Source organism: Odontesthes bonariensis, chromosome 9, assembly GCF_027942865.1.
Source record: "Odontesthes bonariensis isolate fOdoBon6 chromosome 9, fOdoBon6.hap1, whole genome shotgun sequence".
In the NCBI taxonomy this organism is placed as follows: domain Eukaryota; kingdom Metazoa; phylum Chordata; class Actinopteri; order Atheriniformes; family Atherinopsidae; genus Odontesthes; species Odontesthes bonariensis.
Window position 1 is genome coordinate 23,440,113 of NC_134514.1, and position 144,179 is coordinate 23,584,291.

The window sequence follows — 144,179 nt, forward strand, 5'->3', positions numbered from 1 at the left end:
TGTGTTGTTGGTGGTGTATCTTATATGCGATCAGCATCCTGGCTGCTTCAAAGTCTTTATTAGCTCTTAGTTTTCCTTTGGTGCATTTAAAAGCCACAATTTATGATGACTGAAAACCAAAGCCATTTCACAAATAGTTTCTGTAAGCATTGAAAATGAGCCATGCTTATTTTATATTAAGCTCAAGATGAAGGAGAAGGCCGGCTCTTTTTGTGCCCGTGTTTGAAATATAGCTGCACTGCTCAGATCGTGGATATTTTTTCTTGGCCAAGGCCTCCTGCTGGTTGCTTGTATAGCTGACGTGTCTGTTTGTTTAGAGTGCATAATCTTCCACATGTAGCATCCTTCAGGGGCTTCATTGCTGCTGCAGAATTTGGAATGTCAGGGATTTAGTGAGAACAAGATCTTGCTCCTGATTTAAAAACAAAAGCATCAAAGCGTGTTCAAAATTCATGTCAGCGAAACAAGCCAGGATGAATGTTACACAAATGGTTCTGCTGGCACGCACTAATCTAAGCAACACTGGAAATGTGAATGAGGAGGAAAGAAATGAGGGAAGTAGAGGTGATGACTGGAGGATAGTTAAGAAGTAGAGGGAGAAAGGGGAAAAGAGTCAGAGGGAGGAAGCAGGGGTCTATCTCAATCTGCTCTTTGTCTGTACTGTTTGTAATGCTCATGTTTGCTCTTTAGACAGTTTGTGTGGGTGTGGATTGAACATCCCACGCTAATGCTCTAAAAATGCACAACAGACTAAAGCAAAATAGATTTGCATGTGCCATAAATAATTCATGTCTTTAGGAGGGTCACCATTATGCCAAGCTGAATTTATGAGGTCAAGTGAGGGGTTATGTCACATTGTATGATACCAAAGGCTACATAAATACTGCTTTGATACATTTTTATGTATAGGATTAGAATATCTGTCTATTTACTTGGAAAGAAAATGCAAAAAGACACAGTCATGTTTCATTGACTTTAGAGGCATTAGCTTAACTTGCATTCATTTCCTTGAGAGTTTATACTCAACTGCCACTTCCTTCTGAAGGAATCATTCACCTTTAGAATTTTATGATCTACATGGGGACTTGTTTTATAGGGGAGGAAAAGTCCCAATAATGTATTTTTGGAAAGGGACTTAAGTTGAATGGCTGCTCACTTGTACATATAAGTGCAACACCGGCAATAACATGAGGATTTGTTTTTTGTCTTATTGTTTTTGTTTTTGACTGCATGTGTGGGGGTTGCTGCCTTCGGATGGTCTGTCAGCTTGCTGACTTACCATAGCCGCTATCAAACAAATGGTAGTAGCATGAAGGGAGGGCAGATGCCATGGAGTTACTCTTTTTGTTTGGGATGTTTTCTGCCTATTTCGTGTAAATATTTATTTGTTGTGTGTGCTATTCATGCTCATCTTTCTTGTGGGTTTTTTATGGTTACTTTTAGCTAAACTGTTACTCCATTTCAGGATAGGTTTAGGGGCCCTTTACGGGAAAATTTCAGAATAAAGGAACATTTTAGGCCCAGCTTCCTCTCTCTTGTGACCGATATATTCAGGTTGGTGGATGTCAATCAATTTTATTTAGGCTGGGACATGTTGTTGTATTTCTAAATCTGGCAGATGCAAGCGGAACCTCTGCAAAATTAGAAAAATGCTATCAAACTAATTAAACAGCAGATTATTCCCTGCTTTTTAGAACTCAGCAGTTTTTCAACAGAAGGCTTTGGCTGACAGGCTCTGCTTTTAATAATGTGTGGATGGTGCATGTGCATGCATCACTGCTGTGTTCTCTGACCTAATGTTAATTAAACATTTCTGCTTGGTTAGTAAGCATAACATAGCTGATTATAAATGTGTATATACAGTATATATATATATATATATATATATACTCTGTGTATATAAATACATACGTATGGCTATGACTGTGACTGTGTGTATGTGTAATGATGTGGATCCGTAAACGTAATGGCGATAGTATTCTGTAAAAACTACTACAGCAGAGAGGGAGCGATTTGTGGAGCATTTTCCCTAATGAGGACAGATCAGTTGCATTGTTAGCGTTAGCTCAGCATTACAGGAGTTAGCTTAATTAAGGCCTGACAGCTTTTAGAGGATCAGCAATCCACCACACACACATCCATACGTGTGCACACACATTTCTATAGGCCGGTCAAGTGTCTTAATAGCGAGATTCATGGCTTTTGGAGGATTCTTGTTGCCAAACAGCTGTATTTAAAATGTATTTTTAATGGTTAAAGCCTTATGGAAATGTTTAATTGGCCATGTGGTTGATATGTAACAGACTGTGTAACCCAAAACAGTCCATATTGGATGGTATGGTCAAGGTAGTATTCTATGATCACAGGTCGCAAGTAGTTTATTTATCTATTGGAATAATATGATATAAGATCGATTAACATGACCCTTGTTCACCTCCCAAATCCTACTACATAAACTAAATGCTTGTACACAGATTATTTCCTCCATGCATGGCTCCCCTAAGCCCCAAACAAAAACACCATGGCTGTTGACACATAATAAGTGAAACCTCGCAAAGCGCAGGTCTTTTGAACACAGACAGAAAGGAAACCAAAATTGCAGATGCGCTAATTTAGTTAAGGGAAAAAAAAGGTGATTATCCTGTTTCAAATTTATAGAACTGCCTGGAAGTGTGATCGTAGGAGGAACATGTGTTTCTTGTTGTCACAGCTAAGCAATTGTATAATTTGTGCATTTTTTGTGAAACAGTCTCACGAACAGGAAGAAGATTAAAGTAAGCACTTGTTGTTGGTTTTTTTGGGTAATTTAAAGGTTTAATTTATGTCTGTAGGTCTATTAACAGCTACTCTTTTTGCATATGTGTGTTTGTTTCTTTGAGCAATGCCTAGAGAGGGTGTGGGTTGTGCAGAGAATCCATAATGCAGCCCTATAATTCACGCAGGCTGCTGATTCACGGTCATGGACAGGACAAAAGCAGTATGCTTGCATGTGTGTGGGAGCTGCTTTTTGCAAAGCAGTGTGTGTTACATGACTGCTTCGCTTGCAGTTGTACAGTGTGTTTTTGCTGATACTTTCAGTCTGTGTATATCCCTATGTCCCTTTGCAGGCTTATAGCTGTGTGAATACAGGCATGCATGCAAAAAATTTGTTCATGAGTGCATGTGAGTCAGTGCTGAAATGCAAAAAGTTGCATTTTTTCAAATAGTGTAGCTGAGTATAAATTCAAGATTCATGTTCTAAAGAAATACAACTTTATACTATTTTATGCTTCCAGTCCACTACATTTAAGGGCAAATATTTGGTTTCCCTTCATTGCATTGGAATTTATATCTAAAAAAACCCCTCCTGTATTAGCTGGAAAACACATCATCAGAAAGCTGAAGACAGGCTGTTTCTGTATTGTAAAACATGATACATTTCTGTAAATTAATCTAACCAATAATATATACATTGCCTAATTTAAACATCCAGTATATGGTGTGTTAAGTTTAACATGCAGATTAATGCAACTCAAATATTCATCCACAAACATCCAATATAATAAGACATTGGCCAGTTTCCTGTAAACAGTGTCATCTAAACTTTTCCTGAGTATATTTTGCTGGTAAAACTTTTTGAATGTAGGACTTTCACTCACAGAGAGATTATTGACATCGAAATATTCACTGTGTGGTATTTGTACAGTTTTTCAGAATCTAAATCAAAGCATTGCAAACCATTACGTACCTTCATTTACTTTTCTAATTCAAACATGCCTACTTTTTGTGTTGACATAAAACAGTCATAAATCTGATATTGCCCCAAATATTGGATTCTCCAAAACGCTTACAAGGAGGTAGGAGGTGGTGGACAGTAACAATATACTACAGACTGTTATGCAAAAGAACCAAGTTAAAGGTTAATCTGACCCAGTGTTGTCCAAAGAATTTTCACTTTTCTACTTTGCAGCTGGTTAGGGTATGCATTAGAAAAACACAGCAACATTTAACATGTAGCAGTCCGTGCTCACACAGGAATGGGCAAATATCCAGAAATCCACCTGAGTCGTGGTTTCAGAGCCTTGCAAATAAAATAAAATAAAATGCTTAATGACTAATTGAACTATAAGCGTTAATGGAACAATCAATGTGTTCCTACAAAACAAGAATATCCCATATACAGTCACAAACATGGACTACAGTCATAAATTCACAGCCCATTTAAAGCAGTTCATTACATTGCACCACCGATGTATATGTGCGTGTGTGTGCTTGTCTATGTAATCACAGATCTGTAGTCAAGTATTTGTGGATATGAGAACCCTTAGGAAACAAAACTAGACAGAGAAAAACAGAGTCCTGTAAAGTGCGTGCGTGTGCATGTGCGCATGCGTGTACACGGGTGTGATTAAGTGAGTAGCAGAAAAGCCTCCTCACACTCCGCTTTAAGCTGCTGTCACTCTTCTTCACACTATCTCCTCTTCCACCCTGGTCAGTTTCTTTTTTCCACCTTCTCTCCATCTTGCCTAGAAAGGAGAGGGCAGGCAGTGATAAGAGGCCAGGGGGAGAAGAGGGGAGGCTGATAAGATGGAAAAGGTGAGGAGAAGCAAGGATGGGAGATAAACAGCACAGACACTGCAGACAAGTGAAATTATGTACACCAGACTAAAGAGTGAAGGGGCAGACGGGGAGGAGGACAGAGGGGAAGGTGAGCTAGCGTAAAGGGCAGGGACTATTTTTAAATGCCTGATGTATGAGCATGCTTAACTGCTTTGAATTTAAAAGTTTCCTGCGCTTCATGAATAATTTGGCTTTGAGAACAACAGAGCAGTGAAGAGAAGAGCAGAGCAGGTGATGGACAGGAGAATGAACAGTATAATGTAAAGCTCAACCCTCTATCAATTTAGACCGTCCGACAGCAAGAGCTATGGCAATTTATCATCATTTTTTACTCGTCATTACACAAAGTAAGACTACATTTAGAAAAAAAGTGCGCGCGTGTGTGTGTGTAAGGGGGGAGGGGAGGAGACTGTAGAATGCTGCTTCATTTAATTGGACCATTTTGCATCTTTGCTGGCATCATTTCGCTGAGTGTCAAAAGAAACCGAAGCAGACAAGTAGTTTTCCTGAGAGGAAGAGAGGGAAAAATAATAATGAGAGACAGAGATGCACATGTAGCAGCCAGAGCCTGTGTCACCTCCTCAGAGGCTCCCCCCGGGAACTATATTGTCTCAAGGAATCTTAAAAGTAGCAAAGAAGATGATGGTCCATGTCAGACACACATATACTTTTTCAGTCTCTTCTTTTTCTTCTTCACCTTGCATACTTTTCCTTACTATTACAGCGGCACTCACCACGGTTGATGGATCGCTCAGGTTGGCAAAGCTGACAGGCAGGTTTGTGAAAGAAAGAAAGAAAAAAAGAAAGACAGAAACAAAGAAAGAACAAAAGAGTTGTCATTGTCCTTCTCACCAACATCCTTCTTAATATTGTTCCCTCTGTCGTCTTTCTTCCATTTTATCATACTTTTCACGTCTTCAATAACCTATTGAACACTCTGACCCCCCCCCCCCCTTCTCCACATTTTTGTATCTCATGGTGGTTTTACTGGGATATCTGGATGCTGCAGTAGCCCTAGGGCTAAAGAAGAAGGGCCGTGACATGGTGATTGCTCCTAAAAATAGGGCCTGGTGGGTAAAATGTGGTTGCGGAATTTAAATGAAAAACAAATATCATTAGCTTAAAAATGATAGAAAGCATTTTTATGAAATCTAATGAAAAATATCTGTATTGAATGATCCATATATATATGTAAACAGAACAGATCTATTTCATTGTACACAGGTAGTCATTGTATCTTCATATATTTCACCCATATGCAGTCGCTTTTTTCCAAGCATAACCATCTAACAGCTATCTACCTTCATTTGAACGCAATTTAGCTAATCACATTATATGACTCTTTCTTAAATAATTTTATTTAATCTATAATTTAATCCTGAAGCTACTTGCTTTACACAGTTAAAGGCGGGGTAGGGGATCTTTTTCTGGAACATTTTTTTACATATTGCTTGAAATACTCTTCACACCCCCATTGCAACCAATTAATTAAAAGTTTTGACACAAATATGAAAAGTTTTAGTGGCCTCTAGAACGTACAATCTAGGAAAAACAGTATCCAATCATTGTGAACGGACCGTTCACAATGATTGGATACTGATGCCGTCTATCAAACTGCAATCTGCTCCTCCCTCCCCCTCCTTCTCCCTGTGCGCGTACCCTGCTCCGTGAACGAATTACGCGTCCAGAAGCTTGGCAGGAAGCTAAACTAGAGCCAGCTTGGCTAGCACCTAGCATTATTAAACGTATAGTTAGCATAAACTAAATACTAAATACGGCAACGATCGATGCTTGCTGTCAGAACAGCGCTCGTGCACCTTCGTGCTCGTGCGCGTCCATGTACTCTAGAGGCGTGCCTTCGGGGGGAAAGTGAAGAAAAGGGTTGGGACTTTTTACCGGTGTATTTTCAAAATGCAGCTTCGTTGGACTCAAAATCCAGGATCTCCTACCCTACCTTTAACCTTATGACACATATAATCTCGTGCGTAAAATGGGAGTGTGGCAGTCTAGGTGGTGCACAATTCCACATGAAATACTGAAAGGCTTTCGAAAAAGAGTGCATGCTGTGGCAAACTTTGGGGTGTCAAAACTAGCAGAGGAAAACTATGATTACCACCAGAGTTACCATGCCCAAGAGATGACTCCTAACTCCTTCACCTCATAAAATAGCGTTCTGCATTAGATGCTTTTATCCTTAATCTTACAAACTGCTGTCCTGGATGGAGTAGGGAGGCCAGAAGTCACAGGGTTTCTTACTTTTCTACTGTGCTCTCATCTGCATATGGTTAGAATAGGGTGTTCAAAGTACATGGTTAGGTTTACGATTAATGTATATTGTTAGCTCTGCATGCTACATAATAAATGGTGAGACATTTAAAGAATGTAAACGGTTAGGCTCACGTGCGTTGATATTCATGCATTGCAATTCCTATCATGTCCTGACAGAAAACCGAGGAAGCCCAGAGATGCAGTACTATCTCACAGTCACAATTTACCAGCATGGATTGTGATGCTACTATATATTTGACAAGAAGACAGTTGTATGTATCACAAGTTTTCTGATGAGACTGAGCTGACCAAACACTGCTCTTCTTTGTGGCTGCATGCCTGATTGATCATACGTGAGCATGAGCTGAATGAAAAGTTTTGCAAATGGATTGGCTGTTTCTCAGGTTTCAGCAAGAAGTATCCTCATGCTTTTCACGTTTTCAATCATCAGCAAGACAACAAAGAATTTAGGAAGGTAAAATTCGTGCCTGTTCTCTTAGAGGTGATTTGAAATTCAATAGGTTTCTTTTCAACTGTAAAATGTAAATTATGTAAATTTTTTCCTCATCTTTTTCCCTAATCTTTCTAGTGTGTGGGTATATGTGTGTCTTTGTCTCCACACTGGGGACTGGAGATTAGATTGTTTTATGGGACCTAATTGAAACACTCCCATGGATTGAACTGGACATCAGTAAAGCCTGACATGGCAGAGAGCTAATGCTGAGCCCGCACTGCTTTATTTATCACCCGAAAGTCTGTGTGTTTGCATGTGAATGTCAATACGTTCCGACACATGCACGTGTGTTTGGGACTCTGATACTGGTCCGAGTTAAGGGTTTACTCCTCTTTTAATATGTGATATTGGGTAAGTGGGTAAGTCAAAATAGAATGTGATGAAGTGTGCATGTATTTGCCTTTTGTTTGTATGTGAGTGTGTATGTTTTTTTTATAGCACAAGGACAGTGATGCAGAGAGGAGCTGCATGCTGATTAAGTGAAGTCGAAGAGAGGGCCTCTGTGTTGGCAAAGCCTCTCAGTAACAAGAAGTCATTCACCTAATTTAGGACACACACACATACACACTCACACACGTTTCACCCCAGAATCTCTCAGTTAATGCTGACCGCAGAGGCAAAAGATAGTTTAAAAAGGAACATTGTAGATTCCAGCTGCTGTTCTGTACTTTATGTTCTTTAACTTTCACTTTTGTTTATTTATCATTACTGCGATACAGGAATATAAATATGCCATAACTCCTCATAACCTCTGAATCAGCAGATAGGTCATTAGAACCAGAAGGTAGAGGGATGTGGAGAAGCAGAATTTAAGGAGAATAATGGATAGAGGGAGCACAAACAGAGACTGAGGACAGGAAAGATCAATACAGTCTGTTCTTTGAGAGCGAAGGATTTGCATATTATGGAACAGGGTGCAGGGCGAGGGTTGAGCGTAGGAGTGGAAAAAAAGAGGAGCACACAGTAAGTTTTCATGTTTTGTTTACTCATATTCAGGAGGGAAACGAGAAGGCAGAGGAGGGCAGATGAGAGCTTAAGAGGTGATGACAAAGATAAGGCCCTTTAAGTCATCCTCAGGGTGAGGGAAAGCATCCAGTCAGGGCGTTTCTGACTTCAGGAGAATGGAAGAGACAAAAAGAGAAACTGAGACAGAAAGAGAATCATGCTGCTAGAGGAGTGAACGTGACAGATTTAAGCGGGATTTGCGGTTGCTCTCATAGATAGGCTCACTGTTTTCTTTCTTCCACACGTTAACACTGCCACCGTGTGCAAGTGTGCATGCATGTAACACACACACACACGCACACACACACACACACACCCTCACCTACAAACGCATATATATGCTATTCTGTGGCATTAAGCTCTCGGCACCTGACGAAAGTTCTTCTGCTCTTGTTGCCATGGCAACGTGGACATTCTTTGTTGCTACCCGCACACCCTGACTGCCAGCCTAATGAAAGAGAGAGTGTGATGGGGTAAAAAATAATCATTTAAAAACAGGAGATGAGCTTCATGTTAAAAAATGGTTGTTGTACTTTCAAGATGTTATAATGATGGAACTCTCTACTGCAAGAATCCATGGGGCAAGAGTTTCAACAATACAAATGTGGGAAAGAACTGCAGAGGGGGTTACAGACTTGCTGGCGAATCATGCACAATGAGATGTCTCACATGCTTTCTTTTGTGTGTTTTTTTAATTTATTTTGATTTATTTATTTATTTTTTTAATTTTTATTTTTTTATTTTTATTTTTTTCTCTTTCTACATTTTGATACTTGATGTCATTATAGCATTAGGTAAAAAATACATGCCTTGACTACTGTTAATTGTAACTTAACTTTTTCTTTTCTTTTATTTCGCTTATGACCTAATGGGTCATGTGATGTGTATCTAAGGTTGGGGTGGGGTGGGTGGGTGTTGATCACTGATTTGTAATGCTCCTGTTTCCCATCTTGGGATTTTGTTCATAAATAAAAAACAGTGAATCGTAAAAAAAAAAAAAACAGGAGATGAAATAGGTAATTGAAATTTGAATGAGGATGTTCATTTAATTAGAGATCTGCACAAACAAGAATTTGATGAAACACAAATCCTTTATTTGGTAAGGAGGACATCAACTAAGTGTTATTTATTTATTCATTTTTGTTGCTGATTTATTTATTTAGTCGTTCATTTATTGACAGATGAATGTATTATGCTGTTTCTGCAGAAGCTCAGTGGATTTCAGTGATTTAAGAGGTCATACCACCAAAAGTCATTCTCTGACCAACTTATGATTGATAAGTTAAGCAAGCATAAAAAACATCATGCAAATCCCTGGTAATAGGAATTACTTATACAGTACCAAGAATCGTAGCAAGTTTTGGAGAATAAGCTTTCCGTTACTTGTAAGTGCATGTTAACTTTCTGTGCTACTGCCAGCTCAAAAGCATATCATTGGCAGATCAGCTTCAACCCTCAATGCCTTGTCGGTACTTTGACACCAGTACGGCTAAGGTGCATGTTTCACTGACTCGTTTGCTTGGTTTTCAGGTTCAGTCATAGGATTCAGTATGTGCAATTCAGTTTTTTCACAGTAGTACACAAAGTTGAACAATTTCTAAAGCAATTTAGGGAGGGGAAAGGCAAATACAACTGACTGATAAAAAAAAGGCTGAAGAAATAGTAAAAGGCAAATCCAATCCAAAATGGCCACTGAGAAAGGAAAAACCAATTAATAAACAGGGAAAAGTGGAAACGAATCGAGTTATATTAATCAGTTAAATTATTTTTAACTGACCATAAAATCCTTTCCATATTTTACTAGTACTATCAGCTGAACTGTAGATATAACGTGGACTTTAAGCAGAGACTGTAAAGGGAAAGCTATAAGATCCACAAACACTAAAGCTTTCCCACTGTACGAATTGCCTTAAGAAACATTACGACTTCTACTACACCTTAAAATTACAGCAAAAAAAAAAATTTTTATGTACCAGATCATCAGCAGAACAAAGATTTGTATCGTCGCACATGCGCAAATTGGAGCATTTGTGTCTCGAATATAATAGCTATCTGTCTAACCATCTTCCTCTTTAAGGCCTAAATACTACATCAGAAGATCTTATTCCTAAGGACAAAATGTTATTTCAGGAGCTGAGCGACTCAGTGCAGACTGAGTTAAGGTACATATATCACCTAAACCTTATCCTCTGTCTATTGTACTTTCCCTTATCATCTTCTTTTTAAGATCTCGGCTCTCTTCCTCTGGAACCGCAGGCTCTAATGTGCTGGTATTGCCATCCAACTCCCCATAAAAATAGTCAAAAGTCAGCTTGGGATATCATAAATTTACTGTAGCAGTTATGGCTCAGGCTATGAGCTCCACCATTCATAAGTAGATCTGATTAGAATTGGCGTGATTTTCCTTTTGAAAAAATCTGATAACACACACATAAAGAATACACGTGGAAGAGGATGACAAAGACTGTTAAAACATCAACTAACATGTGCCTTACAGCCAAAAAACTGAACATGTCCATTACAAATACAAGCCCCTTTACATGAATCAGCCATAACACGCCCCACATGGCAGAAGCACTCCCCTACATTCACAGCCTTCCCAAGCATGGCAGCAGAGAGCTCTGAAAAAAAAGGTTTAGGGTTAGGCGAGTGTAACTGTATTCGAATTGTAAAGCTGCATCTATGACAGTGATGTCACGTTGTAATAAGAATGTTATTTTAGCCCAAACCATAATCTTATTCTAATCTTAACAAAGTAATCCCATTGCCTTAACCCAAGCATGGGATGTCAAACGGTTCTTAGTAAAGTGCTGTTGTGTTATTTGGAGCTGTTTTTCTCCATCTCAAATCCCACAAAGAGCCATGGTTGACACCCCATCTGCTGTTTTCTTAAGCCTCACCAAGATATTGTTATACCTAAACCTAACCGAATGGCAGTGGCTCCTAGTTTTCACCAAACAGTAAAGCAATGAAGGGAAACTGTAACAGTGAGTGAAAGAAAACAAGGAAGGAAAAACTAGCTGTCTGAAGATGGTATTGAACTTCAAAGCAACATAACCTTTCAGGTCTTCCTCTTTAGCTGGCTTATGGGGACCTTATGCTGGTTCATAAGTAAACATTCCTGCATGATGTTTCCTGGGTTTGTTATTGACATGTAATATTGCCTCAGATGGTCCGTCATGGCTCCATCATCATGAGACAGCTTGTGTGTATCTCAGAGATGCCAAGGGCTTTAACAAAACTGCAGTATTTGATTACTCCAGGAATGAGAACAGGCTGTAACATAGTCTGAGGTTAATGTTGTATGAGTTTCTGTGTAATGCACATTTCTTTTTCTTTCTTTTTTTTTTAAACATTGGGAAATAAGATCTTTTCTTAAATCCTTTCTTTTTAGTTTTGCTTGTTAGCAAAGATGATGAGTTGACATTTCATAGGGCTGCGACTGAAAAAAATATGATTGTTCTACAAGATTCCCTACATTGGAGTAGGTCACGTAGAAACATCATTATTAACATACTAAAAAAGAAATTCATGTGAGAAGACGTGACATTGTCTGATATGGAAAGGCTTAAGGTGCACAACCAGCTTTATTGATCAGGTTCTCTTGCATCCCTTTCCAGGCACCACCTCCGTCACATCTCAGTGAAACATTGTGTCATCACTGAATCCTAGATCTTCCGGGGAATGGATGTATCTCTGCTGTGAAAAAGTTTTAGGCACTTTGGATGTTTATATTCTTGGTAATCAAATACAAATTAAAATCATTCATGCTTCTATGCATAAAAAGAGGCCTTAATTTACATTAAAGCTGTGTCATAGATAAGTTAAACTTCATAGAGTGTCTTCACTCGAGTCATTAAGTTAGTGGAATGACGCCTGCAGTAAACATCTTTCTGGAATTTTTGTAATGCATCAGATGTTTCAGATTAAAGAAAAACAACCAAAGAAATGATGCAATAATCACTTATGAAAGACGGTGAGTTTGATTTGTGTAGTGTTATTCTTTAATGGCACGACTCGTGCTTCTATCGGGACATTCCATTTAAGGTAATTAGCTGTCAGAATATATTAGCTTTTCAAATCTGGTATGCAGTCTCAAAGAACAGTGGGGGAAAGGAGAGAGTAGAAAAAGAAAAAAAAAATACATTTTATGTGCACATTCACAGAAGACACACATCCACACACAGCCCATCTCCGTCTTCTGCTCAGCACACAGATATGAAATAATGAAATTCTGACACTCCAAAAAGAAGTGCAGCTACAGTCAGTGGAGAACTTTCTGGCTGGAATATTCCAGCTCCTCTGAATTTCCCAACGTCATCGCCGGGTTTCACAACATTACTGATATAAGTAAGATGAAGATAGATTAAAATAGTCATAATTGAACCATCCTCAACTTTTGATCTTTGCTCTGAGCATGAACTACACATGCACAAATAAACTGTGGTCAATCATTATACCGCGCTATGAGATTTAAATCAGCTATCAATGCTTAACAGTGATGGATTTTAGAATACTTGTTTTATGAACGAGTGCACAGGATCATGTGAGTACTAGTGAATCTGATCTTTTTAGAGAAGTCTATTCTTGTCAAAACATACAGAGAGTAACAGCGAGGTTGGAAGGCATCACCCTCAGGAATGAGACAGCATAAGCTCAGTGTGCGTGCGTGCATGTTTCTGTATCTATGCGTATGCATTTTCATCTTCATTCACTGTTTCTTCCCCATCAGGGTGTAACATGTGTGCCATGCGTATGTGGAGAGAACTGCGTAATGGGAACACTTAGACAGGCCACCTGCATATTATGGCTTGTGCAGCCACTGGAGATATTACAGCTAGAGACACACAGAGAGCAACTTCAACACCACGGTATAATTACTTGATGATTTAATCTCCAAGGAGGTCGATTAACTATATGAACATGGGCAGTTGATTGTTAAGCCAACATTTCCCGGGCCTAATTTCTGTGAGGCAGGAAACAAAGATATTAATATTTTCAACCGCTAAACCTTGGCAGCAGTGCGACTGTGCCAGGGAGATGTTATCACTCTGCCATTACAGGCCATAATGCAACAAAGAAAATGCTGATGAAGTGGGGCACCAAAAGATAATTTTTATTATGAGTCAAATGACAAGAACAGCTCTGTGGATGTCATTAACTATTTTTAAAATAATGCCATATATATTGGATCCAGTTTACATCTGTTCATTCAGTTAGCATTTAGGAATCTGGCAGTGCATTCGATCTACTAGAACTATGCCAAGTAAAGTGAGTTTGCATTAACCAGAAGTGCATTTCCTTTTATTTCATTTGACCTCTGTCCTTGGTAGAAATCACAGTTTCGCAACATTGGTATTTCCCAAAGGTACTACAATAAATCTTCTACATCATCATCAGCTGAATATCTGTAAGCGTGTATCTTGTTTGTTGCTTTGACCGTAAATGATTACCAAATCAATCACGATAAAACTGGATATTTTAACGTTGGATGATAAAACTGCCACAGTCAAAGGCTCAGCCCTCGAGACAGGATGAGAAGCTTGACCATCCGAAGGGCCTGGAGTAGAGCTCCACATCAAAAAGAATCAGCTGATTCGGGCATATGGTTAGGAGGCCTCCCGGTAACCTCGCTTTGGAGGTTTGTCGGGAATGTCCAGCTGGGAGGAGGCCCCGGGGCGGACCCAGAACATGCTAGAGGGATTAAATATCCCATCTGTCCTGGGAACGCCTTGGGGTCCCCTAGGAGAGGCTGAAGAGTGTCATTTGAGGGACGAGTGTCTGGGTTTCCCTCCTGGACCCGTTGCGACCTGACCTTGGATAAGCGGAACATAATGGATGGATGGCAATACAGATGAATGTATGACTCCATCCATTTTCTATACCCACTTAATCCAAATCAGGGATGTGGAGTGGCTGAAGCCTATCCCAGCTGTCATTGGACATGAGGCGGGGTACACCCTGGACAGGTCGCCAGCCCATCACTGGGTCACCCAGAGACAAACAAGATGAACACCGATGCATGCTTAGTCACTCTTAGGGTCAATTTTAAAATCCCCAATTAACCTAACATGCACACCTTTGGACGGTGGGAGGAAGCTGGAGTATCCAGAAAGAACCCATGCATACATGGGGAGAACATGCAAACTCCACACAGAAAGGCTGTGCATTTTACTGTGAGGCGATGATGCCAACCATCACGCCACTGGGCAACGCCACCCTAAAACATGTAAAAGTTAAATGGAAAAACGTGGCAGATTCACAATAAAAACTCAAAACCTGCAGAATCACGAGCTTTTCATGATTATATATCTATGTTAGCCTCTAAATATTGTAAAATGCATGTGTTTTGCAGTAGGTGAAACTGTCAAAAATATGTTTTTCACTTTTAAGATGTCCATAAACACATGTGTGGCAGTAGGAGAGTATGGTTGGCAGGATTATTCTGGATACTTTTTATATAAGAGACCTAAGCAGGGCTTCAGAATAACCTCTTTGCTTTGGTTGCATTGGTGCACCTAACTGTTGCTTATAGGTGGACAAAATTTAGGCACACACATTTTTAACTTTTGCCTTTAGGGCCACATTATCACCCCTCTGTCAGCTCTCATAGTCATTGATATCTTTGCCAATAAATGGGAGCATGATTATTTCTTTTTCAAGCACAGCACAAGCAAGTCCTGAAATAATTTCATTATTCTAAAACAAAACTTGGAAAATGCAGATGTTTAAAGTGCTTTTTAAACCTTGACAAACTTGATAGTGAGCTTTTATTATTTTTTAGGCTAATTTAATTCCTGTTTTTTCCACATCGACCATATTGTGCAAATGCTTGCTCCGAAGAAGCTAAAGTTATAATTATTCTAAAATAGCTGTATCTGCAGCAACACAAAAGCAGCCTAACACAGGATGTCTTGTTTGTGTTGCCCTTTAATGGACAAAAAAAAGTACTCTTCACATTGCTGTCAGAGCACCTTTCCTTCGCTTGATGATTTATCATCACACAGACCTACAATGTCAGCAGAGCCAATGTCTATACTTGTAAGCTTCCAGCATCTACGACCATGATATAAGCAAGAGTAAATCTTATTATCCTCTCTGACTCCCGCCTGCTTCTTTTTGTCTTGTACTGATATACTGCGAGGAAGGAGGGCACTTTCTTGGTCAGCCTGTCAAGAATTATCAAGACAGCATCAAGATAATGTACTTTTTTTTTTCAACATTTCAATTACAAATATTGACATTCAAACAACAAAAGCCATGCTTTGACCAAATTCGTTGCAATGGATACAGTGGATGGCGTTGAACATTTTATGTTACTCAAGCAAGAGAAACTGGGCTAACCACTGTTTCCAGAATGCATATAGTATATATTGCACTGACTGCAAGTCTGATGTGACCTCCAGTGCTCAGCCAGGATAACTATTTCCCATTTTACCATGGACTTTAGAAGCTGATGGTTCAATGGTTATCTCACCTGATGCTGTGCGTTTCTTGGCTGAAACTCCGGGCCGGTATTGGGGATATATCTTAGAGAGCTCATGGCATTATTCATAACACAAATATACTATTCATAGCCTTGAGTTACTTGAGTTACTTTAGGTTAGCACATATTTCCCTTTCACCAGTAGCAGAGAGAGGTCAAAAATTTCAGAAGCACACCAGTCTAAAGCATGAAATGTGCTATATAAATTAATTTGATTAAATTTGACTTGATTAAAAGAATTTCCAAGGCAGAGTGAGTTAGCGGTGAAGACCTTCCGTTGATTGGCTCCTACCACAGTGTTCTTCTTTTGTGACTGTGAGTTTGGGAATTGAAAGCACAAACACTGACATTTGCATGAAAAATAGGAGTGCATCAGTGTGACCATAGAAAATACGTTAATTGCACACTACAGATCTTTTGGATGCACGTACAGCCAAATTGGTTGCACTACGGAGCCCTTCCGAGTTTAAGTCTCACAAAACCTAACATTTTATTAAATTCTTGAACTTTTGTTGTCACTTGCGTTTGGTTGGAAAAAACAATGCATGGGGTTTGTCAGCTGATTGCTGGCCTTTTTATAGACAACAGGAAAACTGGAACATTTCCATCCTACAATTTTTGAGCTATATTGCCACAGTATTGCACATTGAGTTGCCTGTGGTATGAAATGTGCTATATAAATAAATAAATAAATACAAAAAAGTATTAATTGTTCAAGCTGTTGACAAATGTTGTCATGTGACCTGATGTCAAGGCGGAGTGTTAGCAAGCTAAATTTATCTAAATAGCAAAGCATTTCAGTTTCTCATTAAAGCCTTACAAACTGCAACTACTACATAAAATGTAGTTGGATAGAATACATGTTTCATATTTCATGAGGCTTCATTTGACCAAATAGCTGATAAGAGAAGAAGGAGGAGATGGCCAAAAGTGCTAATTTATTCAACTTATTGCAAGTTTGAAATTTACACCGCATAATCGTTTCCACAGTTATTGCACTGTTTTAATTCCTTCACATTTCAAATCAATTACTGTTCTTTTGCATTACCAACTTGTTGGGGTTAGGATTTAAATGTATATGGTTAGGTATACATGTTACAAAATACATAATTTGACAGTTACTGTAGAAAGATCTGTGGCTTTGGATCACATTTTTACTGGTCATGCTCGTCATTCCCACATAAAAGGTGCCTTACAGAAAACAAGAAGAAAAAAGATACTTTGCCGTCTTAGACTTGGATTTTGACACCACAACATATGTGGACACAAATGTACCTATTACACCTTTTTGGTGAGAGTGGGCTGTTTTACATATTCTGGTTTGAGACTTGGCTCAATTAACATGTTTGCTTGGAAATAAGTAAAAATAGGAAATTGTGTTTCTAATCTTGTCCAAAGGATTTCACCAACACCATTCTTTTACTGGCTTTGAGGACTAAAAGTTTTTAGTTTTAGTTAAAGCAATACTATGTAACTTCTCAAAAAGCCCATTATGGAGCTCCCCCTACAGGCTTGGAGGTAATATACGGTTATGACACTGCCTTTCTCTTTCTCTTCCTTGCTTCATCAGTCAACGTCTTCTTCTGTTAATTCGGTGCCTCTGCCATGATGATCGTACTGACAATGTTGCGCTACCTTAGCCTTATACCTGGGAGCGTGAGAGGGGTCTATTTGTTTTTGTGGTAGGTGTGCCAAAAAGCAAGTCGAAGTACTTCCGCTCAGCTCCCGGGCCGGTCCAGCAAAGTTACATAGCGCAGTTTTTCCAACTCAGACCCCCGAAGGGCATAGGAGACAGGCCAATCATAAAATTAAAACTCATTCTAGCCGCACAATTTTTTTCAAACTGTTATTTTAAGGTAGAAATATTACATAGTATTGCTTTAAGAGATGCTGCTGTCTGAGTGCTGTCAAAACCACATGCTGCTACAAATCTCAGTCCGTTTGCTTAACAACTGCATTACTCTCATTGCTCGCTTTGCACTAAATTACAAAACACCGAGAAGCAACTATTAACATGCACAGAAAATTCTGCAAGAACATCCAATTAAAAATGGATGAATAACAGAGTGCACAGGGGAAAAGGGACACATGAATAGATTGAAATAAATTGAAAATATTAGTTTTGGGAACCGAAATTACTATTTGGAGTGGACCTTCTTATAAAACCCGCCAAAACGGATTAACAATGAGTGGAAGAAATTAATTTGTGGACAGTTAATTACACATTTGTGCTAGAAAGTAACAACAAAGAATATGGAAGAGTTTTAAATTCAGGCATGACAATGATTTCTTCACGAGATGTGGAGAAGTTTGTTTGGAAAAATGTATCAGTAGAAACCCTGAAAAAATACAAAAACATTAAAACTGGGATGGGACTTATGGCAGGGGTTAAGAAAGAAAGAGCTTATGTATTACAGCAATACTTTGAGGGAACTACACAGTAATCCTAACATGATACATAATTAATAGAACTGGTGTATCATCTAAAAAACTATGTCCTACATATCAGATTATAATACCTTTATATTAACTTCAATTAGAAGTTATATTAGCCTCATTTTTGTGATCTATTGTGTGAAATCTACACATAGATACACATACGCATACATTTACAGCCACATGTTTAGAGATATGCTCACAAACTGAACCACACAAGCAAGAACACATCATTTATATAAACTTGGTGGGTTGGCAGCTTTCAATGTTGAGGGCCTACTTTTGAAGTGACTGGATCGATACAGCGGAGTGAATTGCCAATTTTAGTTTGCTCTATTGAAATTGGCTGGTGCTACATTCTAGAGGGAGAGCATCTGAAATTGGCAGTGGCAGAGTGGAATTGGATTTGTACGGAGAGAGAGAAATTGAAGAGTGAGCTGAATGACCACAGAAGAACTTCAACGGCTACGTCGCTACTCACAAAAACGCAGCGCTTTAAGGTGTTTTTATTTTATTGTCGCACATATGGTTTTCTATCCAAATTATGCAGATGCTGATGCAAGCCCTTCTATCCTGGCCTGACTGTCTCACTTAAATGAGCACACACAAACGCTCAGATCTCATCTTATCTTCTTTGATTGTTCAGTTCATGGCAATCAAGCTCTCTGTTGGAAGGGAAGATTGTGAATAGTTAATTCAGTTGATTCAGTTGTTCATTCATTATAGGGTAACACGGACTGAAGACTCCACCAGTCTCTACACAGATTATTAACACTTTGTGAGACCTAGATAAGGTTAAAAGGTGCAACATTCAATTTAAATCCAATACAGTTTATTTATAGTGTCAAATCACAACATAATTCAATCAAATCCAATTAATTAAATTCAAAATTAGTCTACTTCATACATACAGAGCCAATTGAAAAACAATTTCCTCACTAAGGAAACCAACATATTGCACCGAAACTTCTCTCCGGTCCAATCTCCCGTCCTGAGCATGCATGAGGCGACTGTGGAAAGGAATGACTCCCTTTTAACAGGAAGAAACCTCTGGCAGAACCGGACTCGGGAAGGGTGGCCATCTGCCTCAGCTGGGGTTTGAGGGGACAGAAAAGAGGGGACAACAAACACCGTAACACCATTCAAAGGATACCTGTTGAGACAGAGAAACACAAGTTAATGACAACAATAAGGCCACATGTAAATACTGCCATATGAGGAAGTAAAAGGGGGAAAAAAGAGAACAAAGTGAGGAAAGGTGTGACAGATGAGGCCTCCGACAGTCTAGGCCTATAGCAGCTTAACGATGGGATGTTTCAGGATCACCTGAGCCATCCCTAACTATAAGGTTTATCAAAAGTTTTAATCCTAATTTTAAAGTTAGACTGCTTCCCAAAACTTTTGTGTGTATGGTTAATACGCTAAGCATACGCTTGGCATACGCTGAATACGCTAGAGGTACGATATAGGTACATTACTGATAGGTCGAGAACGCTGGACATAAGTGGCCATACATTGGCATGAAGGTGTACCGTACAGCTAGCGTATTTATAGCCTCCGCCCGTCTGCCGCCTCCATCTCCGCCAGACGGGCGGAGATGGAGGCGGCAACTGACATATCTGAGGCAACCGACGATTCATGGGAGCGGTCAGGAGGAGGAGTTGGGGATCTTGATCGCTCAGAAGCATGTAACTCATCAGCCTCGCCGCAGGTGCATCAGGCATTTCAGCAGGTTTGGGTGAGAATGATTCTTGATTTTTTTTGCCTTTTCCTCGACCTCGGCCCAGGGCCCGAGCAAACTACGATTGCTTCTTGGGAGGCATGATCGAGATGAATGTCTCGAGAGATGTTGATAGCGTGTCGTCTACTGCAATAATGGAGCAATGTGGAAAGGCTGCTGATATAGGCGCGTTGAAACGTACGCTGGGCATGCGCAGTTCATATGCTACTCATACGCTAGTCATACGCAGAGTACGCTGGTTATACGTTGTTCACACGCTGACATACGCTGGCCATACGCTGTCAATACGCTGACCATAAGCTACTCATACGCTACTCATAGGTTCAATACGGTAAGTATACGCACAATTCTTTATTTTCAAGGACTTTTCGTGTGTATGAAAATTATATTATTAATTTTCATACGCAACTCATACGCTTCTCTCATACGCAACAGTGTGACAGGGCCATAACTTTAAAGAGTTAGACGCTTCCCGGACATATACTGGCAGCTGGTTCCACAAGAGCCTATCCATCCATCCATCATCTTCCGCTTCTCTGGGGATCGGGTCGCGGCCATTTTATTTTTAGACACTCTGGGAAACACAACTGGTTTACACAAGCAGTTAGTTGTTCTGTTGGGAAAATATCTAACAATGAGATCTTTAGGATATGATGGAGCTTGGTCATTAAGAGCTGAATTTAACAGGGAACCAACGAAGAGAAGCTAAAACTGGAGAAATATGATCACTCCTGTTAGTTCTCATCAGAACTGGCTGCAGCATTTTGGATCAGCTGGAGGCTTTTCAGAGAATATATGGGACAGCCCAATAATAAAGAATTACAGTAGTCCAATCTTGAAGTAACAAATGCATGAACTAGTTGTTTTGCACCACTCTTAGACAGGTTGTTCCTGATTTTGGTAATGATATGAAGGTGAAAGGCAGTCCTAGAAACCTGTTTCATATGTGAGTCAAAGGATGGATTCTGCTTTATGTCTTTTAGATATGCTGGTAGTCTGATCAACCTATTGGATTCATCTGGTTTCATGGACAAGTATAGTTGAGTATTATCAGCAGGGCAATAGAAATGTAGGCCATGTTGTCTAATAAGATTACTAAATGGAAGCATATAAAAAGACTTGGTCCAAGCACAGAACCCTGAGGAACTCCATGACTTACTTTGGTGTGCGAGGAAGATTCTTTGTTGAAATGAACAAACTGAAATCTATCAGATAAATATGACTTAAACCAACCTAATGCAGTTCCTTTAATCCCAATAACAAGTCGAAGTTTCTGTAATAGAATGCTGTGAACGATCGTATCAAATGCAGCACTGAGATCACATCAGACAAGCACAGACTGTTATTAGAGGCTACGAGGAGATCATTGGTAACATTCACCAGTGTTGTTTATGTGCTATGATGCACTCTGATCCTGACTGACACTCTTAAAACAGATTATTTCTGTGTAAATGATCATAAAGTTGAGCTGCAACAATTTTTTCAAGAACTTCAGAAAATATAAGTGTAGATCATTTACCATTTTACTAATCACTTGACTGGTTTGTCTTTTACAACATAAAATCTAAATAAAATTGATACAATTTGAGTTCTCATTCCACTAAATATTTTTTTTTATTCTTTGAAGTAGGAGTGAGACACTTTAGGAATAAATTAGATCATTGATATCAATTACAGTTGTATGCTAATTTGTTGCTAACATTTTTAAATTTACCAAAACATTTCTCTAAGTTTCTGTTCCTCTGACAGAGGTGGCTTTTTGACCTTTGTCCTGTGTGTATTAACTATGAGTCTTATCTATATGACACCTTCCAGCTCCATTCACTTGTTTGGCCCTCACGTCGCTTTGTTGCACTCTTCCTCTCATCTGCTCATCCTGTTATCGTCCTATATCGTCTCTTTTACTTATAAAAAAGTTGTAATCATAACCAAAGTATAATAAAACTGACCACATTTATGTCATGATGACAAAGCTAGAATGCAAAAACAAGTTATTTATTGCTCCATTATATATCTGCTCAGAAAAACAGACATTTGAACAAGAAAACTACTCAGTATAAATCATTCTGAGCTATATTATTAAGCAATATTAAATTTTTCAAAATGGCTTGCTGTCATTTTATTGATCTTTTTATTTGTCTGTTGTAATGTGAATCTGACAGTTTGTCAATCTACCTTGCATAGCAATATTCATCTGCATTTGCATGGCTTAGAAATACTTGTTTTCATAAATGGTGTGTTGTTACAAATGTTTCAGAGCCAGTGAGCCTGACAAGCTGTATAAAAATCCCTCCTGTTAACCAACCCAAGCTTGTAGATCAAACGGCCCGACTCTGCCACAACAGCAACAGAACAAAAACTTTCTCTCAAACTCATCCAGCCTCACCTGCGACTCGTTGGCTTAGAAAGAATTTCTAAAATCTGCAACACAACCGAGCTGATGTCAACATTACCAGCCTGCTTTTGTTATATTATTATATTATGATCACTTATTTGATCTGATCATTGGGATAAATATTAGGGCTGGGCGAGTTAACTCGTTATTATCCATCCATCCATCCATTATCTTCCGCTTTTCCGGGGATCGGGTCGCGGGGGGAGCAACCTAAGCAGAGAATTATCGTTATTATCGCGTTAACTCATTAATTATTTAACGCAGACAAATATTTTATCGCGCATTATTTATTTCATTATTGTAAAAGTCCGTTGCTCACAGGCTTTTATTTTGTAAAAGTCTGTTGCTGTCTGCTGCGGAACCGGAAAAGAAAGTAATTGGTGGATCCACCAAACATGGAGAAAGGTACGGAACTTTTACTCGGCCATTTTCATTTTAAAGTTCTTCCAGACGGCGGAGTCGACAGAACCAAAGTCATCTGTAAACACTGCTAAGTTGAATTGTCTTATCATCGTAGTAGTTCCAGTCTAAAATATCACTTAAAGGCAAAACACACAATTGATACCAGCAAGTCATTCAAGGAAACAGACAGTGGAGCGAGGCTTCTACATAAAAACTACATAAAAATGCTGATGTTAAAAGTGTGTTTGCAGAACAAATGTTATGGCACTTTCATACATATGGCAATACATTTAAATAAAAATTAATGCTAAAAGCTATACACACTACTTTTGAATACATTTTTGGATTTTGCGTACAAATGCGATTAATCAGGGAAATCATGTGATTAATTAGATTAAAAATTTTGGCCAGCCCTAATATATGTTGGAATATTAATTTTGTGTTCCCTTAACATGTGGCTGAGGAAGATTTACACTTATAATATGTTTTCAGCAGCAAAGACCAGACAGCCAAACTGTTCACGTCATTGCAGAGACCTACCTGCTTTCTTTATTTTGTTCCCAATGATCAACGCAGAGTAAGTTTTGCCCTCGTTACTGCTGCATGGCATCTGTTCAGTCGTGCCAAGGGAGCACTTCAATTTAAAAAACAAACAGTTTAATCATTGATCAAAAGATACAGTTCTCACAGTGCTCTGGTAATTATTGCTCCTCCATGATGCTTATCCACTTGAAGATGTTCTGAAACATTTTGAGAGGTACATCTATTCGCTTTCTCTGTTGAAAATTGCACGAGAACATTGACAAAGTTGTAGATTCTCCTCCTCCCAAATCTGACCCCATGCACGTGCTTGTGCATGGGGTGAGATTTAGGCCAAATGGTCAGATAAGGCCAAAATTAGCCATGAGTCATGAGTATGTGACCTCAGAGCAACTGCATTTGACATGTTAGAATTGGAATCTGTGAAAGTAATGTTAGTACTGTAAAAAGAATGCAATTTAGGACTAATATGTGTCAGTTTGGGGTGGGTTAGAAGGACACAGATATTGAAAAAGGCAAACTAGATTTATTATACAAAAACAAAGTAACAACAGAAAGCGCGGCTGAGCCGGATAACAAAGAAATTTAAACTGTGGAAAGAAAAATTAACAAGACTAGGAGCAAAACAAAACTCTTGGCATAGCATGGAACAAAGACTTAACCGTGGCGTGGCGTGGCATGGATGGTGACGGGGAAGAATCTCACCAAGAATGAAAGGGAACCTGGAAACTAAATACTGTGGAGGGTGATTAGGGATTGAGTGCAGCTGATGGGGAAAACACAGGTGAGGGACGTGAGGCTGATGGCAGGGCAGGAGAGGGTGGCATGACATGAAAACTAAACAAGACCTGAACCTAAAACATGATCCAACTAAGAAATGATCTAAAAAAAAACAAACATGATCCAAAACATAGTCCCATGACAGAGCCCCCCCCCTCAAGGGCCGGATCCCAGACGCCCCTAAAAAGTCTGAGGGTGGGAGGGAGGGGCTCGAAGCCGGTCAGACGGGGAACCAGAACTCCGGTGGAATGGCTGCAGTGGCCAACCAGGCATGCAGCTAGTACCGGCTTCGGGCGGCAGGAGACGGTGGTCTGGCGGATGCCCAGACCTCTGACGGCGTGGCAGGAACAGGCGGTGGTCTGGCGGACGCCCAGACTTCCGTCGGCGTGGCGGCAGGAGACGATGGTCTGGTTGGCACCCAGACTTCCAATGACGTGGTGGCAGAAGCCGGAGACGGTCCGGCAGGCGGCCGGACATCCGGGGACGTGGCAGGAGAAGGCGGTGGTCTGGTGGGCGCCCAGACCTCCGACGGCGAGGGGGGAGCCCCCCCCCCCTTAAGGGATGGATCCCAGACATCCAATATCTGGGGGTGGGAGGGAGGGGCTCGAAAACAGGAGCCCTCTGTGGCTTGGTCTGGCCCTGTGGCCTCTTGGTCTGGCCCTGTGGCGCCTGTGGTCTGCTCTGAGCCTGTGGCTGCGGGCTGCTCTGAGCCTGTGGCCTGCTCTGTGGCAGGGGCCTGCTCTGAGGCAGGTGGGTCCTGGGGCTGTGGTGTAGGAAAGGAGGAGGAGCTGTACAGCGCAGCTACCTCTTCAGGCTCCAAGCCAAACATTTCCAGTGAGGCAGTGCGCTGTACAGTCCTGACCTCCTCCCAGATAGCTGACACCCCTGGAATGTGCTGGAGGACCTGCTTCTGAAAAAAGAAGTCTATGAAGTCATTAGCAGTTTCCAGCTTTCTCCAGGAGGTGCTGCCCGGTCCTGAGCGGCTCCAAAAGTCCTCCACTAGCTCCCAGAAGGCTGCATAATCCGCCGCGTCCATGGGGGTGAGATCCTTCTGTCAGTTTGGGGAGGGTTAGAAGGACACGGATATTGAAAAAGGCAAACTAGGTATATTATACAAAAACAAAGTAACAACAGAAAGCACGGCAATATGACAATATGATCATTTTCCTACTCTAATGAATCAATTTTTGATTTCCAACCCTAGCAAGTTATGTTATTGGCTAAACCAACAGGAAACATTTTGTCAAACCATTTTCCAATGTAACCAAGGTAACGAGCAAAATTACATGTGTTTTCATTACATCTTGGATAGGTAAATGATTGAAAACGCCTTACAACCTTTTGTTCACATCTTATCTTTTCTTGTGTCCTAGTTTCAGTGAGTTTCACAGTTAAGCTAAATACAGAGTCTCTTATCTTTGTAAAAAAAAAAAAATGTTTCCACTGTGAGACTTACACAAGCTATAGAACTCTGGATGAAGTACTCTACATGACTAAATCAAAGGGGTGGTCCAAATGTGTGGTTGTTTGTCGCTGAACATAATAAAGCTGTCACCGAGGTAAGCTGCTTTGATAGAAATTTCCTGATTCTAGGAATCGCGTGGTCATACGTTTGATTAAATGAAAATAAAATACACATGGAAAATCTTTCAGTTCTGCCATTAAGCTTTCTTTTACTCAACTGATTGAGCACCTCTAGCTCTGTGTTGAACTAGTGGCCCTTTCAGGGTCTAACTAGCCTCTTGCTGGATGTCGGCTCACAAATGCTACAGTCTTCTGACCTTTTATGAGGCTAAGCAGGTTTAGTAAAGTAATGAATGGAAAGCATTTCTCACCATTCCATTTCCAGTGGAACAAGGTTACCCAGAGAAGTTGCAAAATGATAATGGGAAAGGTTAATTAGTGTATCCATGACATCACCAAGTTGCATTTGCCCAGGAAAGCCCTTTAAATCAGTTTGCTTCTCTCCTTCTGTTCACATAAGCTGTTAATTAATACAGGTGAATTTATGAAAAACATCACTTTGACTTTTGGAAGTGTGTGTGATGTTCCATTTGACCCCTTTTGGAAAGCTAAGCTAGCAATTTCTTGCTTTGTCAACATATTTGCTCAACAAAAGGGAGTCAAATTACCTCCAAACAGTGCAAGAAAGCAAATAAATAGATCTTTCAGAAGGCCACAATATCCCTTCGGCTGTATAGTTTGTTTTCTTTGTGTCCCAGAAGACAATCTGCCTATGATAAAAAACTTAACATAGACATGCCCACATACTTACAGCCGTCACATTACTATGTATACTGTACTGACTGTGGTGTTATAATAATGTTTAATAAAGAAAATAAAAAAAAAAAAACTCCCAGTCTTTGATCACTGGATTAATTTTCAGTGTATATTCTTTTATTATAAATAAATATTATATATCTATTCTATCTTTATATCATAACTTCTGCTGAACTTCATATTTGGGCTACAATTCAAGAGACATTTTCAAGCTAAATCCAACAAACGACTGCCAAGTGTGTGGAGAGCGTTTATCCAAGAGTGTTCATTACCAAGAGGTAGCGCTGTGGTCACAGTGGGTTAAAGATTACCCGAGGAGAAACACAGCTCACGTAGAACAACCAAATGACACAGTCATCGTTAGGGAAATTATAGGCTAATCATACTTCCATGTCAACGCACACATACACACACACTTAAGCGTATACACTCATCAGCACTATGGAATTAAAAACGTGACAGCAGGATTGATTATAACAAGCTGATATGGGGATTTTAGACTGCAGTTGTTTCCTTACCCTGTAGATGGTTATCTGACTTTCTGTGGCTTTGGGGTTATGTTGAGGCTACCAAACACACACACACACACACACGTGGTAAGTGGTAAATGAGTCGCGATACTCTCTGACCACAAAACATCCTGTGGTTTATAAGGCACTATCTCACTTGTACCTTGATTCCCTTTTTCACTGAACACTGGAGAGAGCCGAGGTAAGACTGTAGCTGCAGGCTGTCAAGCTGCTAATACAAATAATCTTCCTCTTATAGTACAACTGCTATATTTTACAGAAAGTAAACATTCGCTACAGTGTTGCTTGCAGCACTTGTCGATGATGCACTATGATTTACATCGTGATGTATAATTGTGATGTATTATTTACCTGATGATGCCAAACAATTACAGTCATTCTAGAGGGTTTCAATGATTTTAAAAGCTATGCCAATCTTAAGTAAATATTGCATTAAATAAAAAGTTATTGTTATAGATACAGAACTTTCATAATTAATGTTCTTATTTCAAATAACACAGTTGAGTGTGGGCAAAACTGCGAATAAGTTAATGATAAAGGTGATCATGTGGTAGTATTTCCTCTTAGTGAAAGTCTTTTTTTGTTGTTGTTCAAGGAACACACTTTATTCCAGTTCCTCTTAGGCTGACATAAGCTTTTTAGAATACATCTCCAGGTAACCTTTAATATCGGGTAACATTGTTGAACTTCATTCACTCAGACCACCAACAGCAAAGCAAAGTTTGTTGTTGAGTGTGTAAGTGTATATTTGTATCAGAATGTGTCTGAGCTGGGAGAAGTAAAGCGATATGCTGTGTGGGAGCTATTTTTAGGCTCGTAGTGAAAACTAAAAGAAGAGTAGTGAGCCTGCATGGGTTTGAACTGTGATGTTGCTTGTGCATCTGTTTCTGTGTCTGTGTGTTACAGTGCATGTTAGCAGGCGCTTTCCAGTGTTTCTCCATAAAGCACAATTGATTACAAGCACACACATGCTTGGCTCTCTGTTGCTCTCTATGCCCTCGCCTGTTCTTCACAGCACATTAAACAAGATGGCTTTAAGGCTCGCAAACATCCAAATAGACACCCACACACACATACAGGAACTCACCTTGTTGTTTGCCTGCAAGAGGACACTGAGTGAGGCTTAATTGTTTGAGTGATATGATGGGTGTCTCTGCAAAGACCAGACTTTCAAATTTTCCTCTCTATTCTTTTGATTTTGGAACTTGTACCTATATAGGTGTTAGTCAGATATATGTTTTCGATTCCATTTGATACATGTGTGTGTGTTAGCCTTGCCAATAGCTCTCATTAAACAGGGAAGAAATTGGACCTTAGCAACCTTGCCTTTAGTAAACTGGATGCCATCAATGAGTGTTAATGATGTTGGCATTTGGAATCACCATTGATGCACATATGTGTGTTTATTTTTGGATGTTAGATGGGGAAAAGACGGTTCTCCGGTTTGGAGATGATCCTCCTGGTTCTGTTTATATTAATGAGTGTGACGGCCCTCACCATGATAATTCTGTTTGTCACGGGAAAGCCTGGTACCCTGAAAGACGGTAGGTGAAAAACCACATTAACACGTAAATAAATATCTAAACTTAAAACAATACAAAGGCACAAAAAAGTTGTAATTAATGAATGAAAGTCTAGCTTTACTCTCAGACCAAAACACATAAAAAAAATTCATCAATACATCAGCACCATATTGTCGTCATCCATATACTGTCGGTTCACTTTATGTTTTTTTCACAGTAGGTAGAGTAATGATATTTAGTCCAACAAGTACTCTTAACAAGACATACTCTGGAATAATTTTACTGTCATTTTTTGTTTGCACAAAACAGACAATGCCTTGCAAACCGGTTCATCCCCTGGCATCATTTTGCCCTATTTTTTTCATTACATGTCAATGAAATGCATACATAATACAGAGGTATAGCAGACATATGTCTTCAACCTGTAGACATTGAAAAAACAAATGATCTGGTGTGTCCATTTACCTCCAGACATCATATAATTTGTTAAAATAGGTCCACCTGCAATCTAAGTGTCAGATGAGCTCAGTAAGCACACCTGCTCTCAAAGGCTCCAGAATCTGCAACAAAACCAAACCACAGCAAGACAGTGCTTCAGGAACAAACCAAGAAAGAAGCATTTAAATTAAAGTGAAAAGTATTCCGGGTGCGTCATACAGGAAAATCGTTGTGGTCTTCCATAAAACTTAGACTGGGATGGAGGTTCATAATTCAGAATGACAACAACCCCAAGCATACTGCTAAAACACCAGTAGAGTGGTTTAAGAGATTTAAAGACCTATGCAGCTTGAAGGAGCCAAAACAGTTTTGGTTTGAGGCACAAATCCTGGTGTGCAGCTGTGCCAAACTTATTGATATACCATATGACACTTGCAGCGGTAATTGCTGCCAAAAGGGTAGCTACAAAAGCAATGGCTTTGGAGAGGGAAATAAATATGTATGCCATACCATCACAACATTTTTACTTTTAGATAACAGAACAAGAAAAATACCAAAGCAGGTGAATACTTTTGCAAGGTACTGTAAAGGTGCTTCATGACACCGCTTTTGGCAAGGGGAAAGTCACTGTCATTGCCTTCAAAAACAAACAAATCACTGCCAAATCGTAAACCTGTGTTATGAATGAAGACAGTAAATGACGTGTGTGCTCTGCAGTTAAATAGCTTATGTTATATTAGGTGACCTTGGGCATCATGGTCAGGCGGTCATATAATCACATGGTTATGTGGTGCCTGTAATTCTTGTTTGGTAAATTAAAATGACCATGCAAGAAAGTTCCGTCATCTTCAGTTTACCCAATCACCTGCAATGATTCTATGATCACTTTGTTCTATGAGGTATCGTGCATGTGCACATCAACCTTAAACTACTGAACAGACAGCATACTAGTTTATCATCAGAAACTTGTTACATTTTCACTTTGAAATTTTGATTTCGATGTTTTTCTTCAAGCTAACCTCTCATCTCTTTGACAGAAACTACTGACGGTTTTGTTCCTCAATGCCCCAACATTCCTCTTGCTGAGAGAGTAGACTGTTTCCCAGATGCTGGAGCCTCAAAGGTACAGTCACTGTCATCTGCTTGAATGCAAAGTCATGTTTGTGTTAAAGCTCCATAACGGATGCTTCTTCAGGTGCTGCTTCTGGAAAAGAATGATTTATGATCATGGTTACACTAGTTATAATGATTATTAGAACAATGATGGTGGTAATGATGGCATTGTTTATCGTAACAACAATGACAGTAATTTCAATATGAATAACAACAATGATGTTAACATCAACCTCTCTAAACAGCTGAACTGTGAGAAGCGTGGTTGTTGCTGGAGCCCCCTGGATGAGAGAAATGTACCCTGGTGTTTCTTTCCAACCAACCATGGATACACAGTTGAATCTGTGAAGCAACTGAACCCTTATGGTAAAATCCATATTTCTCCTTTTTCCACCTCGTTTTCATGCTCATGTGTTCACCAAATGATGGAAATAGTTTGCTTTCAATATAGCTTATCTTCTGACTCTAACTGCTCCGCATTCCATCAGTCTGTCGGTCATCGTCTCATCTTTTTTCCTTTTCGTTTACTTTGCCCAAGGCTTGGTTTTCTGTGAAATAAGACATGGATGGCATATCAGAAAACATGATTGGTTTTTACATTTTCTGCTTGATCTCGCCACCTAATGTGAACTGAGTTATTGAGTAGAAGCAAGAAGAAATGTTGGAACTTTTTGATCATACTGGTAAATGAATAACTTGGTACTTGAGTCTCATCTCAGGTCACCTGATGAATTTAATGAGAGGCTCAAGCTAAGGAGAGTCGAATGATATAGAACCAATCCAGTCAAACCGTATACAGAAGAATAGAGAATAGAATAGAAACATACATTATTCATTCTCCGGTGGGGGGGAATTCAAAATAGTCAAAAAGTTAAAAAAATAAATATATATTTACAATGTTTGTATATTAGAATAATAACAACAATAATAATAAAATGATTTGAGAAGAACATGTCAGCAGTCACTGTTAAAAAGCCTTATGGCTGTAGGGACAAAGGACCTCCTGAACCTCTCAGTCCTGCTCAGTCCCGTTGCTCCACCACAGCACTGAGAGGGTTTAGCCTCTATGCAAGGATAAATGGGACACCAGCATTTTAGGTTATACAAATATTGCTAAAATATATTTTCTAATGTTAAAAAGTATGTTATGGTTTAGATTCATGGATCCCAGTTTTTTTTTTTCAGATGTGCAGCTCCCTTAATAACAGCAAGACTATAGTTGGGTTTTATTCTGGTTGTTTTGGCAAGCTAACATGAACCACAAGAAATTGTTGTCATGACACAATTATCAAGCTAAACCCACTTTTAAGTTTACCCTTGACCACATTACCCACTCTTACTGCAACTATTGCAAACGAAAGGATCCATTGAAGGGTACAGGTAACAAGGGCAGGAAACACAACCAAGTTAAGTTTCTTGGCAAGGCCTGGGAACATGTCAAAATCCTCTCATCAAAGGTGATTAAAGGAAGCTGTGGAGGTCTCTTTGGAAGTAAATATATTAATGTATGAACACAAAAAAGGCCTATTAATTGCAATTAATATGCTTTATCCTAAATCAGTGATGAGATGAATTCTGGGATATTTTCCCATCTTTAAAATGTTACAGAAAGAAATGTTTTTAGATAAATGCATACAAAATATGGCATGAATCTCTATTGTTTTTGTCGACAGATTTGTTGGTAGAAATGATAAGTACAAAGTTCAGGACAAAAGCACATACAATACAGTTACAATCATTCAAACCAAAATTTACAAGCAGCACCAACACTATTAAGTAATAATACTTGTTTGTTTACTTCTTTTATAGATGAGTAGTTAAATGTGATTTATTTCTCTCAACTCAATATATTCACTGTTCTGCATTATAATTTTTAACAATGTGCTTTCATGTATTTTACTTTGCAGAAATGACAGCTCATCTGAGAAGAATGGCCTCTCCTTCTTTATATGGTGCAGATATACAAGAGCTGTCATTTCACGCAGAAATGCAGACAAACAATCGACTTCGATTTAAGGTGAACGATGACAGGCATCGGCTGCCTCTTTCTCTCCCCATCAAACACGATGCTTCCGTGCACACAAATTCATGCATTGTAAATTCAGCTGAGCCAAATTAATTTAAAAGGCAGGATATAATCTACAGACCTTTACAAAGAAAGGCTGTAAATTGAAAAAAAAGAGGATTATACACAAAGTGACCATGAGCTAAGAGGTGACAGACACAATGTTTGAACGGTTGTTTGCTTTTCCCTCAGATCACCGATGCCCACAAGCAGAGGTATGAGGTCCCTCATGAGCACATCCCGAAAGTCAGCAAAGACCCATCTAGCCCTATCAGCAACACACTGGAGATCACACACAAACCCTTTGGCCTCACTGTGCGCAGGAAGGAAAACAACAAAATCCTGTGAGTGTTTACTTTGTGTGTGCATTTGTGTTGATTGAAAACAGGGCTGCCTTAAGATCTGCAATGTCATCAACAGCAGAGACCTTATGAAAGACAACTAAGTATGCATTTTCAGATGTTGTTTCAAATAAGAGTGGGTGCATCCATACACTTTTATGCATGGAATGTGCCATAGCAGTACCCAGGGAGAGGGATAGAGGTATTCCACTGATAAACCATGTAGTCTGGCAGTGGACTGCGATGGTGAATATTTCTAAGATGACACCACAGTCAATGTGCATAATAGATTCTACTGGCTTGATTCTTGAAGCAAGTTAAGTGTCATAAGACCCAAAATATAATATATGACAAGCTGACTTGCCGATTATTTGATTTAGTGCCTCAGCCATTGGCTGCAACTCTCACTGTCAACTTGGAGTTGAAAGTTGTCAATAAATCAGGATTGATTCTGTGTTTCTCAGCTGATGCAGTTATGGAAGACATCGTCTGTGGTGGCCAGTGCATCACATCATCTCATTGCTTTGCATTATTGCAAATTTGTGACATGTGAGATCTTCCCATGATATACGTTAGCTGTTTGATTATGTTTATGTCAATCCAGGGCATACTCAGTAGGCCATGGGCCACATCACAGTGATCCGCTCACTCTTAGATTCGTCTGCCCACACACACAGTCATATATAGCTCTACACCATTATTATCATTAATGCTCCATTGATCAGTGCCTTTTTTGGACAAAAAATAACCATGTAGCTGCTGGAATAAACACAAGCAAATTGCTTGAGCATGACTCAAGGCAAATCATCATTTTCTGTTACTGTGAATCAGATCTGATTGCCATTTACTGTGCAACTTTTTCCTCCAAGGAAAAATATATGTTTAAGGTAGATGACTTATGTGTTTTTCATTTTTCTTTCTCGCTGGGAAGGTACAAACCTAGATCTGACTTCAGAAAAAATGTTATCAGGATTGGAGAATGGATAGGATTTTATTGATGTTCACTATTAATCAATAGTCCTTAATCCGTTACGCTTTAATGTCTGTTGTGAGACAAAAGCAAAAATGTTTCTTTGCGTTTAGCAAATTTCATTCCGGGACATTAAAGTGTTAATGCAAATCTGCAGTTAAGTCCACGGGCCATGAATACCCCATTCTGTTTATGTGTTTAATGCACCCTCTGCTTTGCATTTAAGTATTGACATTGAGAGGGAGACGGCAATTAAGGCAATAAGGTTATTGCTGATTTATTTTGTAGGAGAGTAATGGATGACTGGCTGTCTATCTTACACATGATTGGTACAGGAAAAATAATGTGCAGAGAGAGGCTGTCAAAAGCATTTACTCACTCTGTGCCCACAAGTATCACGTACTTCAAAAATAGCTACACAACAGATGTTGCATAGTGGCTTTCCTAAACCCCTCCAAAGAGAATTAAGTTTCATATCTTGTCGGCAAAACAATGAGGTGTTTTGTTTTTTTTTTGCTTTATTTCTTTTTCTTAACGGAAATGCTACAATCAGGCATCTCTATGGCTATAGAGCATTTCCACTTACCAACAACTTTCAGAAATACAAAACATGGGGTCTCTTGTCCAAAAAAAATTAGTAACACATTACTAGCTATATTGTCGAGCATATATATTGGGCACTATATTGGGCACAATTCTGGTAGATCAGAGATCTTTGGCTGAATTACTCCAGTATTTCAACTGACTTTTGAATAAACTTGGGGTTTACCTGCAGCACCAGCCTGCTGCACCGGGAGCCAGAAGACATTTCTCATAGGAAGCAACTGGTTAATGTAGATGTGACAAATCACATCAATTAGGTCTTAATTAATGTTATCAACAGCATCTTTGTCTTTTCATGAACAGTTCCTCATACCCCTTGTTGTGCTTTCAATGTTTTCTGGTCAAACATTCATGAAGAGCAGTCATTTTCCCCTTTCAGTGTAACCTAATTGAATTATTTCAGAGTTTTGTCTTTAATGGGCTTTAATTTCATTAATTTAGTGCAAAGCTGAATAATGCCACTATTCTAAAATAATTATTATCCATTATGAAAAATGTTCCCCTCAAAGCCTTTCACTCTCCACACTTACAGCCAAGAAATTTAGTTAAACATTCCAAACCACATGACAACCTTTGATTTATTGAACCATAATACTGAGAGGCATTCGTGACTCTCTCGACGACTCACATGACCTTTGAACCAGAGGCAGTGCTATTGTTGTTAAGATTAGCCTGTGACAGCTGCAAATATTTTGTTCATATCTCTGTTGTGTGGTGTATCCAAGTAAAGGGTTAGGATTTGGCTTTTCAAGAAGCTTTCTTTATGTTAATACTAAAACCATCAAACTAAATATACAAATAATATATACTCTTCAGATTTCAAACTACATGTACTCTTTGGCAGATATAACGAGTCTCCGGATCGATACTGCATTCACTGTGTAATATTTTTTACAACTGACTGATGAAACTCTGTTAATTACATGAGCTGCACGCTACGAGTGAAAAGTCCATGATACTGGGTGATGATAAGGATTGAATGTTTACTCTTAACATCGTTAAGAATCACCCCATGCAGTCGAGAGTAATTTGTTATAGGAATTGCACCAGTATCAGGCGTTAGTAATAGATACTGAATGTGTAAATTGAGTGATGTGACTCTGCTCTTTGACGTTAAAGGATTAATGTTCTCTTCCCGTTAAAAGCAACTTGTTAATAGAAACATCAATTTATCATTATGCTTTTTTTTTGGGGGGGGGGGGGGGGGGGGGGCTTTTATGCCTTTAATGGATAGGACAGTTTAGAGAGACAGGAAGCAGGGGGCAGAGAGAGGGGGAACGACATGCAGCACAGGGCCGTCAAACCGGGGCCAGCTGCAGCGAGGACTACAGCTTCTTGTACATGGGGCGCCTGCTGTACCTACGCCACGGACCACCCCGTTGTATGATGAAATGTATTGTTATATGATACTGTTCTCTTGATTATTCATCAGCAGTGTGTTTTTACTCCACCAACAACTTTAACTTGTAGGTTTTGACAGCTGTTTGCAGCTTCACTATTTCAACTACCAGTGCATGTCTTGTATTGAAGACAAGAGAAGTGTTACCCAGAGGGCTTATTAGACCCTGATGGGATGGTCTGTCTTCTCCCAGGCTTTTCTCTCTGCGATAACTCCTCCACACGTCCTTGTCTTGTTGCTGCTCTCTACTCTCACTCTCTCGCACTCTCGGTTTCTTTTGCCTTTCTCTCACATTTTCTTTCTCTCCTCTACAATCCCTTTTCCCACATCCCAATGGACTCACTCGCACCTGTTTGTATTCTGCTTTTTTTTTTTTTTTTTCTGCAAAACACATTCAGGTTTGACACTACAATGGCTCCACTAGTGTTTGCAGACCAGTACCTACAGCTGTCTGCTAAGCTCCCATCCCATAATATCTTTGGCCTGGGAGAGCATGTGCATACAAAATATCGCCACGACACAAACTGGAGAACATGGCCCATTTTCACAAGAGATGCTTTCCCTAATGGGGTAAGGAGGACACGCACACACACACACACAAACTAATTGTATCATATACTCCAAATAAAGTCAGCTTGACAAGTCTGAGAAGTGTGTACATGAGCCTCAGTGGCATGTTTACTTGTGATCCCTACATGTCCGTATTCTCCTTCTCTAAGATCATAGAACTGAATGTTATATAAGCTGATTAGGCAGTGCAGTCAGTCCCTCAGTTTGGATGAGTCTCTCACATCCCTCCTGCTACTAACACCTCTTCCCTTAATCCTTTCATTCCTCTTTGCCATCCCTACAGGGAACACATAACCTCTATGGACAATATCCCTTCTTTCTCTGTATGGAAGATGAGAGTGGAAAGTCATTTGGGGTCTTTCTCTTGAACAGCAACGCTATGGGTAAAGACGGACACTCACTCACACGCAATACACACAGTTCCAACCACACTTGGAAACCTTCCTTTGAGATCCTCACAGTTACAAAAACCCACAACTTTAAAAGGGAAGAGAACATAAAAAACATAATCTTTATATACTGTTTTTTTGCACAAACTTACAATGGCATGCTACATAATCATATAGGCATGAACGGCACATGAAAATTAAGGTGCCAGTCAAAAATTTGGGCACACCTACTCATAAACGAATGAGCTGTGCCTCATTTAACAAACCCACATGGATAATTTGTTGCCTCAATTAAAGAACTAGGCAGATAATTCAAAGCGAATATTACATGGCTGAAGAAGATGACAGAAATCAATAGAAATGCCCACTGATGTGTCTCTCTCACTTATATCTGCTTTCTACAAAGGCTTTTCATTTTTTTCCCTCCAATATTTTTAGGATTCAGTTACCATTTTCTCCATCTTTATTTTATTCTTATGTTTTTCTTCAGAGGTGACCCTCCAGCCTGCCCCAGCTGTGACCTACAGGACTATTGGAGGAATCCTTGACTTCTACATTCTCTTTGGAGACACACCAGAACAAGTGGTGCAAGAGTTTGTCGAGGTGATTTTATTACTCTAAAAGGAAACTTAAAGCAAGTTATCTGGTTTGCTCCATGTGAGTTATGTGAGTTACTTTGGCACAGAAACAGCATTAACATTATGCCCAATTATGCTGTCCAGCTCATTGGCAAGCCTGTCATTCCTCCATACTGGTCGCTGGGTTTCCAGCTATCTCGCTGGGACTACGGGAGCCTGAGTGAGGTCAAGCAAACAGTGGAAAGGAACCGTGCCGTCGGCCTCCCATATGTAAGTGTCTGCTTGCTTTTTTTGAATGCTTTTTTTTTTGTTTTAGATTGGGTAAACCCATCATATTTGACTATCTTTTCTTTTGTGCCTAAATAAGACTGAAAGAAGCATCTTTGATTTATTTTTCTGCCGTATTCTTATAAGATTTCACCAGCAGAGTACATTGTTTTGTTGTGTATGCTGGCACACTCAATACCAACATTTTTTTTAAATGAATTAATTAATATGAATTCTTATTTATTTTTTCTTTTACTTTAAAGGGACACTATGTAATTTCTTCCCCCATCTAGTGGTGCAATTTTATTTTGCAAAGTCGAATGAATTTGCTCTCTAGCGCCTCGCGTTTTCAAATGTGCGTTGCATCTTCTTGAACTACGGCAGGCGGTATATTTTAAGATTCAAGAAGCTGTATAGATTCAGACTCAAGGTCCATACAAACAAAAAGACATCAAGACACACAGTACAAAGGATTACATAACACACATACAATAACACTATAAATACAGATGACAGATAACATAAGTTGACATAGCCTTTGGTGTGCAAGCAATGCAATTAGTCATATTCCGGGAGTTACCGGAAGTGACGTCGAACTTTCTAATGCCTCGTTTTGTGAGTTAAGAGCCTATGTGTACTACGGCAGAAGTTTGGTAACAATCAATGCATTATTAGTGGGATAATTTACGAGATAAAATCTATTTACCATTAGCGCCAGTAATAAGCCATTCGGCGGACGTGAAGTCAAAATGACGTAATTTCCGCTTGCAGGCCTGGCGTTGGGGAAAACGCGATTCGAAGTGCTTTATGTCCCTGTCGGCACTTCGCCGTTTTTCATAGACCGGATGGACATGGCAGCCTCCACAGAGCTTGCCCGCTCTATGTAGATAAAGACAAGTTATTCTTCACTCAGGAGGATAATTGAGATTTTTGACAGAGATCATTTTACACCAATGAGGACTAATTTATGAATGAATATGTTGATTTGAGCTAATAAATGACTTAATTTATTACATAGTGTCCCTTTAAGGCCCCAAATAAAAGTAAATAATAAACTCTCATCAGGATAAATGGCATGGTTCTTAAAATCATGGTCAATCAATTGCTTTCTAGTAAGAGAAAAAAAAGATGACTGTGTTACTGCGTTTCATTTTGTTATTCTAATAGTTTTTTTTTCTTTTGAAACTCAAAAAGTGAACACAACAAATATGAAAAAAAAAAGAAAGAAAGGGTGAGTGAGGGGGCTTTAACACATTTTAAATGCCAGCTGTCTGAAGTAAGTTGGTGACACTGCATGGCTAACCAACTGTGTAGCTTTTAGTGGAGGTTAGTGAAGGCAATCATATGTCACCTTGTGGATTTCTTTTTGAATGTGATCTATTCATGCACCACTAGGTGATTCCAGAGGCAAGTTCCTCAACCACTACTCTATCTGTAGAGATGTGGAATGGAGGTTGAAGAACGACTTTGACACACAGTCAGAGTGATAGGGATGGCCTTTAGCTTAGAGGGGGTAATTCAGCTTTCAGTCAAATAATGAAGAGTCTGCTGGGCTGTATAGGTTCAATCCCGGAACCACTATTTTTCAAGCACCACTGAATGCTGGGAACTTATCAAAGATCAATCGACTAAGTTCCTTTCATTATTTGATTCATCCTGATCTGAATGTTAAAACTACTCCAACACCTCGTCCCTGCTGAGACATTTGACAAATACCAGTTTTGTTTGACATTTTCTTGGGAATGAACCTCACTGCTTATCTTTGCTGGTGCCGTAAAGGTGAGTGACAGTAAGAAGTCACATACAGAGAACTAATGTTTGGTTTTCTACTTCCTTAATCAAAAAGGTAAAACTAATCCTAATTTTTTTATGTCCCCATAAACATTTGACTGTGTCACATCTCAGCACTGAATGCACCAATCAACATTGCAGACTGAACTCAATCTTATCTAAAGATCAAATACAGACAAATTTCACACCCATCTCAATATTTCATTCTGATAATCTGCAATCACTCTTTCATATCCAAAGACATTATGCTGCAGCTGCTTCTTGTCTTGTTGTACTCAGGGAGATGTTTGATAACCATTAGTTAGACCACACAGGGTATTATCACATTCTCCCTAATATGTCTGGAGCTGATTACCATTAGAGGATAGATCTGGCAGAGCCTTCTAAACCATCTGCTCTGTTGATACGAAGTAGATTTTGGCAGGCATCAGAAATACAGCTAGCAAGCATAAAGTCACACCCTGACAAATAAAAGAAGAAGAATGTGTTAACTTTCCCATTGTCCTTCCAAGATTTGGCAGCACATTTACAAAAGTTTTTTGCACTTGCATCAAGCCCAGTAGTGTTAGATCTACACAGATGTATGTATATATACATGATGTATGTTATATCCTAGCATATATCCTATATATCCATATATCCTAGTTATATATATATGCATGTTATATGTATAATAAAAAAAAATCTTAATCTGAGGAGGAGGCATTTGAGACATGTTAAGATGTTCAGTCTTTAGTGACTCTGCCTAAGTTATACACAAAGGTAGAAACATAAGTGGATGCATTAAAAGGGTACTTAGAGTAATTTTGAATTTACTGCAGTACAAGATGGAAATGTAAATTTTAATTGATAGAATAGAATAGAAATGTAATGGGAAATTACTTTATTCATCCCCCGTGGGGGAAATTCTAAATACATAAATAAATAAATGTGAGTAGAACATGTCAGCAGTCACTGTTAAAAAGCCTTATGGCTGTGGGACCTCCTGAACCTCTCAGTCCCGCAGCGCAGCGAGATGAGCCTCTCACTGCAGCTGTTCCTCTGTCCTGCCAATATGCTGTGGAGGGGCTGTTTATTGTTCACCATCAAAGAATATAACTTCCTCTTCATCTGCTACTCTCCACCACAGTTCTGAGAGGGTCCAGCTCCCTGCCTATCACAGAACTGGCCATTTTCACCAGTTTGTCCAGGCGCCCATAGTTTTTGTCTTTAGTGTCACTCCCCCAGCAGACAACAGCATAGAACAGTGGACTGTCAATGACAGTGTGATAAAACATGCACAGCATATCACTGAAGGACCTGAGCCGTTCTTAGGAAGAAGAGATGGCTCCGTCCCTTCTGTACACCGTATCTATGTTGGCAGACCATTCCAGTTTATTGTCCAATACCACTCCCAAGTATTTGTAGGACTGCACAGTCTCTATCTCATCTTCTGACTGATCTTGTGACATCCACCACCAGCTCCTTAGTCTTGGTGGTGTTCAGGAGAAGACAGTTATTTTTGGTCCAGTCAGTAAAGGCCTCCAAAAGGTTCCTGTCCTCCACCTCTTGTCCACCACGCACACATGCCACAACAGCTGTATCATCAGAATACTTCTGTATGTGGCAGCTCTCTGAGTTGTAATTAAGTTCGATGTGTAGAGGGTGAAAAGAAAAGAAGCTAAAACAGTACCCTGTGGAGCCCCAGCACTGCATTCCAGCGTTGGTGGAAGCCACGTCAGCAGTTCAGCATTTCTAATTAAACTTAATCTAACTTGAAAAAGTAAAATGTGTTCATCCAATTTAGTTATTCATCCAATCAACATTCTGTCAAAGAAGACTTGGAAACTGACTTTTTTCTTTGTTTAGAATTAAACCTTTTAGTTAGTTTTTGAATTCTTGGATTCTTTTTGTTTCCTGAAGTTGTGAATACCTGCTTGTATTTGCGCTGTTCATACAGAAAGCATCTTTCTTCTCCCCCAAACAGGACATTCAGTACACTGACATAGACTACATGGAAGATAAGAAAGATTTCACCTACGACAAAGTGAAGTTCCAGGAGCTGCCTCAGTTTGCTGATTATCTCCATGAGAAGGGACAGAGATACATCCTCATCCTGGTAAGAAGTACTTCCTTACTCAAGAAAATAAAATAAAGTGAACATTAGATAATAACTATCACATTTTACACCATAATGCAACTACAAATAAATTACACAACTTGTCTTGCATTCAGCGTTTGTAAAAAATAAAATAAATTATTGTATTGCAGGCCTGACGTCAGGTTGATGTATATTAGCTATAATGATGCTAGACAAAAAATTTAAATTACACAAGCTTGACATCGTACATCAGTAAAAAGCTGGTCAAATGATTGATTCCAATGATGACCTGCTTTCTCAGACGTAACATAAACTGCTCTCTGAAGAACAGTATTAAAGTATTACTTGATGTTATCCGCAGAATGCTGCATCACTTTAAGATAAACCTAAATCATGTGTTTTTCTTTTTTAAATCAAGCTACACCAAAAAAAAACAAGAGGGGTTTCTCTCTGAATCCTGATTATGGTGGCAGCCATGCTCTGCGGCTTACAGTCAATGCAAAGAAAAAAAAATACTAATCATAGACTCAGTTCTTGGGTATTCTAATGAACATCTCCCCTTTATCCTCAGGACCCTGCCATAGCCACCAGTAAGAGAGTGGGAAATGCTCCATATGAGTCCTTCGACCAAGGTACTGCGAGGAACGCTTGGGTCACAGAAGCAGATGGGACAACTCCTCTCTTAGGAGAGGTGAGTTGTGTTTGTTTTAAAAAAATGAAGGCTGTGAGTGAAACTGAATTCTACTGGTCTGAAATTCTGTGTTGTTAAAGCACGGGTCAAGCGGTGTCGTGGGTTGGTGGTCATATTAGTTCTGTTTGCTCTCAGGGAAAATTCAGAAGTAGACATGGAATAGCCGTGTTGTTAGTGAGTTTAAAAGAAATAAAAGTCTTAAAGGGCTAAAAACATTTAATCAAGTCAAAGCTCATCAATACACTTTTCTCATATAATCTGAATACTTTCAAACCTTTTAGTTTTATTCTATTTATTGTTACTTTGTCAATTTTTAGAGCAATTCAAATTCCGATCTTATAAAATCCTGTATGTTTACAATATATTTATGTTTGAAATTTTGCCTGTTGAGACTTCTATATGTGAGAAAGTTGCCAAAGTACAGTATACAAAAAAAACAGTCTACTCTGATTTTCTTGCTGATGTCGATTTTATCACAAAAACAAAAAACAATCATGACACATTACTGTAATATCATCAAATGAAAGTGAAATGTGTATAAAGTATAAAGCCTAAACGGACTATGTTTAGTTTTACACCAAAAATTCACACACGGATAAAAATTAAAGTCCCACTCCGGCAGTTATTAATCCCCTAAAAGCTTATCAGGGCTCCTCAAGATTGTTCACTTTAAAGTTTTGTCCACAAAAAAGCTTCTGATGTCATTAAAATAGCTTCAGTTGACCCTACACCTTAATTCCCATTCAGTGAAAGTGGATTTATGCTAATGTGGCTCAGCCCACATCTCTGGCTGCCATGTAATGAGAATCTACCACAAACTAGGAGTACAAGTTGGCTGGTGTCTAGTGTGAGGTGCTAGCAGCTGCTTGCTGAGTCTGGGGAGCGATTATTAGCCCCAACTAGCTCCCAGCTAATTTCTCCATCAACTGTGGTAGCTTCTTCTGTCATCAGCCCCTCATAACACGTGCAAAGTAGGTGTGCAGCCCCAATCTCCAAGTAGTCAGTATTAGTTCTTTCACCCTTCTATATGGAACACACGGGCTAACTGAACTCGCCTTTCTCAGACAGTAGGTGGTTTTATTTAACATTTGAATTCCTTAAACTTGATATTCTATTTTTAGTAATAAAAAGGAACTTGAATTTGGATGTTGAAATAAGCAAAAATCAAAATTCATGGAAGGTCCCTTTACATTTTTTGGTAATTAACTGTTTGAATTTTTACATTTTGTAAAGATCTTATAGTGGAAAAAACGAATCTGTTAATTTTCTGTGTATCCATGTGTATTCGTAATTGGTTCAGATTCTCCATCAAACCAGGTGAAACTCTCTAATGGGAGTTCAAGCCCCCAGAATGTTATTTTTGATCCTTCTCCCCAGTGAGCACAAGTTTAAAAAGCTTTTCCCTGCAGAGTGTCGAAGTAGGGGGTGAAAGTATGTTGCTCCTGTGCTTTTATAGTGTTGCCTTTGATTACACACACGATTAGTCCTAGTCCCTCCACTAATCGCCTTTTCATGCTTTTTATGAAGAGGTCAAACATATTGATTGATTTTGCGTTAGTGTTTAATCTTAAAATGTTCTGAGTCCCTGCATGGCAGATTAGGTGTGTAGGTGGGAGTGAGTGAGCATGTGTTTGTGAGAAAGAGAGAGAGAGAGAAAAGGACACAGAAATAGAATAAAAAAAAATTCTGTGAGTTCATCTTTGTGTACCCATTTTTAAACGTGCTATTCTTTGTTGTATGTGCCTCATGGTTGTGAATGGATATATATGATTCTAATCGATTATATTTAAATTCCATATGATTGAATGGGCTCTGCAACACAACCCCTGTTGTTTCTGCACCAGTACTGACGGAGAAAGAATAAAATGCTGGTATTTATTCTGCTTTTAGAAAAAGATAATTGCTTTCAAAGATAAGGATAAAAGCTTATGCTGGTGGCCCAAATGTTTCGGTGTGTAAGGGTAACAATAGCAAGACTTCACCTGTACGTATGAAGATTTTTTTTCAGACCAATTGATGGGAGTAAACAAAACAGCTGGGAGAGAATAGAGAGTCTATGTGGGTTTAAAGGTGAGGGTGACAAACTGAAACACGGGCTGACAGACAAGCACAGAAAATAGATTAGAGGGGAATGCACAGGGAGACAGACTGGCTGTCTTACTGAGTATCTGACACAGACATACACATGAAGCCCGCCATAGTGAAACGCAGGAGACAAAAGACAGATAATCAGGTACAGAGAACAAAGGGACAGAGAAGATGGAAGGCGGGAAGACACTTTGGAGGATGGATATGCACAGGGACAGATAGAAATCGGCAGAAAAGAAGAGAGACAGATAGATAGGCAGCACAAAGGAGGAAAGATCATAAAAACAGAGAAAAAGTCACATTAAAGTAAGCAGCTATGAATGGCAGAGGAAGTGCTTGCCTTGTTGTCAGTGTTAGAAATCTGAAGATGATCAAATCTGGAGATGACACTAGAAAAAAGATGGCGTCTGCCACATTCTATCAATAAGCTCTGACCTTGAAATTCTGACCAACTCTCAAAAACCTCTGCCTATAAATCTGTGTGTGTGCACGTGGGCGCACATAAGCATGATTCATGTCTTGCTACAAACCGGGTTGTAAAGTTATTGCCAGTGGAAGTAAAGGTAAAATATAGCCAGGATGGTGAAACCTTGAGATTTAATATGTCCGTGTTCTACAGAAGGGTTTCTGCAAAGAAAAATGCACACACAGTTACAGGAACACACAGGAAATCTCCGCCACTGTGTGGATTAATCATTTTTCTCAATACATGTCATTAAGGACAACTTCTAACACACAGTCACGTCTAGATATTTCTATTGCGTTATCGATTTCTCCTCTCCTCTTCTCTGTCCTTTTCCTCAACTCGTCTGTCTCTTTATCCCCTTTCTCCTTTGCCATCTCCCTCTCATCAATCCCACCCCTTACTTCATCTATTCTCTGCTCTCTTTTCTTCATCATTCCCACATCTCTAAGCTGTTTCTCAGACACCCCCACAGTCAGAGTTTCTCTTTTTATTCCCCCATGGAGTTCACTCCTCCTACACATTTCAGCTGATCATCCCTAGTCATTTTGTTAGTATGCAGTGAGACATGTTGCCGATGATCTCAACACTTGAATAAGAGGATGAGAAGACTATAAAGTTTTACTACAAGAAAGTTCTGCCAAGCCTGAATAAAACTTGAACTTCTTACTATTGGCAGGGAAGCTCAAAAAGTGATGGCAAACTATGCTTTATGGAAGATGCTTGAAAAGTCTTTGTGAGGCTTGTAAACAAACAGTAGCTCACATTTTCTCCCTCACAGGTGTGGCCAGGAGAAACCGTGTTTCCAGATTACACCAGCCAAGACTGCATCGATTGGTGGGCTGATGAGTATGAGCGATTCTACAGGGAGATCAAACATGATGCCCTCTGGATTGTGAGTCAGTTTCCAAAACATAAAGTGCACTCAGTAATTAGCTGTTCAATAGCTGGATATTCTGAACCTGGAATTATTCTGCAGCCAATTTCACACAAACAAGGGCAGTGAGCTTGGATTTTTTTTTTTTTTTTGCAATTTTCAGTGGCAATTACTTCACTGTGGGTTGAAGACTGAGGCCAATAAAGAGCACCAAGCAAAGGCTAACACAAAAACGGGACTGAAATTTGTACGGTTAATGACTTCTCAGTTAAAAATCTGGCTTAGACCCATTCATTATTCAGGCTGTTCAGTGCTACACTCACAATGTCCAGCCTAAACCTCCTTATGAGGCATTTGCTTAGTTCAGGCCACTTAACTTGTGACTGTCTTGAAAGAGAGAAACAAACAAGTGTTGTTCCTACTCAGCATGTTATCACTTTTGTAAGGAGACACTGAATTCATTAACACTGATGTAGCAAGTTATAGATGGTTAAACTCAAAATGGTCAGATTGAACTTGAAATTGTGTTTTATCAAATGTGTGTCCTCACACTAAAACATATGCACTTTCAGGACATGAATGAAGTGGCTAATTTCAAGAAAGGATCAACAAAGGGCTGTGCTGATAACAACCTAAACTACCCCCCTTTCACTCCAAGTAAGACTCATTATTTTCTTTGCTCTGAGCCACAATCATAACAAATATATGGTGTTTTTCTGCAATTTTTCTATTCATAACATGCATTGGGTTTTCGGGACGCAATGGATAAATAAAAGCTCTGCACTGTTAATTTGTACAAGCTTGAAAAAATGACTCATAGTGCTTTGATATTATCCAAATGTGAAGAAACAGTGGATATCCTTGGTGTGCACTGCAGCTTAAAGCCAACATGTTGTTAAATTAGCACTGCAGCTCATAAAGTAAGTGAAAATCAAAGGGAAGCGAATCAAAAGTATTGGCTCCCTGGTGATGAATTGTGAGAAGGTTTCTTCTGTTATGTCATTTATTGCCACAGTGCACCAGGCAGCATGATCATACCATGAGAAGGCATGCTTGCTCCCTTGATGATTCCCTTTTTATTGCAATCCACTTTAGCCATTCTCTTGCTCTACTGCTTTTCCTTCTCTCATTTCCTCTCTGTTCCCCTTTTCTATTGCACTATTTATTGTCATTCTATATGTTCCCCTCTTCACTATATTTTGTATTAACCCCATACACTCTTCTTCTTTCTCTTTTTTTTTTCTTTTCCTCCTGCAGGGATCATTGATGAAGTGATGTACAGTAAGACACTGTGTATGGATGCCAAGCAGGCCTGGGGGAGCCACTATGATGTCCACAGTCTATATGGCTACTCTATGGTGCTGGCCACTGAAGTGTGAGTGCGTTCGTAGTTACTGACACGAGCAGTTTGCTGTTTGGCTGACTTGTGAAGTGGAAGCCAACTTTCTGCACCGCTCTCAGAGCACTGATGTATTGTAATATGTGAAAACAGTGTAACACTGTAGAATTGTAGAATCAGAGTTTATAAAACAGTGAGCCCAAAACAAAATTATAGAGCTGTCAGTTCATTGTCGTGCAATGACTAATGCAGACAATTGTAAGTTGGATCCCGTGTGCAGAAGTATGCTTTAATGAGACCCAGCTCCCAGGGTGCTGTTGAATGAATTTCCGATCTGGGTCTGGCACTGAAACTGTTTCATGGCCCATTATGTTCACAAACCTACAATGGAGCATCACTTTAAGTACAGGGTAATCACTGAAACTTATATGGATCATGGATATCGGCCAAATGATGACACACATGCAAGCTTGATGACAAATAATTTACATTTTATCCTTACAAATCTTCTAGGTTTATAGATAATTCTGTATGCGTTATGCAGGATGTTGGCAAGTTAGCTTTTGTATTGTACATTAGGCCAGGGATTTATATGGCCTTTTACACAAGCCTAAAGATGTACAATATCAGTTAACACATTTTAGATAAGCACTGAAAATTATACAAGTATCATATACACTGCCACACTAATAGGTTTAAGGGTGGGGAAAAATAACTGTCCCAAAACTAAACTAATGCCGATGTTGAACTCTTTATGCACAGATTCTCTGTATTAAGGTTCTGTTGAGGTGTACAAACAAAAGTAGTAAAAATATGCAAAGCAGTCAAAAACCATTAGCTTCTTAATATACAAAGATCACTCATAACATAAAAACCACCAACAGGTTCAGACAGTAAGACTTACTAAACCATGACACTAAAATGTTCCACGAAGAGGTATTTCAGGTAGAACTAAAATTTAAAAAAAAAACATAGTACGATCGTTGGCTCTGTTTGGTGTCCAGTCAGGCACATTTGACAACAGTGTTGCTCCATGCATGTCCGTTTCAAAGGTTTGTTAACCTTTTGTCAAAGCATATTTATTAAAATGCATGTTGAGGCATCTCTGGAGAAGTTTGTGAACATTAAAACTATGCGCCTCGTACCAATTCTGAAGTACACTGACCTATGTTATGCACATTCTTTGGCCTGAAACTACCCTAAAGCAGTTTGTGTTAGTGCACTCTCTAGTAAGTGCTTTAAAAGGCCCATTTTTAAAAAATAATCTTTATTAGAAAATACCCAATTCGCATTCTGTATTAAGAAAATACAGATACAACAATGTTATAGCTAACAAATGATCCAGTTTAGCCAAGCACTTTTAGCCAGAATGTGAACTGAATCATTCTGATGTTTTGCTCAAGCTGAGCGAGCTTGTGTCACAGTTTAACTGTACTTAGGCTGCAAGCTAGCATTTAAGGTGAACAACCCAAGTAAATTAGAATAGAGGATCATGAATATAGGATTAAGAGCTGTGCTTTTGAATACATTTGCACACAAAACACCACAATTATATTTAGGAAAGTAACAGAGTGCATAAAGCAGAGTTAAGTACATGAAAAACCAATAGCTCACCAATGACAGAGCATTAGGGAGAGCAGCCAAGATTGGACATGTTTAATAATCAGAATTCTGTATCCATGCAGAAGCTCAGATAGAAAATGTAAATGCAAGCACACATACATGACAGAGAACAGCCTTATGATTATGAACTTTAGAGGCAAGACAACAAGAAAAAATGAGTATTTGGAGAAATAATGGTCATCAGACAGAAATCAGTTTGTGGTTGACCTACTTATTGACCCACCTTCCAAACCTCTCAAATCTCAGTTTGAATGATCTTTCATGAGATGCACCACCTCCATATCCATTGGATACTGTAGAAATTCTAGTTCCAGATACCACACACACTATACCACACACTTCCAGACACTCCCAGAGATAATGCTTCAATTGGTCAAAGCTGTTTTGGTGGCAAGAGGGAATTAATTCCCACAACTAATTGTGGTCATCTCAATGTTGTGGCAGTTTCTATGTCTTTCTTCTCTATCTATTAAAACTGCACTAGAAGATTTGCTGAATCACAACTTCAGTATTGAAGCTTGCCCATCTTTCATGTCTCCTTTTCTTCACTCCCTTCCTCTTTTGCCTCCTTCCATTGTCTAATTTGCGTGTATTATTGGCTGGAGACACATTTTTAAACATCAGCAGGGTACTGTATTGTGATGAAGATCAATTCTGCTGCAATTTCCCTCTAGCAAGAATGTAATATATACAGAATAGAAAGAAAAGTACAAGAAGTTAGAGTCTGTCCTCATGAAAAAAAGTATTTTCTTTCCTCTATATTTGAGCATATGTGTATGTGTGCTTCATATCTTTTTCTTCTTTGTGTTTTCTTTTTTTTGGTCCCTATGTCCTTATTGTGTTAATGACCTCCACTTCTCTTGGTTCTCTTCTTACTGCCTCACAGAGCCCTGCAGCGTGCGTTTGGGGGAAACCGTACCCTGATGCTGACCCGCTCTGCCTTTCCTGGCGTGGGAAAATATTCAGGTCACTGGCTGGGGGACAATGCTGCCAACTGGAATGACATAAAATGGGCCATACCTGGCATGCTGGAGTTTGGCCTTTTTGGAGTTCCCTATGTGAGTACCAATCCTTCAGTTCATATTATACTTACAGTAATAATATCACAACAGAAAAATGTGTTCACATTGCCCTGAAAGTACTTTGTAGAACCATAGGGAAATATATTTTAACATTTTTGATTGCAGGTTTTTGATTTTAGCAAAATGGCCCAAAAAAAGATCTTTTAACCAAAAATCTGGGAATGCTGGGAAAGTTTTGAAAAAAATTTAAAGCAAAGCACAACTTTCTTCTTTTAGCATCCGGTTCTGACATTTAAATAGTTCTCGGTTGTCTTTTTAAAAAGGATTTAGTTGCTAATTGAAACCACTGCTCTATCGTGAGCTTTCAGACAAAGGGATTGGCAAGAAAAGTATGCCTGGGAAAAGATCCAATAAACTGTCTGGAAGTGTACCGCATCATAGGAGTACCATCACATTCAGAAACATACGAAATAAAATAAACTGACAACGATTACCCAAGTGCATGTGTGCTTCTCTTTTGCACTGTACAAATAACAGTAAGAAAACAACAGGAAGTCAATTACACACCGAAATCACGCATACATTCCTCCAGCTGTGCACATCAGGTGGCATTACAGATGCCAACTACTCCTGGTAGGACTCCGTCAAGGAGATTTTAGGTTTCTTTGAACACACACACACACACACACACACTCAGTCAAAGGAAGAAAGAAGGAGAAATGGGATTTGGATCGATTTTCTCCCACTGAGTATGTTGGAAGATGTGGCCAGTGGTAAACAACAGAAAGCAAGCAGTCTCTGTAGACTGGCCTTTAACAGAAGTCTCTTTCTTAGACTCTAGCGTACGATTAATGTAAATAAGGATTACTGCCCACACCTACTGTCTGTCAGTAAATCTCGACTGAATTTAACCAACGTCAAGAAAGACATTCAAAGGCCAAATATGTAACCATTTATCAGTGCTACTTTTTACTGCTGTGGTAGATTTGTTTTCTTGACATTCAAGCCTTTTTATTTTCATTTTTCCCCAAAGGTGCTTGGATTGGCATCTATAACCTTGAGAAATATTGTTTTCAACATCTCAAATTGGAATACGCAGCTTGCTTTTCAATTTATTACTTTCAACTTGTCGAATTGCATCCCAACTTTATCATTTAAATACAACAATATCAAAGAGATTGGTAGACATATGCTGAAGCTTCTGGTAAAATGTCAACCTGTCGTTCCTTTATGTGTTTCAGATTGGAGCTGACATCTGTGGATTCTTTGACGACTCAAGTGAAGAGTTATGCCGTCGCTGGATGCAAGTGGGGGCTTTCTATCCCTTCAGCAGAAACCACAATGCTCAGGGCTACAGGGTACTGTAAAGGCATTTTCAAAAAAAATATTTTTATCTTTAGTTCTTGTGTTAGACTGTCAGTTTAAGATTTATGTATCGCACAGCCACTGTTTGGACTAAAGTGCTGCAGGGTATACCCGTCATTTCATGATACTGTGTGGGTGGCATAAACTCCAACCTGTTAAAAATATAAACTTCTCAATTTTACCAAAGGAGTAGTCATCATACTGACGCATACCGACAATTGCCTTATAAAATGGGAGCAGTGGGACCTCTGATTTTGGGTTTCACACTATGAATGTGAGTTGTGTAAAATCATAGATGCTGTGATGGCTTGAGTGTCTAAAGCTGAAGCAAAATGTAGTGTAAAAGCTCAAAGCCACAGTTTTTTTTATTTTATTACAGTTAAGTAAAATGTAAAAGTAATGCGAAATTGCGTCATAATTACATCACTTAAGATGCCACTTGCATGAGCAGCATGTTTGTAAAAACTCAGGAGGAGTTTAGCTCAGATGCCCCCCTCCACAGGAAACAGTTGGAATGGGTAGGGCTACGTCCATACCCTACACCTCCACCTTTTAGGCAACCATGCATTGAATGAATACAGTGTTTATGACAAAAGACTGGGATTGTACCATCAATTCTAAATGGGGAGTGCAGCCTGATGGTTCTACACAGCACAGAGACAAGAGCAGCCTCGTATGTGTGTTTAGATAGGCTATTTTTTTCAAGTTTTGACAGTTAACCCAGACAAAATAAACAGACCAGACTAGAAATCTATATACATTGTTGAGTTCATATTTCATCCTTAGCCTACAATTTCTAACCAAGCTAAAGATAAAGGACGGTTCTCTGTTTTATAAGGATTTGATTCTTCATACAAGACTTGAATCTAGAAAACAGTTTTGCTCTGTGCCTGCGGCTTCATATTGCAGAGCAGACCAAGCAGCTTCGCACTGCCCGGTTACAGTTGCTATGGTCGCAGATTAGATAATGGGTTTTCCGAACGACCCAACAGGTTTGCTATTTTAAAACCTTGTCTAGGCCAAAGCAGATCGGATTCGTAATAATAACTTTTCTAGTCAGTTTCAATTGGAATAATGTGGTTTATAATGAAGGTAGAATAATGCTCATGTTTATCGTTAGCAAGTTCACTTTGAATTTAACATGTCTGACATGTGGGATTTGTGTCACTGAGCCCCATGGCAGGAAAACGCACCTGCTGAGCCTAAAACCTTGTTTATGTTGAAGCTGAGCTATTCTTGTAGATGACACAAATAGGTGAAGAAAAGTCAGTCTCACTGAGCAGCGTGAAAACGGAAGCTTTAAGTGCCATTTCCATGCTCATCACTGCTGCAGAAAATAGCAGTGTCGAGGCAGGGGGATGGGGAGGGAAAATGTGTGTGTGTTTGGGAGAGCAGGGAGTGTTGGTACTTGCTGGGCGATGGGGACAAGATGATGATGAATATGATGTACGATTTCCGCTTATTCAAGACAGCTAACGTGTGACCTTTGCTTTGCCCTAATCATGGTACTCATCAAAGGCCCACACGGCCCAGACCAAACACACACTGACACACTCACACAAGTTCTCATCAGACTCTCAAGGTGCCGAGGGCATAAATGATTAGCTAGACGAAAGAAGCACGGCCTGTTAGCAGCTAATCACCCTCTCACTCACCACTATCGTGGAAATGAAATCACATTGCTCTTTCTTTTTGCTAAGTCTACTTTTGGATTAGTCTTATGTACATTTAATTTCTATCTCATTCACCATGAATGGGCTTAAGAGCCACACATTCATTGATAATAAATTATCTTTAAAAAAAAAAAATCGTTTCTTGGTCGCGTTCCTCCCTCTTTGTAGCTTTCTTGTCACTCAGTTTCACTCATTTTCCCGTCAAGTGTCTTCTGTAGCTCATCCAAACAAGTTGTTTCTCTTGTGCTTCTAACTATTTCACATTTGTACCCCAGTGGACAAAAGACAAATCTGTGATTTCTTGTTGCCGTCTTCTCTCATTCATCAACCGCATCACTTTAATCTGTTTTTCTGTCTCCAGCCTCAGGATCCAGCTTGGTATGGTGAGGGCTCAACACTGGTGGAGAGCGCCAAACACTACCTGAATATTCGTTACACCCTCCTTCCCTACCTCTACACACTCTTCTACAAAGCCCACACCACCGGGGAGACTGTTGTACGTCCTGTCTTGCATGAGTAAGTCGTTCATCATATGTTGCTGAATCCGCATAGTAACAATCTACAAACACGTCTGACATTGGCATCATTCTTTGTTCTTTATGAAAAGAAAATGGAAAGCAGGCTTGAAGAATTACTTATCTTACTTTTTCTTTTTTCTTCAACCCGTGTGACATATGCTAATGGGAACTGAAAACGTGATGATTTTAAGCACAAAAAAGAACTTTGTGCAGTAGCACATATACTTAATTCATTGCAATTTGTTTTTTTCCACGTCCACTCACCAAGTCTCTTTATCAAAGTCGTTTTTGAGGAATTTCAAATGGAATCTCTGCAGTGTAAAAACTCCTAGGATATGAACTCGTGGAATGAATCCAGTCCAATTGTGGCATTATTGCTTCAACCACCTATACAACAAACAAAAAAAAAAAAAAATACTGCTTGGGTTCCCTTTTGGTGGTGGGGACAGTAATTTTGGGACATTGTTAGCACCTATGCCAAAAGAAACCCAGAAAAATTGCAACATTTCCCTACACAAGTGAAAGAAGAAAGAGTGAGAGAAGAAGAGTGACTAAAAGAGAACATTTCCTTAAGCTTTGATTTACATCTCATTTACAACATTTTACTAAGACGTTGCTGTCAACGTATAAAGTGTCCAATGGACATTGAGGGGGCTTCCCTGGGTAGAGCCTCAAGTTAATCTACTTCAGTATTCCTTACAGGCTGCCAAAAAACCATAAATACTACAATATGAACTGTAAGTTTTGTTAAAACATGAAGACAGGCTACATGACAAACTTTTTAGATACAATCTTTTCCAAGCATTGATTGTCTTAAGACAATTAGATACATTTTGTTTGTATATTAAGCATCTAAATTAGAAGTTGGGATTGTTGAATAAAGCTTTTCGTTATTTATTATCTTTTAATTTTTCAACTATTTGATTCAGGTTGGCTTGGCTTTAAATATGCTCTTTTACACATCAAAATATGCAGGGAAATGCTTTGCCGTTAGGAACCATATCCTGTTGATAGTGCTAACTGTTGATTAATAAGTCAGTCCTACTTGAGTGAACAATAAAAAATTGAGCAACATTAAAACTGTACAAAGCGTTCACTGATCACTGTACCTTTACGAATATGATTGAGTGTTATTGAATACACCCCTCTGAATGAGCTAATTGTTGTGAAGGATAAATGGACTGTGCTTGTAGCACTTTTCTAGTCCAGCTGACCACTCAAAGCACTTCTACATTCACTGACATACACAGTGCTTTCTTCTCCACATTAACACATATTCAGTGTGTTGCCTAAGGACACTTTGACATGTGGCCCTGACAAGAGCCAGGAGTTGAACCGCTGACCTTCTGTTTGGGAGACATCTTTTCCTCCTGAGCTACATCCACTAATGAGTACAACACCATCTCTCCGAGCCTCTTAGGGAGCTTTCAAAGAATCCAAGCAGCAACAAGGATTCTGCTGAGTGACCGAATCCTCCAAATCAAAAAGATTTCTCTTCGCTTAGGAGGTATTACCAAGGAGAATGTTTGGACCACTAAAACTAGAAAGCCACTGTGTGCCACCATCATTGTGTCCAACAAGCATGTTGGAATCTCACCTGAATGCCACCAAGTCTATGTCTGAATGGACTCAGACAATGAGGCTAGCAACCGATAAACACGTGTCAGGAATGTAACTAAACTGTGAATCCTGCAAATTTGCTGGAATGCTTACAAAACCCACTTTATCTTAAGACATACACCTCATATGGACATTTTTTTGGGATACCAAAAAAGATACTTTTTTACAAGGAAAACAGTCTAACAGCTCAAATGTGCCCGTGATGTTTAAACCACTGGAGGTCATAAGCGAAGCAAATTTTCAGTCAGTATCAAAGAGTCTTGCTCAGCTTTTTATTGTACTATGATAATTTTTTTAATGACTCCAAATAGAATATCCTTTGTTTCGAAATGCCGTGCGTGCGTGCAGTATATACATATACATATGCCTGAGGATTCTTGTTGAGTGTTATACAATGAATGATATCAAAATGAAATGTTTTTTCTATGATGATAGTGACAATGTAAATCATTTCTATACTGTGTTATGTTACTCTGAAGGTTCTATTCTGATTCTGCCACCTGGGACGTGGACCGCCAGTTCCTCTGGGGAAAATACCTGCTCATCACTCCTGTACTGGACCCGGTCAGTTAACACACAAGCCCATAAATTTATAATAGGAAGAATGATGAAAAAAAAAAATAATGATTAGAAATCTCAGAATACGCACACAAACACACACACAAACACACACACACACACACACATGCGCGTTCACTCGAAGTATGCTTACACGCCTCAGATTAAATCTAGAAACAGAATTTATCACACACAGTACATGTCGGAATATGGTTGTAGCACAAGAGAAAATGTGTCTAACAGATGAGATGATCAGCTACTTATACACACACTCCCTGACCTCCGCTGGGAAAACATGACATGGGATTTTTTTTTTGTTGCCCTCCCCTGCTCTCATCCCTCTTTCTTCTCTCTTTCAAACCCTCCCTCTTTTCTCTCAGCTCTAATGAGAGCACTGACCTCATTACTAGCAGATTAGAAGTGAAGATAGAAGTGTGAATGCCTATGGTTGTGCATGTTTATTTCAGTGTGCGCGTGTGTGTGTGTGCTGCATGCAATCGTGTGCATGTGTAAATGTGTGTACATGGGCACGTATGTAAATATGTAAGTATGTGCATTTTATATATACATGTATATATATGTATATGTATATATGCATATGCTATCATTGCGGTCATGTCTAAGTGGCTTGAATAATAAGCTATTTAGTATTGCCTCTTGTGAATTACAAAATAGTGGCAGGCAAATTATATTCATTGCAGGGCCATGGATAAAATAACTTTAATCAGCGTGACTCTGGGGAAGTCTTTAGCACAAAAAGGGGATAGTTTTAGCTTGCAGTTCTTTAGAATTTGAGCCACAATGACTATGAGGAAAAGGAAGAACCACAAGGTGACTGGGTAGGATGTTGTTTTTGTGAATGAAGACGGATGCACCTACTTGAGACCCTTTCACAGCCAGGGACATAACTCAACTGTGGTCGTCTGATTGGAAAAGAAATCCACCATCAGGCCCGTGTTCAGGTCTAGAATCAGTTATAACTAACTACTCATTTAGTTATCTGCTTTCCATCAATGCAGCCTTGTATTGAATACAGAGAAACACAGTGTAGCAGTTCATCTTTAAGGAGAAGGCTTATGACCTTGCCTGTGATGGAGAGAACATGAGGGGAAGGAATTTCTAGTAAATTACATAAAGTTATACAGAAAATGGATTAAACATTTGCTTACTAAGTTGCCCTTGTCTGAGGTGACACTGTAAGCAACAGTGGGGACAGTTTATATATAGTACGTGCCTTCAACAATTCCTGATATATACACAGGATGAATTGAGCCCCTAAAGTTCTCCCTTAATGCTTCACGGCACGTTGCAAACCATGATGTGCCAAGTTACTGGCAATGTGTGCCAAAATATTAACACCACAATCACATATTTCTAACAATATCCACTTCAAAAATCTCAAATCAACTCAATCAACATATCACACACAAAGACTGTGTTAGCTTAGCTTCTTTTTCTTTGACAAAATCCAAGCAAAATACTTGACAGTTTTAAAATGGGCCCCATTTTTATTTTAATTATTTGTACCATAAATGTCTGGCTTTGACTGTAAAATCGAAATATTTGTTGACTGAAAAAAGAAGATGCTTGCGCATTTCCATGAAAACCAATATTCAGAAGAACCCGTGGCAAGATAAATTGGCTATGCTACAAATTCAACAACCTATCCCCTCCCAAAGGCACAAAGTGGATACATCAGAATCAATCAATCAATGAAAGCAAACCACTTACGCTATGTCATCCACTTTCAGTTACAAGCTAGCAAGATCACAAATACTGCAAGATAAACAAAAGATGCTGTTTATTATGTTGATAATGTTAACCTTCCCTCCTGTCACTTTAAAGGACTTTGTCAGTATCTAATCTTCCCTCAGCTGGTGTCTGAGGTTACAGATCTCAAATGAAAATCATTCATAGAAACCAAAGGCATATGCATTCAGAGTAAAAACTGGCATGGTTAGCTACGGACAAAGGTAATGTTGTTTGAGCAATTGAAGTTATTTACATCTTCTAGTTTAGAGTCGAAATCTAAATTTAATTCATCTGTCTAAGAACTCTCACGTATAATAAAACAGCGTTTACTTACTAAAAGACAGCAAGTTGCTCAACAATGACACTTGTATTCTTTTTCTTTTCATTTTTTTTTTTTTAATTACAGTATCAGTCAAAAGTTTGGACACACCAATATGAGCAGAGATTAGAACGTTGTTGTGCTGCGAGCGTTTAAAAGCAGTTGAGAACCATTTGAAAAGGATTGTGTCTAAATGAGGTCCTTTTGTGTTGTTAGAGATGTGGTTGACTATTTCAGTGTTCGCAAAAAATAATGCCAGTTCAAAAGTATGTTAAACCTTCATTTACCTAGTAGCCAGCAAGGGGCTAATTTTGTAGTTGGAAGATTAAAGTCTGTTATTAGAATTTTATGAGAAAATAATCCTACTTTTCACCTGATTTTTAATCCCAGTAAACATTTTCCTTATGGTTTTATAGTCTCCAATGTAGAATGATGTAGAGTAATGAGGTGATAAAACAGGGTATGCTTATGGTAGGGCCACATTGTGATTTACATGTCGCTACTGTTTAAGAGTGCCTATCTTCCACAGTTCTCAATAAGATTCACCACTCACTTGCAACATCTGGTTCTAAATGAGCAACAAGGCAGAGTGCCCAACTCAAAACTTCACAATGGGAGTCCATAAAAATCGTGGTTGATGTCGCAGTGGTTTTGTCAATATTGTATGCAGGAGAAAGCTACAAAAGACCTACTGAGCTGTGGTGTCGTGATTTAAGTCAGGATGATAACACACCGTATGTAACAGATGTTTCAGGCTTTTTTGTTATTCCCATCTCTGTCTGTCTCTATTTATCCAACTGTCTGACTCCTTCACCATTTCTCTAATGATGCTCTTTCTTTATCATTCAGAACAGTTGATGCTTTAACTTTGATCTTTGTGATAAACTAAGAGGATATCATGCACTCCCTCTTTCTGCCATCCCCTCTGGCCCTCCAATGTACTTTCACTCTGTCCTCATGTTGATCACTCCCCTTTCTTTTTGGCTCATCCTTTCATCAAACGTTGGCTCCCATCTGAATTCTCTTAATCAGCTGCTCTCAACTCAAGCTTGTGATCGCATTCCATTCCATCAAATCACTCTTTAACTCTCCCTAACACTTTCTATCTGGGCCTTCCCGTGCCTCTGTCATCTACCCCAACTACCATCTGATCATTCTGCCAGATAGAATCTTTGCCCCACCTGATCAAATCTTACCTTTTGGCTAACTAAGCTTCAGAGCTCTAATTGAGGATACAGGGCTTACGCCTTGTCCCTCTCAATTACAGTTAGCAGCCATACTACATCCTGTAGTCCTTTCCCATTAGTCATTGGGGTGAATGATAGGCGCTGTTAGCAAATCAGACACCTGAAAACGAGGCATAGATGGAGCGTTCATTTCCCTGGGCTAACATCCCACGGGCTGTGCTGGGATGGTGACAGGTGAGCTGCGTCAAACTGCTAATGTGGCCCCAAAGGGCTCCTCAGGCCATTTAATTTAGTTAGTTAGTCATTATGACAGTGTGTATTCATCGTATTTTAAACCCCTAAGTTTTTAATACATGGTTCTTTTGGAGTTTTGATTTCAACTTTGAAATCACTTATGCTTTCTATGTTTGTTCAGTGCAATATACAGTAACCTTCTGGACATGGCATTTGAGGGCAGCAAGTCTGTCGCTGACAACTAGACAAACTAAATGGAGTTAGATGAACTTCCTCCTGAACTAAGGCCTCGTTTGTAGTTTTTCCTCCCTCATCAATCAGTATCATCAACATTACATTTGGATTTAGCTTGCCTCGGGGCAAGTTTAGCACCCCTTAAAGCAAGCAATTATCAAATCAAATCAAATTTATTTGTATAGCACATTTCATGTACAAAACAATTCAAAGTGTTTTACATAAAATAAAAGCATTGCAGCAGGGAGTGGAAGAAGCATTGAAAATACATAAAATAATTTAAAGCAATACAATGTAACTTCTCAAAAAGCCCACTATGGAGCTCCCCCTACAGGCTTGGAGGTAATGTACGGTTACACTGTCGTAAAGACAACACCCTTTCGCTTTCACGTTTCACTTTTTTTGACGAACCGGCGAGGAGTCAGAAGGTGCAAGCTATGTCGACCGAGAAGGTAAGAGTAATCAAATGTACCTGGGAGTATGAGAGGGGTCTATTTGTTTTTGCGGTAGGTGTGCCAGAAAGCAAGTCGAAGTACTTCCGCTCAGCTCCCGGGCCGCTACCGGGCCGGTCCAGCGAAGTTACATAGCTCAGTTTTTCCAACTCAGACCCCCGAAGGGCATAGGAGACAGGCCAATCGTAATATTAAAACTCATTCTAGCTGCACAATTTTTTTCAAGCTATTATTTTAAGGTAGAAATGTTACATAGTATTGCTTTAAAGAGAAACAAATACAATTATTTAAATGAATTTAAAAACAAGCAACAGTCTAGAAAAGTTAAAAGATACCGTGCAGATTTCATGCATAGACACATGAGAAAATAAATGTTTTTAACCTGGATTTAAAAATGTCTACGTTTGGTGAAAGTTTAATCTCCACTGGCAGTTTGTTCTACTTGTTTGCAGCATAACAGCTAAATGCTGCTTCTCCATGTTTAGTCTGGACTCTGGACTGGACTAGCTGACCCGAGTCCTTGGATCTAAGAGCTCTGCTAGGTTTATATTCTCTGAACATATCACAGATGTATTTTGGGCCTAAACCGTTCTGGGATTTGTAAACCATCAGCAGGCTTTAAAATCTATTCTGTGACTGACTGGAAGCCAGTGTAAAGATTTTAAAACTGGTGTGATGTGTTCAGATCTCTTAGTCCGGGTTAAAACACCAGCAGCAGCGTTCTGGATGAGCTGCAAATGTTTAATGCTCTTTTTGGGAAGTCCAGTTAAAAGAGCGTTACAGTAATGGATTCTACTGGAGATGAATGCATGGATGAGTTTCTCCTGGTCTTTTTGGGAGAGGAAACCTTTAATTCTGTTGATAATTAGCAGCCATCTTTGCCTCTTTCAATTTTCTGGGAATGCCACTTAAAGAGACAGGAGCAAATAGACAATAGATGACAACAAATCCTGCAACAGTGTAACATGAGTAAAACATTTATTGTTTTATATATTTATTTTCACATGAAAGCATGTGTGTATGTGACAATATGGCTCAAAATGAAATTTGTTCACAACGTTAATATGGACTCTTTGATGAGAAGCTCAATCCCTACTCTGTATATCTTTATTTAGTGCACTTGCCCCCTTCAGAGGTCTAATGACACGCCTTGAAGGGCAACAAAGTAGGCCATGCAACTTGACAGTGTGAAAGACATACGAAGGATGCTAGTGCTAGTGCCTTTGATAGGCGGCCTTGGCCTACACAGTTGACATAGAATATTTCACAATTTTTTTTTTATTTTTTTTAGAAGGATATGTAGTTTGCTCTTTCTTTGCCATGCCCGCTGTGTTTATCTCTCCCCTCTCCCTCAGTTCTGCACTGTCAGGGAGCACAGGGAAGTGACAATGCTATCAAAGGCTTGGTGCACGTCTATTGATTGCCCCTGTCTGTTCACCACCTTAAGCCATCAAAGGCTGTCACCTATCAGTCGTCTCTTGGTGCTGTCTTTTCCATCATCCAGTTCATCATAGTACTGTAGATGAAATGTCACAAGGGCTTTGTAGAGAACTTTATATTAGATGATAGGCGGTTTTAAAATAGCTTTCCTGGATGGGGACATTTTATCTTCTTCTTTACCATGAGGTTTTACTGATTTATAGCAGCAGAAACTATCTACACTCCTTTTGTTGTGTACTATAGCATCTCTCCCCATGTTTAGCCTTGTAAGATTAAAGTGTCAGGATTGGTACAGTGAGCCACAGCCTGCATTGCCGACCACCAACACAAATCAAACGCAGGCGTGCTCTCACAGTAAACGAGAAACTGACGCTTTTTCACCCTACAAGTCAGAGGAATATACTGTATTGTTAGATTTAATGGTAAACACAAATATATAGACTTATGTATATATATATATATATATATCAGTGGCGGCCGCTGACTTTTAAAACAAGGGAAGCCCGTATTACGCGTTCAGGGTTGTAGTGGCTCGTGCCATCCCAAAGCAGAAGATAGCAAAGTTAAAAATAATTTGTTATAACATAGCTGTGTCTAGTATGACAAGTATGCCCAGCAAATACACAGAAAGAAGGTATAGACTTTGAAAATTCACACAGCAAGGCCAAAATCAAGTATGATGGAATCCAAGGCCTGTAAATGGCTGGATCAGAATCTGTGGAGCATTTTTCCCTGTCATAATGAATACTTAGAGTTTGATGGTGGTGGTAAGTATTCTTAAAAAAGGTAACATTTGTGAATGGGCAGCATGAATTCTGGAAAGAAACAACTAAAAGTATTACAGCACTTTCACAGACAACCAGTCTCTTTCGTGTCCGCTTTGGGACTGAAGTTCCAGCGTGCTTCTCCCCGCTTAAAAATTCGGCTGCCACAAGATCTCTCATGATGGAAAAAAACACTAACTCCAATCATCACGACACAGCCCCTCATATTGACACGCCCACGTCTAATCTACCCCCAGAGACGCCGAGCAGCCTCGGAAGCAGGGCCGCTGACAGGTTTGGCTGGGCCCGGGACAAAATTCTTTGAATGGGCCCGCCCCCGTAGCAACCCACCCACACTATATAAATGGCAATTTCACACGTTGCCATGTCTATACTGGCTTATTTTAAACAAAATAAGGTTAAACCAGAGCCGCGTTACACTGGCTGTCATTCAGCTGACCGGGGATGATTCTCAAATCAATTCAGCCTGAAAAAACTTGACTCTCCCGCCCCCTCCTGAAGCCGGGCAGCCCTCGGCTCGGAAGCCTGGCTGTTAGTGGCGGCTTCATAACATGATTTCCTCTGTGAACGGCGGCGATTTCAGAACAAATCACTTCATTAAGCTAAAGGACAACATGTTGTAGTTATGAAAGTAAATGTAATATTGGGCATATTGTGTTTTGTGAATAACTGTTTTATCGTCAATTTAACATTGAAGATGTAGCAATTTCGCCAGAGAATGGGAGAGGCTGTCCAGCTTCCCGTGTTGTCTCTGAATAGCCGCAGCTGATATATATATATATATAAATTCGTCTTTTGTCCTTGTTTTCTGCAGGGGGTGGACAGAGTGCGGGCATATATACCAAACGCAGTGTGGTATGACTATGAAACGGTAAGAATCCTCTTCATTCTCCTCTATTTTTTCATTTACATGTTTGTTTTGTTGTATAGTCCATCAGGGAAGTTTTTTTCTGATATAACTTTTGTTTTTATAGCCGCATGTTTTGGTCCCTCACATATTCTCCTGGATTTATAAAGTGGAAGCCTTAGGGCAACCTTGACTGAACATTCCTGCTTTTTTTTTTTCTATTGATCTTCCTTGATTCACATTGTAATACATGTTAGGAAAACCATAAGACAGCAATAATGCTGAGTTCACCAAACATTAGGTGTCAGGTGTGGGTTGAGGGTGAAGGGAATGTAGGACACGGATGCGGACTTTCAAAGCAAAAAACTGGATTTATTTCTCAAAAACAAAGTGACAACAAAAGGCGCTGCTAAGCCGGATTCAAAAAAACAAACTGTGACAAAATACGAAACTAAACATGGCATGAATGTAAAAATAAATAAATACTTAGCTTGCAAAAACGTGGAACATGGGGAAACAAGGCAGGCAGGCAGGCAGGCAGGCAGGCAGGCAGGCAGGCAGGCAGGCAGGCAGGCAGGCAGGCAGGCAGGCAGGCAGGCAGGCAGGCAGGCAGGCAGGCAGGCAGGCAGGCAGGCAGGCAGGCAGGCAGGTATCATGGGTAAGGGTAAGAATCTCACAATGAACAAAAAGGACTGAGAACATAAATAGGGAGTGAACGTGATTGGGGACAAGGTGCAGCTGGAGGGGAATAAACAGGTGCAGTGAGTGAACTAATTAACAGGGTGCAGGGAAAACTAAGACATGAACCGAAAAACTAAACATGGATTCAAACTCAAAAACGTGACCTAAAACATGAAACTAAAAACAAGTCCATGGGCGTGACATTAGGATATTTATTCAAATATAAATATGTCCAAGAAAAAGAATAAACGTCATCACATCAGATAACAAATTCACTAAAGTATCCAGTGATATGGATTTAATGTCAAAGCAGAAAACCAGAATAAGATCAATTATACTTAGCTGTCTGCTCTGAGTTTTTTTTTTTTACACCAAAGACAGAGCAGACAGCTACACACTATGGAGGTGAGAATGTGAAAGCAAAGAGAGTAGGCACTTTCTCTCAGCTTTATTTTTGTAGAGAATATCAGAAGGAAGTCCTGAAATATCTGTTGCCTCCTTAAGGAGAGGAAGAATGGGGGATCACCGTGTACTTTCTAATAGTGTGCTTGGCAGCAATCAGAAAGGCTTATTTATAGATATACAGGAGTGCACACAAAAGGCCTGTTGATCGCTCCATACTGAGGTTTCACCGATTCATGATAAAATGTTCATGGAGATAAAGATATGTCATCTTTCAAGTGCATCGGTGATAGCCATTAACATTTCAGCACCAAAGGATCTGTGTGCTGAAATGTGACAGGGGAACCTGTGTCATCAATAGATTTTCTGGAAAATTTTGGAAAACATTTGCCATTCCTGACTGACGCTTAAAAAAAGGGGATGAAGAAATGAACATACAAACGTCCCCAAACATACATATTAATTCCTGAATAATGACACTGTCTAACACATAAACCTGCCAAACACTGAGCAACAACATCTTATCGTTGTAGTGAGAAATACCAAAGTATAACCAATTAAGAATGCTACGAGAAACTTTAAGGGAAAGTTTAGGAAAATGTTTATGGAATATTATGCTATGGTATAACCTTGTATAAATGTTCTCTAAATGTTAGAGGTTAAGGTTAGAACCATAGGGTCACACTAGTTGAAAACTATGCTTGCTGTCTCAAAAAATATCTAAATAGTCTCATAAATACTGCAGACAAGAACAAAACGGATAACAAATAGACTAAACACAATTCATGGCAAATTGTTTTATTATAAGTCATTAGATCATACAGGTGTTTCTAGTTAATTAAATACTAACCATTGCAAAGGGGCCTAGTCGTAATACCACATACTCTAAGAGCATGTTTCACATGAAAGTCTTTTCCTCAGGTTCTTTGTTTGAGACTGAGAGACCAAAGTGATAAGACAGAGCGAGACTAAGGACAAAGACACAGTGAGAGAAGAGACCAGGAAGAGAGGAGAGAGACTATCTCCCTGACAGAGAGATAAAAGAGGTGCTGAGCTCCTTTGGGACCTTATTTGGGCGTTACACTGGCAATGTAAAGCGCCCACTGATCAGATGAACGATTAGATTGGCTGACTCGCTGCCGGCCCCTTGTCCTGCTTGGTCCCCTGTGATTATCTGAGTATGAGGATGGAAGGGTGAAGGAGTATTGATAGAAGTGAAAATGACCATGAAAAACAAGTTACGAAGAGAGAAAACACTCTTAAAAAACAAACAAACAGAGATTATGGGGAGAAAACAGATGGGATGGGGCAGAGCAAAAAATGAATCGAGGACAGAACAAATAGTACACAACGTGTTGAGAGAGGAAAACCAGGGACAAAAGAGAAGATGAGAAAAAAAGGGTATAAAATTGCAGTTTGTAGAGAAGTGGGACAATGAGAGGATTGGACGGAGACACTTAGGAGAGGAAGAAAAGACAAGCCAAGAGAGGTCCTCCTTAAAACAGACAATGAGGGGAAGATAGGATCTGAAATTGCTTATAGACGCTCCACTAACTCCAGCCCACACACACACCCGAATTGCACAGCTTAAGATGATACACATACACACATACACCCACAGTGGATATGGATGAAAATGGGATTTAAAAAAGAAAAAAAAAAATAAAGAATTAGAGCGCGACAACAGAGAATAACAAGATGTGGAGAAGAAACTAGGTAAAAGGAAAATGAGAGGAGATGGGGAGAGGAGAGTTTTAAACGCTTTCAGACTGATCTGAGGATTCAGTCCTCAGGGGATCAGAAATTAACTGTGTGCTGTCGGGATTCTCTGAGAAATGGATGGTGTGGCACCAAGAAGGAGAGGGAAATACATGGAGGAATGTTTCCGCTCTTCTTAATGAACACAGAATGGCACAGTCATCAATCATATCATTATAATGAAAAGATAACACATTGGATATCGTGACTCGGTCACTTCAATTTGCTCCCTAAACATTTTATGAATGCCTTTAGAAATTTCTCAGTGTCTCATGTGATGAATCCCATTGGCAAAAATGAGCCCAAGTTTCAGTGGACAGCTAGTATAGCAGGATATAAAGTAACAGTTCAAACAAGCACAAACAGTACAAACATCAGATCCCTCCAAAAAACAGCTAAATCATATTTTTATTTCATCACTTGAATATCATATATATTTCAAAGTTGAACAAGCTGAGCTCACAAACTAGTGTGACTCATGTTTGCACAGCTCTCAAACACGACTGATGCAAATACAGCTTTGGCTGCTGAGTAGCTTTGCTCTATTATCAGTTTGAGAGCGACAGCAGGTTTGAAGTGGCTGTTTAGTTTTAGTACAGGGCTGCCTTTTGTGCTCACATTTGGGTTGTGCCTTTGAATATCCACAATGTTAATTCACTATAAAAACAAACTGGACTAACTGTAATTAAAAAGTGTAAACTCTTTGTTTAATCCAGTTTCTCGGTGTGGGGGCAAAAGTACGATTATTAATTGTTATTGCCGGTGAATAAAGCTTCACTTAGATTTGTACATGCAATGGATGCGTCAAGAGTGACTCATACAGACTGATATCTAATGAATTAGAACACAAAATTTAATTATACTTAATTAAAAACACACTGAGCATATTTCAAAGGTTGTGGTTTCTGTTGAATGTCATAAAATATCTACATTGAGGTGTGGAAAGAAAAGAAGAGAAAAAGGTGGGAAAAAAACTCAAAGCTCGGTTACATAAAAGTCCAGGCTTAAAGCCATCATTAATACCTGTTGGTACAGAGCCCTTTGTTTACTGTATTGCATTGCAAAGCAGTTTGGGAAACACACCGACAGCTTTGCAGAACCGCACAGATCTAGATTTATCCATGCCGATGGCAAACACTGGTATACCCCGCGTTTCTGCGGGTGTTGAAGGCACCTCAGGAGAAGTGAAACTGTGATGAAGAGGGTGCAATTTCACACAAGCCTGAAGCATTCTGCATTTTCCAGCTCCATCTGGCACACCGTTTTGACCACCCGTCTCGACTCGAGGAGCACCACAGTGATCGTCTTTCCTATAATACAAGGAGAGGTGCTTCGGTGACTATTTGTATATTTTCTGTTGTCTAACCAATCAGATGCAACGCCTGGCAGATCGTGGACAGCATGTTGAACTGCATTTACCAGGTGACAAGCTTGGCTTACACATCAGAGGTGGTGCAGTCCTTCCCACACAGAGACCGAACGTCACCACCACATACAGGTACCCACATGGATATTCACACCTACATGAACAAGCATGCAATCATAAATGCACCACACTTTGTTTCTTGGCAGAGATACGTTTGGTGGTCTTTTGATTCACTGAATTGTGCTTACATGTGCCTGTGGATCTATACTTTTCCAGTCGGCTTAACCCCATGGGTTTGATTGTTGCTCTTGATGACAACAACCAGGCAGCCGGCGAGCTCTTCTGGGATGATGGAGATTCCCGAGGTGATGCAGGATTTTCTCCTTTTGTGAAAATGTGTTTGTTTGTAGATTGCGTGGTTGCCATGCAATGGACGCACTTATCTATTTGACCACAGAGAATTGAACGAGTCAATATAGAAGTTCAAACCCTGTCAGTCAGCTGACACAGATCAGCAAGCGAAGGTTCTATTAATGTGTGAATCTCTTCCTTTTTACAGAGACGTTTGAGAAAGGCAACTATGTCCACTACAAGTTCTCTGTTTACAATGTGAGTTTCCTTGACAGACATCTACCCCATCGCTTCAGATCGCGCACACATATATTCCCTCTGATCTGAGCTCAAGTTCAAAGTTGAAATTCACTTGGGGCTTTTGGCTTTCCCAGTCCAGATCCCCAGGCTTGATTGATCCATATTGTGCTAAAGCTTTGTCGGATCAAGTATTCTGTGCTCCCACTTCACACTGAAGTGAGGGTTTCCTAGCATGTTTAATGTATGTGGGAGGTGTTCTCTGTGTAGTATTAGTCTGCTGTGGGGGGTTTACAGATAGGAAATCCATTCTAACAATTGTTTGATGGTTGAGTGTAGAATTTAGCAGCCGGCTGCTTAACCGGTACACTAGTTCTGTCTGTGGTATGCTGGGATTGATTCAATGAATTCTATTGCTTTAGAATAGTAAATAAGAAAAAGCAAGCAGAATTATATGCTGCTTAATATATATTTATTAGAATTAACTTTAAGAACTCAAAGTGCCTTTAATGCCATTAAATTGCGAATGTGTTTTTGTGTCTGCTGTGTTGTAGGATGCACTGACAATGCAAGTGACCCATGCAGGCTACAAGGACCCAAACAACCTTAAATTTGAGAATATTATGATCCTTGGGGTGCCTAGTCCTCCGTTATCTGTCTCTGTGACTCATGTTGGCAATGGCGGCACTATCAACTCAACCACTGTTTTGCCCAACATCAACATAAATCATGATACAGCCAAGCAGGTAAAAGACACACACGTTCAAATGCAAACATTATTGATTTATTTCTATCATATTTTCAACCATTTGCATTCTTCATCCCTGACACAAATGATCATAATGAGCATGATGTTTTTGCTCGTAATGAAAACAAACATTTATCTCTTTATTGTGCTGTTCCCTTTTGTTCTGAAAACCATCTTGCTTATTGTTTCTGTCATTTCTCCTATAACTTTTTTTTTATTGTTATTGTTTTACATTTTACATGCAATTTTGTGTTCACCTGCCTAAAGACTACAGGTGAAAACAGTCCAGTACCTAAATCTGGTATGGTGCATCTCTTCTCTCATGCGATTAATGTCCTTGTGCATGGTCCCTGCAGAAAAAAAGCATACGTGTAGCTCAGCCTTTCTTAGAGTTGCACTTCCAGCAAAAGGTCAGCTATTTTCATTCTTTGGAAAAGGTTTGATCAACTTACCGCACGCTTACCACCACCAAGCAGCATACAAAGTAAATAACTAGCTAGCAAACCTGACAAAACACAACACAACTTGTCAACACAATGTCATTTAGTTTTACTATCAGGGATCACGTTGTGAAACGTCCACGTGTTTAATCTAAAGCAACACATCAGAGATGGTGCAGTCCTCTGATAGCCCCCACCTTTGATATATTACTTTTTTTTACTAAACCTATTGTTTTTAGGTTATGTTCATAGTTTAGGAAAAGATTGAAAAAAAAAGAGATAATGAGCACAGCATAGTCGAAATACATATTTGCAAGTATTTTGCCATGAAAACCCTGCCGTACTCCGATGCATGCCGGACAAGTTCTGCAGCAGCCACACGTCTGCCATTTGTTTCAATAAGACCTGGAATTAAACCGTAGCTGTGTATTTCAAGGTTAGCTTCAATGTGTAAGAAATGATACGATTTGCATTTGGTCAGGATCATAAAAGTTAAGTGCGAGTGCGTGCATGTGTCTGTGGGAAGGCAAAAAAAAAAGTGAAACCATATGAGTTAGAGTAAGAGCAACGTTCCTACAGTAAGTACTCATGGTTACGCGAAAAAGCAGAGTTTGTAAAGTGTCAAGAGGCCTGGTGAAGTACTGCTCTAGAGATTTGCTTTGTGCGCTTGTGTATTCATGCGTGCACAGACATGCTCGTGTGAATGTAGTTACAGATGCTTTTGTATGGATCCTCAAGGTCTCTCTGGGCACTCACACAAACACGCCTTTATCAAATCACTCTGCGGTAATCGTTTCTGTGGGTGAAGGGAAAATGTGCTGTTAAGCTTAAAGTCTGCTTTACCGTGATCATCAGTCTTTGTATCACCAGTCTTGGCCTTGAAAATAGCTCACAAATGGACACAAATAGGAGAGTATTTTACAGTACAGGCGTCACATTTTCACATATTTCATGTTTTGTTCCGATTGCCTTCCAAGCATTGCCTGCTGCCATCTGTATTTCTCAAAGCATTTGAAGTCCATTGCTTAAAGTTTGTTCCCCTCTTACTTCTTTCCTTTCATCATCTATTTTTTTTTGTTTACCCCTCTGCTCATACTTGCCTCTGCTGGCACTTTAACCTTCTTTCTAAATATAACATCTTCTGCGCTTATGTGTCCTGTATGATGCGTTTAATATGACAGAATCAGTGAAGCATAACTTCAAAATGAAAGGATCCACTGACAACTGACTGCAGATCACAGAAGTCGACACACCAGTACGGCATGCATCAGATGGTGGCTACAGGGGCTCGAGCGAAGGGTGCTCAGAATGGCTCAGGAAGACTTGGGAGAGTAACAGCTGCCTCTTTATGACAGAACGTGCGATATCAAGCCCATATCCAGTCTTGAGCAAGAACGGCTGTGCTTCGTTTCGTGTGGAAATAGTTCTGAAGAGAAAACTTGATACATCAGCTTCCGTAATTTTCTTTTTCACACTTCTTCCTATACAAAGGTGCTGTTCCTCCAAGGCCTCTCCTTGAACCTGGGGGAGACCTATGTTCTGCGTTGGGAAATGACGGCTGAAGAATACCAACGATTTGACTGCCATCCAGAAGAGAATGCAGATGAAGCCAAATGCAAGGCCAGGGGCTGCCTCTGGAAGGTGAGGAGTCATTCACTCTGATGATGTTGGCCAATGTGGAGACATTTCTTTTTTTTGAAAGCGTTTCGTCCCTTTCTTTTCCCATTCAGCCGAGTAACATTGAAGGCGCTCCGTTTTGCTTCTATCCAAACGACTATGGATACATGGTTAGAACAAGCAGCGAAACAGATGTAGGCATGACACTTGATATCACTCGAAACAGCAGATACAGGAGCAGCGGTCGTCCACAGTCGAGGGACATTGACAACCTCCGTGTCGAAATTCGCTATCATACAAGTGACATGCTCCAATTCAAGGTGTGTGTTCCTTTGTTATTTTGTGCATTCATTCATGTGCATCCCGCTTCACTGTTAGTCTTTATGAGTCTTCTCTGAGTGCTTTTCTTTATTCCAAATCAACTGTCTGGCATTCCTGCCCCACATAAGACAGACGCAGACAAAAACACACATGTGCCATTACACTGACAATCCCTTCGTGTCCAGATCTGGGACCCGACGACAGATCGCTATGAGGTGCCAGTGCCGCTGTCAGTTCCTGCTGCTCCAGAGCCTGATGAGAACAAGAGGCTTTACAAGGTCTCTGTTAGTCAGAACCCGTTTGGCATCCAGGTCTACAGAAAGAGCACCGAAACCAAGATGTGAGTATTTCTACAATACAAATGGTTCAAGAAGGCTGAAGTTTGTGTTCTGTCCTCAAGATGCATGTTCATTAATTGCTTTTTGAGTGAAATAGTGTATATGATAATTATTCTATACTTTTTACTACACCTATTTTTTTCTGCTTGGAATATCTGCCTGCCCCCCCCCCAAAAAAAAAAATTTAGTCAAGATTTAGTCAATCAATAATATCATTTTACAGTCACCAAGGTCAAAGTATTTACATTTCTGCTCACATTTTGTTTCCGCCATAAAATTGGACCCCTCTTGGCATTAACTCATTGGCAATTTCAGGTAATGGTAATGAACGAACAAGCCATAAGTAGAGACATTCAGATATTTTAAAACAGGAAACTCTTTACAATGCCGATTCAACCCCTATGGTGTTGTTACCCCATCTGATATACTCAAGAGAGTTTGTGTATCCGTGCCTTAAGTAGTTTCCTCTTGTTCAGCAGTCATAATGATGTCACATGAAGGCGCAGAACACTGGAGTCTATTCAAGGCATATCTCAAAGCAAGGGTGTAATTATTTTGTATTTAGGCCCTCCATATATATATAGTGTCAGCAGAAGTTTTACTAATTAAAATTTATGAAGTACGGTATAAGAATGCCTTCAGTTCCTGTGGGCCTTAATGCTCATTTTGTATGAAGTGTACTTTGAGTAAGCATCTTTGACAATAATTCCCTCTACCACCCTTCCTCACTGATTTAATCCTCCGTCACTTTTCTCAGTTGGGACTCCTCCGTGCCAGGCTTTACCTTCTCAGACATGTTCATCCAGGTGTCGACTCGACTGTCATCTCAGTTTGTCTACGGCTTTGGAGAGACGGAGCATCCCACCTATAAACATGATCTCAACTATCACACCTGGGGTATGTTCTCCAAGGACCAGCCTCCCGGCGTAAGTATCACACTAAACCTCAGGACTGCTGCTGTATGCGCGTATGGGATAAAAACAAATGCTGCACACTTCCCAAAAATAAGAATCAGAGTTTGGTGCAAAGATTACGAGCATGATATCCATCTTAAGGAATGTTTGAAAGGACTATGAATCAAAGCACTGTCACCAAAACACTCCTTGTTGTGGCATATGTATAAATACATCCTCCACTGAATACCTTTAACATCACACCCTCTCGAGACTGCAACGGGGACTTGTTAACAGCCTGCACAAAATGTTAACTTGTCTTTCTTTCACTTGTGTCACTTTGATGTGGTTCTGTTGATAGGAGCCGCAGTTATAGAGCGTCATCCTGTTCCCTCTAACAGTGTCAAGGCCAAACAGGATAAGGTTTCTATCTGCATCAGCATTATCAAGCATAATTGCTGAGCTGTCAAGGTAGCTCCAGAGGGTTCATACAAATGTTGTGGGGTCCCTTGGAGAGCAACAGAATTGAAGTCAGGGGCAAAAGGCAAAGAAGAAAGAGCAGATGAGATTCATAGAAAAATTAAAGGGGCATGAAGGCACGGGCGCAGTATTTACACGGTGTTTGACACATTATAACATGCTATATAATCTTAAACCATATGAATGACGCTTGAAATGAGAGGGCCAATAATTAGTACTTAATGAGAAATAAGACTTTTCCATTTGGTGTGGAGAGTGCTACCTCAGTTATTACTACGTTAAGCAGAAAATGAATGCGATAACACTGACACTTTCTGCCACCTGTTGTTAGTGGATAAGCTAATGACCTTTGTTTTTCATATGCCGAAGCAGAAAGAAAACTGACATAAAGACAAAAGCACATCTCAAAGCCACTGAATTGCAGTTAAAAGGGTTGCACAGAAGTGCAAGTGGCTGATAGAGTGTGACATCTCAATGAGTTATTATCTCAGGGTGGCATCGAAGAATGGCAGATTTGTTCTCCCCTTCTTCCTTTCTATCTGATTTCTTCCACCAACTGTTTGTACCATATTCATCTAGAAAAAACAAAGTCAAGACGGGTATTTTATCTGTTTTTGCAAGATAAAAAAACCCCTCATTATTCAACATCATTATTCATTCATGTTAGAACAACTTATTTTTCTGTATGTATAATTACTGAAGCTTGTCTCTGCATGCGCACTAATACGACATAATAATATGGCCACCGGTCTGATATTGAGTAGGTCCTCCTCATGCCGCGAAAGGAGCTTTGACCTGTCAGGGTTTGGACAAGGAACATCTGAGTTTGTCCTGGAGTGTCTGTTACCAAGATAGTAGAAATAGGCCAATTAAACCCTGCTGGTTGAGGGGTAAGATCTGCTTTGCCTCCTACAGATGCCATCATATGATATCTGTGGAGTCAGGAGGCCAGGTGATCACTTCGGACTGTTTGTCACTCTCTATTCAGCCCGCTGCTGTCACAAGCAGTATTACTCACTTTCCCTGTCTATGCTTTTTTAATGTTGTGGCTGACCAGTGCATTACAATCTAAAATACTAACCAGGAAGAGATTTGAAGCATAACTGGGTCAAAAAACTAACTTTTAAAACATTATTTTTCATATCAATTTACACTGAATACAGCTAAAGAACAATGTTCCTTATGATAGGGAACTGTGGCTGGGAGCAAACCCACTGTAACAGATTTGTTGTCATGCTCATAAATACAATGAAACATGTATTATCAGGTTCAACCGAGAGTGCTCATGGGGAAAGAAAGTGGTGTAAAACTCAGCCTTAATACAGATCACACAGATCACGTAGGTAATTGTTTTAACCAGCCTTTAACAATTCAGCACACTTTTTGAGGCTCTCTTTCTTTTTCTTTTTGCTACAGTACAAGAAGAATTGCTATGGTGTTCATCCTTTCTATATGGGCCTTGAGACCACCACTGATGCTCACGGAGTGCTGTTGCTGAACAGCAATGCCATGGGTGAGAGAAACACACACAAGTGCAAAGAAACAATGATGTTTGTACATGCACACATGCCGATGAATGCACACATGCAGAACGTAAATGCAACGAACCATCATCATATGTACACACACAATCACACTCAATTGCTTATTCAGTTAGCATTTATGATTTAAGTGAAGCATCATCTGTTTTTAACAAGTCCTTTGATGCTTATATAACATGTTGCAATGAGTGTTGTCTGCTTGTTCACCTCTTTTGTATGTGTGCATAGGGAACAGTGATACTTGCTCCTGAACACAGATACAGCGAGCAGCCTATTTTTCAATTCTAAACAAACAGACTCGAGTTACACATTATGGCCTGTGTCCATGTAACCGATTTCATAGCCAGATTAATCAGGATTTTTGTCCCTCGGATGTTTGATTTGCTTTTTTTCTAGATGTGACTTTCCAGCCTACTCCAGCTTTAACCTACAGAACTCTTGGTGGCATCCTGGATTTCTACATGGTCCTTGGGCCTACACCTGAGATGGTTGTACAGGAGTACACTGCAGTAAGTCTTCCAGGACTTCTGCTTTGTTTAGTTTGTGTGTGTGTGTGTGTGTGTGTGTGTGTGTGTGTGTGTGTGTGTGTGTGTTTTTGTGCCTGGCCCTGGGCCGGTGTTGATGGACTGCAGCAGCTGGGAGTTCCTCGCTTCATTGCGCTCTCTCATTTAGCCAATCTAAACACACACGCACACACAAACAATCAAACAAACACTTTATGGGCACCGTCCCATTTTCGCTTCAAAACTACTTTTTCCTCACTGAACTGTTTTGACTTCCTTGTTTGTTTTCTTCTTAACAGCTTATTGGACGACCTGTTCTACCTGCCTATTGGTCCCTTGGGTTCCAACTCTGTCGCTATGGTTACGCCAATGATTTAGAAATAGCAAACCTATACAAAGACATGAAGGCAGCTGGTATACCCTATGTAAGTTCCAAAGATTACATTTCGAATTGTGTGTAATACTGTCAGCAACCCAAGCATCAACAGTACTCATAAAAGATGTGTAATGGCGTTAAGGTCATGTGACTGTGGAGGAATTTCTCTGACAGTCAGTACTCATTAGGTTTCCTTTGGACTTCGAGTAGTTCTCTCAAACCTTTGAGGTGTATTTGGGCTCATGATCCTGCTACAGTATAAATCTTTGTATATGAATATGCAAACCAGAAGATGTTGCATGTTTTTTCTCGACTGGAGTGCTACTTCTCCCTGTTAAGGGTGGAGCTGATTTCAGTGCTAGCTCCATATTAGGCAAAACACCTGAATATCCTCACCAGTTTATTTCAGTCTGGGTCTGCAGAATCATTCTTTCCCCAGCTAATGTCCCCTCGGATAGTGGATTTATCAGTATTTAGACTTTTTCCTGTCAGCCACTGTGAAATACTTGTATGTCTTAGCCCACCTCAAGAGTTTGTCCTTGTTTCCCCTCTTAAGAACCAGTTTACACATGCAGTTGGTCCTCTGAGATGACAACTAGACAGCCCTCTTTTGATAGAACTTTTGCCAGTTGCACTCATGTGTTCTTTATTTAGCAAATGCTGCATCTGTGAAGAAGTTGCTGTTCTATCTTCTAGAGAACTAAACTTGATGCATTGATCTTTGCGTTGAATAACAGTCTTTAGACTTTTTTTTACCTCTAAAGCCATGGTTTCTACTATTAGAATGCGACTTAGTGACTCACTGTAGAAGATTCTATTGGAAACATATTTTTATTTCGAAAGACTTCCTCAGGTTTGTTAGAAAAACCCTATTTGAATGTTGAATTAACTTTCTCTTTTCCTAATTATTTCTAGTTTTCTATAAAAAAGGCAACTGAATGTGACCTGAGACTTGTGGACTCAATGTTATTTTGACAACCACACACAGTATCTAGATAACAAAATTTTACAGGATGCAACGCTGATTGTTCCCACAAACACTTCCATCCCAGTATATTTGCCTGTATTTGACGAGACACAGATTTCATTCAGATAGGGTCTTCGTTCAAGGAATAATTTCATTGCCCCTGTCTGAACAGATCCAATCTGAGTGCTTCTTCTTATCCATTGTAGGTTGTAATGTACAGACATGCACTCAGTGGAATAGACTGAGCTAAGTCCAATACACTCTTTATTTGAATTTTACAATATAATCATTGAGTATGCACTAAAAAAAAAACTAAATGTGATGATGTGACTCTGTCAGTAGTTACTGGTACAAAGCAAAATTGACTTGGTGGATTACCTTGGAAACATCCAATTATCCTAATCAAGTGTGACCTATAACTCCTTTAGAAATCCGATCCGCTGTAGGCTCTATATCCTGTGCACATTGTCAGTTTGTATTAGGGACTTCTCACTGTAGATAAATTAATTGTGGACAGCGCAAAAAAAGAGTGAAACAGAAAATAAAATAATATTCATATGATAGAGCATTCAGGTCAGGCTAAGGCATTATATCGACTGAAACACATAATTCATAATACCATGTCATATGTCATGCTAACTAATTTCAATATAAATTGCAGTTTCTGAAACCCAGTACATGACACCACTTTATATACTGACCAAGTGATATTTATTATTTAATTTCCACTTAATAGGGTATGCAGCAACATGTTCAGTCAGGTTTTTGTCCATAAACCTGAGCTTTGATTGGCATCTGCTGCAGGATGTGCAGTATGCTGACATTGACTACATGGACCGTCAGCTGAACTTCGTCCTGGACCCTGAGTTTAAAAATCTGCCTGCCCTTGTTGACTCCATGAGAGGAGAAGGCATGAGGTTCATCTTCATTCTGGTAATATCTTTATATTATAAACCAGTGATAGCAGTCACGTTACTGTACTGCACACGCTTATGCATGTGCTGCTGCTGTCTGGCTAAAACCTTGTACCGTCTTTTTCTTCATAATTATATGCTTCTGGACACCATTTACATGTATTTCTGAAATACCTCACAGAGCTGAGCTTTTATGGAGCAACGATATTGTTTGACTTACAGTAATAAACTTTGACATTGCAGAGATCAATGACTGTAACGATGCAGTTTTTTTTTGTCATTGGTCAAATATATCAGTTTTTGACCAACTAGGTCTCCATCTAACTACAATAATACAGCTAAAGTGCAAATGTTAGAAAATGAAAAAGTGTCTATATAATATATCTATCCATGTGTGTGTATTTAATTCTAGGATCCCGCCATTTCAGGCAATGAGACAAACTATTATCCTGCTTTTGAGAGGGGAATAGCAGAAAATGTCTTCATCAAATGGCCTGAAAGTCTCAGTGATGGAATTGTCTGGGGAAAGGTAAAAAAAAAAAAAAACGATGGATGGTCAAACAAAGTCAAACAATACCAACGACAGATCTATAACGCAACTTTTACACAGTGTGTGGCAATCTGATTTGTAATCTTTCGCATGTAGGTCTGGCCCGATGTCCCTAATGTCACAGTGGACGAATCGCTTGACTGGGAGACCCAAGTAAAGGTATTTTATTTTCCACATCCACCTCATCACAACACTTGACAGCAAAACATTAAAAATTTTGCTTCATAATTACAACTGCCAGTAAACATATATCAGTACATGAGATCTTTGAGTTTTCAGCACTTCATTTCCTGTTGATTGTTCTATTTTCAGATCTACAGGGCATATGCGGCATTCCCTGACTTCTTCCGCACTCAAACAGCAGCATGGTGGCATAAAGAAATTGAGGATTTCTATGTGAATATAACAAAGTTTGATGGACTTTGGATTGTGAGTGTGCTGGAGGAGAACATTCTCATAACAGGACCATTTACAGAAACGTATTATTCACTCACAGCCCGAGTTTCCTTAGCCTCTCATAACCCGCACTCTGTCTTCATCTGAAGGACATGAACGAACCTGCCAGTTTTGTCCACGGCACGGTTGGAGGGAATTGTCTTGGTGATCCCAATCTGGAGAACCCTCCATACATGCCACGTAAGAAACTTGCAAACTATTTTGTTTTCCTTGTCCTTTAAAGTTTAAATCGCGAGATCCGTAGTATAACCTTTAAGGATTCTACGTGCTTGTTTTTGTATGTGTATGCATGTGTGTCCACCCTGCAGCCCTTGATTCCAAAGAGCTTGGCTTAAACCATAAGACTCTCTGCATGAACAGTGAGCAAATACTCAGCAGTGGAAAGAGAGTCAGGCACTATGATGTCCACAACCTCTATGGGTGGTCCCACACTAAACCCACCTATGAGTGAGTAGAAATGCCATTGAAATATTTGTGTGACTTTTGTGGGTATTTTTCTGTATTTGCGGTCATATTTCATTGCATTAGTTGTTGTTGTTTTTTTTTTTGCATTGTTTTTCTTACCAATTAGCACTATGCTGCAATGTACATAGCTGTAACAGGGTATTGTAGATGTTGTGTTTTTAAAGATGAATTAAGCTAAATAAACAGACCGTGTCATCTGAGGGACGTGACTTGCCTGAATGAAACAGACTTTTTGTCGAAGTATAGACAAAGTAGCACAATAATATAAATTCCACTAAATCTAAAAAGGGAACAGAAAACTATAATCACAGAGGCATTTATAGGAAAAAATCCAGCCCCAGGAGATAGATAACTGGTATCCTTCTGCCAGAAATCTGGTCTCATCAAATCTTTATGATAATAATTGCCAATGTAAAAGCACACTGGTCCCTGTAGCAAAATCCTCATCTCACTAAAGGAAGGCCAAACTGCAGAGCTAGCAGCAGAAAAGCCTGCTCAGGTCTTGAGCTCAGTTTAAATAACTTAGCATTTGTTTCCTCTATCATTGTGGTTTTAAATGATTCTCACTGGGATTATAACAGTTCACTTAAATAACAAATTTGTCGTTTCAGAGGAAGAAGATGGAATATTATTTATGAATGTTTCAGCGTACAGTAAAACCAGTTCCTGAGTCTCTTTTCTCTGTGCAGTGCCCTGCTGAGTGTAACAGGTAAAAGAGGTGTAGTGGTAACCAGGTCCACTTACCCCTCCAGTGGAAAATGGGCTGGACATTGGCTGGGCGACAACGATTCCAAATGGGACCAGCTGTACAAATCCATTATAGGTATATAAAGATATATACTGTCTAAGAAACTGTTTGTTTTCCAGAAATGCTGATTACAGATCTGTTGACTGTAATCTGACAATATTTCAATCTTGCAGATAAACAGATACAAAGCTTCTCTTTTCTCTTTGTTCCTCAGGTATGATGGAGTTCAGCCTGTTTGGTATTCCTTACGTAAGTATCAACATCAGATCTCAGTTTTTATAAGAAAATGATCTTATTGATTATTGACCTTGTCCTCTCTAAATGAATTACAAAAGCTCAATGGTTGTATTTTGTTTGCTTGGCCAACTGATCAAAAGGAAATCTTGAAATACTTCCTGAAGCATGTCATTACAAGCCCCATTCTAAGTGACATGCCTTGCAATAATCTGTCATGACCTTTCCAATGTTGTTTTCATTTCAGTAGTCTTAGATCAAAATTACATTTTTAGATTCTTGTCCAGGCATTACCCTGTACTTGTTTGTCCTTTTGCCTTTGAATTTATTTCTATCTTCCCCTCCCTCATGTAATGCCCTTCTCATCTTCTCAATGTGTCCAGCAATACTTATAATCTGACACTTTATTGATTCTGATATGGAGAATCATTTGCATACCCCAGCTTAGCCACGGGGTCAGATACAGAACACACAAGGACACTTGAAAAACTGAGCTTGCAGCAAAAGTGGCATGACCCCAGTCCCTTTGGCTGGAAGGTGCACACACTCATTGTCACTCTTTGTCAATCTCTTTCAGACTGGTGCAGACATATGTGGGTTCTTTAACAAAGCTGAGTATGAGATGTGTCTTCGCTGGATGCAGCTGGGTGCATTCTATCCATTTTCACGCAACCACAATGGCAAGGGAAGCCCGGTGAGTGACATTAGAAACACCCATTCATGGGCGTTTTGGGGAAATACCGGTGGAGATTTGTTTTCTGATGTACCTGCTTTGTGTCTTTGAGACTGAGCCTTCCTTAAGCTTTTAACATACTTTGAACATATGTCTATATGCATGTTATAGTATTTTGCTGCCACTTGGGGACAGTCTCAGAAGTACATAGGACAATCTGAGTTGTAGGTTGCTCTTGGTCGTGTCGGTGCTGTTGTTGGCTCCGTAGCTTTGCCTGCTGGGTAAAAAACCAGTCAAATTGGACCAAGATCTGCTTTGTGGTGGAATTAAACTAAGTGTTTGAATGATAAACTTTGTCTGTTACAGTTGCCACAGTGCTTATTATCTGTGATTCTTGTTATTTATCATTTATAATGATAAAGATGTAGCAACCTTTGTGGAGATTATGGCAATCTCAATGAAAATAGGAATACAATACAGTGTATTCCCAAGAAGTAGTCACTTTAGAATCCGGGTACATCATTTCACCAAAGCTAACTGTTGGCACGCTTTGTTTTTTTAGACTCGTCTGTAACTCTTGAAAGGAGCCGCATGCTGTCAGACAGACTAAGAGCTGATTTTCCTGTCTTTAAGCAACACTAAGATATGGAGCTAACAGTATGTCAAAAGATATTTAAGCCCGTGGCGTCAAATTGTACAAATACAGCTCAAGCAATTACTACAACTGCCAAAAACTACCAAAAATGAAAACCCCTCTGCTGTCCATTTTCTTTACCATCTGTTCCTTAACTCATGTCATAGGTACACACTGAAGCGAACACACAAATAGATAGACCTGTTTGTTGGTGTGGTGTCGGTGGCATTCATTCTAGTGGTGACCTTTAAGAGCGTTGGAACACATCCGAGAAATCCAATAACGCCCGTCCAGAGATCGATCCCACAAGGCAAAATTTCCCTGCACCGGAGTCTGCAATACTAGACAGGGCACTGTTGTGTGTCAGTGTGTGCCTGAGTGTGTGCGGGTGGGTGGTTAGGTGCCTGTGCCTGCTTTTTAACGACATGGCGTGGGGATCTAATTGAATTCTCAAGGTTATTCCAGCAGCACCATAGCATACCACCTAACCTCTGCTTCACACACAGATACACACACGTGCATGCACGCTTACACACACCCTTTGATTACGAACATTTCATAATGACTTGCAAATAAGTCCGTAAAGATGGTTAAATAACGAATAAGTCAACGAAGAAAGAAAAAAACAAAAGGAAGAAAATTAAATAGATACAGTAGGATAGGGTGACACATAATGATAGTTTGTAAGGTAGATAAAAGTCAGGTAGACGAAAAGTAAACTGAGGAGAGAGAACTGATGTTGATGAAAGTACGGAGAATATATTTAAGCTAATAAAGTAGGAGTACCAAAGTACTGAGGAGTGCATACAGTGAGTGTTGTATGTAGGTAAGTGCTTGTAGGCAAGTGAAACGGGTACAAAACAGTTAACCTCCTACAACCTTGCATCCACATACGTGAACACTACAGTTTTGGTTATCAGACCCATAAGTATCCCCATTTGAATTTTGTATCATCTGGTTATCATATTTAGTAGTTACTCCTAATCCCAAATATCTAGACGAAATCTAAAATGCTAGCCAAACCAAAGCTCAGATCTGGGGAAAATTCAAAAACCGACATGGTGATGTGAGAGAAAAGAAAAGGAAGGTCAACTCTGTAGTCTTCACTGTAGATTTAAATTTTTTTTCAGTCATATAAAATCCCCAATGGAAGGTGTATCCTCTGCTTAACAAACATAATGACAGCAGATTATTATATATCACAAAGCTGACTGATGTCTACACAAGGTCAGAAATGGTGAAAAGAGAAGGAGAGATGAGAGTTTCTGCAGTCATTCACAGAGCTCCATCTTGCCTTGATTCTCTTTGCCGTCAGACAACCATCACTCTGTTGACCTCCGGGTCCACCGTCATATCAGAGCAAAATGAATGAAACAATATGTATTTTCAACCAAGCTTTGTTTCAGCAGCGCAGTCATATTGGAGACATGTGCCTATTTTTTCATCCAAAGGGAGATATTATTGCGCATCCCGATATATTTACCTTTGCTGATGTGTGCTCTGCAAAGCAAAAATAAAAAAACGAAAGGTTTATTAGATGGAGTGAGGGAGTATATTCCAGACAGATAGATTAAAAGAAATACCAAGAAAATGAGAAAAAACTGAAGGTCTTCCATAACCTCATTTTACCTTGAAGCGTGGAAGTATGTGCGTACACAAATGCGTGTCTGTCTACAACCAGAGTGTGTCACAAGGCTCCTTCCTGCTATAAATGAGGCCATAAATTAGGTGAGCTCAAAAGATGGATTCTCTGTCCTGTTCTCATTCTTCCTGCATCTCTTCATCAGTCGCTCCTCTAGTTTTCTGCAGATGAAAAAAGTCTACCTTGAGGGTCTGACAGACAGTGGCATAACTGTCAAGTCATGCAAGATTTGTTTGACCAAAGGTTTGAAAATAGAAAGCAGTTTGGGGTGATTACCCATTAATGATCCCGCTCGTTACAGAACAGGAGCCTCGCCACCTAAATAATTTAGGTTTTTATGCTTGAGCGGCATTAATACATATTCAGTCCAGCCTGCAGGGAATAATGATGCCATTTTATGCTTCTGAAAATCACAGTTTCGTAGCATATGCAGTCTTCACCCAAAGCCACAACACCTCTCTGCCTTTACCTAACACAGCAATTACTTTGAAGGGACATTAAGATTATCGAAGTGTTGTATTAAATGCGAGAACATGTTTGTTACTCATAACCCTTAACCAAGTATTTTATTTCAGAATCTTAAGAAGGTACACTGGGAAAAATGCCCCTCAGAAAATAAGTTCGAAAAACAACAAATACAAGACGTTTTTGCTTGAAATAAGCAAAAAAATCTGCCAATGGAACAAGTGAAAATTGGCTTGTCAAGATTTCTTCAAATAAGATGTGATATTTGGGACTTTTGAGATAAAAGTGATCTTGAAATTAGCTTAAAAACCTCTTCAAAAGTCAAGAAAAGCTTGTTTCATATGAAATCCGACTCAAAACAATTTGTTTTCAAGACTTTTTCATTTAACAAGATATTCCAGATGTATTGTCTTTAAACAAGTCCCTATATCTGGCTGAAAAAGTACTTGTTAGACAGTTGTGTCTTATATTAAGTGTAATGAGATATTTTGACTAGAAATGAGACTGATATACTTGGTAAGTCTTAGATTTTTTCCAGTGTTTTTGATTTTCTAAACCTAATCAGATGGTTTGGGTGCCTATATAGCCAAAGAACTATAATGACAAACCTGAAAAGATATTCAAGGTACGATCCCCAGTTCCAGAAATGTTGACAATGAGTCAAATTTAAATAAAAACAGAATGTGATGGTTTGCAAGTTTCATCTCCCCATATGTTATTGATAATAGAGCTTGGAAAACGTATTGAATGTTGAAAGTGACATTTTAAAATTTTGTGAAAATTATTAGCACACCATGACTCTGATGACAGCAATACATTTCTAAAAAGTTTGGACAGGGCAATGTTTTCCGCTCATGTCTTCAGCATTCCATAAACTTCTGTGAGCTGAAGAGACTGGCTGCTGGACAATTTGGAGGAGAAATTTATCCCGTTCTCTATCCCGTCTGATCTAAGATTCTAGCTGTTCAACAGTCCTGGGCCTTCTTTGTTATAGTTTAGATTTCATTATGAATTAGAGAAATACCTGCAGTGTAGTCCAGCACCCAGGCTCTTTTACTACAAAGCTATGCTTTTGTAATAGATACAGTAAGTAGTGTTGTCTTCTGAATCATACAAAGAGCTCCCTAAAAAAAGACATGTTGCTCTGAAACCTGTATATACCTTCGATCAGTAATGGTGTCTTTTCAGACCATAGCCCCCCCCCCCAATACCATCAGAGATGCAGGCTTTTGAACTTTGTGCTGTTAAGTTAGATGGGCACTGTTGCATTTTTCTGCTGGATATCCAAAAATAAAAGATAAAAATCAGTTTGCCCAAAGAGTAGTTTTCTATCTTTGGTCCAGAGTAGATGGCAACATTTATGGAGCATGTTCACATGTGGCTTCTTCTTTGCATGATGGAGCTTTAACCTGCATCTGTGGATGGCACAGTGGTGCTCTGTGTTCATAGACAATGATGCAGTAACTTCCACGACAGAACCACGCCTGTCTTTAATGAAGTGCTGCCTGAAAGCCCAAAGATAACAGGCATCTAATATTGATTTGCGCAGAGATGTCTCCTGATTCTCTGAATCATTTGATGATATGTTGTACAGTAGATGACGGAATATCCAATGTCACTGTAACTGATGAACACTACTCTGAAACTGCTCCACAATTTGTAGAGATGTGTTGCTGCCATCACATTCAATTCAGCTAACATTTTTTTATCAAATAGAAACATGTCTCCCGTTCAACATTTTATTGAATTGGGGCTGCAAATAAGAGAGAACTGTAGTTTCCTGCAGAACTCTGATCTCTTAAGTGAAGGTGCTTGTTTCAGAGCTAACTACTAGCCCAGTTGCCCATTGAGAAAAAAATGGTAAATTGTCAATGTAAGGCATGAAGAATTGCACTCATGTGAAAACACATAAAATGTTGTAGAAGCACATTTTTCAACAGGTCTCCAAATTGTGACTAAAATAGACTCTGTCACAAGTAATATTATTCGTTTTCATCCATCTTCAAATTATTTTATGTTTAGTGAATTCATCGCTCTTCTTACAGACCAGCAGAAAGTAGCTTCCTAAGATCTAAAGATAGTTTTCTGGAAATTACATAAGGAGGGAAAAAGACAGCCTTGCAAATCACCTTGTTGAAGCCGAAACCAGAAATTGTTACTTTATTTTTGAAGAGAAAGCAGACTAAAAGTGCACAAAATAAACACATTAGAGCTGAATACATATATAACAAGAGACCTCTGAGATGTGCAGTGTGTCAGTGAACAAAAGAAATTCCATCTATAAATCCATTACTTAAAGTAATACTTTGTTTTCAGTCTCAAACTGTTTACGTGAGCTGCAAACTAAAGCCCTTCATACACTGGTCAGAAATCTGACAAACATCCGATAACATTTGTCCCATAATTTGCATTCAGCCCCATGTCAAATACAACATCTGCAAACCAATCAAAATTGATAAACTAACCTTAAATTTTCAGAAATTAGTGTTTTTCAAAAACTGTGGTTCAACAGAGCCTGTAAAATACGGTGTCATGACATCTTGCTGTGGCTAGTTGTAGTTCAGAATACACTGTCGTTAATATGCTACGACTGGACATGGTAAAGGAACTTGTTCTGGTGGTGTGTTTTTTTTCGCTTTATGACATTTTTTTTGGGACATAGGTTTTCTTGCTTAAACGCTGGGTGAATAACCCACAGCTGAACTGAAAACAGGAAGACCTGTGGGTGGGGTTTGGTGGTGCAAAACCTGTCAAACCAGAAAAGAAAAACTGACACATTTGTTCAATACTAAGATATCATTGGAGCCATCGACAAGTGGGATGCAATGATGGTTGGTATTTATATATATATTTTTGGACACCAATAACCAGCAAAATACTGCAATCTTTGCATCTTTTGTCTCTGGGACACCTATCTATCAGATTAATTTACAGTTCCTTTCTCCATCTCTTTCTGACACACACCCAGAACTTTGTATGATAATTAGTTCCCAGTGATCCCATTTGATTATGCAGCATGAGGGCGCAAAAGAGGGTTACTGAAAATTGAGGCAGGTAGAACTCCTTCGTCTCGAGATAATTCCAAGCATGTAAATTTCCATTTGGAAAATTAAATGATAATCTAGTAAACTCCTTGGGTCATAAGATAATGGAATTTTTCAGTATTCTGTCAGAATCTGAGGTGCTTGTACGCAGTAAACCAGCGTGCTACAGTTAATAATCAAATGATCAAATATGATCCAGCGGAGCTGCAGCTGCCTGTTATGTTATCGCTCCCTTTGACAATTTCTCTGAATGCACCAAATGAGAGAAAAAGCCAGGCACCGTATAAACACAGTTTCCTACAGAATGCACAGGCATTTGCATACACACCATGGTAAGAAAACATACGCAGGAGGAGGAACACATGCTGTTGAACCACTTCAGTTGAAAATCTTCATGAGCCTGTGCATCTGTGTACTTGACCAGATTGATTATTATCCTCCCCGCAGTCCCTGAAATTAACACTTTTAGATTGGCCCATATCTGCAGAAATTACAGTACACCATGTCCTCCTTTTTTTTGCCCTTGTCTCTTATGAAGACGTTGGGCTCGTTGCCAATTGAAATTAGGTAAATGTCATTAACAGCATGTGGCTGAATAGTTTGGGTATCATTTATCGGCATAAATCAGTGCAGACCAACTGCGTACGTCTGACTACAGACTAGCTGTAGCTGCATTCTTTCTTTGTGTCTGATGACATTTCTTATTACATTATTTGTGTTCTGCCTGTTAAAAAGTCCAAATAAAGATGTGAATACAGCTGTCTCTAAAAGCAGGATTATCAGTGGGAAGACTGATTTTTTTTGCTGCATCACTCTGCATGTTTTGCATATCTGCTCCTGTAACTCAGGAAACAGCCAGAGCTTTTGAAATGTCTATTGAAAGAGTGAATCTGTTGTATTTTCCTCTAACGATATGTAAGCTGATGTTGTCAGCATTTGTGGCACTTTTGCTTGAACGAACTAACTACATCCGTTTATGGGCTCACTGTTCATATTCAATGAATAAAAAATAAATAAATGCACTGTGTGAAAGCTGTCCCTGGAGAGTGTGTAATGTATGATTTGGGTTTTTGAGGAGCTTGCACACTTGCAACTCCAGCTTGTTATTGGGGATGTTTTTCTAGAACACATCAGCTGTCCCTTGAGGAGCCTTTTTCTTTTGTGACTTTGATGTAAAACATTGTGTTTAAAAATATCACCAAGAAAGCACCCAAAAAAGGGTAATTAATTTGATCTTGCATTTTATGTTATCACATAAAAGGAAGGAAAGTGCTTTTTCTTTTGTTCTGTGTTCTACATGTCATGGAAGATTAAAGTGTTGCATTTGCCATGAAATGCAGCTTCATTTTCCATCTTTTAGCCTAACATAATTCACTTTATACAGTATAGTCATCAGGTGCATAATAATCAGTGGATGTGGCTGCTGATGACGATGATGGATGAAAATACTTAAATCAGACCATGAACCTGTAGAGAAAATTCATATAGAGTACTTTCAAAGATGTACCACTGTTGGCATGTGTCCATTTTTCTGTCCCAAGCGTAGTTAGAACTTACGAGTTACCTGAGCTGTATATCAGTCAATTTATACTAAGAATTACTAATTAATTAATTAGAGTAAGGCTAAAATGCCAAAGATCCTGTATTAACATATATTTGAAATAACAAACCTTTAGTGTTTACTTTCCATTCCTAATCATTGTCGTGATTTTAACTGTCTTTAATTCCTGTTTTCTTTCTTTTTTTCTTTCCTGTCAGAGACAAGATCCTGTCGCTTGGGATGATGCCTTCGCAGCTGCATCCCGGGACGTCCTAAACATCCGCTACACCCTCCTGCCCTACCTGTACACACTGATGTTTGAGGCACATACTAAGGGAAGCACAGTCGTCAGACCACTGTTACACGAGTAAGCACAGGCGGTTCTTATCTTCTCTTCTGATTTCATGGCTTGCAGCTTTGAAATTAAATTATTGTTTATTATTACTGGGATCTTCTATTCTGAACCCTGGCAAGAAAGCCTGGTTTTATATTGCAGTGCTTCTTTTTAGTGTGCAGAGTAACACGTGTGGTAGTTTTACAGGGAGAAGTTTTTAGTACCAATTAGTTTTAATGCCAGACTAGTTGTCAACCTGTTGAATTAGGTTCTTGTCAAAACATCCCCTATTATCTAAAGATGTTAAGCTAAAAAAAGAATACACACCCTTACAAGCTTACAAAAATACAAGCCTTTGAGCAAGTGAGTGTGCAGAGGCCTACTGCACAGAGGTCAGTGGCTGCACTGGCTGCTTCTACATGAGAATGTGAGAGTTTGTGTGGGAAAAGAAAGGTATATTTTTAGATGGTATTTAAGGGGCTGCCAGGAGGAGTCTGGCAGGGTTATTTGGCTTGCATCTTCAAGCCAGGCTCAATGAATCCTGTGCTTGTGTTACAGGTTTGTGAATGACAGAACTACATGGGACATCCACAAGCAGTTCCTCTGGGGACCCGCCCTACTTATCAGCCCTGCACTGGATGCGGTATGATAAATTATGGATACTTTTTTTTAGTATATTTTTATTATCATTTAAACAAATGTCATTGTTCAGTTGTCTTACTCGTAGTTGTTTGCCCAACTCTCTGTCTGTTCTTCTTTTTCTTTTGGTGGACTGACAGGGAGTCAGAGAGGTGGCTGCCTATGTGCCTAATGCACGTTGGTATGACTTCCACACAGTAAGTACCTGCCTTAAATGACTTTAAAGACAAAAGTGTTGTCTTGTGTTTTTGTATTGTATTTTCAGTTAGAATGCTGCCTCCCACTCTACTCAGCTAAACTCAACTCAACTTTAACTTCATTCTTCCGCATGCAGAGGAACAAAATGTTACAGCACATGTGTTATGGGTAAAGGGAGTAACTGGTTATGAAGGTCTCATGTGCTGGGTAACATCAGGGACATTAGGGCTCTGAAGGCATGGGGAAAGAAGCTGTTGTTGAACCTTGCATTGTGGGTTTCGATGCTGCTGGACCTCTTGCCTGATGACAGATGCTCAAACATTCTGCATTAGAGTTACAAAGCATCCTTGAAAATGGAAGAGGCTCTGTGTACACAGCATTTCTCGAAGATGACGTGGATGAAGAGAATAGAGGGAAGAGATGATACTCTCAGCTATGCTATCCTAACTATGCACTCCAGAGACTTGTACAGGTCCTGTTACGTTACGTTATGGTGTCAGTGCTACTTGGATGGTAATTCTTCCGGGACCACAGCCTGGCTCAGGATTATGTTAAAGATATCTGTAAGGATAGTCCCTTAGTACCGTCCCGAGGTCGTTGTCTGAGCTGGTAGCTTTCTGTTGGTTAACTCTTGATATTGTTCCCTGGTCAAGCACAAGCCTAATGGAACAATACTGCTGACACCGAAGACATATGATTAAGGTTAGCCCCATCCGAGTGGCTGCTTATTTCACGTGTGTTGTTGATATTTATCTTTTCACTGGCGAATGAATTACTGTGTTGAAGATGCAGAGCACTGCACCCAACAATGCTGAAAATTAGATTTTGCCGACATCATGCTGCTTAACTACTGTAAAAGATGTAACTTGTCGTGACTTTCTGGCTGGCGGATTCCACATGTGGCAGACAGCATCATGAAATGAAAAGATAACTTCACAAAAAGAAATGGGAGCGTAGCAGTGGTGTGCAATGTTCACCCCTGTTTAACTGACTCCAGCAGCATATTGTGGGGTTTAAGTAGTTTGGGCAAGTTGCCTCTTGTAACTTTGATCAAGGACAAAGTGGAAGTTTGCAGCACCATTATAAGAAAAATTAAAACTGAATTCATTAGAATAAGTCAAATGAGTCACCTGTTGTGTTTCTAGTTAGCAGTGGATAATTATTTCTGCTCTCATTAGGCCCAGAAGGTTGGAGTGCGTGGACAAATGGTTAACATGCCGACACCCCTGGACCACATTAACCTTCATATCAGAGGGGGATACATCGTACCCTGGCAGAAACCAGAGAACAACACAGCTTACAGGTGAGCACACACTGCTGACACGTTACAGCAGGAAACTATTGGGATTTTCTAAATTGCATTTATAGGATGAACAAATGGTATTTGAACTACCATTTTGAGGTTTGTCATTTGGCTGTTGCCGATTTGTGTTTTTCTCATCACCAACTAACATATAAGGGATGCACTTTCCAAGCCCAGGACACTTTGCATGTCCAATGGGAGTGGTTATTGCTCTCACCCAAGGGTGGCCACACTCTTAATTATGCAAAAGTTTAACATCTTGTGCCCAAGCTATTTTTTTATTATACATTATACTTTATTGCAGACAACTGGTAGAGTCTTTATATACAGTAAGTCTCAATATCTTTTATTTACCTATCGAGCAAGAGTGAGATCAAAAGAGTATTTTTCACTTTCTCACTTCTTGCAAAAAAGAGACTAAATATTACAGCCTCAGAAAAAAAAAGCGTTTCGAAATGTCTTCGAAATGTGTTCTAACAGAGATTAAGCACAGCAAAGGCTGCATGTATTTTAATAGCAGTAAAATGACGAGTATGACTAAAGAGCAACTTCTTCAGTTCAAACCTCCCATGACCAAAATAGTTCCCTATTGGGGTTTTCTTATCATTGCTGTGTCTGAACATCTCAAAAAGTATTTCTCCACGTAGTATTTGAAACGTGTAAATAGGTATGACAGTTGTTATACATGGTATGTAGGTAGCTGTTTTTGCCCTCATCAAAAAGAAGGTGGTGTGTGAAAGGAGAATGACAGACGTAGAGAGTGACTGCTCCAGCAGCGGTATGATCAGTTGTATCTTCCGAGCAGTAATGTTGATCTATTTGTTTTCAGCAGCAGGTCTAAATAGACATGGTACTTTAGCAGTCTGCTATAACCCTCTCTGTCCCTTCTGTTTCAGTCGAAAGAATCCTTTGGGACTGATCGTGGCCCTGAGTGATGACGGAACTGCTGAAGGATTATTCTTCTGGGACAACGGCGAAGGAATTGGTGAGTGAAAGCTTCCACTTTAGCACTTGTATCCATTCACCCGCCCAAAGAAGAGCATGTCACTTAATGTTTATGTCTGTATTTATGGAGTGGTTAACATTATGAGATTGTTCCCATTGTTCATGGATCATTTGTAGCATTGGGATGAAAGGTTGGTCTCATTGACTCTTATTGAGGAGTTAATGAGAACATACAGACAAATTAATCAAAATGAGCGAGTGATTTGTACGCGGTATTGGAGCGCAAAGGAAAAATATAAAAGCTGTTTGGGATTTACCTGGTGAAAATAACATGTTTGATGTTTAAAGAACTAGAAGGATGTTGAAAAGGAGGAAATAAGATCCCCGTGATTGTCTTTAACCCTTTAGACAATGCAAGGAAGACCATGTATTTATTTTCAGTGAGCATGATTTGTTTTAAATGTATTTCATCAGATAGACACTGTCATCTCTACTTTCTCTACTTTGTCACTCATTCTTAGACACAAAGACATGAGAACGCACACACACACACGCATGCACGTGAGAACACACACACACCGTCATTCAGTCTCTGAAGTGCTCCCGTAAGAAGATGCACTCCTCTGTAAAAGACGTGTTTTTTTGTTGGGACAAAGCAAAGAGAGGGAGATTGAGAGCGAATGAGGAACGCAGAGAGTTGGGTGACAGAAACTATTACAGTAATTCCCTGTGTCGCTGCCTGGAGATATGCTCTCCATCACTCCTCTTTTATCTGGTCCCTCGCTATTCTCTTCTACGTATTCCTGTCTCTCTGCCAGGTAGCTTGCCTCCGTTTCTTTTGTTTGCTTTCCTCTTGGTTTAGCACCTGCTTACCTGTGTTATCTGCTTTTCTTGAATTCTCCATGTTTTAGTTTCAGTTCAGGGACTTAGCTGTTCACTCTGCTGTCAGTCAGACTGTCTGATCAGACTGTTACTCAATCCTCAGTTATTCTCTCCCTCATTCAGTCAGTTGTATGTTCACTCATTCAGGCATCCAGAAAATTATTTCATGCGGTTGGGCACCATCACCAGTTATTTGCCATGTTTTATTGGTCTAATTCTGCCATTATTCTGCCATGAGTCAACTTACGGATGGGTCTATTACTCAGTCCATAGCCTACTGTGTTACATTGCTGATATACCTAATCAGGTTATCATTTATTTGTCCATTCAGTCAAATGAATACTGCATTAGCTCAGTCCTTGTCTGTGAATCTGTGTCCTTGTGTCATTCAATAAAGAGGTCACATTCATATTTTCTCTCCCAGTATGTCTCTTCTCTGTGTGTAATTTAGTTTTTTTTTTTTTTCTTCTTTTTTTTTTCCCGTCAGACACGGTGGACAGAAAGGAATATCTCCTGACCAACTATTCTGCTGCATCGGTGAGTTTAGAGCCAACAATACATCCCAATCTTTCTTTTACTTATTATTATTTTTGTTATCAAAGCTGCAGAGACTGACAAAGCACCGGGTTTATGTCAGTGTATGTCAAATTGTTGTTGCTGGAATCTATGAAGAATGGCTATGGCTAGGGTTATACGTGGTGTAGTGGTTAGCACTGTCACCTCACAGCAAGAGCGTTCCAGGTTTAATCCCCACCCTGGGCCTTTCTGTGTGGAGTTTACATGTTCTCCCCGTCTATGCGTGGGTTCTCTCCATGGACTCCAGCATCCTGCCAAAGTCCAAAAAAAATGCATGTTAGGTTAATTGGTGACTCTAAATTGTCCCTAAGAGTGTGTGTGGTTGTTGTGGCCCTGTGATGGACTGGCGACCTGTCCAGTTGTACCCCGCTTCTCGCCCAATGGTCTCCAGCCCCCATGCAACCAAACAGTTGGATTAAGAGGGGTATAGAAAATGGATGGATGAAGACTATAACTATTTCTGGGGGAGTGATTTGAATTCAGCTTTTGTGGCATTGATAATGCTCTCTAATTGAGAAAAATTAGATAACATAAATTTATTCAAGTAATATAACAAATATACAGATTTTTTTCATTCAACGTTCACCACAGAATCAATCACATTTCACATTAACCGTTTTGTTCTTCAGTGCAATGTGTAAAATGTGGCAAAGTATTCACACACATGGAGCAACTTCTTACGAATGTGCTGACACACTTTTGATGTGGAGTTTCGCAGCCAAATATCATAGTGACAATCGCACAAAATGATTTTAAAGTGTTGGGAAGGGAAGACAACGCAATATTATGAAATGGTTTGTCCCTTTGTATGTTTGAAAGATGCTTCATATACAGTATCTTAGTTCAAAGACTTTTCTTTCACCAAGCCATGAGCTCTGATAAAGCCAAAATTTAATGTGGCGTAAAGGCTGGAAAGGCTTTTATTGGGCTCACAGCTGTTTAGTACTTATGTGGCACAAAACTAAACGTAGCAGTTATTGAAGTAGAGCAGCTGTGGTTGTGTTAATGTAGAGAACACTGTGTGTCTGCCAATTATTTTAGTCCACAGTTGCAAAAAAACATTCCCGTCTGCTCAAGCAATCTCTGTCACAAATACATAGAACACAAAATTTGAGTGTTGGCTGGTAAAGCCAAACTTTAAAATGAAAAAAAAAATAGCAGAAAAAAGTAAATAAATGTACAACTGCACAATAAATGTAGTTTGTTTTTCCATTACAATTCCTACAAAGTTAAAGCTCTAAAGTTCTTCCAAACACTTTTCAATGATAATCAATTTATGAATATCTACGACTCAATCACATCGACTTTGAGCATGTTGTTTAGCTTAAATCTAAACCTGATGGTGAAAAGTACTTATAACTATTTGATTAATAATTCTCCTACGCACTGATACACATTACAAACTAGTTACAGTTCTAAGTCATTTCCTCATTATCTTAGAGCTACTTACACTCTTTTAATCCTTTCTAGTGGAAGATCATTCTTAGTACAAACATGCAAATTAACAAGACTAGAAAAGTTAACGTGACTCAAAAGACGAAAACTTAAGACCTTCCGTTCTGAAATAATGAGGAATAATGAGCTGTAGTAAGAGACACCGACAAAGAAGAAACACTTGTTTTTTTTATGTTTGCAGGGTAGCTTATATCAGTTCATACATAACATAACATTACATTTATGCCAAGTAGATTGTAACAATATTATACCTTCCTTACAATACAACAAGATATACCAATGACTACAAGGGTAGATTGAAGTTCAGGAAAAGAATGAAATGCCACTTATGCCACAGGGTTAATTCTTACCACAAAAGCTTAATGTCAAGCTAACATTATCAGATTTAAGTAGCCTTTTTCAGAAAGCTCATGTGTCAGCTGTAGCCTGGAAAGAGAGTCAAAACAGAGTGAAAGAATAGCTTTAATCTGGAATGGATATGCTCTTTGTACTTGTATAGAAGGTACACCAAAGTGATAAACAAGCAACAAACAAGACATTTCAAGCCGCATGTCCTGTGTTCTCGCTCTGAGATGTTCTGGGCAGCAGAGATTATGGTGGCATGCTAAAACCAAAAATGGGAATCAAACTGCACCATGCAAACAGATCAATACAGCATCAACTGTTCCCCTTCCAAAAACAGATGCCCCAAATTTTTTTTAGAAAATAGATAGAACAACCAAACTGAACCTGTGTTCAAGCCCAAGTTAAGTAAGAAGAAAGTGCAACCAGGCAACAGTTTGAATCAGACGTGTAAGAAACTCCCTAATCACTGGGACTAATAGGACTAACCCAGCTCCATTCCCTGGCTTAGCCAAACAAAGAACATCACACACACAATCACACATTTAATCGGTAACTTACACTTATATCCATACACACATGCTCAGTTCTACAGTTTACACATAACAGTTCCTATGGCCAAACATCTGTGGCTGTCCTCTGCCTACCACCAGGCACAATCCAAAGCAATTTCACACAGTGATAAAGCAGATGCAGAGTCTGACAGCCAAGGGAAGAGGGAGCGAGAGAAGAGGAGAGCTAGAGTGTGTTTGTTTTTGTGTGTGTGCGTTGGTGGGTATATGTGTGAATGTGTAGATGTGAGAAGATGAGGATAGTTTCGTCAATGAGGCCAATGCTGCCTGGCAGATCAGCAGATTGTATGCACATTTTGGATGGGCTACGTGAACATAGATGTGTGTGTGTTCCCATCACTCCATGGCAACATTTTAAGGGACTGCCAGTGGCTTCCATTTGTTAGTTGATTGATTCATTCATTCATCAATTGATTTGTTTCTGATAACCTTGTAAAAATATGTCTGTTTCCACCCATGCCTCTTCCAGAACACATTATCCAGTCAGGTTGTCCACAACGGTTTGGACCGTGCAGATCAGCTCGTTCTGGGCATGGTTAAGGTTTGGGGTGCAGGCAGCACCAATATCACAAAGGTGACCCTAACAATCTCGGATGGAACAATGCGTCCGCTGACTCCACAGCACAACGTCGAGACACAGGTTAGAAAAGTTTTGGATACTCATCATTTCATTTACCCTAAAAATCACATATCTCAGCTCCAGCTCTCGCTTTGGCGGAGACATCTGATCTTTGTCTTTTTATGTCTGTCAGCAAGATTAGGGACACCATAAGATTTTGGTGTTGGCAAAGGTTGGACTCCTTGATGCCTCTCGAACTTACTAACAGTTTAATGAAAGAATGGTACAATGCAAGTCTTGAGCTTAAGCCACAACTTATTTCTTTATATTTTGTTTCCAATGAGCCATACGGTCTTTTAATCTTTTGAATTGGTCTTGGACAATAGTTTTCTATTCCCTCAGTGCTACTATAAACACATATTTAACTTTTTTTTGCTTTTTTTTTATTTTGCAAAGTTGTATTCCCATTATTTCTGGGCCATTAGTAACAGACTGACTGTCTGCAGGAGAAAACTCTGAAACTTTGAGGGCTATATTTCTCTATTTCGTATAGAAGCACACATCCCACATTTTAAATTAGCTAAATGTCTGCTCTGATACACTCAGCATAAACTTAATAACCCTCTGTCTAACATGCAATCTATTTGTGCATCACTGTTGTAGCTTGGTGAGCTTCTTTGCCAGTACTCTCACACATTTTATAAACACAATCCAGCTTTTGAGTTGACTGATCCTTTTCCTGCCCGGTTTACAATTGTCACTGAAACAAAATGAGTAAACGAATAGATAGACTAATTAAAAATCATCTCAGGTTCACAGTTTGCCCCCCTGTTGGGCTTCACTTTGTCATTTTATAGCTGTAATCAACGCTGTCTTCCCAATGACACTGTTGTTTTGTTGTCATCTTGTAATGAACTCAGAAAGGACGACTTGACTCGTGTCTGAGATTTTAAATCCACTCCAATTTACTCCATGTAAAATTACTGCCTTTTCGTATTGCTCAGCATGATGTGCTTTGATGGTCTGGCAGAAAAAAAAGGATACAAAAAAAAAAGAGCAACATTATCATTTGTGAATGCAAAATCAAGCCCTATGCTTATGTCCAATGTGCCTTGCAGTAAGTTGCTTTGATTTTTTAGAAGCCAATGAGAAACTTCAACACTGGCACACTTAGTTCTTTACATCAAAGGAATAGTTTCCCCACAGTGTTTGTGTATGCACCTAGTTTATTGAGCAAAACACGGCTTTGGCTGAGGGACAGTCTCTTAGAGATTGAAGATACAGCAATATTAAAATTTCCCAAATGCAAATATACCCTCAGTAGTATGAAAGAGGAGATTATGACATTCAAAGATGTGTAGATGTACTTTTCAATTAAAGGCAGTAAGATTTCACTTGAAAACAGGTAAAGAAAAGGGATTAACACTGAAGGATAGCCTGGGTTATTTTTCCTCATTTGGCACCTAATAAAATATTCCTGTCGAGGTCTTGCACTATTCTCAGTGCACTTGTCAGGAGCATGAAAATGATACCTGCAACAACTCCATAAATAGTAACAGGTGAAAAAAAAAGCCCAGAAGCTTTAGATTGGTGTTGGACGGTATACTGATACTAGAAAGGTATCATGATACCCTGACGCAAAAAACGATGCGATATGTTCTTTTTTTAGTATCGATACTTCTCTTAAAATAACGTTCTGTGTCTGTGCAGCGAGCCGCGCCAAGTCTGTCATTCTCTGTTCACACTCCATGCAGGCAGGGGCAAGTGGGCGTGCCTAAAGCTGGATTTACAGCTGACGCGTAGCTCACGACGCAGCCGACCCGTGACGTCAAAATTACGTTTCAGTCCTGGCGCTTGGCTTGAAAAGACGGCGCGGCGCGTCGTCATGCACCAGTCGATTTTTGTAACTTGGCTGCGCCGAGAACAACAAACTGTATGGACCGATTTGAGACCAGGCTCAGTCAGGAGGTGCGTTTGTACAGGCAACTGTACGAAACTGCAGTGCAACAGCACAGGGAACACGTAAACTCCCAAAACCCGTGGACATAGATTGGCAAAACTTTGGGGAAAGAGGGAGAGTTCTGTAAGAATGTGTGGAAGAAGCTACGGGACAGATACGTGAAGGCAAAGAAAAGGGCAGAGACTCCAATTGGTGATGCCGGGGGCTTCAGACCTTCACCTCTATTGACTGAATTGTCTTGGCTCACGAAGTTCGTGAGACACAGAAACACACTAAGCATTTATTCTTCCAGATACTGCAGCAGTATCATTGATGACAGTGTTCCTGCTTTTGACAGCGGCATTGTTTTCTTCTCGACTTTCTTCGTTGTAGAGTAGTGGTAACCTTCACGTAGCAGCGACACCTCTGTGACGGAGAAAATTGCAACTACTGGCGCATCGACTTGCGCCACCATATATAGCCGGCACGGAATCGTGACGTCATCAACACCGCTCGCGCTAGCAGATGCAGCAACCATGCTAAAGCCTTAAGACATGCTACAAAGGAGTGCTACACGTCTAACATGGCAAAGCACCTCGCTGACAGATATCTCCTACTTTACAAAGAATTCAAAGACCGACAGGTTAGCGAACGTGACTGAAATCACCATTAGCCCTACACGAGCAGTCCCTTTCTTATCGAGTGGATGAAACAACATTTTTTCCCCAACACTTGTCGATGTAGCGACTGTGGGCTATTCTTACCATAGAACCTTTATCATTCTCAACTGGTTAGCTTATGAAAGGGCATGTTGTTCACGCTACTAATGTTGACTTAAGCATAACTTGCAAATGCTATTTCTTTGCTAATATTCTACCAGTAATGGTAATGTCATGGCATTAAATGCCGTTTGGTTAATAATTATTTCTAGGTGGACATTTCAAAAAGTGACATATTGCAGAAGTTCAGAGGTTGAGAGAGAGTGTATTTGGGATTTCATTGTTCATGAGGAAATAATTTTATTTTTATTAAAGCATGTTCAGTTGCTATTTATTTTGGCAATTATTTTTTTTTTTTAATTATTTATTCTGAGTGTAAAGGTTGAAATACTTCACTGCAATTCTCTGATGTATGTTTGTCCACTATAGTGTAGTGGCATGTTTTGTTTTGTTTAAAATTAAAATAATATTTTAAATATTTAAGTCAGTCATTGATGTGTCCACTGTTCAAACGTTGATATTGGACAGAAAAGTAGCTTGTTAAGCAAAAGCCAATATGCTAACAGAAGAGATTGTGCTCATACTTGCTCTGTAGTAATTTGCTCAAACAGCAGGAAAGGAGCAAGCTACTGAAAATTAAACCATAGTGAGACCAAACTGGACCATTATTCATCTCTTTTTCCAGGTTTTTTGAGATTTTCGCTGTGGTATCAGTTCAGTATCGAGTATTGAGGTATTCATGGCAGGTATCGTATCGAAGTCAAAATTTTGGTATCGGAACAACACTATTTTAGATTTACACTGACGTTTGAGAAGATGGGCAAAGAGAAGTAAGACGAGAGGACAGGAATTTTTATGTGCCTTTTGGGGGCACAAGGACCAGTTGAGAATAACAAAAAGACTGAAAAACATTCCATTTTCAGGGTTAGGAGGGATTGAGGGAGGGAGGAGGCATCATTTACAGGAGGTGTGGAGAGGAAAATATAAATGAAACAGGCCAACGTGAGGAATGGAAGTTAGATGTATTGATGGAAAAAGGGCAGAGAGGAACAAGAGAAGAGGAATGAAGATGACACAGTTTGCACATGGAAATAAGTGGCTTTTCAGTGCGAGACAATTCATTTTACTCTCTTAAGTATTGTCTGATAGGGTGACAAACTGGAAGAATCAGTTTGTAACTACTGCTGTGTCATTTGAATACAGTGAGGTAGGCGAGTTATTTCTGCCTGGTGAAGAACAACATATTTTATCCAGAAAAGATGTAGTTTGCAGGATAAATGCAGTTTTAAAGCTATTGTTCAACAAAAAGTTTGAGTTTCTCTTCTCTTTTTTCACTCTTTCTTTCTTTCTTTCTTTCTTTCCATAGGAGCTGATTATAGATGTTACACCCATGTCCGTCCGTGTGGATGCTCCTTTTACCATCCAGTGGTGGACTGGCATCTAAATCCAGTGTTTTTGTGTTGCCGCTCAATAATTAATAGGTTTTTACATACCGGTCCATTAAGCTGAATTTTTACCTTACATGTCAAACCTTGATCTTTACCACCAGTGGAGCTTCTGCCATTCAAACACTCAATGCGCTTTAAAATCAAACTCAAAGAAAGAAAGGAGATTGTAGAGCAATAAGGCTACTTTTTTGTCTCACAGTGTGCTCAATGCAGTGCCAATGATTAAAACGTGCGACACAGTACAAACAGTGACACCTATCTTATTATGAATTATTACAAATAGATAAATCAAGACGTGGAAATTAAAATTGTTTTGAAGTGAATACTGTGAAAATAGTACCAACACATGATGTAAGCTGTTCCTTGAACTATGTACATTTACTGAAGTCAGTAAAATAAATGAAAATGATAAGTAATAATCGAAAATAAAAATTGCATTCATTGTGTTCTCCTCCAGCTATATGTTTATCCACATGTTGTTTCCAGCTTGAGTTCTTGTCACATGAGTCATTTAATAGTACATGGCAGAAATGTTAGCATCATTTGTGTCCTTAGGCAGAGTGAATAATTTGATTATTTATTTATTCATTTATCTTCCCCAGGCCCCAATTTAAAAAAAAAAAATATATATATCTGAAGGCAACAAACAGCTGTGTCAAAAAATGAACAGGTGTTTATAATGAAATAACCAACAGTCAGATTTAATGACCATTGGAAAGAAACTTGCAAGATTTTATGAAGTCCAATTTCATGAACTAGAAATGCTTTGAATTGTGAAATATTTGTTTCAATCAACACGAGTGAACTTTTCAATGGATATATATATTCACTGTAAAATGAAATAAGAGTAATATTATGGCAGCAGAGATGCCAGCATTGTATTATTTTAGAAAGAAGCCTTCAGTGGCCTCTTAACCACTTAATATGGATTTTTTTTTAATACATCCTCAGTTGTAATTTTATCTTCCACACTCTGTCCAATTCTGTCTGTGTTACGGAAGAAATAAATGCTTTAGATTTGTCCGTTCAGTTGGTGCTGAAATATAAAGCTTTAGCTTGAATGACTTAGTTTATCATACCATCACCAACTTTACAACTTTGTATTACATGGAAGACAAATTTATGCTTTTAGCTCTGGGATGGTTGGTCCCACTGTAGAATTGGCAGCACAAGGCAAGGCAAGGCAAGTTTATTTGTATAGCACAATTCAACAACAAGGTGATTCAAAGTGCTTTACAGATACATTAAAACAGTAGAAATAAAAAACATGATTTAAATTTTAAACAAAAAAGAAAGAAATAAGAACAATAGATAAAATCAGTAGTTAAAATGTGATTAAGTTTTGAAACTCAAGCTTCAGATTTGGAGCTTTGTTGAAATGCAGCTGATAATAGGTGTGTCTTCAACCTGGACCTAAATACACTGAGTGTTTCAGCTGATCTGAGGCTTACTGGGAGTTTGTTCCAGACATGTGGAGCATAGAAGCTGAATGCAGCTTCTCCATGCCTGGTTCTGACTCTGGGAACTGATAGAAGACCGGCTCCAGATGACCTGAGGGGTCTGGAAGGTTCATACTGGGTCAGGAGGTCACTGATGTATTTTGGTCCTAGACCATTCAGAGCTATATAGACCAGCATCAGAACTTTAACACTAAATCAAGGATAGATCAATATGATATGGTAATGAAACTGAGCAATCATATCTTTCCCTAAAAGTGTGGTTTAACAAAGTCGCTGTGCAACCACAAATCACAAACCCAAATGCTTATCATTATGAGTTTTAATTACACTGTATACCTTAAAAGTCAAGCTAACTTGATGGTTGTTCATGAGGTCAGCCATCAGTAATACAGAGGAGGACACGATTGCCAAATTTCTTGCTATATAGAAATAATCGCCAATTAAAATCCATATTAAAGCTGAATTTGAAGAAGTAAATCAATGTTTATTTCAACTTAACCCATGACACACAGCACCCCCAGCTGAAAGTGTGAAAGCTTTACTGCATCATTGTTAGTGCTACTTGGCCAGGAGACATTGGGGGAGATAGATGACTTGAGTCAGCTCAACCAAAAATAACTAAATAAAAATTAGCTGTGGGCTCCTCCGGTTGCTGCAATTGCTGTGTTGTAGGTTATATTAAGTTGTATTTCTTAACCATGATTCTGATCATGATAGATATTTACCAAAAATCTACACGCTGACCAGTTTTTCAAACAAAGCATGAGCCCCATTTCCTTGGTTATTTGGCTTAATTGTTCCAGTATTGAAGTGGTGTTGGATTGCACTGCTAGACAATGCAGACTTTAATTTTTGTTTTGTACAGTTTTTCTATACACACACATATACACATATAGATAAATATATATATATAAACATGAAGCTTGTGTGGGATACACATAAGCAATATATAATATACATGAGACATATAACTGAAGCCATGATTTCAGATTACCTCACCAAGATTATATTATATCAAGTTATACGATATTAGGGCGTTTTTCTTCATTGCAAAAATCTACTTTGAAATGTATATGGAATTCCTCATTAAATGCATATTAAGAATACCAAAACAAACAACAACAAAAACAGCAGCAAATTACATAATATTTAGCAGCAGAAAATAGTAATATCTGCTGTCATGTCACATCAGAGTTCAGTTCTTCTATTGCACATGGGTATAAGCTTTTTAAGAATTTGTTGTTAATGGACCTACAGCTTTCGAAGGGGGAACAGGTGTCAGGGTGAAAGGAGTCTTTGATTACTTCTGTGGCTCTTTGGAGACATCAGACTCTGTATATGTCTGTGAGAGAGGAAAGCAGAGTCCCGATGGTGTCCTCAGCTCTTAACAGTTCATTTGTAAAAAGGTAGCAACAGTTTCTGGGAAAGGTTAACGCTCCTCAGTGGCCTTGAAATGTAGAGCCACTGCTGTTCTTCATCTTGATGATCCATATGAGGTTCTGAGAGATATGTGTCCCCAGAAATTAAAGTCTGGAACATTCTCCTCCAAGTGTTTGTATAGAGGAGTAGGTTTCTCCTTTTTCCTTCTAAAGTCAATAACCGGTTATTTGGTTGTGGAGGGATTTAGTAACAGGTTGTTTTTTAGACACTCAAATCTTCAGTTTTTAGACTGATCATGTGAGTATGAAAAATGAAACGATGTATCATCATTGTTCTAGACCAGGCCCACAATGGTAGTGTCATCTGCAAAGTTAATGATTATGTTTGTGTTGTGGATTGGTTTGCTGTCATGGGTGTATGAAGTGTAAAGCAGGGGGCTTAGCATGTATCCCTGGTGGGCTCTAGTGACGAGAGTCAGGCCTGAAGAGTGACATTAACCCTGCCTAATTTGGGATAGTGCATCGTGTCATTCATTTACTTGCAGACGATGATGCAGGTATCTATTATTCCACCTTTAATAAATGTGACACAAATTTATTCATGGTCAATGCAAATTGATTTGTTGTTCAGAGACAGAATTGTGGAGGTGCGTCTTTGGTTTTTCTTCTTTTGTTGTATTTTCTCTGCTGTGGTGCATACTCTGGATGTATCAGTTCAGTCCCTGTCTTTGGATTGTAAGGTATGGGATTTTCAAGAGGAAAATTTAGGCTTTCATAACAAAGCCCAATCTGTTGTATTAGAGAGATCTGACAAAGCAATCTTCCTGGATTCATACTGAAGTTGCAGTGCGTCCATTGGGAGAAATTCAAGAGAAGAGATGACTATGAAAAAAAAATGATGATAACAATGTCCCGTGACTATCGTAATGAGAATCATAATGTGTTTCATATGTTTTCTAATATTGCAAATGATTGCCGCTAAAGGATTTATTTTTTTAACATGAAGTAAAAAATAGAAAAAATTGAAGTTTGGATATGTCTAATTGTTTGTGTGTTTATTTTTGCATAACTGCATTATTTTGGCAATGTTATGTATTATTTTCTATATTGTATCTACCCCTTTATTAAAAATCAAAACAATTAAGTGTTTTGTATTTGTGGGTTACAACGGTAAGACTTAAGCATCTAAATGAACAGCCATAAAACTGAAAACACATTGGCTCTCTCAGCTCAAAAGTTTGCCGCACAGAACGGAAAGTATTGCGAAAAAGATGCAATTACAATTCAATCCTACGCGCATGATTGTTTCTGGTTTTCAGTATTCTTCCATGCAGGGTGCAATTTTCTTTGCACGGTGAAATGATGCAGTCCAGCTTCTTTCTCAAAAAGTCTGACTTATATCTTGTCATTTGTAGATCAATGTCTTCTTTTCGGAATTTCTTAAAGAAACAATCTGAACAGACAATGTGATTCTAAATGAGTTGCAGTAACAATGAGTCCTAGTCATTGGGGTGACTGGCAGGTACATGGAAAGCCATTTGAGCATTTATTCCATATCCTTTTTGTCAGGCTTTAGTTTCCTTTACTATTTCGGTCTTTGTCAAAACTAGTTGAACATATGGCCACACTTGTTAGACATTTTATCCGTACAGTTGAACAGAAACGCATACTTTTTCAGCAACTAGTGGCGCTTCAGTTGAACTAGTTCTAACACAAGCCTTACTCGTGACATCAGGAGCTGCGGTAGTAGCAGCAAAATCCAAAATATTCAGTTTTATGATAGACCAGTAACACCCAAACAATTACTAGCTAAGTAGAAAGCTGCAAAAGCTCTAACATGTTAATTAGTTTAGCAGCTTTTCACCTCACTAGTTTACTAGTAACCTACAATTTTTGCACTAGTTAACCAGTGAGAGTCAAAATCCTCACTAGTGTGGCTAGTGTATCTTACCAGTTAACTAGTTACGAGCTAACTAGTGTGGCCCACTTGTAATGGTACGAGACATTTTGACTTCACTAGTCAACTAGTGATGCTAAAAATGTTTACTGGTTGTACCAGCGAAAGCCAAAATGCTCACTAGTCACACTAGTTGAAGTGTATTTTGACTTTACATGTGAACTAGTGAGGCAAAACATGTTAGTAGTTGTAGTAGTGGAAGCCAAAATGTCCACAAGTTACACTTGTTACACCGAATGCAAATGTGAAGGTACGCAGAAACGTGAATTCAGGCTTAGCGCTCTAATTCAAAATAAAAATAAGGATTCAGGATTTTGTCATTATCCTGCCAACTTAATTTGCATGTTTCATACTAGTTAACATGCTGCCCTGAGGAACTGCAACTAGTAAAGTAGTTGTTGCTTACTGCAGCTTACCGCTAACTTGTCATAGCAAAAATCTTCACGAGTTGAATAGGGACTATTCAGACTCTACTAGTAAAACGGTGTGCTTAGAATACTGATGGAAACTATTGCCTGATATCAGGGATGCAGAATAAAATGCTCAAATGACTTTCCATTGAAGCATCTCAGAGATGATGAAGGAAACCCAAACATAAAACAACATGAAAGTGAGAGGAAGAACACTTTGGCAACATCAAAGGTTGTAAGACATGACAGGTGTGTGCCCAAGCACACGTGTTGTTATGCTTTTGTACTACTGTGCATGTAAGTGTGAATGGGTTTTTACATGTATTCATGTCTGTGTCTGTAATTAGAGGACCTTTGAAAAATTAAAGTCACCTTCAAGTGGTTACAGATACAAAAAGATGGTAAAAGTACAAATCTGCTATTGGTGCATAGGCCTACCTAACAGTGCTATGATAAACACATCTATGTGTGTACAATGCAAGTTGTTGATAAAGATTCGATAAACTGCATGCTTATTCTTCACTGACAAGTTGCATCTCCGAAATGACTGATTTGACAGAGAAAATATTAAAACATGTATGGAAACATGTAATATCTCACATATAGGGACCAGCTTACCTCAGCCGAACTAGTCCTTACAGGCAGCTTCATTATTTTCCACACAGCCGCAGTCCACCCAACACGTACAATGATGCAAAATGTAAAAATCTCCCCAATTTGCCATTTGCTGTTGTATACATTTGACTCTGTGCTCCAGCTAAACAATTTAGCCTTCACTAATCTGACACCCAGTGCACAGCAGCGAGTCCTGTCCCTGGTGCAACACACTCTCACATCAAACTGTGTAATTGCAGCCTTGATCCACAACACAAAATATTCCCCTGAAATGTTCCAGTCTTTGTTGTACAGCTTATACATTTTGTGCTGTGGACCACCGCAGCCATAATACAGTTGATGAAAGAGGAGTGGTATTTGTAGAGGCCCACTACACTGTTTAATGTTTTGCACAGCATCAAAGGAACAGTAAAGGTGAACATAATATGCTTTTTAACTTTTCTCTCATAGATACTGACATATTGGAATTTCATTCATCTACTCTGGTTTCCTCCCACAGTCAAAGACCATACATTTTATGTGAAATGGTAATTCTAAATCGACCATAGGGGTGGGCGTGCATGGTTGATTGTCTCTGTGTTGGTCCTGTGATGGACTGTGATGGACAGCTCCCGTCCCCCTGCAAACCCTGACTAGATTAAAGCGGGTATGGAAAATTATTGAATAAACTAACTATTCTTCCTAGTCTAAAGCCATGCTGACAACACCTTGTCATGGATTCTTATGATCAGTCGTTTGCTCTATGCACAGCACACTCACAAAATCAAGCAACAGTTTTCTACATGGCTTATGAGTGAATGACTAAATCAACCATTGTGTCATACTACCAGCAGGTAATCAATGGAGTGGAAGATGCGTTCATGCAATAATGTAATTGTCTGCTAAAGTTCATTATGTACACTTTTGGTCAGAATCGGACTCGGACTTCGAGATTGCATTCATACTCAAACATGCATGTGACTTGAAAATCTTGGAGCAGCATTCACTTCTTTCAGACATTTAATAAACTGTGGGGATGTATACAGGGCCAGCATAAGATTTCTGTGTATGAATAAAGAAAATCATTAAAAGTGAAATAATTCTGTTTCTCTGTTAACAAGAATGAAACATTTGATTTGTGTATTTCTTGGCTGATTCATATCAACCATGTTTTTGAGTATTACCATCCCATCAGTTTTTTTTATTTTTTTCTATTATAATATATCAGTGTATCAGTGTATATCCCCAGACATTTCCTCATGACAATGCATTGCTTATAAGCCACTTTTCTGTTTGAACACAACTGTCAAGTCAGAATTTAGGCTCTTGTAAAGAAAAGTTGATTATAGGGGTCATCGCAATGGCATCACTTATATTTCCACTTGCTCCTCTCCGCTGCTTAAATTGAGTCGACTCAGGTGTCATTGAGATAAAAGATATTTCTGCTTCTCTGTTTTGAAAATTTTACACATAAATTTCCTTTTCATCAGCTCTCTAATGCAAGATCAAAACATAAACGCCTCTATGAAAAAATTAATGTCATTCACTTATTCTGATTGGTTTGTCTGGGTAAAATAAATCTTATCCTATGTAAGGTGCCGCAAGAAAGGACAGACACCATGGAAATATGCCTCCACTGTGAAAAAGATAAATAGATAGATAAAGACATGCAAATGACCCCATCGAAGGGGAAAAATCTGATCATCCTAAGAAGACAAGGAGATAAAAACAGAGCAGTCTAGACAGCTTCTAATTATTTTAAAGAGATTATGATTAATAATTGCCACGAAAACACATCAGTCAATACTTGCAGTCGCTCTTCAGGTGTCATGGTAATCAAAATCATCATCTTCCCACACAAACACATAACTGCACACATGACATCACTGTTAGCTGCAAAATTTGACATTTTCATTCTGAAGCCATCTTTACAGTGGAAGCACTTTTATAATTAAATTGTGCCTCTGAGTTTCTGAGGTTTTTCCATCAAATAGATTTGCCAACTGTTTCTATTTATTCTATAATTAATCATTGTGTTTTTATCTGACCCATTTTATGACCCATGAATTACAAAATCCACTCCTCTTTTAAAAGTAATCCTTACGCATAGATGGCGATTCCAAAGCAAACAGAAACAGCTGGTCTCTTGTTCACCCACCAAACTGAACAGTATCACTGTTAATGGGGAGTTAGAGTGGAGTGAAGCTGCAAGGTTACTTATGAGTCAGTGCAAATTGAGAAAGATTTATTTTCTGGATAGGGCACTGAGGGGCAAAATGCATTTCTTTTAGCAGATTGTGGATTAAGCACCAAAGGATGGTCGCACATGCATAAATTCACAAATCTCATCAAAAGGCAGAGCAGCACGCCCACACACTCACACACAAACATCCCTTTGCACATTATATAAAAAAAAAAAGGGGCATGCACAGAGCAAAGATTTGCCAATTGGCCAGAGCATTCGTGCAGAAAAGGATTTAAATACCACTGAAAATGGGGCCACACTGATTGCATCACTTCCGGTTCAGCAGAGCTAGTCAAATGCCTCTGGTGGCTAAGTAATTCAATATTCTAGTATGCACAATGTCACAAATCACCCTGTATGCATGATCATCGGCAAAGTTAAACCCAACTGACCATGTAGTGTTGTCAAGGATCCATGCTGTTCCACTGCATACATCTTGTCCTTGACTGTTGGTTGGAAGAAAGCATAAAACTCCTCACAAATTATGCATATGTTAACTCTTTAACCATATTGACTTTAACTTCTTAAAACACAATTTTGTTTGGAAGCTGGCTTTATCTGAATATGAGTGACTGGATGTGACAACTGCTTCCCGAAGCTATCAGCTGATAAAACTAGGAGAAATATAAAGGGAAACAATGAATTAATGAATAATCTCTGCTCATTACATACACAGAGGGTGGTGAAATTTCTCTGTTTATTCTGTTCATGTTGGGTTTGCTACGCCTTTTTTATATTTAGTTGCAGCACCTTAACAGAAATGACAGAACTGAAGCATCTACCTCTTGCTTCACGGTAGATTACAATCAACCTTCTCCGACACACACACACACACACGCACAAATGACACATACATGATTCATTCACACACTTCACACACTTGCGTGGGCTCGGCCTAATGAATGTTTGTGGTAGAAACGTGTTACATTTTCAACTCAGTTAGAAAAATGAGCAAAAGCTGACAGTCATGATGCATGGTAGTAATTGCGACGCTAAAATGGGAAGGTGTCTTATTTAGTTTGTGGGTAAATGTTGCCATGACAACACACATCGCCTGACTGACATTTGTAAAGGACACATAACTCTTCTTATTTTTCAAAACACACTTATAGAGTAAATGCACACATACACAGGTAAGTAGTAATTACCATCCATATGTTTATTGCGCAATTATACTATAATGTTTCAACAACTTTAGCAACGCTGACATTTATTTTTGTATTCCAGTGTGTGTGTGTGTGTGTATCTGTGTGTGCATTTGTTTTCATGTAAATGCCTGGGGGGAAAAAGAAAAGAAAACAAACAAAAAAAGGACATACAATGCTTTTAAACAGTTTAAAGGCAATCAAGGACTTTTCTAAACCCGGGAGTTTCTTGGGACAGAATACTTAGAGTCATAACGGAAGGAAGATAGGGGAGGAAGAGAAGGAAGAGTAGAAGATGAAAGAGGAAAGATAAGAGATGGGGAGCACTGACATGGTGAAGGAGCAGGTCAGGGAGAATAAAGATGGTGGATGAGAGTCAGACAGTGGTCTGAGTAGTGAGGATGGATAGAGGAACGAGGAGTGGAGGGGAATATCCTATTGCTGGAGTAGTTCTGATTGAGGTCAGTTTTTCTACCAGATGAGACGCCACTTTAATCACCCTCTGCCAGTCTCATCACCATGGAGGGGCTGGCCTCATCAAGGAGGAAAGAGACAGTGCTTGGAGACAGACATAGAAAGAGGGAAAAGGGAAAAATGTGACTAGAGAAACACGAAAATGTGAGCGGGCTATGCTGAATGAGAGAGTTGAGGAAGCAGAGCCCCTATGAGAGAAAAGAGATGGAAAAAAGCAGCAAAATATACTGCATTAGATTCAAAATTGGAAAATAAACAAAGAAAGTAATGAGTGAAAAAAAATTGGAAACAGTAAGTGAAAGTAAAAAATGCAACTGACTAACACATTATCATTAGGTATCATGAGGGATGCACAAGATTGATAAAATCAACAATAAACAAAACAAAACATAATTGTTTCTGCTCAGACTGTTGCCACCTTCAACCTTGTCCAGCTGGAAATGAGTAGCAGAAAATAGATGGAAGGAAGGGGGAAAAAATCCAATAATTATGCTAGTTCAGTTAAAACCAGACTTTTGAAATACACTTGCATGCGAGTCTGATTGAAATCGTTGTAAATGGAATTGGACTAACACATCCAGATTATATAAAGTCAGGAGCTGAATTTCTCTACTGCATGTATACATTCAAATGGACTGAAACATGCTCCACAAATCCCATCCTGAGCTTTGACTCGGAAGTAGCAAAATAATTAAAATCCACCAACAACAAAGAATAAAAGGTTGAGGTAAATGGTCTTGTCTAGCTATAAGTAAGGTTGACAAAACAACTATAACTGCAGCCCAACAAAGTAGGCTGTGGTGGCTAGCACAGCCTTTCTGTGTGGATTTCCACTCAATTCATGTCCATGCATGCTGTTTTTTTTTTTTTTGCCATGTTTGTTTTTACACTTATGCGATGATGTTGTGATGAAAAGAGTTAGCAACAACATTCAAAATATAGTCATGCGTCACCTTTGGTTGAGCTAAGGGTCATGCAACTGAGATGTAACGGCAGAACATTGTTACTCAGACAGTGCAGTTCTACTCAGGTGCAATTAGTGTTTTAGTTTTAAGTAATAGTGTGTTTTATTCATCTATATTAATATTATACTAATATTTCTCACCTTTAGTTCCTACTCACAGTGAAGTTGTAAGCTTCAGCAAGAAAATGAGAAGATCACAGTTAGGCTAGGTTAAGGGAAAGACATAATATGTGTAAGGGAAGGATGTTGGCAGTAGAGAGTACATCAAGATTGCAAATCGGTCACTAAAATCTTGCTGAATTGTGAAGAAATGGTGGAAAAGGTCTTCAATATCTGGCTTTTATCGGATGTTGTTACTGTTTTTGTTGCTTGTGCTTGCTGTGTTGTGGTACTTCTGTAGTTATTTAACGCTCGACGGACGTGTATGATGTTCCTTTTTCCAATAAAATCAAATGATTTCCAGACAGTGGATCTCAAGCACTGGCCGTCAGACATGTTTAGTTTATACCTTGTAAGCAACAGCAGGTGGACCTGAGTCGCTTTCATAGCTACATCTGAAGGGGATATTTGACGGGCATACATAATGTTAACATGATAGGCAAACAAGTTAAGGTAGTCGTTGTAATTCAGCACACCAACTCTTACATTTTACTTTGACATTTATTAAGAAGTCTTGCGTTAGCTTGCATTTATATTTAGTAAAATGGTCCATGTAACAATGTAACTGCATATTTGATTTTGTTCCACATTGTTGAGGCTTTATACCCTCAACATTTATGCTTTTCTTTAAACTGTTTTTTTTTTTTACATGTTTTGCATTCTGTTTTAATTTACTATAAAATATGATATTTTCTTGGTTGATTCTCTGTTTTGCTTTTTCCTATAATTATTATAAAAAAGTACTTATAACTGTATAGGTTTAAGATTTCACATATAAAATGTGTGGCCAATCAAAACGGGCCATCAGACATTTAAGCTAATGCTGCTAATTTATCAAAGAATTTGCAATACTACTTTTGCAACCTGAAAGAGGCTATTCTAGATAATATATAGTTGGCCTTTTTTTTTCCCTATTTATGGCCTATTCATTATTTTAGTTCTGTCAACATAGAAATGTGGCAAAAAAAAAAAAAAAAGCTGGCTGTGTGACAAGTTAAAAAAATATATCAGTAAAACAATTAACAACTACATGTTGAAAGATTCTGGGCAAGACACTGAACCACGTGTTGCCTCCAATGCATCCATCAGCGTGTGAATGGGTGTGCTAGAAAAAAAGCACTGTGTAGCCTGTAACACCAGACAGATTAAAAAGTGCAGTATGAGTGTCACGCTAGTGGATGAATGGGTCCTGTTGTGTAAAAGCACTGAGAATGGTCATCTAGACAAGAAGCGTGCTATTTAAATACAATCCATTTACTATTCATACAGATTCAATGCTCTGTGTAAATGCTCCCCTAGTGAAAAGCCAGCCTGCAGAGTGATTAGAAAAAAAATAAATCTGTATATAGGATGATGAGAATTCATGTTCTCTAGCTGCCTGTGACCAGGCTGTCACCTGCTTAGCTCTAACTGCACACTGACCTTTGACAGATGGCAAAAATTGTGGCTTAAAATAGCAGCAGCAGTGTGCCCACGTATGCTCAATCTTACATACAATGCCATAATCAAAGTTGGAACAGAAAAACAGGAGCACACCCTTGCACACTCCATGATGGAAATGTGTTTATCCACAAATATAGACAAAAGAACTAAGCATTCAGCATGCATGATTTGTGAAAATACCGATTTCTGAGATCAAAGACGGTTTTGATTTTAATAGAGGACGAGACGTTCTCGAAAGTTGAGGAAAGTGTCCTCCTCCTTCAGGCTGCCAGAGTCTTTCTATTCTCTTTTATTAGTTGCTCGTCTCACATCTGAAACAATAACTGATATAGTATTAAAAGAACAAATGGTAACTTGTAACCCATGACTAATTTCCATGTTTATTTTCATATTGAATTTGAAATATTTTTTGCCTTGAAAGCCTAAAATTATCCGAAGCCCAAATAAAGGCATTATTCAGTGTTCAAAAGCAGGAAACTTTCTACTGTGTGGTCAGACTTAAAAGCAAAGGAAAATCCTAAATGTTGGTCCATGTGGCCCTGAAAACACCTAGTAAAAGATAAAGAGGTCAGTACTATTTTTGCATAGGAGCTCAGTTTGAACAACATAACTAAAATGTTCAGTATAAATTGCACTTCCATTGCATTTGAACACCACTTTGGACTACAGCATCGACTGAAGCCTCATAGTCGCACGGCAAGCTCCTGATATTTTCTCTCTTAGAAAATCTGTAAAGTTCTCATCCTTCCCCTGCTGAGGCTGTGGCTATTTTCAGGTATCAGAAGCCAACATGAATCCTCGTCAATGCCACAATAAACATTTTTAGTCACCAAAGCAGTGGATGCTAAAACACATGATAAGAGACTGACCTTAATTTTCTATGCATCTTGCTCTTGATGCGAAGCCCATCACTGTCTGGATGCTGAGGTGTCTGTGTTAATCTTAACAGCAAAGTTTAAAGTGACTGGATGACTTATGTCACACTTGTCAGTACTGCCAACAAGCAGTTGCCCCTCCTTTGTTTATTACCTGTGTGTGCACATGAAATAGGACAGCATCAGCTTTACTGCTGTTCCTGGAAGTGAACCCTGCAGGACACATTGTCCTACTCCTTTCAAGACACAGTCAAGTAATGGCTCCATCACGTAAACCACTGCTGAGTCTGATGTAAGTCACAGGCAGCTACACAATGACCAAATCCTCTAAAAGTGGACTGCGACATCACAGTACCATAAAGGGAAACGAGTTGTAGACTATAGTTCACCAATAAATCCTATGTATAGTCCTCCTGTATATCCTTTAATGCAGTGAGAAGTTATGTAATTTATTCCCGAATGAGCTAAAGCTTAGTTTATAATATGCTTTACAGATTATGAGAAATATATTTTTGTACGTGCATGGTTCATCATGAAAGGGGCTTAATGCCATTTTTGCTCTGTATACGTGTGTTACATTTATTATTGAGTATACAGTTTAACCCTTTGATGCGCAACATATGCACACCCCCTCTAATGCACAACATGGGTCAAAAATGACCCGCATTCATTTCCCAGGTTATTTCATGCTGGCTGAGTTTCTCTTTGTTCTCTATCTTTTGAAATCAATATATTTTATGATCGAATTTTCCAAGTATTCTTTGAGTATCTTGTTTTTGATCACCACTGATCATTATTTTCATATTTACTTTCATACTTTATAAGCAAAAGTAGTTTTTATATTACTACATCGAATTTACACACATGGGTCAAAAATGACCCATTCACCCAAGAGTGACATAAAATAAAGTAACTTAATACTATTTAACTTGTTTCAAGTGGTTACTTCAGCAGTGAGTGGGGCCAAAGACTTATTTAGTATTTGCAACATGTTTGTAATTTTTTCACACGCACATACTGTCAGGTTTTTGGGGTGGCAAAGCAGGTGGACCCAAATGCAGACACTGCAGGCTGAGGGAGTTTGAACAAAGCATCTGTAATATAACCAAAAAAGGGTTGTAGGCAAGATCCAAAAACAGAAAATGGAAGAACAAGGCAAATAGGGAAAACATGACTATGACTTTGACTATGACTATGACTATGACGACTACAAGACAAATACAACTACCAGACTAAGACCAGAACAGCAAGACTTACTTTGGAAGACTAATGACGCAACAACAAAATAAATAACTGAAATACAGAGGAAGAAGAACAGGTGAAGAGAGGGAGGAGAAGCTCAGGTGAGGGGAGGGAGCAGAACATGGATTGGTGGGGAAAACATATAATAAGGGAAAAAAATATTATGGCCAAGTGTTTAAAAAAATTTAAAAGTTTAAATAAATGACAACGTACCTTTTGACTTTCTTCTCTTTCATTAATATGGTAGGTCGAGACACCCTAGTGGCCTGGCGAACTTCCGTTGTGTTTTGATGTTTGCAGCGTTTTTTTCTTGCATGTGTTTTGAAGTTTGCAGCGCGTGTGCTCCGGTCGTTTTTGTGATTGCCGCATTTTTCTCTTGCAGCGTTTTACTGTTGGATTTGTTTCGCCATTTGCAGCGCGTTTGCACGTGTCGGCCACCGTAGTTTTTATTCAAAAAGTAAGAAAGGAAAAAATAAAATAAGGATGCATGATGATTAAAAACAAGTAAATAGAGGAATACCTTGAATATTGAATGATTAAGTTAATTTATTGCAAAGATATGGAAAATGAAAACTCAGCCGGGTCACTTTTGACCTATGTTGCCCATCAAAGGGTTGAAAAAGCCAGAATCCAAAAACCCAATCAGTTGTACAAGCTGAACAAACGGTGTTTGCTCCGTTCTATGTGTAACACACATTTTTAACTGAGACTTGCCACTGGCAAATACACTTGGAATTTTACTTAGAGGGCGTGCACTCTTTCATCCAGATGTACGTAGCTGTGTCTTCATCTATGTGTGACCCTGCTATAACATTACAGGTTGCTGTTATCCCACCACCACAGATATATATTGCTTTCGGAGGAATCTTACAAGCCAGTGCATTAGGGGAGTGCAGCTTCACTGGAGGATTACCTAGCACAGCAGGAGCCTGCCTTCAAATGTGTTAGCATAATACCGAAGACAGCTGGGGATAGAGAAAGGAGCCAGAATAGGAAGACAAATAGAAAAAAAGAGATGGTCTTTGTGAAAGAGAATTGAAAATTAGAAAGAAAGCTTGTTGATTGTTTTGAGAAATAATGTTAGATTGAAATAAAGCTCCAAATACTGTATGTATTGATGTCACTTGTAAACTCATCATTGAAGGTGTAAAATGATCACACAAGGCTAGGAAAACAAAGCTATGAAATGGAGCCCATCTTAGAGCTCATGTCTTAACATTAGAAAGACAAAAACAGCTCTGGCACTTTTTTGGGGGGGTCCATTAAGTTTGAAAATACGCCATTCAGTGAGCTACTCAGATCTGTGGGGGAAAGGTACGTAATATTTGCAGCTCTGAGCAGAGATGTCAAGACTCTTCACCTTTGTCTGCTCCCAACTTCAAGTTCAAATCATGCTGCATTTGCTGTACTTCAGAATTGGTTAATTAAGACTCCCTTGTTCTTCCTTTTTTGCTTTGGCATCGACAACAAACTCTAGTCTTTAGTCATATAGTTCAGTTTACCTAAGAAAGAATAGAAATTATAATGCTCTGTCATTACTTTTTTTAAACGTTTTATATCCAGTATTAATGGGCAAGCATCTATTTAGGGTCGTAACATAGAGTTGTATATTCTCATTTCCAATTAGTCACTAGAGTAGCTCTACAATAAAAAAAAACTACTTTTGTATAAAAGTAGCACATATTAAGAACAGCTATTAACATTAGCTGCTGAAACTTCAAAACACTGAAGAATAGACACACAGTAAAGATCAGGGTTTATGGAGCCGATGTGTGTCAAGAGGATTTACTGTCCTGTTTCAACAACCTGGGTCTGTTCAACACATCACTCACAACAACGTATAACGGTCCATGGTTGAAATTCAGACAAGGGAAGTTTAGGTTATTGAGAATAAAACTGCAAGTCTAATATTTTTCTAGCATTTTGGTGTGACAATTTAGGAAAAGAAATTCTGTCACAATAACTTACGAATAAAATCGCATGCAACATTTCGCTTTCGCTCTTCTCTATCTCCTCCATATTTTCATTATTCAACATTTGCATAGTTTCTGGTGGCATCTTTCATAATGTGCCCAAGTCAAGAAATCTTAACAACTAAAGCACAGAACACTCTTTTGAATTATTGCTCCCTCAGATGGATGCATTCAGTCACCACTTTTAGCTCTAACGTATGAGTGTGCGTCAATTTTCTTAAACCTGAAAAACAACTTTGATTGGAAGAAATTGATCGAAATGGTGAAAACTATGTTCAACTAACATGTCAAGATAATGTGAAAATCCCTCTCTGTTTGTTCCTCATTGACTGCAGCTCTGCTAACAGTTGGCATCTTCTTGGTGAACTCACAGCTAAAATGGTTAAGTAAAATAAAAAATGTATTCCGAGACTGTGGCTCCTTACTTTCCTATGACATTTTGTGCAAATATGATGTGCATTTTGAGTCTCTGACTGTGTGGCTTATCCGTCTTACTCGTCACATCAAAGCCTTGCCTGATGTTAACACAGTTCTCCATACCGTCACCATCTGCCAAACATTCTTGATGTCTACCAATATAAAATAAGTGTGAAACTCCAATGAACTCACATGTTCATACGTTTCCGAGTGTGTTTGCTGTATGCAGTAACAATTACTGCACTGTGCTCTGAATGAAAGTGGCCTTTGGTTGAATCTGTATGTATTAAATGTACTTAACCAAATGGTGTACTGGTGAAAAGCATTCTTCAGCATGGAGGCAAACTGCTCACACATATCAAGCAAGAGAAATCACTTATTTCAAAGGTGTATGTGGAAATGGTGTTCTTTTATCACAGTCCAGGCAAACAAACCCACATGGCGACTGAAGAATTCAGTCAAAGATCATTTGCAACCACCTGATTTCACGCTATGCAAAGTGTAGCAGTTACCACACAACGGCAGGGGAAAGTAACGATATTTTGGATGTGTTCAAGCCTTCTCTTGCTGCTTCTTATTCTGTAAGTACTTTACAAGGAAAACAAAAAAAAAAAAAAAAAAAGGGAAAATGAACCTGCTGACAAAAATACAGAAAATGGTCATTGTGGTCAGCTTTAACTGCTGTGACGAACGTTTTCCGAAGCTATTCTCACAGTAGTTGTGCTGCTTGAATGCTTTAAATGCGAAGCTGTCAGAGTGGGGGATGTTTGAATTGAATTTGTGGTAACTTAATAAAGCTGTGAATGCAAATAGTAAGTATTAAGTTTGCTATTAGTGTGATTAAACTATGCTGGTGGGATATTTGAATGCATCGTGCAAAATTTGGACGACGGCATAAGAGTATAAAAAGAACTGTGTTAGATTACAATGAAGGGTTTATGATTTTAACTTTAAGCATGCTGAGGAAAGGCTTGGTTATTTTACATTTTGATACACACATTGTAAAACTATCGATTTAAATAGTAAGTTATTGTGTGTTTGATCACATATTTACTGTAATCTCTATTTTTTATTCTGCAGTTGCAGCAGCTTATAAGAAAATGGTTTGGTCTTGCATAATTGTTCAGGCACGCATACACACACTAGCATTATAAGTGTTTGACTGTGCCCTGTCCAAGGTGCTGAGAGCTAAGCTCCCCTCTTGGTGTTGGCACTATTACTGAGGCTGCCACTGGCCATGGTGCTGAAGTGGCAATGTGTGCTTAAATACTTATGTGTGCGGGGCTTTAACATCACAGCTCAGTACCAGGTGCCACAGATACCATTGAGGTGGTGATTTCACTTTTCAGCTGCTCCTAGATCCAACATTGTTAACTCCAAACAATTTTTTCCCCTCAGAGAGGCACCAACTTGAAAGAGTGTAATCTTGAACTTGAGTGTAAAGTTTAACTTTTGTAACCTTTTCACAAACCTACAACGCGACAGTGATAGAATATACAGTTTGTGGCCATCCCAAAAGTCATATTCCTTTACTTTCTTGTGAATGCATGGCCACAAACACACACACTCCTTCAAGTGACCTGACCTTTTTACCTGTTCTAAAACATGCAAGCCAAAGACGGGTATCTGGTGTAGAGCAATAAAGACCAGATGTTCTCTGACCTCATGACCGCACACATATCTTGCCTTTCATGTGCCCTCCCCAACCCTGTCAGCCCCACTCCATCATCCTGCACATGCATCACTCAGATTCTTGACAGCAAATGGGGATAAATGGCAGACTTGGCCTGTCGACTTACTTTTCTATAGCATCGTATGGAAATTTCACGCAGGTGGAAGGAGGACAAGGTATAAAAGATATACATCTGAATAATGCAGCAGGCTAGTGGGAGTGGGCACAAAAAAGCAATGAGGAAAGTGATAGAGAAATACTGACAGAGAAGAAAGGTGAAAACCAAAACTGGAGGTGCAGGCAGGCTAACTGAGTTTGAAAACAACTTTAGAGAGTGGGAGATCAAATAAAAGAGAAACAAAACAAGGATGGGAATAGACATAAGAGGGAATGTGAAAGAGGGTGGGTGAAACATGTAGGAGGTGGGAACACATAGGTGAAAATGGCAAGTAAAGTAAGATAAATGTAAGACTTAAAAGTAAGATGGAAAAAGACAACAGTGAAGGGGTGTAAAGGGGAAACAGAAATAAGAGCAGCCAGGAAATCTGGAAAGCAACTCTATTCTAGTTTTAGCAACAAGAATACAGAGCAGGGAACGAATAGAGGATAACATTGCAATTCTCTTTTTCGGCTATGTTGTCTTCTTTCCTCATCATAGCTTGTTGTCATTCTTGTTGTGTCTTTTTTGTGTTCTTTCAACTGAGTAAGGCTTGTCAGTCAAAACTATTTAAATCCCCTGCTCTTCTCTACTTCTTATTTTGTGGGGTGTCTTTGGCCCTTGCTGACTCCATGTTTTTCTTCTGCATCAAAGTGCCTGTTCTCATCGCACGCAGCATTCCTGATCCTCACATCCACAGATGTGCCACCACAGTGATGCCCAAAACAGCAGACCCATTGATGCCGTGTGTCTCCTGACCATTTAAGTACTGTTTTGATGAGCGCTGTGGGTGTCGAAAAGGGAAGGAAAATAAAACGTGACCGCGACTGATAATTTCTCTACATATCTATGCATGTCTGTGTTTGTGATCCCACAACTTCATCATTGGTTTTGATAGATGTCATATTTCAAAAGCAAGTGCAATATAAGGAAGCACACAGTGTCGGGCGGAGGGCATTTAGATGCACACGAAAAAAGGAAATAAGAAAAAATCAAGTTAAACAGCAGATGCTTTGAAAAAGCCATGGATTGTTGGATTTCATGCAGCTTGATGCCAAGTACAACAAAATAAATAACTAACTACATAAAATCTTGTTGTTTCACTTACCTTTTGCATGTCAAACAACACCAATTCTCTGAGGTAGACTTGCACAATATTTCTGGGCACCTGGCTGGAAAGTTGTTTTCAACAATGTTGAGAAATTTTCTCATGTAGTATGATGAATTATGCTCACCTCATGATTTCTCACTTACTCCTGCTGGGTTTTGACGTTTCGGACAGGTCAGACACATTCCTAATTGAAAAAAAGTTATTGCATATCAAAATTTCCCTATTTCTCGTGTGGGCCTCATTTGGTTTTCTATCACTGTTTTTTCCAATGAGCGAGCCAAGCTATAAATTATTCATAAAAAATGGAGTCTATAATTCTGGTATACTACAGGAACATGCTTATGACATGATAATGACCAGCAAGACTTCATGTTGCAAACTATACCCTGTTATAGAAATTTGTGTTATCTAAAAGGTGGCGATTAGCACTAGCATTAGCGCTGTGCGGGCAAATGGAACTGGGATGATTTAACGCTGGTCATTAGAGGAAGCCACTGACAACATCATTTTATTTTAAGATTTTATTTAATGTAGAACAAACTCAATGGTTCGTGTCTTTTTGTAGTTATTTACTTGTAAGTTTTTCATGTGTTTAAAGTGTGTAAAAGTCAAGCAAATTGCCTGAAAACTGCCAGCTGTTGTAGAATTATTCAAGAGGGCTAAGAAGTTTGTATAATGCATTATCCAGCCAGCGAAACTAAACTGGTAACAGCTGGCAGCTGGATTACGTGAATCAAGCAATGAAATCATTTATGAGGTTTGCAGTCTGTCAAAAAAAAGTAAATGAGATGGAGAATTGTAAACATTCAGGTATGAATGCAAGAACCAAAACAGTTTTCATGCCGTTTGAAGAAAATGCACTTGATGTTAAGGTCATTACACATCTCTATTCACAAGGTGGACACTGAGTGAGTGTCAGACGGGGGGCATGGACAAATGCTGTAGAATCCTGTGATAAATACATTTTCCACAGATGATCCCTATGAATAAATGTATTGCATATGTCTGGAGGTTTTAACTCCACTGTCAGCCTTCTATCCTGTGGATAATTTTATATTCACATCTGTTCACTAGAGGAGCATTTCTTAAAGTTTGACAGTTCTTTTATCTTTCTGTCCTTAAATCAAGAGTTAAAAACTCTATTGATGTGCTGCTTTTTATGCTAAAATATGAGAAAATGAAGATGGAAGAACCGTGGGGGTGAGGATTGAAGGGACATCCTGCTGAATAAAGCAACAACAGACACCATAGGCTTCGTGTTGTTTTTTTTTTTCTTTTCGTTTCTTTATAAATGTTTATTTTCCTGAAAGAACAGTGCATCAGTTCCTCTTCTCAGGCAATTACTTTTAATTGGATAACCTTTTCGGTGGCTGAAGAGAACTGTTTTTAACTTTGAAAGCACAAGGTGTTGAAGCGCCATGCGTTCCCTTAGGAGTAGCTCACGACATAGAGAGCTAGACTGAAGGTGAGACTGTTAATTTGGAAAGGAGATGCAAGAAGTGGGAGGGAGACGGAGCGAAGCACACACTTCAAACAAATGGCAATTCCTTGTTTAAGGGAATTTCATATGGAAAACAAAAGTAAAAAGTATTAAGTTTTGGAGGAAATACATAGCAAAAACATTAACCCTCAATACAAATGGAATAACTCCACCTAAATGAAAAAAAATAAGAACGTCATGATAAAATTGGGCGTTTCATGATACGTATTTAAAATGTTTTATCACTCAACGTTGTCCGAGGTTTTTATTCTTTCTGAATTCCTTTTCAAGTCTCACTTGAATATTTTAGGACAAATTTGACCACCTGCTCACAAAATTGGAAGTATGACAGACTTTGTAAACTCTTAGATGATGGTTCTAGAATATCAATGACTATACTGAAACATTATGAAACATTCTGAAGTTTGTCATGGTCTGAAATTACACAGTACATTTCATCAGTGTGAGCATCTGTCCAAACAAACTAAGTTTTTTTTCCCCACAAGAGAAGTACAGCTTTTTTTTTTTTTACTGACGTTTCTCTTTCTTCAGTGAAATAGTTAAACTCATTTAAACCTAATATACATATTAAATTAATATTTTTTAGAAAGGCACTGTTTAAATATGACAAGTAACTGAAAAAAGTGACAGCATTGTCACTGTCAAATAAAATATTTATCCGTCAGCCTCAGAGAAAAGTGAAAATATAGAGTCTATTGAGAGGTTTAACCTTCAGATTGAAATTGAAAATGACTGAATTTTGCTTGAAAAGGATTGGTCTTGAAAGGTAAAAGCAAAACACAAATGACGCTCCAGGTCTAAAAGGGAAACGTGCGTATATGGCATGTGGTCTGAACCAGTGAGTAGCTACTGACGCTGATAAACGTTGGCAGAAATCCCCAGCAGATAAACATTTGACATCTGATGTAATGGATGAGTAAGTTTTGTATGCATGTACATGCACATGTGTATGTGTCTATAAAAAAAAAAAAAACAACGGATAAAAGGAGCCTATAGGCCAAATAAATGTTCACTTCTCTATGACATAAATGAGTGAATTTCATAAACTAACCATCATGCATAATTTGAATTTGAAGATTTAGTCAATTTCTATGCTCCCCCTGTCAGTTCTCTTTGTTTGATGCAAACTGGGAATATTACCATGGGTTTTCAAATCAGTTAACAAAAGTAATCCCAGATAAGGCTTGTTCATATTTGTGTGCCAAAAACCACAATACAGTGAAATGTTATAGTTTTTTTTCTTTTCTTTTCTTTTTAATTTATTCTACAAAACAAACTGTGTACTTACTTCTAATTTGCTGTACACAACTGCAGGCAAGGCGCATATCTTTTTCTTTCAGTCTGCCTCTGGGTGTTTTATTCACAAGTTCAGTAGGGTTAGAAGAGAACAACAAACCAAAAAGTAAGTTATTCTCTATCTAGCTCATACAAACTGGCCACGTTCCACAAGCTTGGAAGCATAAAGAGGTTGGCTATGTTTCTGGTAACCCTGTGACAAGTCGTGAAATCACATGAAAGTACAAAAATAATTAATTATGCTTTGATATTGTTCTCCAACATGCCTCCATTGTTGTCAGTATTGTCTCTGCAGCATTCTTCTTTTTTCCCCACAAAAAAAAAAACAAAAATGCTATGGTTTGTGTTGTTCTCTTTTGTTTATCTACAGTTTATTTGGGGTTTTGAGATGTCCTCTATCTGACTTCTCCATTTTATTTTGATATTGTTTTTCCTTGGGTCACTAGAGTGTTGTGGGAGATGTGGATAGGTTTGTATCAGCTTTGACTGCACCAGATTGCTATGATCTATTACTATAACATCAATTTTACTTGTAATTTTATCAATTTTACTTTTCTTACTTTTAAATAACTTACTTGTTTCATGTCAAGCTGATTAAAGACGACATAAAGAAAGAAAAAAAGTCAAACTGAACAGCAACTTACATTTTGCTGAAATAATTCGATCAATGTTAATCATTCCCACAACTTTTAGGAGGCAGTTAACAAGAAGATGAAGAATGCATTATATTCTTGTAAAGCAATCTGGACAATTATTTCCAGTTTCCAATTATTTATAACTTATAGTTTCTCGTTTCTCAGATATTTTCATATAAAGACACAAGCTGGGTTTATAAATGGCTGCTTAATCTCCCACCAGTTCTGACTCTGAGTTCTCAAGTATGTTTAGATTTCTTTTTAATCATTCAGTATTTAAACATGTGCGATATGAACACATGAATGAATCTGACTACCTCACATTGATGAATCAGGAAAGAGTTTGTTTGATTGGTGTTTGTTACAAAATATATTAACAACAAAAAAAAATAATTCATTTTTGCTTCAGCATCACTTAAAAACCCTTTGAAAATCATAAATGGAAATAGGACGACAATGTTGTTGCACTTACTCATTATTTGAATTAGTCGATTGCACAGGAAATTTGACAGGCGGCATACTCATAAGTGACTAATCGCAAAGGTCACTTCACTTAGCTGCTTTGGCCATTTGTTGGCCTCAGGGTGGCATTACTCTTTTTTACATTGAGAATGTGTTCGTTAATTTCCCAGCCTTAAACCGTCTTTCTTTGCCATTCTTATACTCTTTTCCTGCAGGCTAGCTAATGGTAAGCTGACACACCTGATCATATGGTTATATCAAATATTTATGTTGGTCTGAAATAAAGCACATGTAGTCTATTACACTATTTTAGAAGCTATTTAATATGTCTGTTTAGAAATGTCTTGTAAGTGTGATAGGGAGCAGACTTTTGTTTGAGATTGGACTGCATTCTATGTTTAACTTTTTTGTCATCAGTTCAACATAAACATTAACATAAATGGAGATGTTTACTGTACATGGCATCCAATTTCTCTATATGTCCCTTGAGATATTTTTCACGTCTTCAGCATATTATCACTGCTGCTATCATGATAATGTCAGGTGGCTGGGACTAATGTTGGATGATGGAGTGGGTTGTGCAGGGTTTACAGCTTTACAGGAGTGTTGTGGGGCAAAACATGAACTCCAATGTGCTCCTTATGAAAGGCATGCACAATGTGACAGCTCTGCAGCCATTGATACATGTGAATTGGTTAATGAGAGCAAAAAGAAATCATACAGCACTCTGTAAGTGAAGTCTCCAAGTTTGTGTTGACAATGACAATAAAGTTGGGATGCTGTGTAAAATGTAAATTTGAAACAGAATGCAATTATTTGCAAATCTCAAGTCCCAGTATTTTTTTCACAATAGACCACGGACAACACATCAAATGTTAAAACCGAGACATCTTACCATTTCATCCAAACATTAGCTTATTTGACATTTAATGGCAGCGAAATTTGTCAAAAATGTTGGAACAGGGTTAGTGCAACAAAATACTGGACACGATGGTGCTACTAAAAAGAAATATCTGGTGGAACATGTTGCTTATGTTAATTGACATAAGCAGTTCAGTGGCATCATTGGGAATAAAAGAGAGCCCATTAAAGAGGCAGAGTCTCTCTGAAGTGAAAATGGGCGGAGGTTTAGAAATCTGTCAAATAAAATCTGCCACTTTAGAATAATATTCTCCAACATAAAATTTCAAAGACATCAAATATTCCATCATCTACAGTGAATAATATCATAAAACGAACCTGAAGTTAAAACAAGAGAGACTGCCCAGTTTCCAGTTTTTCCAGAGACTACCCATTTTTTTGAGACATGTTGCTGCCATCAAATTCAAGATAGCTGATATTGTTCAGGAAATAGAACATATCAAACATTGAAGGTGAAATATTTTAATAATGTGAATAAAAACTATTGGAGATTTGCAAATCATTTCATTCTGCTTACATTCAACACAGTCTCCCAGCTTTGATTTGGGTTGTAATAGTATGTACTGCTGATGTCTCTCTGGATCTACATACAGTGCACAGTGAAAATGAGTACACCCCTGTTGAAAAGTAACATTTTGAACAATATTTTAATACACACACAAGTTATTCCCAAAACGTGCATAGAGTAAGTTTAATACAACATCTGTTCAGCTTACAACAGAAAAGAAAGATCAATAATATAACTTAAATGACCTATTTGTCCATTTTTGTGAAATTATGCTGGTGCAAAAGTGAGTACACCCCTATGTTAAACTCCCTGAGAATGGGCCGTGTTGGCCCGAAATGTCATGAAATGAAAAGGCATTAAAAGGGAGGTCATCGTTGTACGTTTCATCCTTGCCTTACATTGAAATTTTACATTTTGAGTCTGCACCAGGCTAAAAGAGACGTGTGTGAGATTTGACTGAAATCCTATGGAGAGTATCATGATCTGCTTCAGTAGTCACAGTACATGTTGACAAGCATGTTTCTTTTGGTGAAATTCAGCTTCCTACTGTTGATGGCATCCATACAGCCCCAAACCATGTCACTCCCACTACTATGCTTGACTTTAAGCATGGGGCACTTTTCTTTGTACAAATCACTTTTTACCACCACACAGGCTTGACACCATCGAAAGCAAATTTGTTTATCATTGTCTCATCAGAGACAAACAAACTAAGGATATGGATTGCTGGAACCATGTCCTGTGATCTGATGACACCAAGATGAACAAATTTGCTTTCGATGGTGTCAAGCCTGTGTGGTGGTAAAAAGTGATTTGTACAAAGAAAAGTGCCCCATGCTTAAAGTCAAGCATAGTAGTGGGAGTGACATGGTTTGGGGCTGTATGGATGCCATCAACAGTAGGAAGCTGAATTTCACCAAAAGAAACATGCTTGTCAACATGTACTGTGACTACTGAAGCAGATCATGATACTCTCCATAGGATTTCAGTCAAATCTCACACACGTCTCTTTTAGCCTGGTGCAGACTCAAAATGTAAAATTTCAATGTAAGGCAAGGATGAAACGCACAACGATGACCTCCCTTTTAATGCCTTTTCATTTCATGACATTTCGGGCCAACACGGCCCATTCTCAGGGAGTTTAACATAGGGGTGTACTCACTTTTGCACCAGCATAATTTCACAAAAATGGACAAATAGGTCATTTAAGTTATATTATTGATCTTTCTTTTCTGTTGTAAGCTCAACAGATGTTGTATTAAACTTACTCTATGCACGTTTTGGGAATAACTTGTGTGTGTATTAAAATATTGTTCAAAATGTTACTTTTCAACAGGGGTGTACTCATTTTCACTGTGCACTGTAGTTCACTTGGCTGTAAAAGTAGGTCAACTTTAGTAACACCAAATGTTACTAAATGTTACACCAACCTTATTCTTCTCTTAGATGGCAATGTGCATGCCACTGTCTCAGATCTACCACTTACTTTTCTGCAATGTGATGACAGATTGTCATTATGTCTCCAGATCAGCAAAACTTTGTCACTGTGTTCCCAGCTTCATAAGAGTCGTGATCTTTTTAAAAAACTTCCTAAAAGTCTATGTTCCAATTATTGTACAATAGAGAAGTGGAATGAATTTCTGCTGAATTTTTGCTGAGAATCAGACCAACTTTGCATATTGTGAAGAATGTGATACACTTAAATAAAAAAAAGATTAACAAAAGCTTTCTATAAAACAATAGATGTAGAAATACTTTAGATTTTACGTTTTTGCATGTTCTCCTTGAGCATGCATGGGTTCTCTCCGGTCCCCCAGTGTTCTCCCATTGAGAACCTAACATGCAAACACTTGCATGTTAATTGGTTATTCTTAATAGACTCTAGGAGTGAGTGATGAGCCCCTTTTACACTGAGGAAGAACCCGCGTTTAATTCGCAAATTTAGTGTGTCCGCTGTTCCTTTCACACTGACAATCCGGGCTGGGGTGTCAACTCGATTCGCCATTCGACTCGCGTCGGACCCTGGTCTTTTTGCCGAGTCGAATTTGATGTGAAAGCAATTGACGCGGGATGGACGCGGGATGGACGTGGGCGTGGCGTGACGTGAGGAGTTTAAAAGACAGGATGGACAGGTAGCTGCTGGAAGGGCTGGCGAGAAAGATGACAGAGCGCGGTTTCCCACGCAGCAAGGCGCAGGTGACCAACAAACTGAAAGCCATGAGAAAGAAGTTCCATGCGGTCAATGACCACAATGGCAGGAGTGGCAGAGGGCGATTGGACTGGCCATATTTCAACATGTGCCATGTCAACTGCATATACACTTGCGTGACCGAACAAACAGCCAGCAACAAAAACAAGTCCTCAAGGTGTCCCGCCATCGTTGGTTTGAAAAATTTGATGCAGACAGGTGTATTTAGGCCTACCTCCAACATATGGGTTGTGCCTACGTCATTGTACACGCCCAGCATTTTATGTGTTTCGTGTGACGCTCTGCCACTAGGCAACGCCCCCGGAACTCGGCTTCAGGCGGCACGGATCACCTAATACGCAAAGCTTTCACATTGCTCGACGCGGGATGAAGTGGCAATTTGGACCCGCGATGGTAGCGGATCTCAGTGTGAAAACAGCTATAGACTAACAGCTGGGATCAGGTTCAATGCCCCCTGTGATCCTGTACAGGATGAAGCTGGTAAGTAAAAGAAAAAACTAATCTGGTCATTACAGGTCATACCGTGAAGTAAACACAACCTCAAATGAAAAACAGATGACATATTACGCTGTCAATACATAGTCAAAAGAAACTATGCCCAAAATCTGTATGTAAATTTCTGTATGACCTTATCAGTCACAAAAAGTAGTGAAACTACTTTTTACAATGTTCCTTCACTTCAGTGAGGTTTACTTCAGTCTATTCCACAACTAGTTATTCTGCAAAAAAATGATTTCCTTTAAGGGATAAATGCCGTATCATTTAAGTTAATTCAATTCAAATGACGTTTCAGAAGTGTTGTGGTTTGTTACACTACAGAGGGTCTTCCACATACAAAATTTAGTCTAAATTTAGAATGATGACCTCCAAATAGTTTGTATATGACCTAATAACTCTTCCCAGATGAAGAGCGACAAAACAAAGACTTCACTACGATTATTGTTGATGTTGACTGTAGAAGTGGAGTTCTTAAGGATTCAAAAACAGAATCATGCACCTATTTTGTTGTTTTATAGCAGCTCTCAGTCTAATAAAAGCCAAAAGGAGCTGCAAATTTTGAAGCCAAGAGCCGATATAAATAAACTAATGTTTTGCTTTATGTAATCCATTACTTGTTAAATGCTTGCTCATTGAGATTCAGTTTCTCATCATAAAATGACCTGAGCCAGTAATATCCTTGTCCATCCACTTTGGTTTCCTACTGTGCAGTGTAAATATATTCATTTTATGCAACAAATGGCTCAAAAGTGGGTTAGCACAACATGTGTTTGTAGAGTCCATGTATTGAAATAATTAGGCATATAATACATTGTGAGAAACTAACCCTCTAAATAATATAGAATATAAAAATATAGTATAAATATAATAATGTAGCCTTTGACTGCTGTTTAAAAAACTTTCAGAACTACGTGACGAATGACGTGATGATGGATTGAATTTATTCAAGAACATGTTCAGAACTGATCAACATGTACATAACAGAGCAAACAAGCCAAGGATGTGCATTAACATGTGCCTGAGGCAGAGTGTACACACATTACATCCTACAGTACAAGACATTTACTCATGGTGGCTGTAACACAGACACAGTTCATGAATACATTTCATAAAAGAACATTTCAAGGGGTAGTTTGGCATTTCTGATCCAAATTGACAGTAGGTATGACTATAAGCATGTCTTGTATGTCTCTTGAATTGGTATCCTGTCTAGGACGTACTCTGCCTCTCACATTGTGACAGTTGCGATAGGCTCCAGCTCCACCATGCCCACAAAGAGAAGGAGATTACAATGCATAAAGTTACAACTCCAAATATTGGGTGGCAAATTGAAATCGGGGGGTAGCACAGCATTGATATCCACAGTCAACAAAATCACTCTGAAAAAAACTATTAGCATATTGAGCAATGCTTCTCTGGTTCCAATCATCATGAGGTCTTAACTATTTTCACATATGTCTTTGAGATTGAGTTGAATTTCCTTTTTTTAAGAATTAAAAAAAAAATCTCTTTAAAATAAGGAAAGAAAGTGCTGTCATGCAGTAGATGTTTTGTAAACCCTGAAATATTGACTGATTAGATCATTAAAGCAAGATCTCAGTTTTAAGTTGAGTTCTTTTTTCTCCTACCATTATGAAATGAGTCCACAACTTTAAGATATATTGGCTCTCGTAAGATCAAGTTGAGGGTGAGATTATGTCTGTATGTGTCACAAAAATATCTTTCTTTTTTATCTACTCTATGTGATAACCTCATAATGACTTAATTGTGCATGGACAAGATGACATACTTTTTACAATTGTAGAAATGTGTATAAGGTCCAACCCAAATTTTACCCCTTGACTTGACCCTACCACTGTGCATTAACCCTTCATTTTGCTGGGACAAGGTACATCCTGACTGAGCATTTTTCTGGTTAAAAAGTGTATCAAAGACATATAAGTGGTACAAAGACATGTAGACTAACTTTGGGTTAAAGTCTGTAAAGAAGTTGAAGTTTTTTAACAGCCAAACCTCTGCCAATGACATTGAAACTTAGCTGAGATTTCACATGGCAATATAAACACAAACTCAGAGTATCCAGTTCATTAGAGTTTCTCACAACCCATTTAGCTGTATAGCTATGAAGGTTAATGGGGTACTGGGGCTATGTAAAGCCTTTTTCCTAAAGCTTATTCCTAAATCACACCAAAACCCTGCAATGTTTCACATTTACTGTTTATTTAACTGCCATCTTTATGTGGTCATAAGGCATCTTGGTGGCATAAGATTTGTCCAGTTAAATTGATATATTTCAAAGGACAAAATTGGATGCAATGAAAAATGTCTTTCTGTCAAAGACGATACATTTGCAAGTAAAATATGAGTTTGGAAACTATCCATTATTGTTTCTCTCAACTGAACACAGTGGTAGTGTGTTGACATGTTGGTGTTAATAGCCAGATTTAGGTGAAGAAGTTATTAGCTGCACAGTCTTTTTAGTCTTTCCTGTGTTCCCGGTGCTGTGCCCTGGACGTCCTGGTGGTTGCTATGACAGCTGGCTGATTAATCATTCGACTCACCAGTGGTGGCTGCTGTGATCTGAGTACTTACGTTCTACTCTTCTCCTCTCTCGTCGCCAGATCAAGGGTTATCCATGATTCCCTGGACTTTCCTATGTGTCCTCCCTCAGATCCTGAGGTTACTTCATGAGTCCAATTTTGGACTTCAGCTCTTTTGGTACCTCTGTTACCTTTTACTTATTGTTTCTGCTCATCACTGGGTCCGACCTGTAAAAACCCTACAAATTGTAACACAGTATCATAAATGGATTCTGCCAAACAGTTGTAGAGGTCTTGACTGCCAAATCATTACATTTATGTATTCAGCTGACCAGACAGAGTTTGTCGTCAGCATACAGGACTAAGTTTAGTCCTTGAAGGCTAAATTGCTTGGGCTAAAAGTGGTCTAAGTTTAGTTAGGGATTCAGGACTAAATGAGAGCTGCACAATACTGAGAACTAGTCACAATACTGAAATCACTTCTGGTGCTCACTGGGACTTTTCTGTTGGGGATCAAGGAGTAGTGGTCATCTGACCTTCAAATATCCCTGCTAAACAGATGGTAGCGCCAGGCATGAAAATTTGGATTGGGCCTAAATCAAATCTACTGTACATGGATATGTGAGGAAAATATGTTAAATGTAAGAGCTCAAAATTGCTTCTGAATTCTCTAAGAATGCATTATATATTGCTGAGCCTGTGAAATAGGTGAAGGTGAAATGCCTCATAGTTTTGTTTTCTTGTTTTTTTGTGCATAACATTAATTTTCTCTATGAAAGGTCAGGGCAAACACTAATACAAAGCATTACTAATTGATGTGGACTGAAAAGGTAACGCATTAGAGACACCAAACTAAATAGAGATTAGCTGTAGGTAAAACAGTATGTGTGTGCGCACGTGTGTTGGTGTGGGTATATGTATACATATATGTAATTTTATATATATATATATATATATATATATATATATATATATATTAGTGGTGGGCATAGATTAATTTTTTTAATCTAGATTAATCTCACTGTAATCTTGAAATTAATCTAGATTAATCTAGATTAAAATGGCTCATTCAGGGGTCCGACAATCCGCGGCGTTCACGGAAACAGACGTGTAAACTTTGGTTCCTATCCAAACAATAGTCGTTTAATCCTGAGACTGTTGCAATTGCCGTGTCGAGTGCTTCAATACAATAGTGTAGTAACCCCAAGCATCCCTTTCTCACTGCAATTAAGTTTTATTTCGGATTTATTTCGGATTTTATTTCGAATTTAGTTTATTTTCACAGCTGCCTCTGCTATTCCTGCTCTTCTCAGGTGTACCTAATGTAGTTTTACATAATTTGTAAAAGTGATGTATATCTTGTATAACAAATTGTAAATAACAACATGTTTATTCGTGTTCCTGCCCTCTCTTTCCTCATGTTTTTTTCCGCGGGGGTGCTGCACAGCCGCGGGGCCTTTAAGAATTGAACATTCTAAATGTGACGTCACGAGCTACCAAAGCTACCAAAGCAAATTCTCAAGCGAAGCTTCTCCAGCGAGTCAGCGACCTCTGCTACCAGGTAGCGGAGGTCGCAACATTAGGGCAGACCAGTTTATTCACATGCATGGCTCCAGCAGTTTCTCTAGCTTCGCCAACTTCTCATATTCAGCACTTGTTGGGAGGGCCAGATGGTGCTGCTGTTGAGATAGCGTTGTGTGCAGTGCGTCTCTGTTGCGCCACACGCGCAGTATCCTCCCTGCGGCCACCATATTAGGAGCGCTGTCTGTTCCAACAGGGCAGATTTTGTCAACTATCCCCCACAGATAAGCGACCTCCATAAACTGCCTAGCACAGGCTTCAGCAAAGTGGCGTTCTTCTGTTTTAATCACACCTAACGGCAGACAAAGTACATCAGCCCACACCCGAGCTAAAATATCAAGGTAAAAGTCATCACAGTTTGCTTAGGCTACCTATTTTGACCCAGTTCCCAACCCAACTTTGAGAATAGATTAACGGCGATATTTTTTATATCGCCCGATAAGACTCTCAAATTATCGCAGCACGTTAACGCCGATAACGGCCCACCACTAGTATATATACACACAGTGTTGTGTATATTTGTGGGACAGGTGACTGCTCAAGTGTACAACTTTGTACGCGTTGCTATGACAGTCTTTTCGTGTGTCCATGCTGGTGTGTTTGCAAGTGATTGTACGTAATAGGCCTGATGTGTTTGTGTATCTCAACCCAGGGGAGGTATGTTATTGGACTGACCTCTGTTGTGTGACAACAGTAGAGTCTGAGGTAATCCAATGGCTCAACGTCAGCCGCCACCAGCAACCAAAACGCATTAAAGATTAAAGCAGTCACTCAGAACAAAGCAGACTTTGTTGGTATCGTCTCTTCCACTGGGACTAGTGGGGCCACAGTCCTTGTTTGTGTATGTGCATTTAGGAATTGTTGTGTGGTTCGTTACTGTGGATGGACATGTGTGAGTGTTGCCTAATCCATTGTGGCCACTCTGAAAGCCACTTATGAAAACAATGGCGTTTGTGTTGGTGTATTTATTGTATTAAACTTACATAGAGACCAGTGATTAGTGATCCAGCCAGCATAATGACCTTCCATAATTAACCCTGAGTTTCCAACAAGATTTGGTGTAAGCATTTATTCTTTTTTTCGTGAGTGAAAGTCTTGTTTGAAGATGAAAGGATGCATGTTAAAGCGGCAGACATGCTTCTCTGCTTCAGTTGGACCTTTTGATTGCCACAGTGACTGACGAGCGCTCTGTGTGAGACTGTGGATCATAGAAGAGATGATTTGGCAGGGCTAAAGGTAAATAACACCTCCTTGTTAACTTAGAATCTGTCCCCTTGTTAACAGGATCTTCGAGAGGAAAGGTGACTGAAAGCAATCCTGTTGGCTGCCTTGTTAAAAAGTGAATCCAAAAGCTTCTTTTTGTGTGTAAGACGATTGTGTATTTTGTTAGTCATTAAGTGTCAGAGCGTGTGTAAGGTTGTTGTACTGCAGACTCATTTTTCAAGGGAGAAAGGACACAAGTCAAACTGAAAGGAGTAGTAACACTGTAATTATAAGTTGTGTGTGTGGAAAGATGGAGAATAAAAAAAAAAGATATCCAAGACAAAAAAAGCAAAATTATTTTGAAAATGAACATTATATCAAAGGCTAGGTGATACATTTTTGTTCTGAATTTTGGTTCCTGGTGAACACGATAACAAGGTCATCGATCATGAACAGTTGTTGTACCTCAATTTATTGTGGTTTTTTTTTACAATAGTGTACTTTCACCCACTACTGAATGCCCTACCTCACTGTTGAACTCTGCTTGGTCAATAAGAAGAATTTATATCACGATTGTTATAATAATGATAATAATAACTATGTTGATCAAAAAACAGTTCTATAAATCTTCATTCAGCACATTTTCATTCACTGAATCATCACTGAAGACACTGATTAATGGATCTGACATGAACCATACAGATGAGGCAGACTTTGTTTTAACCAAAGCAAATTGCTTAGACTTGCACACGTTAAATATTTCAGTCACTGTCCAGCTGTGGACTAAGTTTTTAAAGTGTGTACCATACACTCTCAAGGCCAATATGTCAGCTGAAATATCAGCAAGCATGAGTGCATAAAAAGAGAGATAGAGTCAATTTGTCAGTCCCCGTGGTGTATCTGTTGATTCCAGCTGTCTCTGGGAAGTTTCTAATACTTAAAAATTAAATATCCACTGGCTAGTGACTGCTAAATTTTTAGGATGCCACCTGTGAAACAAGTCCAGTCGTGACATTTCCTTACTACTAAATATTCCACAGTCAACTGTCAGTGGTGTTATAACAAAGTGGAAGCGATTGGGAACAACAGCAACTCAGCCACTAAGTGGCAGGCCATGTAAAATGACAGTCAGCGAATACTGAGGTGCATAGTGCGCAGAGGTCGCCGACTTTCTGCAGTCAATCGCTAAGGACCTCGAAAACTTCATGTGGCCTTCAGATTGGCTCAAGAACAATGAGCAGAGACCTTGATGGAATGGGTTTGGTGTGGAAGAACTTGACCGGACTGCACAGAGTCCTGACCTCAACCTGATAGAACACCTTTGGGATGAATTAGAGCAGGGACTGCGAGCCAGGCCTTCTCGTCTAATAACAGTGTCTGACCTTACAAATGTGCTTCTGGAAGAATGGTCGAAAATTCCCAGAAACACACTCCTAAACCTTGTGGAAAGCTTGCCCAGAAGAGTTGAAGCTGTTATAGCTGCAAATGGCGGGCTGACAACATATTAAACCCTATGGATCAAGAATGGGATGTAACTTAAGTTCATATGCGTGTAAAGGCCGATGAGCAAATACTTTTTTTCAATATAGTGTATTTTCATTGTAAGGTTAGGGGTGGGGTCTAGCTTTTGCTGATTGCTGACGCAGCAAACTCAAGTGTGGATTAATGTGGAGCTTAATCATTGGAAGGCCCATTCACATTCTTGTGTTGGCGTTGTTGACTCAAAACCCCACAGTTTAAAAAGATGTTGGGACTTCATCAGCTTTGGAAGAGATAAACATCACTTCCCTTTAAACACACTCTTTTTTTTGGAGACGATTTGACTGCTCCAACATGCTTGAGACCTTTTCTTCCCTGTCATAAACCTGTTCTTGGAGACAACCTTGTGCTAAACAGACTTTTTATCAGAGAAAATATACAAAAAAACATATTGAAATGTTAAGAGGACATTTGATCAACAGACTGACCAGATGCTCTCCAATCTAAAAACATTAAAACCAATCACCGATCCTCTGACAGGATGTCTACCCCCTTGTGGGAAAAAAAAAAGTGCAATTAGATTTCCCATATTCCTTGGCTGTGAGTTCCTGTCCATGTTGTCTACTGGATGAGTTTGCCTGTGTTATCTGCTGGCACAGTGTGTGTTATCATCAGCTAAGTTGTTGCTTGGCTACAAAAACCAACACTCTAACCCAATCTAAATATATCTAAAGATTTTAATAACACCTCTCTTTGCTACACTTAAACTGTTTAAATGTTTGTCAGATGATTTTTATCAAATTTATTTTGTCACCTACCCACTGAAATAGCATGTCTCTTATCATGCTATTTCAGCAACATCATTTCCATTCAGGGATTAATTAAGTTCCAACAAATTGAACTTAATTTAATTTAATTTAATTTTGGAATAGCATTCAGATTCCTTTACAACAACAGTCAAAATCTACAAGTCAGTTTTTAAAAAAAGCCCTGTTTTTTAACATGTGTTAAGCATGTATTTCCTTACAAATGTGAGAAATATGACAATATTCTAATAAAACACATTTATTCAAGTATATGTTGATGCAAAAATGTACTTTTTTACTTGAATGTTACCATTTCCTGATATTTCTTTGTTCAAAACTACTCTGTGAGAGCATTTTTCATCCCAAAAAAAGAATTTGTCAAGTTGTCAGATTTCTTACTTCAAATAAGCTAACAACCCTTTTACTCCTTCTGCAGAAGCCAATTGAACATAGACATATACACACAAACCCCCACAAAGGGAGAGAAGCATACACAGGAATATACACTGTACACAAATATTGATCCTGCAGTTTTGTCCGAGTTGTTATTGGTTATGAAGGATGTGGCAGCTGTAGTGACCTGTGAACCAAATGCCTATTTATCACCTAACTTTTCCCTGACTCAAACAAACATGTACCCACACCTCATATTCAATTAGACAGTGTGGAACACACATGTAGTAGTGATGTGCGATACCACTATTTTCATTCCGTACCAATACCAAGTAAAACCAAAGGTGATTTCGTCGATTTTAAATTCTAGCCACCCGATAACACCAAAAATCAGATTATCTTTCTTATTTTTTATTTATATAACATTTTCAGTTGTACAAAAGATAAGAAATTATGATAGGAGAAATTAAAACAAAGCTATCTGCTGAGAACCTGCATATTCATTTTAAATTATGGCAACTGACCTGTAGAACGAGCAAGTCAAGATGTACCCTAACTCCACATCTCATGTAGGGTCGTTTTTTTTTATTTTCGCACCAAGCATGACTACGTTTTTGCTCAGTTCGCTCCGATGCGCTCACAACGTCGATTAAAAATGTCGGATTATAAAATTTGTAAAATAACATTTTTGATTTAATGTAGTCTAGTGTAATAAATTAATAATTAAATAGGAAACGCGGGGCAACATGAATGGAGCGAGATGTTACGTTCACAGCTGGGGACAAGCAGCCACGCGGGCCTTGTCACCCGTAGTAAATGAGGAAGTGAGCAATTCAAGTCGAGGGCGCAACGGTGTGTTCTATGTGTGGCGGAGCTAGCATTAGTTGCAGAGAGAGTGCGGATAATAAACAGGGAAACGGCCGAACTGTAGGGCCTACAAACGCTATCGAGCGTGGATTGTGTATTTCGTCTGGAGTTTTGGGACACGGGAACGCTCGGAACAGGTCAGGTACCATGAAGACATATTCCCCTTTTAGGCCGTAAGGTGAACCCCGTTTTCGTTTAGGCTCGCTCCGTGCTCTCCGAACTACATGCCCGTTAGCTGATAAAAATGACCAACTTATTTTGCACATATAAAAAAAGTTTCGCGTCACAGAATCCTGTACTTTTTTTAAACCGAGACGTTTTCTGAAGATATTTTCCGCAGGGCTGAATGACGATTTTGACGTCACAAGACACCACGTGACCGCGCTGGACCAATCACGTTGCCGATTTACGACAACAAACTGGAAAAATGACAACCTGTCTGATGCTGTCAAAACTAACCTACAGAAAGGAATCTCGCAAAATATCATTTTAAAGTGAACATAAAATAATAATTATCAACGATAATGCTCATTCATGTATTTCTGAATTGAGCCAATTTAGCCATTTACCATTCAGGTATTCATTTACTGATTTATTCACTTATAACTATACAACACATAACAAAATCAAAACAAGTAGGGCATACACATCAACCGACATAAACTTATATACATAACCATAATAAAAGGAATGATACAAATGGAATAGAATAAAGGTAAAACAAAAACATAAAAAAACGCATGCAGACACATGCACTACTCCTCACTGTCAGTGTCAGGGCAGCTGTCATCTTCTTTATCCTCTGTTTCCTTTGTGGTGTTTGAACAGCTGGAACACCTGCACAAGTCTACTTTATTAATACTTTATTAATCCCAATTAGGGAAATTGTTTTGTTGCAGCAGCATACAGTATTTGAAAACAATTAAAGTAGTAAAAAACAAGCAAATAGAATATAATAAAATAAATATAAAATAAAATAAAATAATATAAAATAAATAGAAATAGTGAATAAACATTTGCTATATACAAATCTACAGTATTTTTTTGTTTTTTGTTATTGTTTTTTAGGAGAGACTTCAAGCCTATTGAGGTTGAAGTTCTCTTCCAGCCAGAGGGGAGGTGTTGTATATGGTGATGGCTGCTGGTAGGAAGGATTTCCTGAAACGGTCCTTGTGACAGTGGAGCTGGATGAGCCTGTTGGAAAAGGAGCTCTGCTGTCTAACCAGCAGCTGGTGGAGAGGATGGGTGGGGTTATCCATGATGGATAACAGTTTGTTCAGTGTCCTCCTCTCCACCACCGATTCAAATGAGTCCAATCTTTTGCTTTACACATGACCTCATTATTTTAGCCTGATAATTTGCCCTTTTGCAGTGCTGGTGGAGGGCATCACTTGTTGGGGGGATAGATAATTCTGGCAAGGCTGATGATGCCATACAGAAAGTTTTGTACCTAGCCTCATTGATGTTTTCTGCGGTTGGCTGATCGTACAAATGGCATACATATTTGCAAAATAATGCAAATGTAGAGTGGTCCAAGTTAAATTCAGTCCCCAGATTTCTGAAAGTCTTCAGGTAGACATCTTTCTCGCATGCCACAGCAAATGTCTTCTTTTTGCCTTGTGGTGTCACACCCAGTGAACGTATGGATCCCAATCAAGGCTGAACACACACTGGCTCCGAGAGCTGATGACACCTTGGTAATGTCCATTATGCGTGTTCTGTTGCCCGTCCCTGTGAAAAAGTACAAGCTGCATAGCAAATCTTTCTGCAGACTCACAGCAATGACTGCTACATCAGTGTCAGGGCTCTTAATAATGACAGTCTTATGTTCCTGTGCAGCATGTTGTGCATGCAAAAACACCCTTGTGTCACATTCTTCGTGGTCACACTGCAGGTCTTCCACAGCATGAACAGACTGCACACCTTCCAGTACAGTCACACAGTAACATTGGTGTTGATGTGCTATGTACAAGCTGAGGTTTCTTCCCACTGCTGTAAGAGCAGCATGTAGCCACGCATCGTATAAGAACTCAGCAAGTGCTTCTTTATTTGTTCCTTCTGATTCCTTCCATTCCACCTTGTGCAGGTGAAATTCTGTGTTTCCTCATGCTTAACAGAAGATATGTGCATGTAACAAATCTTTCGGTCGAAATTTCGTCTTCTTCGGTACTGCTGGATGATCGCGCTGCTACTGCGGTGCTGTTTCTGTTTACCAGCTCAGCTGACATACCAGCTATCCGATTCGTCCATTCTGATGACGTCTCAACCGTGGCACCTCTCGCGAGCCAAATTGTTATTACGCCTGCCGAATATGTACATACGCCTTGCCAGGCACTAGTTATTCCTTTAAACGTTGCGAACTAAAAAAGTACTGTGTTCTGAGCGGCGAAACTTTTTTTTAAACCTCAACATAACTCAAATCTTTTTATGAGCTGAAGCGTGTTTGGTTCGGAGAGCGCGGAACAAGCCTGGTGTTCTGAAGGAGTTTTCGAGGTTCACCTTACGGCCTATTTCTGATTGTCTGAATTAAGCTTACTGCTCAGGTGCTAGTTCTAACCGTGACCCTTGTTTCCTCTGCTTTGCTTCCGTTTCTGCTAATGCTCTCGCGGCCACACACACACACACACACGCACACACACGCACGCCTCTCCCTCCTCCTGCCTAGCCCAGCCTGGGCTCTCTCTTTGCTGTGTCGTGTGATGCATATTTAAGCTGAGTAATCTGGTGGGCTTCGTCCTGACGTGGTAGTTTTCTACCTGGCGCCCAACATTTTCTAAACATTATTTTTTGTACGTCAGAGTGGCGATAATTTAACAGCCAGTTAAATAAGACAATACACCGGTCACATCATTAAATCAAACGCCGTGTGTCCCAGGGCCCTGTCATAATTACGTGAAGTAAAAACGTCAGAAAATTCCTCCTCCTGAAAATTTGAGCGAGCGTGGAGCGATTTCACCTGAGCAGCAGGAAAATTAAGGTGAGCGCGGAGCGAGTTTTGAGCGGAGCGTCCTGGCGCAACTTTGAGCGGGGAGCGAATGAGCGAACATCCTCCTGAGCGGGGAGCGGGAATTGCGCTGCGCTCCGCTCCGTTCACATGCTCTGTTCCCCTCGCAGGCAGAAGGAGTTGTAAGTTAGTTTATGCCAACCGGCGGATAATAGCTTGGTGTAATAATCATGTGCTGCATTGAGAAAGTATCTGTTGACACAAAATCTGAGCAGATTGTGAAAGTATCGAAAAATATCGAAACTTAAGTTTATTGGCACAACGCTAACATGTAGTAAGTCACACACATTAAAATACTTTCATAAAGATGCAGTCACACAGACAATATCACAATCTGTTTTTTTTTGTTTTTTTTTTAATTACCAGCCAGTGGTAACACCCTCACACACAACTGTCCTGTTTTACTTTGAACAAGGGGGAAGATTGGCTTCAAAGTTAAGCCAGCCGGTGGACACATCTGTAGTAACTTCACTACACATAAATCTCCTTTGCCAACACATATCACTCTTTCCCTTTCTCCCTTTAAATTACCACTTTCCACCTCAAGGATATTTATGTTTAACCTATGCCAACATTGATTGGAGAAATGGGAGAGTGATGGGTTGCAGATGAATATGAGGTTAGGTTAGAGGCAATAGAGGGCACATAAGAATAAATGGAGAGAAATGACAAGATACAAGGAGGATGAAAGTGGGACTGTGCTGGAATGAATAAGAGCTTTATCGCTTTGAGCGACCTGAGGAACACTGACTGTTAGGAATATATCTGAAAGTCTAGTCGTTTATCTTCTATATTTATCTTGATTTGTTTTTATGACCTCTACCTCAGTCTCTCTGCATCGGAGTGTGTGTTTTTAATCTAATGAGTACTTCTTCTTTTGCTGTCTCTCTGTGTGTGAAGAATGTGTGCTTCATTTCATACAGGTGTGAGAAATCTGATGAAGAAAAAAATAAATAAAATCTATCAAAATTTTACTCACTACTTGTAAAGGTCAACTGGCATCAGAATTTAAGAGATGAGAAATTTCAGCCAGAGGGAAATTTAATGGAAGATTGTAGCCCGTTCATCATTAAATTTGCTTCCCCCTCATCTGATCTGTGGCTCTCACCTTCGATAAGCCACGGTTTAATTAAACCCCTCACATCAGTGACATATCTTAGAAAACGTATGAAAATAAAACAAATCTATATAACAGTCAATACGTGCACTCAAGTTTTGTTTGGGAAACCTTCCACCATCTTGACTGTTTATGCTTGGCTGCAGTTCAGCTTGATGGTTTCCTGTACAATCTCTATTGGGACTTCAAACAGGTGTGCATGTTCATGTGTTCGTCAGCCCTTGTGAGCGTGAGAGAGCTGTACAGACAGAGTGGAACAAAGGGTTAGAAAACTAACTTGGAGAATTGATTTTTGTATGAATGCAGAGGATTGATTTGTGTCTCTGTTTAAAATGCTTCTGCAAGAAAAGTGCCTGCAAATCCATTTCCAAGACCAAAATAATTCAAACGTAATAGTTCCGAATGTGTGGTCAGGTGTTTTAGGTCACTCTGTGTGTGTGTGTGTGTGTGTGTGTGTGTGTGTGTGAGCTTTGGCGTCCCTTGTGCTCATTAGCCTCCAGTCATGAGGGGGCTCATTCTAAGCTGTGGTTCTTCCTTCACTCTCTGCTGTCTGTCCTTTGTGCCACATGGCATGATTAGACACACATAAACACACACATGGAAATCACACAGAGAACAACTGTTCAGACACTCAAAGTCTCCTGAGTTGTATACCAACAGACCTTCAACCGTTGGCAAATGCTCTTGTTTATACTGGAGATGAATTAGACGGATAAGATGTTGTTCAGCTCGCCTAAATAGTTCCCCAAATGCCCGGACAGGTGTGGTGTGTATGTATTTGTGTATATGTGTGTGTTCCAGCAATGTGTTCAAATGTGTGTGTGTGTGTGTGTGTGTGTGTGTCAAGACACAAGGCTTTTTTTTTTGTAGCTCTAGTGGCAGGTGGCATTATTCTGAATGTTTATTTTTGCTCCCGTCCCTCTTGACTCCTCTCTCCTTGCTCATGCTCATTTTCTCCCCCTCATACCCCTCTTCTCTTCTCTTTCCCTCTCTACCTTCCTTTTTCTTTTTTCTTTTCTTTACTCTATAGAAGAGCTTCTTGAGAACAAAACCGTGCAATGCCAAACGAGACCATTTTTAGAAGCATTTGTGTTGTCCCGAGGCAGGATGTGTGACATTGACTCCAACTGAAAATGCGAAGCTGCACGACCGCAGTCCAGACAATTTAATTGCACCTTACTATTTAAAAATGCAAAAATGCTGATATGACGACAATGCTACTGTTCATCTGCAGTCTGGTGGGTAAAGAAGAACATGCACTTATTTCCTCAAGTATATTAAATATTAACTGAGGAGGGAGGCAGTTGTGGAGAAAAAAAAAATTTACATGGACAAACGTTTCCTGTAACTGCAAGGGATGTGATTTGGAAAATAGAGAAAAAGAAAATTACAAAACGAGAAATGAGTGGAGGAAGTGGAAAAAATCTGGCAAGACACAAAGTGAAGGAGGAAGCTGCATTTAACAGCAGATAGATGTGGTTGACTCTGAAAGAATACTGGAGACTTGGCCCAACTAAAAGCAAAAGTTAAACATTCATTTTCTGGATCACTGCTAATAGATCAGCAACTACTTTTTTTCTCCTATGTTTGTATAAGTCAAGGTTTAGCTCAGAGTGGATGAAAAAAGGGAAAGAAATAACATTCCACATGCTCTTCTCTTAACTTATTATATATACTATACATCAAGGAGTGGAAAGCCTTAGAACTTACTTCGGATTTCTCAAGGGTTTCTTTCATTTACAAAATGAACCAAACGGGTCAAGTAAACTGCTTACTCGATGTATTGGATTTAATAAAACGATAACAACAGAAACAATAATAAAATTAAAATATAGATTTTATAACCGCATCAGATAAAATATTTTTCCAGTGATTTTGGCTGTACTTACATGTCAGATGATCTCCAACGAAGATGGTTAGAAGTAGCAGAACATCTCAAACGTTTTGTCACACAGTCCACCTCAGTGTTAGAAATACTTGGGTGTGTACACTGGGACAAGGTAATGTGTGCCAAATAACTGGACCTATAACAGTAGTTCTTAACTATTTAACCAAACTGATAGTTGTGTTCACCCTGTTCTCTTATTACTGTCCTTGGTTACTCCAGTTCTCTTATTACTGTCCTTGGTTACTCCAGTCAGGCAATATATTTTTTTTTGTGGAAAGATGATCAGTGACTCTAAATTGGCTTTTTGGGTGTGAGTGTGAATGCTTTTCTGTTTTTGTGCCTTTTGCACAATGGCAGCTGACTTTCAATTTGAAACTGAAAATCAACACCAGTCTCCTGCATTAAAGGCTAATGTTTTGACTATTCAATTTATCCACTTCCCTTAGGAGACTACATTGCTCAATAAGCATGCCTCTTCACTGACTCATTTCTTTTTGTCATAATTAGTACGACAAGGTTTCCAAAAAAATGAAATTAGCACTGGTTTTCGGCAGCTATGTTTCCCACTGTAAAAAAAAAAAAACGCCTGAAGCCTCAATGAGCCGACAAAACATAAACCTATTTATCCATACACTCACAAAAAAAGCAAAAAAATGATTCTGTTTGATATCTTGAATTAACTTAAAAGATCTGTTCTCAAGAAATATGACCAAAAAAACTTTTTACATTTAACAAATTTACATTCAGTGATTTATTTGAATTCTTTGATCAGACACACATAGATGAACATACTGATTGTTTTTTAAGAGTTGATTGTTGAAATGTGAATTTATTCATATATTTAAATCTTTATCTATGAAACCACCATAATAGCAGCATCATTGTGCTCCATGACAGAACTATTGTAACACCATACTTCCACAAAAAAAAACGGCACTACATGGATTCTATTTAGAGCACATCCTTGGAGTAAATGTGTTTCTGTGCATTCTTATATGCAGGTGTAGTTCAGCGACAATGTCACTGCGTGACAGTTGCAAGAAAACAGTAGCAGGTTTGTGTGTGTGCGTAGCTCTGGCAGGAGCAAAAAGCTGGTTATGTTTCTGGCTGTCACTCCCTGTTTCTCGGCAAATTTTCTACCCATGAAATATTTACAACAATTACAATGAGACGTCATCAACTATTCACAGCAAACCTACACTCACCTCAGAATTAGTGACTGAAAATGCGAACTGAATAGGTATAGTAATATTTTTTCCATTTTGAATCGCTCAGTGCTTGAAGTATGTGAACTAATGTACAAATACGGACTTGCATTTTGAGTATTCTATGTCAAGAAGGGATCTCTTACATGGGAGGACAATCTTTTATATCATCACTTTTTTATACATCTATTGGCAGTCAAAATAACAAATGAGAAGTCAAGAAGCAAGTTACAATGCATTTCAAGGTTAACAATTAACAATCCAAGAAGATGTATGTATATTTTTGAGTCTGTATGAAAAATAATGACCCTTAATTTCTTTTTTTTGTTCCTCTAAAATATTGTATGTGGAAGATTCAGTGAGATCTAGCAGCAAATTTCCAGACTGCAACCAGATGAATATCCGGCATCTTACCACCGCCTGCCATATGAATAGGAGAAACTATTACTGCCACTCTAAAAACACTGTTTTTTAGTGAACATTTTTATTCAATAGGGATGGGAATTGATAAGATTTCAGGGATACCGATGATGTTTCCGATGCTTGTTTTAGACCTGATTCTTTGTCAATTTGTGATCCAATTTTCTTCGAGGAAACATGCACACTCCACGGGTTTTCAACATCAACACAACTGCTTTGTATCTAAAATGTCTAACAGATGAAACTTTAGGTTTAGTGTCTTTGTACAGATATTATGAATAAAATACTAAACTTAATAGAAAACAATATCCACTCGACAATAAATCATTTCAGTCTCCCATCTCAGAAAACTACTTCTTGAAGTATTTTATCATTATGCCAGACTATACTAGACCACATAACCTGACCTTCATGAAATGTGGTTGAGACCGACTGTTTTGACAAAGCTATTCAGTTCTGAAACAATATATTTAGTATGATTGCTGCATACACTGAAAAATACAATGGATTAATCATTTAAACAGAAGTCTGTACAGTGATTTCTGCTACATTTACATGTACGATGATGTCTAAGAGAGAAAGTTGGAAGCGAGAATGTCTCTAACATTTTCTCACATACTTAACAGTGTCTCTATAATGCACTACAAGCACAACGCTGCTGGAGGAGCTCACAGGAAAAGCTACCTTTCATGGAGCAGAGGGCAGAAGCAGAAAGAGACGTTTCTGCTGCAGGAAAGAGATCCGACTCTGGCGTGTGTATAAATCAATGAGTTGGCAAGACTGGCGATGTCTGTCTCTTCTTCATATGACGTGACATTATTTGTTGAGTCATTGTGAGTCTCACATTCAGTGCAGACCTGAGAGCCCTGCACATATGACTCGTTGATTAAAAATCAGTGCCTATTTGCACCTGCTGACATCGGAGGAACTGGTGAGCTGAGAGGGGTACTGTACAATTCTGCTGCTTTGGAAAATTCGGTACTGTGTCACATAGGGCTAAAGATTATCTTACAACTACAGCAGTCCTGTGTAAAAAGTGGAAACTATGTTGTGGGGATAAGCCAAGAAGATAAAGACAAAATATTTTGAGGGGATTTAGTGGCTCAAATGGTAAAACAAGAGTTAAAAGTGACTATATTCAAAGGAAAAGGAAGTGACAGAGATCATTGATAGTGTTGCAAGAAGAAGATTGATTATATTTTTCTTATTCAAAGATCATTGCAGGTTAAGTATAAAATACAGTGCTTTGTATTTTGGTAAGAGTAGAGGTCATCCATGCTTAGTTTATATTTTCTACATTTTTTTCTTCAAAGCAATTCTTTTTTTAGAGATTTTTCTGCACCCCTTAGAAAGTGTGTGCTTTAGTTGCTTCTCCTTTTTTCGCGTCTGTTATGATGTGTTGCCATGCCAATCAGTTGTGTTTACACATAGGAGCAGCTGAATGAGCTTTCCAAATGCCACCTAATGACCTAAAAAGAGATAAA

General features: G+C 39.1%; 1 protein-coding gene across 1 annotated transcript; it reads left to right on the plus strand.

Annotated features, from left to right (window-relative positions):
* Window positions 1-28,396: 28,396 nt before the first annotated feature.
* si (sucrase-isomaltase) lies at window positions 28,397-98,943 on the plus strand. The gene is made up of 47 exons (XM_075473696.1): window positions 28,397-28,520; window positions 29,975-30,060; window positions 30,296-30,416; window positions 31,958-32,067; window positions 32,308-32,459; window positions 35,827-35,998; window positions 36,282-36,381; window positions 36,878-36,990; window positions 37,110-37,235; window positions 40,990-41,121; window positions 41,675-41,794; window positions 45,127-45,240; window positions 45,795-45,879; window positions 46,480-46,597; window positions 49,071-49,242; window positions 50,448-50,564; window positions 52,606-52,760; window positions 54,862-54,946; window positions 62,158-62,214; window positions 66,405-66,529; window positions 66,674-66,762; window positions 66,957-67,006; window positions 67,540-67,731; window positions 69,665-69,814; window positions 69,904-70,110; window positions 70,297-70,451; window positions 71,207-71,375; window positions 73,239-73,335; window positions 73,760-73,872; window positions 74,166-74,291; window positions 76,014-76,142; window positions 76,536-76,652; window positions 76,770-76,832; window positions 76,986-77,102; window positions 77,219-77,309; window positions 77,438-77,576; window positions 78,284-78,417; window positions 78,557-78,591; window positions 79,154-79,270; window positions 86,793-86,941; window positions 87,467-87,551; window positions 87,688-87,744; window positions 88,924-89,048; window positions 89,945-90,033; window positions 91,363-91,412; window positions 94,290-94,460; window positions 98,404-98,943. The coding sequence occupies exons 1-47, from the start codon at window positions 28,397-28,399 to the stop codon at window positions 98,479-98,481; spliced, it is 5,478 nt and encodes a 1,825-aa protein (XP_075329811.1). The 3' UTR covers window positions 98,482-98,943.
* The last annotated feature ends 45,236 nt before the right edge of the window (window positions 98,944-144,179 follow it).

Bases quoted from the DNA above. Each gene is read 5' to 3' on its own strand.
- si (XM_075473696.1), top strand. From the start codon at position 28,397: ATGGGGAAAAGACGGTTCTCCGGTTTGGAGATGATCCTCCTGGTTCTG. The intron at 37,236-40,989 runs GTAAGTGTCTGC...TCCCCCAAACAG, and splicing joins GTGCCGTCGGCCTCCCATAT to GACATTCAGTACACTGACAT. The intron at 41,795-45,126 runs GTGAGTTGTGTT...TCTCCCTCACAG, and splicing joins CAACTCCTCTCTTAGGAGAG to GTGTGGCCAGGAGAAACCGT.